Source organism: Lepisma saccharinum, chromosome 1, assembly GCF_977018435.1.
Source record: "Lepisma saccharinum chromosome 1, izLepSacc3.1, whole genome shotgun sequence".
Taxonomy (NCBI): Eukaryota; Metazoa; Arthropoda; class Insecta; order Zygentoma; family Lepismatidae; genus Lepisma; species Lepisma saccharinum.
In genome coordinates, this window is record NC_139229.1 from 48262715 (window position 1) to 48406893 (window position 144179).

The window sequence follows — 144179 nt, forward strand, 5'->3', positions numbered from 1 at the left end:
CGCAAATATAATAATAATTGTTAGTCATAAAATAACTAAAAGAAGTTATTATCACTGTTCTAAATTCCATATATATCATATTATATTACAAATTATTTTAGATTTCGCGAAATGTAAAACGCGTAAAAAAAGTTGACATTGGGAGTTGGGGCAGTGGAATTTCTGCACCCCCCTGAAGAGTTTTCTCAGGGAGGGAGGGAAGATTGAACGGACCTTGGTCCTGCACCCTGCTTCCTGGTCGGTCCAGCTCAAATTACGCCAGAAGTGTTGACCGCTACCAGTGTTTGCAACTGCCAAATTATTTACGCAGTAATTCAAGTGAGCTCTTTCACAAATTTTACAATCAATAAATTGACTGCTTTTGAATAAAACTTGGGGTGAAAATAAAGCTATCTGAGAAAGAACTATATACTGATATTTGTACATGGCATAGAAGTAAATCGTATACATTCTGCATATTATGAGCACAAGAATATGTTTTAATGATTGATTGATTGATTTGTTGTTTTAAGTCCACTTTATGCACAGTAAGGCTAATCGGGACTGGACCTACAGTTTAAAATGGGATCTGAAACACTTGTGCTTCCACCGGGTATCGAACCCAGAACCCCTTGATTACAAGGCGACAACACTACCACTGCGCCATCGGGGAGGCCCGAATATGTTTTAAGTTCTATTATTATGACACAAGTGGTGTTTCCAGGGTCTTTTTACGGTCCCCATTTTGTCATCTTTTCCTTCCTTTGACGTTTTTTCTTAGATATACTGGGCCAAAAGGGGATTATGTCTACCATCCAAACCCCCCCCCCCCCTTCGCCCCGGGCACGCCATTGAATGACACTTTATTACTTAAATATTAATGTACATACTCGTTCTGCTGAAATGATTCTGATTCCTCCGCGTAATTTTTATCTCCAAACTGATATATCTTTCCTTTGTGACGGATAAAATTAAGGAAATAGGTTGGTATCACTTTCTGTTGTTTCAGAGATTTTCAAAGTGATCTTGTGTGGATGCTTGCATTTGCAGTTGTGGAAAGCACGTGGGATAGTGTGAGTGTTTGTTGCTTCGTGTTTTGTGCTGTGAATTTATCGGAATGAACGCGTATTTAGGAACGGTTGATGTGAAGTGCGGGTGTATTATTGAGCAATTGAAAATTGCTTTGTTTAGCTCGAGAGAGATAAGTGTTAAAATGAAAATCGTGGAAGGGGGTCGACCAACACCAAGAGTTTGAAATTTATTGTGGTGAGTACATCGTCTATGCATGTGTTTCTTTGCTTTGAAATGAATTTTTCATTGTTTGTTTTTAACTTTTTATTTAGTGTTTAAGTTACTCCAATGCAGTTTTTAGGGTGCCCAAAAATACTAAATTACATCATGCAGCGTAAAATAAACAAATGATTCCCATTTTTATTTATCTAAATCGGTTTGGTCACCGTTTGACCATATTAAATAATAATGAACAAATAAAAGTACTAATAAGTAAGTAAGAAATTCCGTCTCCCTTTAGTCGTATGCGGAAAGTTCGCATATGCAAAACGTTTAATATCATATGAATAACGTTACCTGGATTTTTTTAAAAAAGTAAATGTGACCTTTGCGGATCATATGGTTTATTTTTAGTACAGTCACTTTATTACGATATTTTGACAAATCCAGCGACTGGGTAAATGAGGCTATAAACCTTGAATCTTTCCCCTCGGCATGTCGTTGTACTACATGTTTTGTTGTACTGAAACATTGCTTGCCTCCTTCGTAAGACTACGCTTCGCTACTGTTCCCTTCCAACAATATATATATATATATAAGCACACATGCATACATACATACATGTGCATACACACATACATATATGTAGGCCTATATGGTATATTAATAGTTTGTTAGTTTTTATTGGTTTGATAAAAAAAATATTTCGTTTCGGGCCCCCCAAACTGGTCAATCAAGCTATGTCCCTGCACATAGCAGTGCAGCTATATCCTGATCTCCGACTACCACAGAAGTCTCCACAAGCTGCCCTGCAGCCATGTGTGTCAGCAGGAGGAACAGATTGGGTGGTTGTCATTGGTTTCAAATCTTGGCCAAATTTTTTTTCCATCCCTGGTCAATATGTATTAGTTTGTTTCCAAACCATGTCTGGATGTGTAAGTGAGTCTTGAAAATATGTTGACATGCTGCTGAGGCACTTGGAGGGGGCTCATCTAAATCAGAATGACCTTTTTACAGTGGCGGCGATTGGGTTCCAAAACTGGGGGGGGAGGGGCAAGGTGCCAAAAGTGGGGGGCAAAAAAAGCTTTCAGACTGAAGTGACAAGCGACACGTGCCTCTTGGAAACCAATCTTCAGAAATGAACAAAGTCTTCTGAACCGAAGCGACCAAGTTGCAAGTGTCGTTTGTCGCTGGCGGGTCAGATGACTCACACTGGGGCCGTTTTATCGTGTCTCCTCGGTAAGTTGTTAGGAGAATCGTTTGCTTTAGATTGAATGCTTCTGTGTCGCTTGTCGTTTCGCTGTGAAATCCCCATGTCACTTGTCGCTTCAGTCTGAAAGCTCCCTTACTGTTTGAAGTAGAATCGTGTAAAAGTGGCATGTTTTTCCCTTAACTCAGGGCCAAGGGGAAGTTGTTGGCGCACATATTTACTAGCATTTGTGTGTCATTGCTTCTGCAGATATGCTGGGAAAGATTCACTTCAGCATATATTACAACAATATCACCAGTTTAATGGCACCATTCTATTTACCTCACATTTCCATTCACAAAATAATTGAACATATCTAAACTATTGTTCATTTTGAGGTCATCGTGCTTGTACTATACGTGATGTATATGAGATACTTGTATGTCTGCATGTACAATTGGCGGTCACAAAGGCACGTTGCTTTTTTAAATATGCACTGCAGTTCATTATCCAGATTCAACAAGTCCACTCCTTCATTGTAATAAATTAACAAATACCTTTCTTGTGTCGCACAATTGATGAAAACAAGGGCTCATTTCTTACTTCCTATGCCGTTGAATCTGTACTGGAATGTACTACGGTGACGTCGACACTTGGGGTAGCAATCAGTAGCATGCCCAAGCGGGATTGGTGTAGGTACTCCCACTTTAGGGCCCGGTATTCCTAAAAAAAAAAACAGTCAAAAACAGGAAAAGATTGCAAAATGATGAATGAGTACAAAAAAAAGTACACGTAACTCCCACCGCCTTTCGAAAATGAAAAATGATTCGATTTGACGACTAAGCCAGAGATCCCGGGTTCGAATCTTGGCTTGGCCATAGGTGTTCTTTGTGTGTGTCCCATCATCAATTTTATCGTATTATCTTCGCGAATAGCTAAAAGTGGCGGAAAAGAGACAAAAACAAATAACATATATGCCCAGGTCGGGGTTTGATCCCTGAGATAACCACTTCCTCACGGTTGGTTGATTTGTTTGTCGATTTGGTGTTTTAAGTCTACTTTATGCACAGAAAAGCTAATCGGAACTGAACCTACAGTTTAAAGTGGGATCCGAACCAATATGTGCCTCCATCGGGTACCGATCTGGGACCACTTGCACTCACCCACGGAGGTCAGCCGACAACAAAGATGAGTGGAAATACATAGGTATCAGTAAACAGACTGCATTTTTCCTCAGTGGTAATTTTCAATTGGATTTTTGAAACATCATCTTTGTATATGATTAACGTTTTTTTTTTTCCAAATATTTACATTGCTCGATTTCCCTAATTTCTCCATCCCACGACCTTGTTACTGAAGGATCCGGGATCGATCCCTGGTCTGTGCATGAGTGTTCCTTTGTATCCACTCTTCACCTGTTTAATTTATCAACGTTCATCGTCATGGCAGAAGGTAGGTAAAGTGATGGAAGAGCAACACTTTTTTTAAAAAAAAAAAAAAAATCTCTCCCAGTGCATCTGCAGGGTAATGTGAAATCAGGAGTCTAGAGTTCTCTGTTTACGATGGTCCCTCGTGACTTCCTTAAGCTCATTAGCTACTTATTGAGATTAAATCTATACAGCTAGAAAAAGTGATGGGAAGTGGCAAAAATTCAACATATTAGAGGAGATAAACTGGTAACAAAACACACTTTTTTGTAGTTTCTTCAATAATGTTCATTTGGCTTTTTGAGTTCTGGGATACATTTTTCATTCCAAATTATTTCCTTATTCAATGCAGAGTACAACACATAGGAACAAGAATGCGCGCTCATCATAGGTTCGAATCCCAGCCTGGATTGTTCTTTGTGATATCCCTTCATCAACTTCATCACATCATCACTCATCCTCATTTTCGCGATAACCAAATGTGGCAGAGAAGCGAAGTAAAATTAACCAAACCAACAACAACAATATGAACGTGCATCCTCTTGCCCAAATAAATACGTCCGTATTTACGACTCTTTACCCATTTTTTAAAATTGGAGGCCAAGAGATTAGTATATTTCAATAAAACACTACTAAAACAAGAGCCAGATGGAGCCTGAGGCCTGAGCTAATATTTGTTATTTAATCATTATATATTCCGTATTTGGAAAAAAATAAAGCATAACATTATTGTCTGCACATAATACGTTTCCATTTCATAAATAATAAAACTACATCCCATGTTATACATACACATTGTACAACGTGTAAAAAGTTGTGGTGTAAATACAGAGAACATAAGTACTGCAGATAATTTTCCCCTAAGTTCTTTAGAGGATTTACAAAGAAATCGAAGGGAAACGAATCCCCTATCTAAGCTATGGGAAATAGACTGGAGGACCTGAAAGCACGGGCTTTCAACCATTGCAGCGGGGGTGACGGGGCAAAGGAGGTAGAGGCAGAAATCTTCCCTTTCCCTTCGGGCGGTCGTTTCTACCTGGAACTGATGAGGCGGAGGAAGAGGGAGCTAGACCAGCTTTGCCCGCACGGATCGCACCGAGGGACGAGAAGCGCTTGAAAAAAAAGTGTTGCATATGAACTGTGCATTTAACAAGACAAAAAAATATTGTGATTTGAAAATAATTAGAGATGTGAGATTTATTGATCTATCTATGCTAGACTAACTACTCCTCAGTGCCCGCCACCGCTAAACCGGAAGTTCCGGGGGAACCGGCCAAGACGTCGCCAATGTTTATGTTTACGAGATGTGGCTCAAAATAAACCGAGTTGGCAACATTGCTGGAAGAGACCAACTCGATGTTCATTTGTTGTCAAATATTGGTAAAAGTACATCGCCTTAGTAAAAGGCATGATAGTAATATGGGTGGTGGGAAAGAAAAATGCATTCAAGAAGGAGAATTCGAGTCTGTGAAAATGGAACTTCAAGTTGTACTTTTCTGGAAGTGTCTATTTTACATGGTTTTTTAATAATTGTGGACTTGAAAGTTATCTGTTATTAGAAGTGAAAGGTTCAGGATTCGATAAATACATACGTGATAGATTTTGAACGCGAAAAGCGTAAGAAAGTGTGACTATCGAGTGCTACGATTGTGTTGTGACAGACATTTTTCTAGTTGTTTCAAAAGGATACCGGGAAACAATTAGATCGTCCCAACATGGAAGAAAGTAGTAATGAACTTAACGCAGCAAATGCTATGTTAGCTTTGGCTGACGTAACGGAAAACCAGAATGACTGGGCAGATATAAATGATCGAGAAGAAGTTGACATGACGGATCACAAAAGCAAACGTGTTCCCAAAGGGCAAAGAGAGGAAAACAATTAAGTAGGCCAGGAAAAAGTAGCTAAATCACCCACATCTGCTATACCTAACTTTAATTATTCTAGAGATCATTCGGGACCATATATCAGGGTTGGCAAAATTTGTGTTTTTTTTAAAAAGAACAAAACAAACTGTTTTTTTTGTTTAAAACATGTTTTTTTTGTTTTAAACATAGTTTTAAACATGAGTTAAAAAAACATGTTTTAAACATGTTTTAAACAAAACAAATTCAACCTTTTCCCAGTAAATTATAGTTAAAGTCGTTAAAGAGAAAAAATACTCATTTTTATGAGTACAATGGCGACAAGGACAGTTTATTTACCTTTGGAGATAAGGTTTACCATACTGCAGGGTAGGGGTGTGGGGTACAGAATTTTTTGGGTCGGGACGGGGAAAATTCTCAATTTCCCGAAAAAGTCGGAAAATTTTCGGGACGGGATGTGTTCGAAATTTCCCAAAGCTCTTGAAATCTCGAATTCTACATGTAATTTCCATCTTAAGTGCTTGTTTTTGCACTTCTGGTACAAAACCACAATGCAGAGAATGTCTAGAATTGACGACGTTTTAAAATGACCATTCGGAATTTCCAGACTGCTTGGGATCCCAAAACGTCGGAAAGTCAGGATCGGGACGGAAATTTTCTTTCCCGATCCCGGTCCCGACTTTTCGGGATCTCGCACACCTCTACTGCAGGTATAGGCGCCGACTCCATGGGGCTTAAAGGGGGGGGTCGAGCCCCCCCAATATTAACAATGTGGGGGCAGAGCCACCCAAATAATTTTGCTTAAGAAGATCTAATGTATTATTTTGCTTCTCTTGTAAAGTTTACTCTGAACTGTGCCACATGAACTTAACTTTTAATACACATTTAAAATTTTCTACACCATCAACTTTGGTGGACTAAAACCGCTAAACCATCAACTTTGGGGAGGCTATGACCAGAGACAGCAAAACGCATGATTTATTACTAGTATATACTAAGTATGTAATTATGAGTATTGTTAAAATTTTTACTAAACATGAGTTTCAAAAGACGATGTGCATGAACTAGGGTAGTGGATGGGACGTTCGGGCTACAAATGGCTCTCGCATGACATTCAGAACGAGATCATTCAGAACAGATAATAAAAGTCGGGAATATTTTGCTATTATGGTTGACGAAACTTGTGACATATCCAACCGTGGACAATTAATATTCTGCATTCGAACTGTGAATAAAAAAAATGACATTTTTGAGGAATTCATGGGCTTTTATTAGGGACGGGAAAAATTTTCAATTTCCCTACTGAGTCGGGAAATATTCAAAATTTCCCGCAGCTCTGAAAATCTCGAATTATACACGTCATTTTCATTTTAAGTGATTTCTGGATTAAAAACTAACAATTTACGGTAAGTTCCAGAAATTGACAATGCAGAAAACGTCGAGAAATAACGACATTTTCAAATGAGCATTCGGTATTTCCCGACTGCACGGGATCCCGAAAATTCGGGAAATCATTTCCCGAAGTCCGGTTCGGACTTTTATGAGATTCCGAACACTGTGGCCAAAACTTAAAAAAGGGAGAGAGTGAGTCATTCAATAATTTATTTCAGTGATCAGAGCCCCCCCAATAATTTTGACAAGTCGGCGGCCGTGACTGCAGGGACAAAAGTTGTGGGTAATAGCCCCCCTTTTTCCGCCACTACTGAAGTAGGTTAGGATTTATATTCATCTAAATTTCAAGAAACTAAATATTATAGAATTCCTATCCTCGTCCTGAAAAAATCACGGTGAAATATTTCCTGCTGCCTGAACAGTTTATATAGCAGAAAACAACCTGCAGTGTCATAATAGATTCTCCAGATGATTTTTTTCAAAGTACAAAATTATGTTTCCAAAAGTAAGCATCTGCGCTTCATTCAGTTATACAAACCAATGAATCGTATCGCAAAAGAAAAAAAATCACGTCACGATCAAAATCACGCATTGTGTATTTAGATATTAGTTTCCATTTCAAGCTTCCACCAGTCTCAAACTTACAGGACGATACGAAACAAGGAACTGAGAGGTTTCGATTTCTACAGTAAAGCACGGGTCTTTCTTGTCGCACAACAATCTTGCTACCTTATGCATACATTGCTAGCCTGCCTAACCTAACAACATAGGCATTTAGCCTAAAATTATAAAGCTTTCTCCTGTGACGTCAGGACATAAGGTTGCTCAAGTGTTGTGCGATAAGTGAGACCTGTAAAGAACGGATTAATTGACACAGATTCAATGAAAAACAGGGTTGCCAAACAAAAAAATTATCACAGACTATAAAATATCTACCACCAAAATGTGTTTTAAACACTTGTAAAAAAACATGTTTAAAACAGATTGTTTTAAACGTTTAAAACATTTGTAAAAAAAACAAAGCCGTGTGTTTTAAACGTTTAAAACAAAGTGTTTTAAACACTTTTGTTTTAAACATGCCAACCGTGCCATATATTGTTTTATTAGAAGGAGTGGATAAAAATATTGGCAAACTAAATGGGGGAAGTTTGGGCAATTTTTTTCGTAAAAATGAAATCCCAGTTGATCTAGTAGAGCAATGTGGACGAAATCGGGTGAGAGTCACATTTGCTAGTGCACAAGCAGCCAACACGTTCGTTAATGACCGAACACTACACACACAACTAGCCGTACTGGCCCGCGTACCCCAATCGTTAGTTCAAAGAGAGGGTTAAATTTTTGGCGTGGCCATAGACTTAACAGAAACAGATATTCTGGAAGGAATTGATGCTGGTCCCATACAGGCAATAAGTGCCAAACGACAACAAAAGAAAATTTGGAACTCCGATGCGAATTTCACACTCAGATATTCCACTGTAGTGTGTGTCACTTTTCGCGGAAACAGACTTCCAGAAAAAATTATATTAAATCTCGAAATCAAGGACGTACAACCTCGTATTAGACCTGTCTTGCAGTGCAAATGCTGTTACAGACTGTCTCATGGTGCAAATCAGTGCAAATCGAAAGCAAATTGCCCACAATGTGGATCCCCAAAGCATGGGGAATCTTGCAACAAACCACCCCAATGCATAAATTGCAAAGAACAACACAATGCTCTAGATAAGAATTGTCCAGCTAGGAGGGAAGCTCATGCCATACATACTCGTATGGCAATAGAAAATATTTCTTACTTTGAGGCTAGCCACAAAATACGGGGTACATATGTAGCCCCTCTCACAAAGGCGGAGGTATTACGATCACTACACGATCCACATACATACCCAACCTTACCTACCCTGGAAGCAGGTACCTCTTTTGGGGGACCACCGGCCTCTACAAGAAGAAACACTTATTCCAACATCGTGAGACAAGAACCTCCTACAAATAATAAAGCTAACTCTACCCAGGACTGTACACCTCTGGTGCGCCCTACACGTGGAAGAAGACGTAAGAAGAATAATAATAAGAAAACCTCTGACACCTCGGACTCTTCTACCAGTGCCTCAGATGATGATATTTTCCATCCCTCACCCCCAATAGGATCCCGAGCCTTTCCTCCGCCTCGTAGTACAGGAGCTGGTGCACTTGGGATAATTCCACCTAAGAGTACACCAGAAAGTATCACGATTCGTACAGACGAGAAGGTTCAAGGTCAACAAGGCCTAACAGAGACTCGTTCCGATAACACTTTACCCCCTATGCGGACATATGGTGCCAGAGACACATTATCTCCCGAACAGCGATCAATATATCGTTCTCTACTTGATCTTATTCCGGATCTATGGGCCTCTGTAGTTAATATACCAGAAATACACGAACAGGAGAAAATAATTAGAAGAATACAAGAACTTACGTCACACCTCTTGTCTATTATGTCGGGTCGTTAATACGCCCCGATATCTTTCATATTTATCTCTATCACCTCCCCTCCCTTATCCTAAAAACATGTCCTTGCCTGTTACTGTACAATGGAACGTGCGCAGTCTATCGGCACGTAAATGCGAAATTCAAGATATGTTGGCGGATTACCGTCCACAACTTATCTGTCTACAGGAGGTGAAAGGTACACATCATGAGAACTATCGGTTACCACACTACATAATGTACGGCCCTCCCTTTGACCAAAATCAACGGGGAGTTGCTGTATATGTCCATGAAAATATACCCCATTCCGTAATTAACATTCCACATTCCCTCCCAATAATAAAAAAATACCAAGGTGAAATAGCTGCCGCCCGAATTAAATATGCTCATTATTTATTTACGCTTATATCTATGTACTTTCCACCACATCCTCTTTCTCAGAATATCCCACTCTCAGCCTTGAACGAACTTTTTACAATCATTCCGGGTCCATATTTGATAACAGGAGATTTTAATGCACATAATCACATATGGGGTAACTCTCGGACGGATAGGCTGGGAACCACAATAGAAAATTGGGTTACTGAAAATAACCTTATTATTCTGAATGATGGTTCCCCCACACATTATCCTCATAACGGATCCAGCCCGACGAGTATAGACCTCACTTTAGTATCACCACATATATTCAATAACATCAATTGGTTTAACGACATGGATTTAAGAGGGAGTGATCATACCCCAATTTTCCTTTCTTTACCGGCTAATTTATCGACTACAAGCACAACTGTACCTCCGGTTCGTCGCTGGAAACGCGATTCCATAAACTGGGAAAATTTCCGCACTACTTTCCTCCGTTTATATTATAGTGATGATTCGGCTTCAGTAAGGACCATTACATATTCTTGCAAATGCTAACAATCGCACTCGATGACAGCGGAACAAGACAAAAGTTTTACTCTTTTGACCGTTTTCCAAAACTCTATTGGTGGAACCCAACCTGTGCCGCAATTAAAAAAAGAAAGAAAATATTAGCAAAATTATACGCCAGATATCCTATGCCGGATACCTGGCGAGAACTAAAGAATGCCCAGGCGATAGCGAAAAAAACATATATCAAAGCTAAACGTCAGACATGGAAATCATATTGTCAGTCTCTTGACCTTAACGTGCCAATTAGTATAATTTGGCGGAAATTCAATTCTCTCCGACATCCCCATGTTTCCCATCCACGTCCAATTGATACTTCCTGGGAATCAGATTTTATGGATCTTCTCACCCCCCCCCCATCCGTCCCTATGCCTTCCCCCTTTTATGACCGTGAACCTACCGAATTTACTGATGACTTCCCAGCTATTTCAGTTAAAGAACTAAAAAATATCCTTGATAAAATCAAATCCACGGCACCTGGCTACGATGGTATTACCTATGAAATTCTAAAGCACTTACCAGTTCAAGGGCTCGAAATTCTTGCTGCGATGTATAATTATGTATATCGCAGAGGAAAAATACCACGTGGCTGGACCCAACATATTGTGATACCTATTTTAAAACCAAACAAACCAACCATGCAAGCCTCTTCATATCGACCTATAGTTTTGATACCAGTTATGGCTAAACTATTCGAACGTACCCTCCAACATAGAATCGTTTGGACACTAGAAAAACGCCAATTTTTCCCATCCACACAATTAGGATTTCGCATCGGTCTTGGTAGTCAGGATGCTATTGCTACACTCACTGTTGCTATTCAAAATAGCCAACTCCTGAGACAATTTTGCTTCAGCTTATTTGTTGACATCGCTAAAGCATATGACTCCGTTGACATTTCAATATTATGCAATCTTCTTGATTCAATAAACATTCACCCGATTGTGGCTAAAATAGCTTGGAATCTATATCAGGAACGTATTCTGGTCTTCTGGTTTCATAATGATGTGAAGGGCCCGAGACTGGTTCGGAGCGGAATACCACAGGGCTCCCCTCTGAGTCCCCTCCTATTTAACATTTACACCAAATATATACATCAAATACCAAGGGCCACTCACAACATCATTCAATATGCTGACGATTTTTGTTTTTATCAAAGTACATCAGACACCACACAAGGAATTTTAGAATTGCGCAACCTGATTCATACTCTACGTGTTCAATTATTATCTCGCGGTTTATCTTTTTCTGCCGAGAAATCAAAAATTATAATATTTAACCCTTATACATCAAACCGACACCCTAACAATCTGACACATATACTACAGATTCCGGTAGTATCTTCCTGTACTTACCTGGGGGTTTCCTTTGATAGAAAATTGATTGGAAAGTCCATATTAACAAACTGCTAGCAAAAGGAAAACAAATAATCAATATTCTAAAAGGTTTGGCGAACACGAAATGGGGTGGACACCCCTCCATTATGACTTTGTTCTACAAAAATTGCTTTCGCTCTTTATTCGAGTATTCGGCACCCGTTTATGGTGGGACGATTGATACTTGGACCGATAAAATAGACATTTTACAGAGACAGGCACTCCGTGTTTGTCTAGGATTAATGAAATCTAGTCCAAATATTAGTGTCTACAACGAGAGCGCTGAACAGGCCCTTTCATTTAGACGCCAGTATTCTACTACGAAATTTCTATTTAAAATATGGGAAAGACACAACCATCCTTTCAATAAAGCATTTGCAATACAACGAAAACTGGGTGAAACTTTACCCTTGGATAGATCATGTTCTAGATATTATTTTTTGTATTGTTACAACATAGATAGAGAAGCATATCACTTAAGTTACACTATAGAAAATCCCTTGATTTACACTTTGAGGATTCCTACCGAGTCACCTGTCAATGTCAATTATGTTGATTTCAGTCGACATGAATATTATAAAGAAATTTGGCCAGACTATGACTTCATATACACTGACGGATCAAAAGATGACGAACATGTCGGCTGCGCATTCTACGCACCCTGCCAAAACATAGTCAGACAATTCTCCTTACCGCAAGACATGTCCATATTTTCGGCAGAATGTTATGCCATACACTAGGCATTGCTCTATGCCCTTGGAGCGGGATTTAAAAAAACTCTAATTCTAACTGACGCAATGAGTGTTTTATTTACACTCGATCGTTGTGGAAAAGATGCATACCGCATGCCCATTCTCCCGTCCCTGATCTTACAAACTACATTAAATCTCCGCCAAAATGATCAACGAGTGCAATTTACGTACGTAAAAGCTCATAGCAATCTTAATATATATCAGGATTTAGTGGACCAATACGCAAAAAAGGCAAAGAACACTCCTTTTCCTACTCCCCTTCGTTTATCCTATACTGATCTTCTACCCCGAGTTAAAATGAAACTTAATTCCCAATGGGAAGCTCGGGCACTTAATCAAATTGCAAATACGACCACTTATAAATGGTACGCAGAAAAAGTAGTCAGTCGACCCTGGTTTCATAAACTGAAACTTCCTCGTGAAGTGATAACTTCCACACTTCGCCTACGAACGGGACACGTTTGCACAAACGAACACCTAGCAAGACTGCATCAAAATCCCTCCCCTGCTTGTGATTGCGGAGAAAACAAACAAACGCCAGTTCATCTCTTCTTCCATTGCCCGTTAAGAAGCAAATACAGACACGCTCTTTTAACTGTTTACACAGAGCCAAAATACCATTTCCCATATCCATACCATTCCTATTATCGTCTCCTTCACCGCGTACGATGTGGATATTATATAGTTTTGCCAGACAGAATGGTATTCAATTTTGAAATTTGTGTGTATGATCAAGCTTCTGATCAGTACTAAAATACAGTGAAGTGTAATATTACAATATCTTTACGACCACAACTTACTATGACTTCGATTCAATGGTACTTCTGCTCACAAGTGTACTACATCGCAGACCTTTGACCAAAACTGCCATATACCCGGCGGTAAGGGTCACGAAGAAGAAGAAGAAGAATGATAGTAATATTTCATACTTGTAAGATATTGCCATAAAATACTAAAATTAAAATATATTAAAATTTAAAGGCATTAATGTTATTATTTTTAAGATATTATTTTACGTCACCTTGTAAATTCAATCTGCATTATGAACTACGAACTTCCTGCAATGGCGGAGAATTTGATGATTTACCGCGCGAAGTTTTTGAAGAATTTGTGAGTTCGTGCATTTCGGCAATAGAGTACGTCTGTGTATTTCCATAAGGCGAGGAGATTCAAAAAGGGAAAACTGTTGATATACGCGTGATAGTTTTGTGACATATTCCAAAATGTATATGAAAGAAATGGTAATAGAAGGTTTTAAATCTTACGGCCAAAGAACTGTAATCGATGGTTTTGATCCTGAATTTAATGCTATCACTGGATTAAATGGGAGTGGAAAATCGAATATTTTGGATGCAATTTGTTTCCTGCTAGGTATAACGAACCTATCAAATGTAAGTATATCGATGAAGTTACTTAGTATTGATCACAATAGTCCTGCATTTATTTTATATTTTATTTAAATTATTTTAGCTACTGTCACGTCATTCCATGAACGAAATTGCACCATTTGAAATTATTCGGAAGATAAATAATTAGAAACTGTCAGAATATTTTTGAAATCGGGAATACGTTTCTGAAATAGAAGGGGGCAGACATAGAAGGTTTTCTAGGTTCCCAATAGAAGGGGGCAGACATAGAAGGTTTTCTAGGTTCCCCTCCCGCACAATGAACCAAAGATTTTCTTGAACATGTAGATTGAATATAAGTAAATGTGGTATATTAAGATTTCGGTAACACTTGACTATACCGGAGACGGATTTCTTCAAATTTACAGGAGAAAGTACTTACGCAAATCATTTTCTGTAGCGTTGTTGATGTTCGGGAATGTAGTTTTGATCCATTTTAACGCGAATGCATGTGGTTTTCTACGAAAATCTATTTCCGACGCGCTATAGCTGCTGCTACAAGCCGATGTTGTCTGTATATGCTAAATTGAACGAAAGGAGTGCTAATGGAACCTAACCTAACAGGCCTAACCTAACCTAGTAGGCATACCTCGTCCCCGTGGATGGTTTGTGGGATATAAGGAACAACAGTAAGTACTCGGTAATGTATGAAATAGACATTATTTTCGTTAGAAATTCATTATTTCACCTAAAGAAATGTTCCGCAATGCAGAATAGTACGTTAGCAATGTAAAAAATTGCGAAATAAATCATTGATAGGTGTCTCCAGTATAGTAAAGTAGTACCAAGATTTCTTAACAGAGAATCTTATACCCAGTTCAGAAAATAAAAGTGTGGGGTAAAAATTTACTATCCTTCGGACACCTCTAATTTTTTCGTTTCGTCAATTTTTGACATTCGTACTTATGTATCTGCTTCGCGGAACATTCCTGAAGGTGTATCAACGTTGTTTTGATGAAATTAATTGCAATTTTTCACATTACCAGTACGTCTTTCTGATAGGCCTTTTCGCTTGCCTGAGACGAACTAACCAAACCACGTGCCAATGGTTCGTGGGGCTAGCGCCAATGGTTCGCAATTATTTCCAATTTCTAGATCCTGATACTAACACGACACCAAATTTTAACTATGTTTCCTAACCTAACAGAACTAACCTAACCACGTGCCAATGGTTCGTGGGGCTAGCTATTCTCTGTCGGAGAATTAATTTTCAACGAACAACATGAATTTCAGCTATGAAACATTCCCACATCACACAAAACACCTTCCCGATGTTCGACAATGCTACAGGAACTTATTACGGTAAGTAGTTTCTTCTCTAAAAATATATAAATGTGTCCGAAGGATAGTAAACGAGTAACATATCGTCAGCTGATGTGCAGTGTTTCCAAACTTATGAACCGATAAATGCCTCACAAAAGATTTTTAAGCGAAAATTGAGGCTAGACTCTACTTTACGTCCTTATCTGCATGGTGATTGCTTCTTTGCGTTCGCAGTGCGCGATCGTGGTGCGGCACCTGGCATCTCTTCTGGTAAGTACCTTTTTCTTTTTACACTTTCTGTTCACGATAGCCCCACTAACCATTCACAGGGTCGAGGTATGCCTACGAGGTTAGGTTAGGTTCCATTATCACTCATTTCACCCCTAAATATGTGCTTCATCATCTAAAAAATCCTCGGTACGTTCAATTGCACATATCCGGACAACATCGGTTTTTCTCGATTTACTCCTTCAGGAAATTTTTGCTCGCTTTGGGATTTACGTTGTTCAATTCCTTATAAAATAAGCTTTCCAACGATATATGACATGTATTCCTTAGGAAAAGGACGTAAACTAGAGTGTTACCTTAAATTGGAAAAAAAAAACCTCTCACACGTCATCTTGTAAAACTACCGTGGTTGCTACACTGACAGGGTGTTACATAATCGAACGCACGGAACATTTGATTCACGTAGTTGACGGTAATTGCAGCACGAGCTATCATACAACGGAGATGATGAATGACGAAAAATACATTACTTACAGGCCAAATAAGTTGCACGATTCGAAAAAACAATTTCCCTGGCTTCAGAAAGTCCTCAAGAATGCAATTCCGTAAGTACTTTCTTGTCTTTTCTCCTGTAAATTTGAAGAAATCCGTCTCCAACTTATACAACTGTTACTAAAAGTGTTACATGTAAATGTCATGAAATGTCGGAATGTGCTACTCCTTTAGTATTGCAATTGGAAGGAGATAATGCAGATGGTGTTAGTGACAGAGTGTACTAATGTTTAATGATTTTTCGCAAGTTTTACAGGAGTATTAGAAAGTGCGGTCCCAAGTTCTGCTGCTGCTATATAGGTAACGTTTGTAGTGTGAAGGGGTTCCCTAATTAGGTTAGGCGAGTATGGTGCCCCACGTTCGTTTTGTTTTATTGCAATTTCGGTAACAGTTTCATAGATCGGAGACACATTAAAATCGGATATTTTGTGTTTTGCATGGTTTGTACTTACCAATTTTGTATTGCGGAACATAGTTCAAGCTGCCATTATGCTTTTGACATGAAAACAAACTCAATTTTTTACATTCTGAGTGCTTTTCTTTATTTCTTCCTTTGCTTCCGGAACACACAATATGGCGGGCACATCTTGACTCACGTGGGTATGCAGTGTACCGTTTCAACTTTCTGCACCAAAAGATACCTACTATCGTGTTCATCACCAGTGGAAATTATACATTATGCATGGATAGCTGACGTATAGCCCAGGTAGGTGACTGATAGCCCCACAAACCATTTCCGATAAGGTTAGGTTTGGTTACGTTAGGCAAGCATAGTAAAAGAAAAGGGGGGGGGGTTGAAACACTGACAGGAGCTTACGTCATCAAATGTACGCAGCATCCGGTTGTCGTAGGGCAATCAAATGAAAACAATCGCAATTGTGTGTCAGTGAGATATTTCTCTTGAAAAGTACATGATATCCCGGTCAAATATATTCCATGTTGAAAGAAAATACCTCGACGAACATTGTAAACCTTGGAAAAAGTAATTTCCGTAAGTAGTTTCTTGTGTAAACTTGAAGAAATGTCTCCGATGTATGAAACTGTTACCGCAATTTCATCATGCTACATATGCAATTTTACATGGTTCGTTTTCGATTTACGTCTGTTAAAACATACTGCAGAGTTTTGGCGATTATTTACTTCATGTTTCCTTGACACTGGTTTTTTACTTCCATATACTTCTATACAATCAGGGGCCCAAGTTTCATTTCATCATGCTACGAATACAATTTTTACATGGTTCGATTTCGAATTATGTCTGTTAACACATACTGTGGAGTATTAGCGATTACTTAATATTTTGTTCAATATATGCTATCGTGGTTTGGTTAGGCAGGTTAGGTTTGGTTCCCTTAGCATTAAAATAAAGTCCCTAAATGCATTCTACTAAGGTTCTGATTTACTTCTACATTCATTCCCACGCTTCTACGATATTTACTGTTGTTTGTCGACGGAGAATATCTTGTCCATGAGAAGTGCGTAAGGTAATTTTCAAGTTGTTTTTTCAACATAACACTTTTTCGAGTCCAAACAGCGTTCATTACTTTAAGAAAGGTTCAAATTCCGTGTGACAATGGTTTCCAAAATTCTACGATAATTAGTATTTGTGCTAGGAGAAATCGTAAAACAATCTGAACTGTTCAAGAGTTATGCCGGAACAAACACACACACATACATACACACATATATACACAAATACATCCATTTTTATATATATAGAGATAGGTAAATACTGCTGTATTGTCTATTCCAAGTACTGTATTAATTGTACTTAATATACTACATAGTAATGCGTTATAAATAACCTGATATGACAGAAAAATATATAATGCAAAATGTGAATTTGTAACTAATCGCAGGAAGTGAATTTTACACTTAAGATACAATTCAGAAAATGTCGACTATGAAATACTCTAAGCATAGAAGGAGAATTTGATTTGATTTGATTTAGTTTATTTTACTTCGCGTTTTGTGCCTCTTGGCTAATTTGCGAAGATGGAGATGAGTGATGAAATTGATGAATGGACATTCACAAACAACCAAGCCCGACCGGGATTCGAACCCGGGACCCTTGGCGTCGCAGCGTGATGTGCTAACCACTCGGCCACAGGGTCGGGCAGAAGGAGAATTTGTTGCAGTAGGCACCAAATTATATTTTCACTGTCTATGGCTCTGTGTGTAAAACAGTAATTGTATCACTCATACGAACAAACCAGTTTTGGTAAAGACAACTGCAGCACGAATATTTGGTGTGCCCCACTGGTGTACACAGGGTGAGAGAACTGATGTTGCTGCAGCTCCTGAAATTTTGAGAAAATCATTATTTTCAAATGAAAGCAGTAAGGAACTCAGGAAAAGGTAAAATGATAAAAGCAAACTCCCCTTAAAACTACTCCGATTACCATTTTTGTCTTTGAACAACTTTTAAAACTAAGATAAAAGAATAATATTTATAAAATATTTTTTTCTCCCAGAACGCAGCTATGTAATATGTAGCTTTACAATTCCAGCCCCCTAAAAAAAAAAAAAGAATAAATAAATTTTAAAAAAAAAACTTGCATGCGCCAGTGGTGTACTCAGTTAGATTTTTCTATCTTATCATTAAGTTGTGGGCTTTTTAACATTTATTCCCCATCCAAAAACAGTGTTTATACATAAATTATTTTCTGACATTTCAATTGATTGGTTAGATATTTATGAAAATAATTTTCGGGGGGAGGTGGAGACTTATGGTGAATGAATTTTGGGGAGACTGCATCCAGTGTCTTGGGGGGGGATGGGCACCCCTGTAGATATGAACAAGGTTTTTATATTGGAGACAGCTTGTACCAATCATTTATTTCATATCTGGCCTCCATGGCAGAGTGGTTAGCACAGCATGTTTTGATGCTACAGGTCCCAGGTTTCGAATATTGGCCTGGGCACAAGTGATCTTTGTGAGTGTCCCTTCATCAATTTCATCATATCATCATTCATCCTCAGCCAAATGTGGCAGAAATGCGAAATTATACAAATTGAATCAATCATTTAATGATTTCTTTCATAGGTTAGAGCTGGATCACTTCAAGAACTTGTGTACAAGAGTGGTCAAGCAGGTGTGTCCAAGGCCACTGTGACCATAAAATTCGATAACAGAGACAGAAATCAAAGTCCATTAGGATATGAACAATATGAAGAAATTTCAATCACAAGACAGGTAGGCACTAATTTTCATATATAAGTTTTGGATGTGAATTAATAAATTATTTATGGGAATATGTGTTTGAGATGGGTCAATATCAAAAGTTTTAGAATTGCAGTAAAAGGTAGTTAAATGTAAAGGTGAATAATTTATCTTTTACTCCATAGAAGTTCGTGTGTATTAATTTCGAAGTTCAGTTAAATGTTATTTCAATTGCAAGGGGGAAATGTTGTCATGTCCTTCATAGCACATTCCTAAAGGTTTGTTAAAAAAAATAGCTTTATTTCTCGTTTATGCCTTTTCTTTAATTTATGAAAATCAAAATATTTCCTATAAATTCATGTTTTTTCTACATGAACTACAAGTAGCAATATGAATAAAATTCAAAATTTTAAATTATTTCTTAATGTTTAAGATTTTTAATATGTATTTTACAGGGTGTCTAACAGTCTGGAAAAGTCAGGGAATTTACTTTTGCTGCAAAAATCATGTAAATGTCAGAGAAATTCTGGAAAAATATTCATGTATTTGTAGGAATGCAGTAAAGTAGGTTTTTGAACAGACAAATTACAACTCCCTAAGCTTCTTCAGTTTGATATACTGTGTATTACCAGTAGTTTGACATTTTATATTAAATAACTGGGAAAAGGGCTTATGTTTTTAACTCTTTACCATGTAGAAATTTACTCCAATAAGTTTTTGGTATTTATTTTTACCAATTTTCTTGTTGACATTTTTTGAGGATTCTTTGTTAATTGTTAGTCAATAGGTGACAAGTGTCACAGTAAAGCTCGCTCCTGAGACACACATACTTGCTTCCCTTCCCCTGCCTCAACATCCATTTACTGTTGAGTGTCTTTTCTTGCTTTTATTACATTTACATTTGAAGAGAATATTCTAAAACTTTCTTAAGTGTGTATGTGTTTTGCTAAAATATTGTGACCTTCCAGACGTATTTCTGTATTCTGATTACCCTAATGAGTTGAAGTGAAAAAGAAAGGTAAAAGTACCCCTGTGCATGTGCCATGAAGGCATATGGGGTGATGTGGAGGTAGATATTCTTGATCTCGGCCATAGTCGGGATGATGCAGTCATCAAGCCCGGCTGTCTTTACCCCTTAGGGTTGCTCCCAGGTACCCATTGATACGAGGATGGGTGGTTCTCAGAGCCGAGTAGAAACAGGGAATTGACTGGAAAATTTCCTGGTCCAGATCACCTGCCCAGGATTTGAACCTGGGTCTTCCGCATGGCAGCCAGATGCTCTACCAACTGAGCTAACGTTGTTTCCTAATGGTTTGGTCTGGACTGAAAAGTCAGGGAATTTTATTTTTATGAAATTCAGGGTGGCTACTCACCGGGAATTCTGGGAATTATATGTGAATTTTTGGCTCTGGGAATTGTGTGTGAATTCTGCAGAGGTGAAAAAATGCAATTTTTATTTTTTCAAAGCTCATTGCATTTGTACATATTTATAAATACCCTGAGGTAAGTTCTACAGTTTAACTTTTATTTTTATCGAGGAAGGAAAGAAAGAATTATTAAACAGAATTATCTCAGTAAGTTTACTTTTGTCATTTGCAAAACAATCTATCTGACAGACGGAAGATTATTGCAAGATAAAGATATCTTGAAGTTGATTAGGTAAATTTGAGTTCGAAATTCTTATACAATAAACCATTTTTTTAGATTAGTATATCCCGTAACATTTGTGACTTCTGTTTGTAGATGTATGTGAAGTGGTAAATCTAAACTCCGCACTTTAAATTAAATATTGTAAATATGTATACTGTTTAATTGAATTGAGTTAGGAATTTTTTGGATACGTTGGATTCACAGAGACTTTTTATAATGTTAATATATTTGTGTGTATATATGTGTGGGTGGTGAAAGACAGAGAAAACATCTTGTACCCTTAAATTTTTGGAAAGTCCTCCTTGAAAACTGGGAATTATACATGAATTTTATCATGGCCTTAGAGTGGCCACCCTGAAATTGTACACCCTCTGATTTAATATACCCACTCCCTCTATGGTGCAAACAGCCCTTGCCAAAATGAGTGAGGCTTTCTACTGAGTGATGTGTGGTCCATTCATGGTTCCATCCCTGCTGCTTTCCGACTTTTCAGACGAGACTGTGTAAACAACAACTGTTGAATCTTTCACAGGGAATAAAACCTGGAACCACTTATACAAAGGCAAGAGGGCTGTGCGGGAGCTCTATATATTTAATCTAATTACTTAAAATATTCACTTTTAAATAATTTTCTTACAGGTTGTCATAGGAGGAAGAAACAAATACCTTATCAATGGTACCAATGTACAGGCTAATAGAGTTCAGGATCTTTTTCGTTCAGTTCAACTGAATGTAAATAATCCTCATTTCCTTATCATGCAAGGCCACATAACTAAAGTGATTAATATGAAACCACCAGAGGTAAGTTGCATTTATAGTAAATTTAGAGTTTAGTAAATAATTAGTCAATATATGTAAGGTGAAATATAGTATGAATGAGTTGGTGTGAAATTTTAACCAATATGTATGTAAATTTTTAGTTACTATTTTGTCAGTTCAATTTTAGATGGCATACAGTGCAGAATCTGCATGATTTGTTTTGTTTTTAAGTCCACTTTATGCTCAGGCTATTCAGGACTGGACCTACACTTTAATGTAGGGTTTGAACCACATGCAATACCCAGACAGGGGCTAGGGGGGTTCATCCCCCTTGTCATTAGGTAAACCTTTTTTTTGTATAATTTGTTTACAGTGAAAAGTGAAAATCCAGACAGAAGCTATTACATTCTTTCATCTTGTTTATGAGCCGAAGTCTAGGTAGAAGATTCTCTAGACTTTAGAAAGGTCTTTTTTAAGGGAACTTCTTTATCTGTACCTTAGCTGCCCCTTCCACATCTGCATCAAGGTCAACAGCTCCCAATTTTTGGCAACGAAGGGGAGTTTGTTTTATTGATTCGGGTAAGGTGGAATGTACTTTAGGCACTACAATTTAATATTGTGTATTTTTTCTTGTATGATAGGGTATAAATATCTGTATCATCAAAAGTAATATGGATTGTGTAGTAAGGGATAATGTCAGTAGTAGTCAATTAACACTTCAAGAGATGTTGTAAAAAACTGTAGTATTTATATATTTCTAAATTTTTACATTAACTTGATGACCCCCCCACATGTAATTTACCTTCATTTAATACTGTCGAAATTGGGCTTTGTCTGCAAAGGCCCCCCCTGGAGATCAATTCTAGCTATGGGCCTGAAGGTGCCTCCACTGAGGATTGAATCCAGGAACCCACTGAATGTTTTATTCATCTTAATGAATCTACATAGCTGCTGAATGTTACATTCATCTTAATGAATCTACATAGCCACTGAATGTTACATTCATCTTAATGCATCTACATAGCTGCTGAATATTACATTCATCTTAGTGAATCTACAGCTGCTGAATGTTACATTCATCTTAATGAATCTACATAGCTGCTGAATGTTACATTCATCTTAATGAATCTACATAACCATGTACCTGTGCAAGATTTTGCCTCTCAAAAAAGGGAGGAGCAGTGATGTGTCTATGAGTGTCTACATCTGGTATATGTAATTGATACATAGATTACACTGACTTGTTGTTTACATATATAAACAGTGTAAACTGCACACAAAATTAATTTATAATTCTGTTTTGAAGGGGTAAAATTAAATCTTAATGATTCGTATCCAGCTGAAAAGAATTCTATGTACAACACAAATTAATTAATGCAAAGCATAGACAGTTCGTGCAGAAAATGTTATCTGCACATTGGTCAATTCATGGTCAAGATTTACCTCTTGCAGTGGGGTTATTTGCAGTTGATTAATTCTGTCTGTAAGAGGAATGTATATGAAACAGACCTAGTGTTGAATATTTTAATTGGTTAATTGTTTACTGAATCTGCATAAGTTGGCCAGTTGAATAAAAATAATATATTTTACAGGTAAGAGTGAAAGAACCTTTTTTTCTACAGTGTTCATAACATTGCTTGGTTTGTAAGATAATAAAAATATCACAGAAAAGTGTGATTTTGAGATTTATAGGTTCTAAATGGAAGAAATGCAAGAAAACCATGTGAAAGCTCATGATTGTAACCATGCCATGGAGGAAGTTTGAGTTAATGTACATATAAGGCCAGCCACAGACCGGATCTGACACAATGAGCCATTTTTTTTGCAAATGGACTCTGGGAACATTTAACATGGGGCTCTTATGAGCTGCCGTACACTGGACGAAACATTTGACTCGAGTCACGTTGCAACAGTTTGCAACAAAACAGTGAAGGTCTCAGGAATTTGGTCTTGGAGGAGCATGATGTGACAAAACTCTCTGCTCATGTGCGAATCCTTTCTTCTCAGCACACCACCTGCATGTGACTCATCACTGTATTGTTTGACAGCACATATTATATGTAAGTTTGACAGTGCGGTCAAGGTTAAAAATGGATCTTGATCCAGAACAGCTAATCGTTCTTGTGCGAGCGAAGCCTCCTCTGTACGATTATGACTGAGCCCAATAATAAGGACCAAAATTGATGCGCTATGGAATGAAGTAGCACAGGAGATGAATTATATTACAAATACGTTACGTGATAGGCTTATTAAAAATTACCTTGTAATGTACAAAACATATCGTAAATTGTACAAGAAAAACAATCTTCAGGTCAGTTTGATATTTATTGCTCAAATAACTATGTGGTTGCAGTATGTGAATTAAACTTTTTCCTTTTTTTTGGGGAGCAGTGTTTAAAGTGAGACGGAATGCACCGGAACTCCATTCTGGCAAAACTCGGTTCCTGCTGTGACATTGGACATCCATTTTATTATTTAATTCACCATACAAGAGTCCATTCTTTGTTACATTAATTCTTGTAAAGAATAGATGAAAGGAATAAACGAAAGTTCTTTTACTAAAATTGTCTCCTGTCTGTGGAAATGTAGAAAAAAATAATATATTGTGGTGAGTGCTATTCGTTTAAGGTGCAAATGAGAACCAAATTTCCTGAGATGACAGATGTGATAGCTCTTGTGTTTATACATTTACTTTGGATGCAATAATAATAATAATAATCAGTACTTTTTTCAGGTGGTACGCAACAGCACGCCATACCTGTAACCTTTATATGTGAGAATGAAACTAAAAATATTTTATTTTAACAAAAGAAGTACGAGGTGGGACAAAAAAACCCAGATTGATTGCATAAGTGAAAAACAAAAAGGAGTTGGCAACAATAGTTTTGGTGACGTCATGCGACACCCCTAGTCTATCTGTGCTGCAAGTTTGGACTAACCCGGTCTCGCCTGTTGGGAGTATTGCATCATTGATTGAACACCTGCAACCATGTTCTGCCAAATAAAATGTCTAGTGTGAAAAGTGAACAAAGAATCAACATCAAATTCCTTGTGAAACTTACTTTCAGGGTCATAGGTAAAAATCCATGTCTCATCGCAAGTAACAACAGATTCCAACAAACTTGGCTCATTTCTAAGGTGTTGTAACATGCCCTCACTCAAGTCTACGACACAGTTTTTTGTCATCTGACAGAACTTTTGGTACAACTCTTGCACAAATCTTCCGCATGTTCAATTCCTCTGTTAAAATGCATCGAACAGCTTCCCTATCCAAGTTAAATAACTCAGCCACTGCACGAAAACTCAATCTTCGGTCACCTCATATCACTTCAAGAACTCTTGCAATATTTTGTTCCATAATCGCAGTTCGTGGGCACCCTGTACGTTCATTGTCATCCACACTTTCCCTTCCCTCTGAAAACCGTTCATGCCATTCAAGCACGCGTGTCCTAGACAAAGTATCATCTCCAAAAGCCTCACTTAACATTTGGAATGTTTCTGTTGCCGATTTCTTAAGTTTCACAAGAAATTTGATGTTGATTCTTTGTTCACTTTTCACTAGACATTTTTTCGGCAGAACACTGTTTCAGGTGCTCACTCATGACGTAATACTCCCAACTGACGAGACCGGGTGAGCCCAAACTTGCAGCACAGATAGAGTAGGGTGTCACATTACGTCAGCAAAACTGTTGTTGCTAGCTCCTTTTTGTTTTTCACTCATGCAATCAATCTGTTTTTTTTTTGTGTCACACCTCGTATGTATATAATATATGTGTGTGTGTGTGTGTGAGAGAGAGATTACATGTATGCATGATAATTTATGACCGACAATATTTAGAGCAGTTCTTATAACAAATAAGAACAACAAAGCAACTTGTTCTTTCCAGGAAAAAGCACTGATAACAATAATTAATATTTGTTTCATTTTGTCTGAAGGAAAGTGACACTTTGTGTCCGTCGTGTTGCATTGCATCGTGTTGTGTCGTGACTTGTCGTGTCAGATTTGGTGTGCGGCTGGCCTAATGAACACAATTAATGTAAATATTAATGAATTGAAGAATAATCTCTGTAACAATAGTGAAGTTTGGTGCCTGATCATGTCAAGTTTTTGATTTTCAATCTTGCTACCAAAGTTCACAGGTTCAAGGCATGGGATGTTCTTTGTGAATGCACCTTCATCAATCTCATCTAACAATCATTTAGGCAAAACCAGGGAAATTGATCCCAGTGTGTGAGGGTTAACAACCAACTATTTTGGATGTTACCCATTGCATAGTTTAGGTTGCTGGTTATAACTCCATTGCCTTTCAAAATAAGTAGGACTGAGCCGATACCAATTTCGATGTATCGATATCAGCCGATACCAGTGGTATTGGTTGGAATAAATTTACCAATACCTGCCAATACTTTTCCGGCATTTTGATCTTTCACGGGCTCCTCAAAAATGCTGTGACACACTTTCCTGGAGTCTAATTATCCTGAACTTGTGTAAAATTTGAAGCATGTTTTTTATTTGCACAAGGTTTTTGTAAAAAAGAAACAAAACAGTTTAATTTGTGATAGCATTAAATTTAATATTCTTGTGTATTTCACAATTTTTTTGAAGCAAAAATCCTGGAATGGAATACTTACACACTGTTTTGAACAACATTTTATTCTTACTATTTTTAAGCATCGGTATCAGTTCAATTTAGTATCGGCTCAGCCCTAAAAGTAAGTAAATAATGTAAGTAAATTACAATTTCTGTTTAGGCTGTGAGACCATATCTTTTGCATCAAATTGTAATTCTTTTATTATTGTTTGGTATATATATTGGCATATAATTTCCTGCAGATCCTTTCTATGATAGAAGAAGCAGCAGGAACCAGAATGTATGAAGCCAAAAAGCAACAGGCTCAGAGGACAATTGAGAAAAAGGAATCTAAGCTGAAAGAAATAAATGATGTAAGTTCTCTCAAATGTAAGAGCTTTGATAAGTATTGTGTATTAACCCATGCTAGTACTGTGCATTAAGTATGTACTACAATGATTGTGATACGCTTTGTTTATTTTGACCATATGAAATATTTTATTTGTTTTCTGTTAATTTCACATTTGATTTATTTGTTAGTTTCAATACTGTTGTTTGATATTTTGATATTGGCTTAAATTTGTAATTTTTGCTGTACATTTGTTACTCGCAATATCGGAAGCGGAAGTCATTTCTGGTTTGTAAAGATGTGTAGAACTGTCCAATCTTTTATTGATTCGGTTGCGAGGACAGCAGTGAAAAAAGAGAAAAGAAATAAGTTGAGTTGCGGAAGATGACGTCTATTTTGTGAAAAACACTGTTTTAAAGGAAAAGCAGCAACTTAATTCAAAAGTGATTGTGTTGGTGAATATTGATATTAATTTGCAGTGATTGTTTAAAGGTAAAATGTTTTATTAAATTTGTAAAATAGTAAGAAGCTAATTTTTTGTTCAAATCATTTCATCCTGAGAACCAAGTGTAGTATACATTAAGGTGAGTCTCATAACTCCGCCGCACAGGGAGATTGGGTAGCTACCGTGACGTAGTAATCCGTGATCCAGTGGCGAACACCAGAAAGGAACGTCACAGGTAAATTTGGCGCTCAACGTGAAGGCCTCGATGATGTAAAAGGATAAATTGTAACTGTAATATCGTGTAAAAAAAAACGTGTGTTTTGTGCAGTGTGAAGTCCTGAGGAAATTGTCGAGCGTTACAAAGTCTGATAACACATGTAAGTCATGTGATCGATTTTGCAGAGATATCAAGGTATGAGTAGGAGAATTTTGAGAAGCCAGAGCAAGAAGAAAATGGATAAATTGAGTTGTTGTGATGATAAAGATAAGCCCTTGGACGAAATATTTCAGTGCAGGAAATGCGAGGCGTATTTCCATTTAGAGTGTGCAAATTTGCCAATATCCAGAGAATTTCTTCCTGATGGTGACTTAGTTTGTAAAAATTGCAAATCGCATAGTGCTACTTTAAATATGGTGGTACTTTGTGGCTGGTTAAGGAGAATTGAAGAAGGAAGGAAAGAAGATCAGAATGAATTGAGGAAGATCATTGAAGAAGGATGGAAAGAAGATAAGGACGAGTTGAGGAAGATCATTGAAGAAGGAAGGAAAAGAGATCAGAATGAATTGAGGAAGATCATTGAAGAAGGAAGGAAAGAAGATAAGGATGAGTTGAGGAAGATCATTGAAGAAGGAAGGAAAGAAGATCAGAACGAAATGATAAAGAGGTTTGAGAAAATGGAAGAAGGAAGGTTAGAAGATAAGAATGAATTGAGGAAGATGATAGAAGAAGGATGGAAAGAGGATAAAAAGGAATTGATGAAGATTATTGAAGACTGAAGAAACGAAACTAAACTAGCTTTCAGGAACTTAGAGGAGGTATTTAGGAATGATAAGGAGGAAATGATGACGAGAATGAAAGCAGACAGAGAAGAATTGAGGAAGAAGATTGAGGATGAGCGGAAAGATGATAAAAATGAAATGATGAAAGTAATAGAAGACAGAAGACAAGAAAACAAAGAAGAATTGGAAGCTGTGCGATGTGATTTGTTAAAACAAATTGATGAAGGGAGAGATGCTCTAAATAAGATAGAAGAAGTTTGGGAAGTAGACAGACGAAAAGTAATGAATGAATTAGACACCGTAAGAGCAAGGATAGAATCCGTCGTGGATCAGCAAAGTACTTCAAGGAATTTGTTGTTGCAGGACAGTGAGAAGATGAATAAAGAAATTAACCAGAAGTTCTATTTTATGGAGGAATTCCTTTTAGGGAAGTTGGAGAGATTACATTTAGAATCTGTGCAAGGAAATCCAGAAATGACTGCTGGAAATACTGACAGATCTGTGGAAAATATTCGATGGGTGAGAGATGATAATGACCCTTTGATTTCCGGTATATCTTCAACAGAATCTGTATCTTCTGCTGAATTGTTGACTAAAAGGAACCGTAAGAGGAGAAGACGTATCCAAAGTACAAAAGGGATACCCAGAGAAGATATTGATAAATCTCCTGATGTCTCTCATAGTCCATCTCACACTGGACATTTTTTTAGAATGTCTGATATTAACTCTCTGAGCAAATTTACCGGAGAAATAAATTCCATATCAGCGGAGCGTTATTTGGAAGAACTGAAAACGTCCATGGACATATTGAAAATGCCTATGCACTATAGATTAAAGGTGCTTCCTTCTGTAATGAAAGGGAAAGCTAAAGCCTGGGTTATTGCCAACGAGAGAAGGTGGAAGTCTTTTGAACAGTTTTGTGCCGCGTTTAAAAAACAGTATGCCTCTGCAGAAGCGAAGCAGAGAGAGATCCAGATTTTAAGAAACAGAAGATGTTCCAAATCCTCAGGTCTTTCTATGGAGGATTATTGTTGGGGATGTCTACGGGTCATACTGTAACTTGGTCGAACGTGTGGACCAAACAGAAGTGTTAAGTTTAATTATTCATCAGCTGCCATACAGAATACGGCAGCTAGTATTGACAAGAGATCCTCGAAACATTGACCAGTTGACCAACTTCTTGGGGAAGTACGAAGCCTCAGAACAGATAGATGGGTGGAGAGGCGACGGTAATAAAGCAGAAGAAAGGAGACCTAACCAACCTCGAGTTCGCAGAGTACAGATGACAACTTCTACTAATAATCCTGGAGGATCCCGCAGCGCAGAGAGCGGAAATTGGAAGGAACCAATCACCAGAGAAGGACAGCGATTCCCGGATGGAAGGTGGAAGAATAGAAACTGGACAAGTAACAGACTTTATAGAAGGACTACGCCGTACACAAATAGTTGGAGAAGAGATCAAAGAGCTCCAGAACGAAAAGAGTGTGCAATACAGACGGAAGAGCTACCTTCCAGTAATCTTAGAGTTACAGCGTCGCCATGGGAAATTAACTGCAATGAAGTTCTGGGTTTAGCCCAGTGCCCGTTGTAAGCGGTACTCTTACGCTTGCAATGAAGGGCATGCAAGTACAAGAAAGCGACGAAAGTGAAGACCCATTCCTAACAGAACATCCGTTAGAAGTATTGTACTTGAATATCGAAGCCACTCCTCTAAATTATTTAAAAATTAGAAAGACGATAATGGAAGAAGATAGGGATAATGTGAAGAAACCTGAAATTTCAGTCGAGGTATTAGGATTCCAAATAAAATGTACTCTGGACACGGGTAGCGAATGTACCCTTATGAATTATAATATTTGGCTTCAAGTACGAGAGCGATTACCAGGTCTTAAATTGCAGAAGTGTCCAGGCGTAATATTAAAAGATTTTGCTGGAAAAGAAAGATGACGGATAGCTGGATGTAGGCGAATAAATTTTGAAATTGGCGGTTTTATATTTGAAGATTTGGTATATGTGGTCAAGTGCTTAGAAGCTGACTTATTATTTGGTTATCCTTTCCTTCGAAGATACAAAGCCACTCTGGATGCAGGCGCAGAAAAATTGTATCTGATCAATGGCGGACACACAGTAGAGCAACATTTACTTCCTAACGCTGGAGATTCAGAGAAGGGCGAGTCGCGGGAGAAGACAGCCTTAATACAGTGTACGAAAGCGGAGGAAGAAGCTAACGCTGATGAGTGGACTGCAACAGAATCAGACATAAGAGATAAAGCCTTTGCTTCAGATGTTTTGAGAGTTGAGGAAAAGGAGCAGCTATTTAATTTATTGTTGAAATATAGAAGAATATTCGCCGACAAACCAGGATTATCTAGGAATTCTATCTGTGAAATAAATTTGACCAGTGAAGAACCTGTTTTCTCCAATCCTTATCCTGTTCCGTTGTCCAAGAGAAAAAAGCTGGAAGAAGAATTATTGAAGTGGCAAGAGTGGGGAGTAATTATACCCTGCAATTCACCATATTTAAATCCCTTATTAGTAGTGGATAAACCGGACGGGTCGGTTAGACCCTGCATTGATTTCAGGAAACTAAATAAACAAATTGTAGCTCCCAGGAGTACAGTACCTCAAATTCAGGAAGCTCTACAGAAATTTAGAGGGAAGAAGTATTTCTCCTGTTTGGATCTTGCTTCAGGATATTTACAAATTCCAATTAATAAGAAGCATCAAATATACACAGCCTTTACATACAAGGGAAGATCTTGGTGTTTTACGAGAATGCCTTTCGGTTTGACCAATGCTGTAGCTGTATTTATGTATTCCATGCACAATTTGTTTAATCCATCTACTGAGAAATTCTTGACAGTTTATATAGATGATCGTTTGATATTTAATGAAGCGATTCACAAACATTTTCAACACTCATCATTCGTCTTGGATACTCTTCAGAAGGAAGATTTTACAGTGAACCTTAAGAAGTGTGAATTCGGAAAGGAAGAAATTAAATATCTAGGCCATATTATATCCGGAACACACATCAGGGTTGATCCTAAGAAGAATGAAGCCATTTTGAAATTTCCACGTCCCAGGAACAAGAAAGATTTGCAACAATTTCTCGGGCTGATTAACTGGAGACGTCGTTTTGTAGAGAATTTGGCACAAAAATCTGCCCCTTTAGAACAATTGTTGTCAAAGATCGTTAAATGGGAATGGACCAACACAAGAGAAAACTGTTTCAGAAGATTGAAACAGGAACTAGTGCAACTGCCGGCGTTAGCGCAACCCGATTTTGCTAAGACGTTTTGCATAATGTGTGATGCTTCTTCGTTAGGACTTGGATCGGTTCTATTTCAAGGAAACCACGAAACTCCAATAAATCTGACTGAGATTCACATTATTCAGTATGCCAGCAGAAAATTAAAGCCCCATGAAAAGCATTATACAGTGCAAGAACTAGAGTGTCTAGCTGTGTTATTTGCGATAGACCATTTTAAAGTTTATCTGTACGGTCAGAAATTTTTCATCTATACTGATCATAAAAATCTAATATGGTTAGAAAATAGTCGTAACTGGAATGGCAGATTAACGCGATGGGCTCTGAAACTTCAACAATATAAATATGAGATCATTCATGTGGAAGGAAAGAGTAATAAGATCGCTGACGTACTAAGTCGTTATCCTGTGGCTGAAGGGGTTGTGGAGACAGAAGGCAACACTCCTACCATTCTACAGGTGTGGTCAGCTAAGAAAATTCTCATGCCTAACCAGGAGATCCAACTGTGGAAGGAGTCCCAAAGTCAAGATCCAATGTGTAAAGATATATCAGACAAGTTAAATAATGGAGATGAAGGGGCTAAATATTTTTTGAGGGAAGACCTTTTATTTAAGAACTCTAGAGGTAAAAAGAAATTCCATTGTATAGTGGTTCCGCAAAGTTTAAAGGATAAAGTGTTGGAGGCTGAACATGATAACACTGGCCATTTTGGGTTTACAAAAACTTATCAGAGAGTAAGAAAAAGGTACTTCTGGAAAAATATGAAGTCTGACATTTCACGATATATTCAAGAGTGCTTGATATGTTCAAAGAACAAGCCCGATAAGCTTGGGATATGTAGAGAGAGATTGACCACGACCCAAAAGAAACCACATGAAGTTCTGTCAATAGACATCATTGGCAAACTACCTAAGTCTTCATCGTTCTACTATATCCTGACCTTGATTGATGTAGGAACCCGATACTTAACAGCCTATCCGTTACGAACAGCCACTACTGGTGAAATTATTAGGAAGTTAGAGCAGGGATACTTCACCCATTATCCGAAACCTAAGTATGTGCTGTCCGACAGGGGAAGTCAATTTCTGTCCAAGCAATGGCTACAATTTATGGAAAACCACTCTGTTAGACCCATCAGGACCACTCCTTATCACCCAGCAAACAATCCGATTGAGAGAAGCAATCAGGAAATTGTAAGACTTTTAAGGTCGTTTTGCAATCGGAAACATGACTCCTGGTGCAAACAAGTGAGGACTGTCTGTTGGCTCATCAATAATTCTATATCCGAGGCTACCGGTTATGCCCCAGTGGAGTTATTTTATAATCGACCTGTAGCAGCTAACTTACTGCAGGAATTAGACTGGCCTGAAGACAGTGAGTCGAAGACTCTAGCCTGGGAAACCAAATTATTCATCGCAGAAAGTCGAAACAGCCGACAGAAGAACAAAAAGAACATACGGATCAATCCCCATTCGTTCACACTAAAAGAAGGAGATCTGGTTTTAAAAAGGAACCACCGGTTAAGTTCAGCTAAAGATAAAGAAATATCCAAGTTCTTTGAATACTTCGTTGGCCCGTATGTAGTTGAGGATGTTAAGCACAACACAGCTAACTTGCTGGATCCTTGGAAGGACAAATTAATAGGAAGGGAAAATTTTTCCAACCTGAAGAAAATTAATTGTTCACCCGAAAGAACACAGGAATTATTGCAAAGATGGCATCACCAGATCAAAAAGGACTAATTTTCGTAGCAAAGAAAATTTCATACATAAACATTACCTCAATTTTCTTTGTATGGGAGGAGAACTTGATACGCTTTGTTTATTTTGACCATATGAAATATTTTATTTGTTTTCTGTTAATTTCACATTTGATTTATTTGTTAGTTTCAATACTGTTGTTTGATATTTTGATATTGGCTTAAATTTGTAATTTTTGCTGTACATTTGTTACTCGCAATATCGGAAGCGGAAGTCATTTCCGGTTTGTGAAGATGTGTAGAACTGTCCAATCTTTTATTGATTCGGTTGCGAGGACAACAGTGAAAAAAGAGAAAAGAAATAAGTTGAGTTGCGGAAGATGACGTCTATTTTGTGAAAAACACTGTTTTAAAGGAAAAGCAGCAACTTAATTCAAAAGTGATTGTGTTGGTGAATATTGATATTAATTTGCAGTGATTGTTTAAAGGTAAAATGTTTTATTAAATTTGTAAAATAGTAAGAAGCTAATTTTTTGTTCAAATCATTTCATCCTGAGAACCAAGTGTAGTATACATTAAGGTGAGTCTCATAACTCCGCCGCACAGGGAGATTGGGTAGCTACCGTGACGTAGTAATCCGTGATCCAGTGGCGAACACCAGAAAGGAACGTCACAATTGCCATGCAGTAAATGTCAGCTAGGAAGGTGGCTGGCTGGAAGAGTGCTTATAATTAATTTCATATGCTTTGTGCTCTAGCTAGTCTTATCTTCTGCTGTTGGGCAGTAAATGACTACTAAATTACAATGTAATATTGCTGCTAATATTTTCTTGTGCTTTCTTTTAATTCTTGTAGATCATAACAGAAGAGATTACTCCAACATTGCAAAAATTAAAGGAAGAGCGTGGACAATATTTGGAATATCAGAAAGTGCAGCGGGAACTAGAACACATAACAAAAGTTTATGTAGCTTGGAAATTCGTATCAGCTCAGGTAATTGTTTTCATAGTGAATTAATTCTACCAATAAAATTGATGACCTTAAATTTCTTAAAAAATGACCTAATAATAATTTTTCACTCTGAAAATGAGAGCTTGATTTTTTCCTACATTACAAGAGAGTAGTTGAATAATTTGATAAAACCTGTTGTTTGGCAGTTTAAACTAATGAAGCAAAGGGGGAAAAAAGAATTAAATGTTAATGTAGCTTTCCTTATTTTTACTTCAAGGTTACATAAAATACATCGCAAGGTTTTTCTGTGTAAGTCATTCACTTCCTTTCAGAGTGGACCTTCCACAATACAGTAGTTGGCCAGCATCTGAATATACAGTTGTGTTTTGTGTACATCAGATTATATTATTTTTATATTGTGACTAATTTTAATATAAAAGCACAGATTAAAGCGATAATAGAAGCCACCAAGGGAAACTCAAAGTATTTTCAATTAATGGCAAACTTGCTAAAAGGACCATGTCAGGAAATTAAAAAATGTCATGCTAGCAAATGCATTTAAAATCCACGAAACAACAAGTGAGAAGGAAAATAAACTTTAGAAATGAAGAAAAATTCAACATAAAGTGCAAAAAATACTGAAAAATGCAAAATAAAAATAATGTTTCCTGGTTCTAAATTAAGGGATATGAGTAGAGGCACATATTTTTGGTAAATAAAAAAGCAAAATTTCAGTACAAAAACTGAGTCAATTTCGGGTTCAAAAGCGGTAAATAAAATGAAATATCGGTGTTATAGCGGTGAAAAATTGGATGAAAAGTGGTATATAAAAAGACATTTTGGTTTTAAAATTGTGAATATAATCCTAAATTTGATTTAAAAACTACACTTATTGCACAGAATTAACATTTCACTTCTAATAACACATTTATGTAGTTATAAGAGTATTAAGTTTATTTCTGTGTAAAGGAGTCCATTTTTGCTTCTCCAATATTAACAGCAGATTTAATCAATTTTCCGGGAATTGCATAACTCACAGGATACTTCAGACTTCAGAAAGTGTCACGTCGGTATATAAATGGTAAATTTCGTGTTTAAGAGTTAATTTCGCTTTTTGAAGTTCATTTCGCATTATTTCGTGACAAAACATGGTCACAAAATGCATCTCACACCTTTCAAAAACATGAAAAATTAACACTACAATGTGTTTCTTCAAATTTCTTTTTTTCGTCAAAAACGAAATATGCATGCCCCTAGATATGAGGTTTAGCATTGTTTTCAAAGCTCAGAAAAGATGATGACTTTTCATCAACTTCTGAGCCCTATTAATCATCCTGCACTCGTTTGAAATCACTTTTCATTACCTTTATTCCCAAGAACACCCATCAATTTCATAACCCAGTAGTGGCGTCAATTCTTTTGGATAGTGAAACAATTTTCAAGGGTTTACAAAAGGCACTCTTTCTAAAAAATTGAAGGTAACGGAGTTGTACAATGCATCCATGTACCCCTTGTTCCTGAACTAGTGATATTTAATGTATCTTACATTATTTATGCCTTTTCTTAAAGGAAGACAGTGAGAAAGCGGAGGAAGAATTTCAAAAAGTCAAGCAGGAAATACAGAAATTACAGCAAAAAATTAAGGACCAAGAACATGAAGTTGCGAATTTAGAACAGCAAATCATTGAAATGCGTGCCAAAAGAGACCAGGTATGTTTTTTATAGTTATGTTTTAGTTATATTGGACATTGCATTTGAAATATGTTTGGGATTAACATTACACAATTGTAATGAAATAACCTGAATGTCAGGTACTGGCAGATACAATAGGGTGTAGTATATATGCCTCTTCCTTATTGCTTCTGATAGCGTTTGGTGATGCTGCAGTTTTTCCCTACCTTGATGATGCAGTTATCATATCTTGCCAAAGAGAGAGGTATATGAACTTCAGATAAGGCACTTTGGTAGTTTTTCATCAGTTCATCCTCCCTACCATTATTAAATTAGGGAGGATGGAAAACAATGTATAACAACTAGGGCTGAGTTGATACCGATTCTCACCAATACCGATTCTTCAAAATTGTAACAATTAAAAGTTTTCATGATTGGGGAAAGAGACACGCGGCAGTATAATAAATATGGAGAAATTAGTACTCACTTTATCCGCAAAACTGTATTTTCTTCTTTGTTCTATTAATTTCAGTGGCCACTGCCACCATCCTCGTTGGAACTTGCTGTACTGTTGCTTGGCATGCGTCTCTTGTTTGTATTTCTCCAGCTGCTGCTAGGTGTGCTGTTGTAAACTGTAAGTCTGCGTCCATGTCGTCTGCTATTTCCCGGCGATAACTGTTGTAGTTGATGTTCAGCTTGTGTGGGAAGTGCATTATGGCATGTGTTTCCTTGATTTTGGTGTCTATGAGTGTGTGGGCAGTGTGTTTGACTTGTACCTTTTGAATTCTATGGCTGTAGTATTTGATGTGTTTAGCAAGACCAGTAGTGGGTTGGGCTTTTTTTGCATCTGTCAGGTGCTGTTGGATTCTTTCATTGACCGACCTGGTGGACCTGCCGATGTAATGTGCCTAGCACTTGCACTCTGCATCGTATACACTTGGGTTGTCAAGGGGGGAGAGGAAGTACCTTTTGTGTCCATTTAGTTTATCAGCTATTTTGGAATTGCGTTTGTGCGCAACTTTGATGCCATATGGGATGCAACGTCCTCCCCACGTGTTCCGCACTACACTAACAACACAGTGCAGGAGTACTGGCACGGGCGGCGTTTTACACACTAAACCTTGCAATTAGGTGGACGGCAAAAGTCTACCCATATGCACTAACTTTTTGTCAGCCGTAGAACATGGACTCAGAATTATCTCAGGGCTTGCTGGGTGTAAGGAAAGACTATACCAGCTTAATATATATATTTATATATGTTTATTATATTCTCAACACAAGGGTGTCCGTTAGCACACTTACACACGTGTCTTTACCTGAAATCCTTACCACGCGCGTGCATTTACCTGTACCACACACGTGTTTTACCTGTACCACGCACGTTCTTTTACCTGTACCACCTTTGGTCTCGAAGAGAAAAGGGGGCAGGGAACATCCAATTTATTCCTCGCTGTGAGGCACCAGGGGGAGTATGGGGACGTAATTTTATTTAGGGCCTTGGTCACCGCTGACGTCATGGGTTCCCCTGTAAAAGAGAGTAGGTTGTGCGTAGTACCCCAACCACAGCTGGGAATTGGCCTAAACCAATCGGTACTCCCGAATAACGGGCGCAGGGTAAAAGGATTAAAGGATGCCACGACACCCCCGGTGTAAGCTGGGAATTGGCAAGCCAACCGGTGTCTCCTATGCAGGGACGGCAGGTTAGAAAGGAAGGTCCGGGTGCTCCCAGACAAGCCAGGCAGGTAGAACCTGGGCACCTATCAGCCTAAGCGAGCGGACCAGGTAGGTAGGTTGCTGCTAGGCTCTTCTTCTTCTTTCTCCATCCTTCCTTCTGGGATGGCGTCTAGTTCTCAGGCTGGGAGGCCAGTTAACCCTGGATGTTTGCCTGTTGACATCAGGGAGCCAACTGAGCTCCGGTCTTGCTGCGCTGGGTTTTATACTCGCGGTGGCGCATGGGTGGTGAAAATTTTAACTACAAGTACACGTTGCTAACTCATTTTTTTACATATTGCAAACTTCGTACTGAGGAATATCAAGGTTTTGACATTGAGAAATCACTAGTGGGAAAATCACTAGATGCATGTGACAATATAAACTAAAACTGTGTGCATTCAGACAATACAATTAATAATGAGCCTCGCAGGACTCTGCTATTCTAAACAACACGTTGAACAATGTAAATGACAATAATTGATAACATTAAAAAGAATATAGCGACCACGCAGGGTCTAATAATGAGTGAAGCTAGTAAACGTAGAGGTGGAACCGTTAACGTTTACAGAATACATTTAAACTAAAAGCGTACGCCTCGCAGGGACATTCCGCTTAACTCTTTCATCATATTAAAAAGAATATAGTGACCACGCAAGGTCTAATAATAATTAAATGGCGACCAAGCAGGGTCGTTACAGGGAGAAGGGCTTTGGATATGCGGTTGGGTGTGGTGCGATGGTAGGGGAAGGTAAACCATTTATATTGGCCGCTGGAGGTTGATTGTGGCTGGTTGGTGTGTCTGACCTGTATTTCCACTTTACTGCTTTACACTTTGTGCTTCTGTGTAGCCATGTTTCAGAGGTATTTCAGTGATGGTGGCTGTCTCTTCTCGTAGATCATCTTCTCTGCAACAGTAGGAGAAGGCTCTCCGATAAAAGTTCAGGTACACATTCACTTTTTGTTTTCGGGGGATGGCTAGAGAGAGCGTGTATGTACTGGTTGCCTGCATCCGGTTTTCTGTAGACAGTGGTTGTGAATTTGTTAAGTGCACGGCTGATGGTAATGTCTATCAGTTAAAAGTTGTTCAAAATATGTACTACATTAATGGGTGAGGAATCAATTCCAATTACAAGCATCAGTTTACCAGAGTTTTGCTTTAAAATATTAAAGAATTACATGAGAATATAAAAATGCCTGTTATGTAATCACAAAAAGAGGCTTTTTACCCCATAATATTGGTACAAAATCAATGGAAACTACGGTGGAGGCACATAGTGGTTCGGATTCCACTTTAAACTGTAAGTCTAGTCCCAATTAGCCTTACTGTGCAAATAGTGGACTTAAAACACCAACTCAATCGATCAATGGAAACTTAAAATTTTGCATAACTTCCAGGATAATTAGACTATGAAATTGTCACATAGTATTTTTGCAGACCTAGGAAAGATCAAAATGCCAGAGAAGCATCAGCCGGTATCAGCAAGTAAAACTTTTGATAATGATACCACTGGTAGCGGCTGATAACCAATACGTCAGCTCAGCGCTGATAATAACTTATATACAGGGTGATTCTAAAGGTAGGGTTTGTACCCTACCTTTAGAATCACCCTGTATAAGAAAATTGCCTTTGGCATGGGATCCTTAAAGCACATGCCAAGTTGTTTCATTATTTCTCTTGTAATCTACTGTTATTATAAGCATAAAAACACAGTTTTTCGTTGTGATGTTTCAGGAAAACGCACGCTTCCTTCAACAATGGTTAAAATTATTTTAACAAGAAAAGAATCAGTTATACATTGGATGTTGTAAATGTTAGATTGTTGTAATATAGCAACTTAACTGTGAAACAAGCAGCCTGTTTTATTTTTATTTCAAGTAAAAAAAAAGATCACATTTTTTATTTATTATTATTATTATTTTAAATTAATCTCAAATATCATCAGGCAATTCAAAATGATCATTGCTTTCACAGAGTTTTTTCATGTTTTCCATTACATTAAATTTTAAATGTGGTTGCTTACTCCACTTGTGAAAAAGAAAACTACATAGTGGGTCAATGTTACCATTTTCATTATTTAACTTATTCCATTGTTGTTCTGTAATGTACGAAACTTCCCAGACATTCAAATGTATGTTTCCCGTCATTCTTTTTAAATGAAACTCTTCTCTTTTTAATCCTATGCTTCTCCTCAATGACGTGAGCTGACAAACCTGTTTTTGAGTTTGAATTTATAATATCCAAATCATGCCATTTTATTGCCATTTTCCTTGTTGATTGTCCTGCATAATCCTTTGAACAACTTTTATTATACAGGGTGTCATTTTAATGGCACCCACGGACCACAGATTCGTATAGAGGACATCAAAACAAACAACTTTTCTCGGCAACATTTTTCTCGTTGGTGCGTCGATTCGACGATACAGCTGTTCAAAAAAGACTGTTTTGCCACCTGGATACTGGCAACCCAACACAACATTTGATCGTATCTGTGACGTCATTTCCTGCGGCGAAACAGCTAATGGCAGGGTTGCAAGGAACACAAATTTTGTGAAAAATGACAAAACTACAAACCACATTATTAGCTGTAAAACGAAGCGAGAAACGCGTCCAGTAGACCGAATATCATAGCCTACCAGCCAGAAGATCAGCAGTCATCTCAGGGGAAGGTTGAAGTGAACCGACGATATGAGAAATGGTAAAAACGTATTCAAAATGAAGTGTCAATATCGAATTTTGCTGAGCCTACATGTCAAATATCAACAACAATAAATTTTATTGGACCTGCAGCTTACATGTGGCTGTTTACGCCCAGCTACATGTCAAATATGTGCAAATCTTGTTGCAAGGTTGATATCTACAGGTTTGTGTCCAGATGCCTTGTGGTACTTTTGTGCTAATAACGGAAGTATCCGAGGTTCACGTTGTTTGTTACATTACGGCTAAAACACGTACAACCACAGTAACAATCTAATGATGAATCAGTAGCGAATATACTGCCCTATTCACAGTTGCAAACTATTACATGTGTATCCGGTTCGTAGATAAACACAGTTGTCGGAGAGCTTGAATTACTACTACTTATATCCCTGTATTTTCAACGATTTTTGCCACTTGCCTCATAATGCCCTGAATGTACATTATATTATGTGTTGTTTACCTTTGGAATTTTGAGTTCTTTCATTTCTATTTTGTCATCTGTTAAGTGTGTTACAGACAACTAGTATCAGAAGGACGAAGGGGATAGACTAAATTGTAGATGCCAACTTGGTAACTAGATTTGCAAATATTTTACATGTATGCTGAGACAAAATTCGATATGACCACTTCCACTTGAATTCTATTTTCTTTCTACAATTTTTGGTATCGTTTGTTTACTTCCTGTTAGGTTACAGAATGTGTTTTCTCGTTTTGTTTTACGGTACATAATCTGGCTGATTGTAGCTATGTCATTTACACCACATTATGTGGTGTAAATCGAAACTAGGAAGGTGTCCAGTAGACCAAGGGGAAGTGAACCAACGATACGAAAAATAAGGAAGTGGTCATATGGAATTTTTGCCTCTTAGCCTACATGTCAAATATTGCATAATATTTGCATTCCCAGATTTTATATTCTCCCACATTATATATTCAATATTGATTGACTCGACATAGCAAATTGTTGTTAAATTTCCCTCGATTTTATATTTTCCTACATTCATACATTGCAAGTTTTTAAGTTTTGTCCCCTGAAAAATGTAATATACAGAATGTATTTTATTTCGTCTAACCATGTGTAAGTTGTACATTAGCATTCTAATTACTCGGAACATTTCAGTGTGTTAGCAAATGCTAATATTCTACTGATAACATATAAAATTACAAATAGCTTCTGAAGATTCGTAATGATCTATTAAACTTTTTAATTAAGTATTAATAGCTTTGTCTTAGTAAAGGAAAAAGCATGATTAAACATTTACATTACAAAAGTAAGGGCACATTCATTAAAATGTAACAAAGTGGCAGGATTTTGCACTGTTACAGGATACAAGGGTCACTATTTATATTTTGAGCCTTGACAACACTGATTGAAGTTAGGCGCGATTTGACGTTTGCACGGAATCGTCTGGCATTATTGACCATAACGTACTTCAAATGTTTTGTCAATAGCTGGATTTGCGTTGTTTATGTTGCCTTGGAGATTGCGCGACAACAATAAAATGGAATTAACTCGTGAACATTTTCGTGCGATGATTTTTTACGATTTTCGACGTGGATTATCAAGACAAGAGTACATCGATCAACTTACTTCCACATTTGGCGATGAAGCTCCATCCTTTGCCACTGTCAAACGCTGGTATAACGAATTTAATCATGGCCGCCATTCGCTCACCGACGAGATTCGCGAAGGTCGTCCAAAATCAGTTGTTGTTCAAGAAAACATTGATGCTGTGCAAAACCTAATACTGCAAGATCGTCATGTGACATACTGTGAGATTGAGGCAACCATAGGCATTAGTTCCACCAGCATATATAAAATATTACATGATCATTTAGCTGTGAGAAAGGTATGTTCTCGTTGGATCCCACACAATTTGACAAAAACTGAAAAAGATGCTCGCGTCAATTGGTGCAAACAAATGTTCAATAAATACAATCGTGGTGCTTCAATATACAATATAAGATTGTAACAGATGACGAATCATGGATATATGCATATGAGCCGGAACGTAAACAGCAATCGACTGTATGGGTGTTTCAAGATGAACCCAATCCAACAAAAGTTGTTCGCGCTCGAAGCACATCGAAACAAATGGTCGCCTGTTTTTTTCGGGAAAACTGGTCATGTGGCAACTGTGCCTTTAGAGGAACGTAGAATGGTCAACTCTGAATGGTACACAACAATTTCTTTGCCAGAGGTCTTCAGTCAAATACGGAAAACAAACAAACGCCATCGGATCATTCTTCATCAAGACAATGCCAGCTGTCACAGATCTTGTCTAACAACTATGAACAGTCAAAAAATCGAATTGATGGGTCATCCGCCATACAGTCCTGATTTGGCACTCAATGACTTCTTCTTGTTCCCGAATGTCAAGAATAAATTGCATGGATTACGATTTTCGTCGGTGGAAGATGCCGTTGATGCGTACAAAAACCATATTATGGAGGTGTCTCAAGAAGATTGGAAAAACTGCTTTGACAGATGGTTCGAACGAATGCAAAAGTGTATTGACCATAAAGGAGAATACTTCGAAAAACAATAAAGCAGTTTTCAATGCCAAATTCCTGTTTTTTCATTGTTAGGCTCAAAATATAGATAGTGACCTTCGTATATATATATTGGAAAAATTGTTGGCAATTTTATCAATATTCTCATTTCAGCTGATATTGATTAATCTGTCCCATCTGTCATATATACATGTAATTTGTTCATTTACATAATTATTTCAGATTATAATTATTAAATAAACTGAAAACAAAAATTGGGTTCATGGCAACAGAGAAACAAATAATTTCTATGTTTGGAATTTTGTATGTACAAAAAAAAATAATAGCATACCTGTGGAATAATTTGAATACTTCAAAGTGGTGTCTTGTTTAGAAATGTTCATGCTTGGTTATTTTAATATATATATGAAATTTCTAATTTTCCTGTATTTCATATGATTAGGATAGCGGAGGTGATTTAGAAATCCTTGAGAAGCAACTTAAGGAAAAAGAAAAATCGGAAGCAAAGATCATGGCTACACAGAAAAATGTGAATGAAAGCATAAAAGCAGAAGAAAAGAAGAAGAAACAGCTGGAGAAAAACTTAAATGAGGTGAATTTTGTATTTTTGTACATGATTTAATTTTTTTATTAATTCTTGATTTTTTAAATCAAATGAAACAAATAAATCATACAGTATTTTGTGCACAGAAAATATGCATGAATCAGTGTTAGCTTGCTGGGCATCTCATAGGGCTAATTATTTTTGTTATTGAAATATGCAAATTGCATGCTTTCACATAAACCTTCATGCAATTAAAAGCAGTAATAATTTCCAGATTATTTCATTTTGTTATGTACGTGGAGTAGGAAAAATATTTGTGAAATTCCACTCAAGCACTAGGCCAGCAAGTTAGAAAAAGTTTCTTTTGAAAGTTTGTTAACTAGTTCAGTTTCCATTCAATCATTCACTGTATTGACATGTGTATAACTTGCCCTCTGGTTTTGATAAGGAAAAACAACAAAAAATATATATCTTGCTTGTGACGTGCAGCATAAGTTATTATGTCAGTCAAGAGTGAAATGCATCATGCTATGCAATGAGTCAGTCACCCCTTGCTACATGGATCAAGATGAAATATTGTCCTGTGTATAAAATGCATCACAAATTCATTCAGCCTCCCCCTCCTCCCTTCCAATCCCTCTGCTATGTTTAGCATCCCAACATTTCCACTTTCATAACCACCTTGTTTATTCTGTAGTGGAAGAAAGCGATATAAAGATGGAAAAAAGGGCAAGTTATACTGCAGCTTTCAAATTGCAAGTTCTCTCATACAAGCAGGAAAATGGCCAGTGGACTGCAGACAGAAAATTTGGCATTGTTGATGCAAGTGCAACTGAATGGCAGAAGCAAGAAGAAAAGCTGAAGGCAGCTTTGGAGGTGCACACTCGATCGCCATCAGAATGGCACTGCTTTGCTTGGTGCCGCAAAACATTCCGATAAAAAGAAAAAAAGAGCAATTCTTAATATTCATGATGGATGTGGTAAATGTTGTTTAGAATTACATGAAATTTTGTTATTCCCCATTGCACAATTTAATGGTTATATCCTAGGTGAAGGTTAGGTTATGTCTTCATTAGTGACATTAAATTGTGCAATGCAAAATTTCAAAATTTCACGTAAGCAATTCTTAACATACTGATAATGTGCGAATTACTCACAATTAAATATAAACTTTAGGCTAAAAGATTAAAAATCGGCAACTTACGTGTGTGAGTATGAGATTTTTCGTACTACGTTTCGGAGGTTACACTACCTCCTTCTTCAGGTTGAAACGATGTTATTCAGACACCTGACATGGTGCCTCGTCGTGAAAGTGAAGGTTAAGGATTTAGGTTAAAAAGTTGCATGAAGGACACTTTCTAAAAAAGAATATAAATTACACATCTAAAACCGCGCAATACTATAAAAAACAAAAGAACGTCCAAGGCTGAAGTCGGCAAACTGCCGACCAGTGCTCGGGGTAGGCGAATGCACGGTGTCGGCCCGTACCTGGGGAAAGAAAACTTCCCCTCCTCAATCCTTCCAAACTGGGGCTCGGGAGTCACCAATCCAAGGAAAAGTCGACCTCCACCTCGGCGGCTTTCCTAACCTCAGGAGTAACACGGAAGCCCATCTCGTCCCTATTCACTGCGGCTTTATCCCATTTTTTAAAGAAATTAACCCAGCCGTCTTCTAAATTCCCATCGTCCCTATTAAGTTTGTTCCAATTTTTCGCGCATATATAGGCAGCTTCATATACGTTTCTGTCCAATTTATTGTTAACCTCCCTAATAACTTCCCTTTTAGTAATCTTATGTCGGTTAACCAATATGTGTTCAGATAATCCTGTTTTGGGTATGCCCTCCTTTACGTCCTTATCATGCTCTCCCCACCTAACTTGCATACTTCTTCCGGTTTGTCCCACATATTCCTTTCCGCATTCACACACTATCCTGTACACTCCCTTCCGCTCTTCAGGGTTATTGCGTCTATCCCCCCTCCCTTTCTTATAGGACGTAAAGTGCTTTTCAATACTCCGGGGCGCTCTTACCCCACATTTTATTCCGTAACCCCTCACGGACTTTTCAATTTTCTCTGAGACCCCCTTAAAATACGGGATCCCGACAAAATATGTGTTCTTTTCACCGTTTCCTATCTCAGTTTTTTCCCCCTCTTTGTCATTTTGCGATGTTTCTTGTCTAACAATCCTTTTGGCTTTCCTAGCTACTTTTTCCAGGTCGCGGATAGTATACCCATTCTTTACCCCCACCTTCCTTATCCATTCCCCTTCTTTCTCTTTCTCTTTTACGTCATTGCACAGTCTTTCGGCGCGAATGAAAAAGTTAAGAAAAACATTTAATTTAGTCCTATTCGAATGTTGGGATCTCTTATGGAGGTACAGCTCTCCAGCTAACGGTTTATGGAAGACCCCGGTTACGATCCGTTGTCCGGTTTTAGTAAGGCACAAGTCAAGAAAGTGGATCTTTCCGTTGGCCATATCTTCCCTAGTAAACCCAATCCTGGGGTCCTGCTTCCCCAAATGGTCGAAAATGCTGTCAAGTTTGATTTCATTCCCTATGATGAGGATGTCATCTACGTATCTCCCATAATATTTTACCTCCCCCCTCCCCCCTACATGCTCCATAGCGGCTTTTTCGACGTAGTGCATGAAGATGTTGGCCACAAGGCCAGAGATGGGATTGCCCATGGCCAACCCTTCTTTTTGTCGGAAGATTTTATCGTTAACGTAGAAGTAATTGTACCCCGTAATGAGAAAAAACCACCGGACATACTCCCAGGCGACCAAGATTTCAACGTTTTGGTCAACCAACCATCTATACAAACAATCCCCAGCTTTGTCCCGGGGGACACTGGGGTACAGATTAATAACGTCGAAACTACAGATTACGTCCCGTTCTCCTATGGTGAGTTTCTCAATAGTTTCTTTGACCATAAGAGAGTTTTTGACGCTATACGGAGTGTCCATATTCATTTTTCCCATCCAAATGATCAAGTAACCTCCGAAACGTAGTACGAAAAATCTCATACTCACACACGTAAGTTGCCGATTTTTAATCTTTTAGCCTAAAGTTTATAAGCAATTCTTAACAGTTAAGAATTGTTAATTCTCTTTACAATATTTTCCTGCAAACATTGACAAACTCGTGGACATAATTTGTATTTACGCCTGATGATATATACATGTTACTCGGTGCCCAGCAGTCACTAGCATCTGTTCGTGACAAGTTTCTAACGTGGAAATGACTTTTGAGGAAGTTATTTTCCATTAATTCTGCAAAAAATAACTATGATTTGTCTCCCATATGGCATGCACACTCGATTAACGCCACAAAGGTGCTACTTTACTCAGTGATGCAAATCATTCCCATAGAAGGCCAAAAGACCCTGCAGAAGCAATTTTGAAGGAAGTTCTTTACAATATTTTCCTGCGAATGTTGACAAACTCGTGGGCATAATTGATATTTATGCCTGTTGATATACAGTGGAATTTTACGTCTTTTCAGGGGACTAAGCTGAAAAAACATAAAATGCAGGGAAATTTAAAATCTAGGAAAATTTTATAACATTTAGCTATGTTGGGACCATCAAGATTGAATGTATAAAGCGGGAAAATGTACAATCGGGGTTCCACTGTATATGTGTGTTATACGCAGGGAAAACATATGTGGTTTTATGTTAGCTGTTGGAAATATTCTGTGTATGACCTGCACCAGTTTTTGAGTAAAAAGTTTTGGAAAAAAGTGCATGTTATAAACATGTAAATATGGTATGTAGAATGTCCCATTTAAAGTATTTTGTAATTTGGGAAGTCTTAAAGTTATTTTCTGTGTACAACCTGCTTATCTGGCTGTACATACCATGATAGAAGACTATATTTTTCTAACAGTTTATTCTTTTGCTTTTGTCATTAAGTGATTAATAGAATAACTTGCAATCTTGCATAATAATGTATTTAATATTGCAGGATAGGAATGCTGTTGTAGCCAAGGAGAAAGAGTTGGATAAACTGAAGAGTTCCTTTCAGAAATTGAAAGAGGCTGATGAGGCAGATGCTGAAGCATTGGCAGCTGCACAGAAGAAATTTCAAGCCATCAGTACGGGACTTTATTCCAGTGAAGATGGCGGAGCAGCAACACTGCAGGAGCAATTAATGGGTGAGTTCTACACCATTTTTAAATGAGATATTTATAGAAACTCACATAGATTACTCACTGAATGCAGTTAATTTATGCACGTGAATAGAGCCAGCCTCAGTTGGTGAAGTGGTGCAATGAAATACTATGAAGTTAACGGACTAAGGTTGATTCCTTGTTAAGATGTGCACGTACAGTGAAACCTGGATTTTCCCATTGTTTAGGGGACCAAGATGAAAAACTTAAAATGTGGGAAAGCATAAAATCCAGGAAATTTTTGTAACTTTTTTTCTCTTTTGGGATCATGTAGATTGAATGTATAATGCAGGGGTTCCCAAACTTTTTCGTTTCATGGTGCCCTTAGCATTTCAAGATTTTTCCGTGGCACCCTTAGTGTTTCAATTTATTTTCCGCGGCCAAGTCATAATGTAGACCTATGTAACACTTGTAATGCTCAGTTAGTGTGGTTAGATTGCTTGCCTTAAGTTAAGAAATGAACACATATTTCAAATTCAGAAACATTTTACACATAAAAAGTACTAAATAAGCACATACCTTGGAATAAGTGTCATTTCAGTGAAAATAGTGGAACATTTCGTGGTGCCCCAGGGAGGAAATATTTTTGTTCTGTATTTTTTTTTTGTAATAACAGTTTCCATTTTTCTTGACAGCTGCAAAGAAGGAAATCACTGAAGCTCAAACAGAAACTAAGCAGTCACAGATGCGTTTGAAACATTCTCAAGAGGAACTTAAGAAAAAAGATCAAGAAATGAAACAAACTGCAACTGGATATCAACGGGACAAAAAGAATTTGGAAAACATGGAAAAAGAGTTGAAAAACTTGGAGGTAGGTTTCTGATCATGATGTACAAATGTGCGACAGTAAATTTTCTGGACTGGGGCTATTTGTCTAGTTATGAGGTTGAAAGAGTAAAATTGGTTGTATATCATCCATCATTTCCCAGATCTCACTCTGTACCTAAAATACTTAGTTGAATAGTAGCATTATTTGTTCTTTGTAGCTGATTCATTCTTTAATTAATTTATTCTTAGTTTTGGACTTTTATCCAATGTGTGATTTTTAAAAATACCAACTTTCGGAGGCTGATTCTGCCTCCGTCTTCAGGCTAGTGTGTAATATACCAAATCATAGTTCAGTCCCTGGACACATGATGTATTTGGGGACGGTGTCTGTATGGAGAGTGAGAATAAATGGTTGCCTTGGAGGATTTTCCTTGGTGGCCAAGGTACCACCTCGTCTGCCGGTCACCTTGAGAGCCTCCGAAACGTTGGTATTTTTAAAATTCACACAGTTGTTAAAAGTCCAAAACTAAGAATGAATAGCATTATTTGGTTCAACATACGGGCTGTTTTTCTAATCCAACTTGTTTTTCTTTCTTCCAATGGAGTAACATGTGAACATCAAGTTCTGCTTTAAACTCCAGAAAACCACAGCAGATATGATGAACAGGTTAAGATTTAATTCCATAAGCAAGAAATCTTAAAAACTGCCCACAGGAATTACATCATGTAATTTTCATGGACAGTTTAGTGCATATAATGAAATTCATCCCACCGTGAATTCATCTGGGCAATATTCCATAACATGACATAACGCATATTTTTGCTCCACTCAAAAACAGTCTGAACGCACACCTATATGAGCTACGTTAGGACTCATGTGGGTAATTTTTTGGCATTTATTTATTTTCATTGTAGATATGAATGAGTTTTATTGAAAAATATAGTGCATCTTTTCCCAGTGCACATGTTTAAAATAACAGAAAAGCATGTTTTGTCTTGGCAATAAATAATTTTGTTTTGATTTTATAAAATAACAAAGTACCATTACAATACTCATACAATTTTTGGTACTGTGTTATTAACTCAAGTATGAAAAAAGATAAGTTACCAAGTAATGTTTTGGTTACATCACGTTACTCCTGACCTCTGCTGAACTCTGGTTTTTAAAGTCTAAAAGTTTAGATCATTTTTTTTGATAATTTTAAGGTCATTTTTTTAAAAGAATCTTGAACTCGTTAACTTTCAAGTCCTACATATGAATGGTGATACCTAGTTGATATTGATTGCAGGAGTTATTGTTTGCAAGAAATGAATATCTAATCACATGTTTCATATTACACATAAGAATCCTTTTTCTCTTTTGCATCTAGAATGAGTTATCAAAGTTGAACTATGAGGATGGCAAGCTTGAAGATTTGGAGAGGCAGAAACGACATTTAAATGGAAGTATAAGAAGCATGCGAGAGAAATTGGATGGAATGGAAGCAAGGTGGGTTGTAATTCTCAACATATGTGCCACTTTGTATTACCTGCCACCTGTGAAGTTATTATTCTACCTCTTAAAACGATTGTTGAATGTGACAGTAATAATTTCTTAAATGGAATTGTATGTAGTAGGTCATCCAAAATAAAGTTTTTTTTTGTTTTTTTATAATAGGCAGCTCAATTTATTGAATGCATTGATCTGTGATTTTCTTATTTAGCATAACATTTTTGATATTTTCCCGATGATGAAGATGAGTGATGGTAGATGAAATTGGTGAAGGGACAATCACAAAGAACACATAGACTCGAACTCAAACCCAGGAGGAACCTTGGTGCAAGATAGTGACTTGCCCGGCCACTGAGTCAGCAAACATGTTGATCTAAAGAATTACGTGTAATCTCAGAGTATTAAGTTTATTCCTGTGTAAATGAGTCCATTTTTGCTTCTCGAATATTTACAGCAGAATTAATTAATTTTTCCGTGATTTTGCTTAACTCTCGGGGTAATTCAGTTTTCAGAAGATGTTGTGTCTGTAAATAAACCATAAAATGTAAAATGAACATTACAGCATGCAATTTCACATTTTGAGTTTCCTTCAGACACAAAATATGCATGTCTCTACTGATTAATAATTCATAGCTTTATCAAATAATATAAAATCTGTTACAGTAATTAATATTTACCTTGGGTGTGCTGTTATTAATGTTAAATATTATCAATGTAGGTTTCCACAATTAAATTTTAACTATCGAGATCCAGAAAGAAACTTCAACCGCAATTCAGTGAAAGGATTGGCATGTAAGCTTATCAAGGTGAAGGATCCAAACACAACAACTGCTTTAGAAGTTGCTGCAGGAGGAAGGGTAAGTAACAGTGCAATTTTTTTCTTCTTTAAGCTAAGTATATACAAGGATCATTTATAAACAAGTGATTACATGCTCATAACTGTCTTAGTTATATTATTGGAGGATGGAATTACTTCGTTCCTTCGGAATAGTCTCCGGCCGAGTGTAGCACATGTTGCCACATTTCTGCCAATTTTCTCACGCCATCAGTGGAATCATATATCACTGAAGTTCCACTCTAATGACTGCACAGTGCCATCGATTGAAGTGACTTCCTTGTACAGGCACTTCTAGCTTCAAGTCATAATTGCAAGAACTCATGTCCGGACTATAGGGAGTTGCTCTAGCACTTCCCAATCCCATCGCCTAAGGCGTTGCCTCACTGAATTTGACAGATGACACCTCTAGTTGTGCAGCATAATCGGATGTCTCGCTAAAAGTGGTGGTAGTTTCCGACGAATAGCTGGAAGAAGGTGATTCTCCAGAAAGTTGCTGTAAATTGGGCCATCCATTTACAAAGAAAACAACAGGAAAATGCTCCCAGCCTGTTGGCGAGACCCTGCGATTGCCAAAATCTGGAGTCAAGTAGTTGCACACTTGCAGCTGGAAAATCAACGCTGCTCGTTTTTCATTGTGGTTTCTTGGCTTCACTCATCCATTGCATTCTGTCAATTTCTTGTGGCAGGACCGGCTCCTGTCCTTTCAAAAAACAGAACTGCTTGTTTTGATATTATTTTAGATATTGCCCTTTTAAAAATGGAAAGAAGGTATAGATTTTTTTCCCCAATATTAATGATAATAATTTAATTAATAGTGCGCCATTTGCAACACAAACAATTCCGAATAATCTCGGAAACATGCCATGCAATTTATCCTGTTCTGAAAACAGAGTATTTGAAAGTGTGTTCATTACTTTCACATTCATGTATTTTTCTAGGCCTGTTATAGTTATATTACAAATCGGCACTCTTCACGAGCAAACTAGTGTCTTGCGATATTAGTGGTACTGGGTTTGAATCCCATATGAGGTATGGATATTTGCGTGGTGTAGCAGAGTATGATGAGCTTCGTGACACCATCTAAAATCCTGGGTTCAAATATCAAATGAAGTGCATGCTGATTATATTGCTCATCTATTTCATCAAATTAACATATTTTCCCTCTAGGTTCTGGCACCAGCGTAACTTTGGGCCTAACTTTGGGAAGAGGGGTGGGGGGCAGAACATGAACATTAGGTTCAAAAGAGTTTGAAAAAAATTCTGGGATTGTACATGAACATTTTTGTGTGTGTGTGGAGGGGGGTGTCCTCCGTTGCACCTTGCTCGTGAAGTTACACGTATGGGTTCCGGCATTCCACCGCAGCACCCTCTGGTAATATATATGAAAATACCAGAGGGTGGCTTGTAAATATCATCAGCTCCAGGTCCTGATTTTTTTGAGTCTATGACTTTTTTATATTCCTTCTGAAAGTTGTTGGGAAGGTATTAATTTTCTTCACCACAAATTTCCTCATTGTACTGAGTTCCACTACATGACACATGTCAATACGTTGTTCATAGCACTGACTACACATGCCTTTCACTGTATTAATCGTGGTTCACCTTCCATAACAAGGTATGAATAAATACCAACGAAGAAAATCATCATGCTACTATGTCAGGGGCCCAGGGTTCGAATCCTGGCTTGGGCAGGGATGTTTGTGAGTGTCCATTCATCAATTTCATCATATCACTCATCCCCATCTTCTCAAATTAGCCAAAAGCGGCACAAAAAGCAAAGTAAAATAAAGCAAATCAGTCAATCAAAGAAGAAAATCCCTCCAAAACTCGTGACTTATTTTCAAGCACCTCAACCAAACACCAGAAAAACAGTGAAGGGCGCTTTGCGTATGCTCTGCTTGGCCAGACTGGTGCAAAACTTCCATGTTTGGAATGCTTGAATCTTGTGGAAAACTGGAGGAATCTTGGAACTTGATCCCACCTGCAACCCCCAATCCATTTTCACATCTGGTTGAGACAATAATAAACCGTTCTCATGCCTGATGCGAGGATCAATGACCTTGAGGGAGAGAAAGGAACGCATGCTTCCTAGCAAATGAATGGCTCGCTTTACACTCACTGTTCATGGTAATTCCCTTTGGCACTGTGTGGCAAAAAGAATGACCCCATAGTCGTAGGCAACATGAAGCATCACTTTAATGTGGCTGGATGTTTGTTGGAAGTTATGCAGTCTTGGCAAATCAATATGATGAACCACTGAACCCTATCAGATATGAAAGAGCCCTGCACAAGTCTTCTGTGACACCTTACAACATTTCTTCCAACTGTAATATACACTTTCATTAACGCATTTTGTTCTTGTGAGAGTATTGTTTTAGAGCATGCTACTCCATAAAGCTACGGTCAGCACAGTGCTGCCACCACACGTCCATCTGTGGAACTACAACATGTCGCATGTACAGTAGAAGCAGGAATAAAGTCATTTGAATCCATTGTTCATTGTTACTACCACTGACAAACAGTGGACATACTAGTGAAACAAGGACCAGATGAATAATATGTGAAATATAAAATGAAAATTCTTTATATAATTCATGATTGAGCTGATATTGATATGTGGCATAAGTGGATTTTGTAATTGTAGTTATTTTCATTGCATTTCCATTAGAATTATTATAGATTGACATGTCAAGTTGTTGATATAATACATACTTGTATTCAAACATTAACTTTTCTGAACACTGGACCAACAGATGTCTTTTAATTTGTTGTTTTAATTTAATACTCAAGTAATATATTGCTTAACCACTTGTTTGTACGAGTTCCAGAAACTAGTTCCAAAATTATTTTATTATCTTCGTCATACAAGCTAATCTTGTTACAAATGATACATATTCAGTGTAAAATAATTGTTATAAAGACTTTAAAAAAATGTATAGAAGAACATTGATTTTATTATCCCTAGTTAATTCAGGGTATGATACATAAAAAGCATATTTTATGAAAATAAATATGTAAATACTATATTTTTAAGGAAATATAGCCTGCTGCTTTGAAATGAATTGGCATATTTTAATAATTTTTAAAACTATAGTTCTAACACTACAGCCATTATCACAGACATGCAAGCCTGCAGCTATGGATAAGAGGGCCTCCCAAGGACATAGTGATAACATTGTCAGCTGGTAATCAAGAGGTCCTGGGTTTGATACCTGGTGGGGACACTTTGCATAGTGGTTAAGATTGCACTTTAAACTATAGGTGCAGTCCTGATTAGCCTATTTGTGCATAAAGTGTACTTGATACAAAATCTCAAAACTATGGATAAGAGAACATTGAAATCCATTATAGTATTGTGATTTACAACAAATCCTGTTGCCATAATAAAAATTATAATGTGAGAATGTATCTTGCCCCCCCCCCCCCCCTTCCCAAATTTCTCTGGATGATATAAAATGTATACCTTGTAACTGCCCAAGAGCTGCGATAGCTCAGTCGTTTGGGTGTCTGACTACCATGCAAGAGACCCAGATTTGATCCCCGACTGTGGAGAACCGGAATTTTTTTCCACCTGTTCAAGTGGCTCTGGCACCTGCCCAGTATCTCATAAAGTGTGTACCTGGAGGATACTCTGGGAGATAAAGGCAGCCAGGGTCAAAGTTCTGATCACATCATCCCCAGCATCAGCTGTGATCAAGAAAGTATGGGGTCCTAACTCCACACTCCCTATACACCTTCATGGTGTGGTGCAAAGCACAGGGGAGCACTTTACTTTTTATTTTACTTCTTTCCTGCCCAAGAAAATTTTTGGTAATAAGGGACTACCCATGTAAGGTTTGGTTTTGTCTCTCTCTCTCTCTCTCTCTCCCTTCCTCTCTTCCCATAGTGCAATGCACAGAAGCACAATGTATATGTACATTCATTCATATTATTTTCTTTTTCTTTTCTAGCTGTATAATGTCATTGTTGATACAGAAACTACAGGCAAAAAACTGTTGGAGAAAGGACAGCTACAGTCACGTGTTACTATTATACCTTTGAACAAGATTGCATCTCGCACTATAGACAATGGCACTGTGAGGTTTGCCCAACAGATAGTAAGTATGGCAATCTCAAGTTAATACAGGGTGTTTACCGGTCTGCAAAACCTGGAGAAGTCAGGGAAATTTACCATGTTTCTGGAAAAGTCAACATTTTTGTAGTAGTTGACAAAGTAGGTTTTTGGACAAGGAGAAAAAAAAGTTAAGAAAATCCTTTTTTTTTTTTTTTTTTTGTGGACAAAATATACTTGTTTAATATACCTAGTATTACTGGGGGTTAGAGTACAATTTGCATATGAAATACTCCAGATAAAGGGGTCATGTTTTAAACTATTTTAAAGTAGAAATCTACTATAGTAAGTGGTTATTGGCATTTTCCACTTACTTTTTACACACATGTTTAAATACATAAATTGCCCTAATGACATGCTCTGGAAAAATTTTGGTTCTTGGTCTGGAAAACCTGGAAATTTGTTTTTACGAAATTGTAGACAAGCTGTATTTTATGATTTTTGGAAGGTAAATAGTTGTGCATATCTGTAATAATGTAATCCTGAGATATGACTAAGATAGATTATTTGACATTGATATTATGATTACCCGGTTCAAATCCGGGAACTTTTCTAACGATGGAAGCGGCTCCGGCACCCACCCAGCATCGAATAACATGGGTACCTGGGGGAAACCCTGGGGGGTAAAGGCGGTCAGGGGCGTGATGCTGATCACATCACCCCCACTCACAACCGGATCAAGAAAGTGTGGGGCGTTACCCCCACACCCCCTATACGCCTTCATGGCGTGGTGCTATGCACAGGGGAACACTTTACTTTTACTTTACCTATGATTATCTTATAGCATGTGCAGTTTTCTTGACAATTCAAGTTGTATCATGTGTAACTTTTATAGAAAGACTAAAAAGTACATATGTTAGTGACTGATGTAAATTTTTGATTGAAACACTCATTGTTGTGTACTGTAGAATTTCATTATTTTTTGTGATACACACATTTGAGTCATTGATTGGAAAGCTCTCTTTCAGATTTCAAACTTTTCATTTATTTTGCATCAGTATTTTGTGAATAAATTGATTTTGTGATAAAATAATAGCTATTTTAACATTCTGATGTAATTCGTGAATATTGTAAAGGAAAACTGGTAAATTGATACATATTATTACATTGGATTGGATATTTTGAACAATTTTCAAGAATCAATGCTGGTATTGGTGGGAATCTGCATCAGTTGAAGGTTATATTTGCCCAGCCATATTTCTTACAAATGCTTTTATTACATCCTACTCTATGCCCTACATAAAATGTAGATGTTTCAGGATAAAATGCCTTTTTTTTAAAATGACTGGGCTGCTATTCTTTTGTTAATGAGTCATCCTCTCTCTTTTCATAATTCTGGAACAACTTTAGAATGATGTCCTTTATTTGTAGGTTGGTAAGGAAAATGTTCACACAGCAATATCCTTGGTTGGTTATGATCCCGATATCCAAGCAGCCATGGAATATATATTTGGGATGACCTTTATCTGCACAGATATGGACTGTGCAAAAAAGGTGACCTTCCATGACAGGATTATGAAGAAATCTGTAACGCTTGATGGAGACGTCTTTGATCCAGCAGGAACACTTACGGGAGGTGAGTTCTGTGCTTTGACAAGACCTACAAAAGAAGAATAAATAAGACTTGAATTAATGCAGTTTTAAGCTAAGTGGTTTATGGGGAGTGTGATGATGTCAGCAACTTCCATTGACTGGTCACATCTCAGTGAAATGTGAGTAGAGTACAAGCAAGTTACTCCTTAAAATTTAAGTTACAGATGTGCATTATGCTGAAGAAAATGAGGAACAGCAAGTGATGTTAATACACAAATAAAGATATTCTTATACTAATAGTTTTTATAAGATAGGTGGTATTAACTAAGAATAAATTGTTTTAAAATTATGTACAATTTTTAATAATATTGAATAGGAAACACATCCCATTTTTCTATCCAAATTTGGGTACAAAAAGTGCAGCGTACACACACACACACACACACACACACACACCACAAAAATGTAATTTCTAAGATTTGATCAATGGATGCTACAATCTGAACAAGGTAAGTAATATGGTAATGCAGCTTGACTACTCACTGGGTGGGAATTTTGCTTGAATTGTTGGCTCTGGGAGTTACGTGTGAATTCTACGTGAATTATTCTCCGTAGACGTGAAAAATTGCAACCTTTATGAGTCCAAATCCCATTGAATTTATACATATACACTGAGTAAGTTTAGCATTCCTTTTTATTGAGGAAGGAAAATAAAAATTATCTCGGTCCGTTTACTTTGTTAGTGTCCTTTGCAGAACAGTCTATCTGACAGACAAAAGATTAGTGCCAGATAAGATATCTTGAAGCTGGTTAGGTAAATTTGAGTTTGAAATTCTTGTACAATTTTTCATAGATTAGCATATCCCGTAACATTTGTGACTTGCATCTGTAGATTTATTTCAAGTCTGAGAATGGAAATATCAAATGCAAACTGTACACCATAACTTAAATATTATAAGTATACGCATATATGTACCATTTAAATTAATTAAATTAGAACTTTTGAACAAATTGGAATCACAGACCCCCTTTTTATTGTTAATATATTTGAGGAGACACATTTAGAAGAGGTAATAAGTAAGGTTGAAGTAGAGAAAACATGTGCTTGTACCATTGAATTTTTGGAAAGTTTGCCTTGAAAACTGGGAATTGTACTTGTATTTGAATTTTATCATGGTCCTAGTGTAGCCACCCTGTAATGGTGAGAAAATAAAGTTTCTGAGAATTGTTTGCTTCTTATTCTAGGTTCAAGATCTAAAGGATCATCAATATTGACCCACTTGGAACAAATGAGTGGAACTCAGTCAGAATTGCAGAGCAGGGAGCAAGAGATTGGAAAAATTGATCATGAAATTCGTAACTTGGGCCAAGTTGCAGAAAGGTATGCAATACGTAGTAGTAATTATTTGATTTGATGTTTGCATGCACCCAGATTGGAAAATTCAGTTGTTTTTTTTTCCAGTATGACATAAAATGTCATCAGGGGAGAAAAAAAAGAATATAGCGGAACCTGATTTTACGTTCTAGTATATTACATTTTTTCACATTATACATTCATTCTTGATGGTCCCAACATAGCAAAATATAAAATTTTCCTCGATTTTACATTTTCCCACATTTTAACTTTTCTAGCTTGGTCCCCTGAAAATACAAAATCGAGGTTTCACTGTAATAATAGATATGGTGAAAAAAAAAATCAAGATTTCGGTACGAAAAACCAGGCACATTTTGGGATCAAAATGTTAAAATGGTGAATATTACCCTAAAATTGATTTTAAAATGATATAGATTACACAAAATAAACGTTTCCCTATTTTCCCTATTAATAGCACATTTATGTAGATGTCAGTCTTAAGTTTATTCCTGTATAAAGGAGTTCATTTTTGCTTCTCAAATATTCACAGCAGAATTAATAATTTTTTCTGTGACTTTCATAACTCTCAGGATAATTCAGACTTCAGAAAGTGTTTTGTCGATAAATATACTCTAAATTTCATGTTTAAGAGTTTATTTCGCATTTTGCAGCTCATTTCACATCATTTCATGACAAAACATGGCAGGCAAATAAATTTATCACCTTTTTAAAATGTGGAAAATGAACATTACAGTATGTTAATTCAAAATTTGCGTTTCCGTCAAAAATTAAAGTTGGATGCCTTTTGTAACAGTTATCTGTAATGCAAAAGGATTGAGCTAGAGAAGATTGTGCGTAACCTAACAAGTCTTTGAAATTTTACAATCTGGTAGGGTTATGGTAGGGCTGATGCATAATGCACTACTTTGACCACAATTTTTGTATTGCCAAAATAGTATAAATTGTGCATTTTGCTCAGTTTCCAAGGTATTTAACTCTGGAAAAGTGTTATGTGGCATTTTCCATGACCACTTGAGATTCCCAGACTCCGGAAAAGTATTGGTCAGTATCAGTGATTAAATTGGATTTGTATCGGCTCAACTTTAGTTTACGATAAAAAAAATTGAATATCTCAAAAATGTATGAGGCATGTCTAGAAATTAAGTTCTGATTTACTACATAAAATAAGTGGGTTTGACTACATGTGTTAAGTGCACATGTGATTCTCATTTCATTTGAAAGCAGCAATCCTGCAATGGTTAAAACTCATTAAGTAGTAGCAAAAAGCAGTTGTCTGCCACCTCCAATCCATTAGAGGAGTTAGTTAATCTGCCCTGATATTCATTGCATGTCTTGTTGTGTTAGAAATCCAAATTTTTATTTTTTTCCTGTTAAAGATATTTTACCGTATTTATGCATGTATATAATGCAAACTCTGATTTTTGATGGGGAAAAGCAACAAACAGTTACATCTCGTACATAATGTGCAGTACAATTCAGGTTCAAGAAATGGCTTTCTTAGTTGTAGATTTTAAAGCTGTTGCTATGCCGATCAAGGGTGAATGACATCATATCTATTCAATGAGTCACTTGTTGCTGTCTGACCAAGTGGAGAATATCCTCTTGCATATACAATGAGTCAGCAACCCATGCCACCTCCCCCCCTCTCCCTCCACTGTGTTTAGCATCCCAAAGCTTTCACTTCTGTAACCACCTTGTTTATTCTGTAGTAGAAGAAAGCGAGATCAAAATTATGTTCTGGATTTGCAGCTCTCAGGAAGTTATTGTCTTTCTATAATTTCTCACCCAACAATACATCCCATCTGACGGGAGGTGCATGTTCGAATTCTGCCACTTTTCTCAGTGTCTGAAAACATTCCGTTACAAACTGAAAAATAATGGGAAATTGCCATTTCACTTTTTACAGTTTTTAAAAATTATTATTGCTAAAGAAATCCAACCTGGTACTTTGTACTTGCGCCTGTTGATATATACATGTTATATGCAGGGACATAGTGAAAACATGCATGGTTTTAATGCTGGCTGTCTGAATTATTCTGTGCATAATACGCATCACAGCTCTTGGGGGCAAACATTTTGGAAAAAAGTGTGCATTATGTATGAGTAAATACAGTAATACATTTTACCCTCAGAAATGTTGATTTTTCAGTCATTTCATATCTGCATTTGAATTTCACCTCGTCAATTATCCTTTCCCAACTTGTATGTTTCTTCATTTTACTTCTTTCATACACAGATCCTTAAAACATGTAAAATCAAGGTTAACACTGTACTAATGTACAAGATATAATAACCACATTTTAAAATTTACTTTAAATTTCTAAATACAAAGATGAAACCAATAGCATAACCTGGTTACAAAAGTTAATTAAGACGGTGAATTCATTCAAGTTCTTCAAGGAGCATTTCAAATTCTTTATGAAATCGTTAGAATATTGGGGATCACTAGCTGTAAATTGTATATCTGTACATTATTAGTACTGATAAAGATATCATATTAGGCCACTCATAATTGTTATATGTACTACTTATTATTATTATTATGTGAACAATTTTCACATAATAATAGGTTTGGTTTTCAATAGCATTATTAACTTATAATTTTTAATTCTTCAAGATGTTATTAAAAGGTAAGACTGCTTGTACATACAAACTCATCAAAAAAGTTATGTTTGATAGAGCAATGTTATACCAGGCATATTTTTAATGTTCCGTTTTGCAATTAGGCCACTGTAGTGCTGCACTCTGCGTTTTGCATGTGCGTGCTGAGGACCTGCATCTATGGGCTTGCCACAAACAGCAGTACACAACCGTTTACAATGCCTCAGACGATTGAAAGTCCCACGGAGTGATAACATGGTAAGATGATGGGTGAGGGGATTTAAAGATGGCCGTACAAACATGCACGATGAGAGACAAAGTGGGCGACCATCTGTCATTAACAATGACCTGGTGCAGCAAGTTGATGAAAAAGTGGTTTGGAACAAATTGATCATCCTCCCTATAGCCCTGACCTAGTGCCCAGTGACTATTACTTGTTCGTGCACTTAAAGAAGCACCTTGCCGGTCAGCACTTTAACGCAGATGACGACGTGAAAACTGCAGAGCAGCAGTGGTTATCACTTCAGGCAGCCGGTTTCTATGAAGATGGCATTCAGAAGCTTAATGTAGGTGGCAATTATGTTGAAAAGTAGATGTATGCCCAGGCTTTCATGTAAAAATAAAATTATTACAACATGTGACCTTGTGTTTATGTAATATCAAAACGGAACTTACTTTAAAAATATGCCTCGTATTATATAAGTTTACATGATTCATTTTCATTGAATTACAGGTATAACAAATTGAAGCAACAACTAGACCTAAGAACTCATGAAGTAGAGTTAGTGAGGAAGCGACTCGAGCAAACTTCACATCACAGATTTCAACAGGAAGTGGATGCCCTTAGAGCCAGTGTTGGTGAGTTATGTACACAATTTCACAGCTATTGATATTTTTCTTCTTTTTGAATAATTTGATATTCATTGCAACACAGGGGTGTGCCCAGTACAATATTTTTTGAAGAAAGTGTCTCTTGAGTTCACCCAGCCTCTTAATGTTGTACCTGAGGCAACCCTGGCGGGTAAAGGGAACTTATGGACGATCTCGGAAATTTGATATCACGATATATCATCAAGAAAATATCATCACAGACGATATGATACAATATTTTTTCCGTATCATGATATTGGCGATATATTGTCTCCACAATATATATTGCCAAATATTGTGACAATACGAGGGCTATCCAAAAAGTAACTTACGCTTTGGGCTAACGCCGCCATCTTGGTGTTAGAACGTCCCCTCACTCAGTATGCATCCAGCTGTGGTAGCGTGCAGTTCGTGTTGCTTCTGCTGTGTTCACTGTGAATGTTTAAAATGCGTGCTGCAATCTAAAATCTCGCAATTTGTGAAGTGCTGTCAGTGATTAGATTTTTGTTGGCGGAAAACCACAAACCAATTGAAATTGATCGGCAACTTTGTGAGGTGTACGGAAACGGCGTAATGAGTGAAGGCGGAGTGAGGCAGTGGTGCAAAATGTTTAAAAATGGCCGCACTAATGTGCACAATGTAGAGCGAAGTGGCCGACCAAGCATTGTGACTGATGAACTGGTGGCGAAAATCAATGCAAAGATTTGCAAAAACCGCTGCTTCAAAATTACGGAGCTCTCGCTTGTGTTGCCTCATATTTCATGAAGTTTGATGCATGAGATTGTGACGCACAAGCTAGGCTACCATAAGTTTTATGCAAGATAGGTACCGAAATTCAAAACAAGCATTGGAGAAAGTTCAGTTCCAAGGTTTTCATTTTTTAAATTTTTTTTTTTTCCATGACAACGCCTGCCTGCACATGCCCAATCTCACTCGAGAGCTCTTGGATGGTTTCGGATGGGAGGTGTTTGATCACTCATCATACACTCCCGATCTTGTGCTGTGTGACTATCACTTGTTTCCACACATGATGATCTGCCTCGCAACGCAGCATTTCAATGACGACGTGGAACTGCAGGCAGGCGTGAATGAGTGGTTCAAGTCCCAGGCGGTAAAATTCTATGACGATGTAATCAATAAGCTGGTGCAATATTATGATAAGTGTTTCAATTTGTACAGAGACTATGTTGAAAAATAGTGTAAGAGTTTGACTTCCAAGTGTATATAATAAGAAATGTTTCCCTTCACTTGGGTTTTATTTATTTCAAAACGTAAGTTACTTTCTGGATAGCCCTCGTATATCACTGACACGATATATATCGCTGAAATATCATGATGATACATTGCCAAAATATCATGGTGATATATCACCGACATGATAAATATATTGCCAAAATTAGTGATGGTATATCGTCTAGTTCATATCACCTCGATGATATTTTTTCAATCTAGCGATATATTGTCTGGAAGATATATCACCCAACACTAATAGTGACTGAGTGCTTTGAACATTTGGCTAACAATTTTGCTCCAAAAGGTCAACCCTTGGTCCAAGCAATTTTTTTGTTTGTCATTTAATGCATTTCATCAAATCATTATTCCTCTCAATTGTAGCATTGAATCTTGAAAGGTAGGAAAACAACAATTAACAATTAAGTAATATTTTGATTAAGTGCAGAGAATGACATAAGTTCTGATGTCATTTGGTTCCACTGCATTGCTCAGTGTCTTACTCTAGCTTCCATTGATTTTGTACAGACTGTTTTGAGTTGCATCAAATGTTTGAAATGATGCATAGGAGCAGTTTCTGTAAAGACATACTTGAATTTCTTAACAATGCTTTGCTTACTTTGAATTCAATGAGCACTGCTATCGTAAGAAGAGATAGATTACTGAGGGAAAGGAAACCCAATAGAGAACATGAACCGCAGTGATTTTTAACTACATTAGCAAATTTTCAGGACTTTTGCAATTATAGACGATAGAATTTGACTGGTATGATAGTTTTGCCAATACTGATTAAGTAGGGATATATAGAGGCATATATTTTTGGTAAACAAGAAAGCAAAATTTCAGTACACAGAGTCAATTTTGAGTTCAAAAGCGGTAAATAAAATAAAATTTGGTGTTATAGTGGTGATAAATCAGATCAGAAGCAGTATATAAAATGATATTTTGGTTTTAAAATTGTGAATATAATCCTAAATTTGATTTAAAAAATGCACTTATTACATAAAATAAATATATCCCTTCTAATAGCACATTTATGTAGTTACCAGAGTATTAAGTTTATTCCTGTATAAAGGGATCCATTTTTGCTTCTCAAATATTTACAGCAGAATTAATCAATTTTCCGTGAATTGCATAACTCACAGAATAATTCAAACTTTTGAAAGTGTCGTGTCGGTAAATAAACTCTAAATTTCATGTTTAAGAGTTTCGTTTTGCATCATTTCGTGACAAAACATGATAGCAAAATACCTCACATCTTTCAGAAACATGAAAAATTACCATTACAATGGGTTATTTCACGTTTCATTTTTTCGTCAAAAACGAGACATGCATGCCTGTAGTGATATAAAATTGTGCTGGTTCAGTCAGCATGGCATTAGATTGCAACATCAAAGATGCATCTTCAGGAAAGCCTCCAATAAATAGGCACCTTGGGGGTGGCAGCAGGTAAAGGTGGCTGGAGTGTGCTCCTAATCACATCACCTCCAAGAATGCCCGAGATCATGAATGTGTGGGGCTCTGCATCTTCATCCTCTTTACTTACATCAGGAAAACCTAGCTGTTTTTTGTTTTTTCTCCAAAACCACACAATATTAGTTGAAGATATTTTGTGCAGTTTGCAGTTTTACCTGAATGGAATTATTGTAATTTTGTGGTAAAGTCAGTGTTGGCTCAGTACCTTGGTAGTTATAGAAATAGCACGGTATGCCTGAGGCATGGTTTGAATTCTGATCTGTGAACTGTACATTATATGGAGGGATAACGTTGAGATGGACCTAAAGGAAATCGGTAAAAAGGTAAAGGTAAAGTGTTCCCCTGTGCATAGCACCACGCCATGAAGGCGTATAGGGGGTGTGGGGGTAACGCGGTAGGGATGGAAAAGAGTATATAGATCTTGCTCAGGATAGGAATAGATGGAAGGCCTGTGTTGCTGCAGCCATGAACCTTTGGGTTTAAGAGGCTAGTGAATTAGTTAGTTGGTTAGAACTGTACATTATTTTAACGCATACTTCTAAATATGAATTTATTTGAAAGTAAGGCTACACTGTAGTAAAGGAAAGCTGACAACTATAGATTGTGACTTGTGTAATGAAAGTTATTTCTAGACATTGTTGTACAGTTTGGTCCAAACAAATATCCCCACCCAAAGGTTTTATTGAAAGCACATGAGAATGAAAGCTAACCTAATTTAACCAATAATTGTGAAGTTTACTAATAGAGAACTACCTATACTTTGTCTTGGGAATCCGTGGAGCAAGAGCATGTGGTAGTAAAGGGGAGAAAGCGAGTGGGCAGAGCAAAGCAGTGCGCACTGACGCAAACGGATGGTAGCTGCAGCTGCATTTTTCCCTCCATGGCCTAATAAAATACAATTCAATTCTTGTGTATGTATGATGTAATTCATGTCGATTATCTGTGTGAAAGGATGTCAATAATAGGCATTCTTATCTACAGTCACCAGTTAATGATACTTGTTTCTAAAATAAATAATATTGTCGTTCCTATGACATTGAAACAGATTTAAGTTGAAATATATGAAGAAATAAACAAATATTGCAAGTGGGGATATTTTTTTGGACCAAACTGTATTTCGTATGATTTCAAGTGTACAGACTGTTCATTAAGGCTCTTTCACTTTCTCTAACATAGTCGAGATGGAGGAGACCCTGGTGAGATGTAAGCAAGTAGAATCTGATGGTGCCAAAAAGGTAAAAGATCTGGAAAATAAAATAAAAGATGCCAAGACATTCCGTGAAAGGGAACTCAAAGCTGCAGAAGAGGATCTGAAAAGAATGAAAAAGAAGTCGGAACAAAGCAGAGCCCAGTGGAAAGATAAAGAACAGGTTTGTGTTCCTTTTGGAGGTACTTTCTCTCAGCATGATGCTTTCGTTTGATATAATACAATGTTGTTTTATCTTTTTTTTCCATGTTCATCTACAGCAAATATGGTTAACTAAAGTGTGCTAATTAAGTAATATTAAGAATAAATAATGTAACTGATAAGTTTCCACTGTACTTTTATTATCATGACATCAGATTTATCCTTGTTTATCTTGTCTGATAAGATTGTTTGAAGCATTGGGGGAAAACATTAATGTGCCAGAAATGATAATAATAGTAAGTGAAAACTACTTTGAGTTACAAAGTAAAATGTGCCATCCTTAAATTTTCGAGTGAAATTGCCAAGTCATACAATTTGCATTGGACTCTGTGAAGCCTTCTGAAATTAGTTAACACAAAACTTAAACAACTTATCTACAGTATAGCTTCTAATAACAGTTTTTGTTACTGAACTCAGAAATGACCAAAATGTCACATACCATGTTTTACACCCTAGCCCTTCATTTATTCTATATAGAGTTCAATTACAGATAGATTAACATCATAGATATTAGCTTCAAAATATTTTTGGCATTCATAGTTTGTAGAATACCAAACAGAATATGAAGTATGAAAAACATGCAATTACAACATAATTATTTAGTTGACAAAAATATTTCAGGCTAGAAAATATATGTATAAATATATGTATAATGCACTTAGTGCGGAATTTATTTTGTATGTTGTGAACATGCTGTCAAACATGGTATCTTGTATTCTTTATGCTGCAAGAACATAAACACAGGGTGAGCAAAAGGTGTGGAACCACCCCTATAAACATGAAAGCGGGATGACACATGCCAATCCAATGTCTCGAAACACAATGTTGATGAGATGGAAATAACGTAATATAATCCACTTATGGTCACTTAAAATCAGAAGTAAAGGATTCCCGGATAACAATATTATGTCATTTTCACGTCAGCCATGGTGTTATAAAAAAAAGTAGCTGAGGATGTAAGAGGGGGTGGCGTGACACCGCCATTATGACAATATTATGTGCAAAATGTATATTCATGGCAATAGTTGGTCTATGTGGGCCAGAGTCAGTGATGTCACCATCAGATCTGGCTCCAAAAGACCTAAATTGGCAACATTGCTCCGTAGCAGCTGCAGAAGGCAGAACCTCGTGTCTAAAGATGAAAACTCTTCTTACATGCCCTTTAAACACCACACTCAGAATCATACTTAACCCAGTTAACAGTAATAATGAGAAGGGAAACCAAACAGAAACTGACAGTTGGGTAGGGGCATTACGGGTGAGCTTTTGCATAATACTTGCCCTAATGATTTTGTCTGGAAAATTTTGTTTCTTGATCTGGAAAAGTCAGGGAATTTTCTTTGTATGAAATTGTAGATACCCTGAATACTGGTGCAAAATTAATGAAAATTTTACATTTTGCACAATTTTCAGGTTCAGTGTACATTAAAGTGTTGTTTGTCATTTGGTGGACCTGCCCGAACTCCAAAAAGTACCAGTAAATTCTGACTGACTTTTTGATACCAATACTACTGGTATGTTGATTTCAATACTTCAGGGTGGCTATTCACTGGGAATTCCTTGAATTCTAGGAATGATGTGTGAATTATTGGCACTGTGAATTCTGCTTGAATTTCTCTCCGTAGACGTGAAAAATCACAATTTTTATTAGTCCAAATCCCATTGAATTAATACATATTTATTAATGCTCTGAGGCAAGTTTTTTTCACAGTTTAGCTTTTATTTTTATTGAGGAGAGAAAAGAAAAGAGAGCTGCATGGAAAATAAAAATAATTCTCTCAGTCTGTTTGGTTTGTTACTGTCCTTTGCAGAACAATCTATCTGACATACGGAAGATTATTGCAAGATAAGATATTTTGAAGTTGATTAGGTAAATTTGAAATTCTTATGCAATTTACAATTTCTTGTAGATTACTATTTCCTGTTAAATTTGTGACTTGTGCTAATCGAAGTATTTCTAGTTTGAGTATGCGAAATGGCAAATCCAAGCTCCACACCTTAAATTAAATATATATACCATTCAATTAAATTGAATTAGAATTTTTGGACACATTCGAATCACACAGACCCTTTATATTGTTAATATATTTGTGTGTGTGTGTGTGTGTGTGTGTTTGATGATATGCGGTAATACGTAAGGTTGAAAGAGGGAAAATATCTGCTTGTACCCTCGAATTTTTGGAAAGTTCTCCTTGAAAACCGGGAGTTTTACTTGAATTTTATCATGGTCCTCGAGTGGCCACTCTGACTTGAACTTGCAATTGAAAGTTGTGTTCAGAATTTTTGTAAAATAGGTCTGACACAATATCAATGTATTTGTAAGTATTGGTGTGGCCGCGGTGGCTCAGTCGGTAACGCGTCTGACTACCATGCTCAAGGTCCCGGGTTCGATCCCCGGCCGGTTCAAATCCGGGAACTTTTCTAACGGTGAAAGTGGCCCCGGCGCCCACCCAGCGTCGAATAACATGGGTACCTGGGGGAAACCCTGGGGGGTAAAGGCGGTCAGGGGCGTGATGCTGATCACATCACCCCCACTCACGACCGGATCAAGAAAGTGTGGGGCGTTACCCCCACACCCCCTATACGCCTTCATGGTGTGGTGCTATGCACAGGGGAACACTTTACCTTTTTTTTTTACCTTTTACCTTTTGTAAGTATTGGTTGAAATTTTGTCACTGATGCCATTGTTTTTAAGTAGCTAGAAGTGCAGCCAAGAGCAACATTTGTCCTTTCCAAAAATTCGTTCATCCTTCCTTGTGACAAATTGGAAGGTCAGCACAAGAAGTTCCATGTAGTTTCCGAGAAACTGTGGATAAGGTCCCCCCTCTGTGAAGCAGATGATTGATTAAGTACGAAGGTAAAACTAAAGTGAAAGCTTCACACAAACTTCTCAAAGGCATGTAACTGCCTGGTCATTTCCAATTCTTGCTCGCAAACTTGAGGTAAAGGGATGAGGGTTGCTGTGGAATTTGCATTGTTTTATCTACATTAAAGTGTGGAGGAAGGTTGTAGATTCAACAATTTCTTCTTGTGCACTTCCCTTCTGTGTAAGTATTTTATGGAACTGCAGGTATCGGCCAATATCAATACCACAGTGACTTGTTTTTATTGCAAATGACAGAATGAGGTACAGCAGTGCATAAATAAAGCTGGCTAGATAAGCATTATTTTAATAACTGTATTTGTATATATTTTCATGTCACTTTTTCTCCCTCTTCAGGTTAGCCCAAATGAACAAGAATAATAAAGTTCACTTGACACTGAAGAGGATCCATCGATTTTTTTTTAGTATTAACTGCAACACTTTAAAAAGTATTGCAACATTTCAAAAACATTTTTTGCATCCTCTTGGTCTAGAGAGAAGTTCACAAGCAAAATTTTACCAAATGTCAGGAGACATTTTAAAGTGTAACAATGCTACATAAAAATAATTTTGGAGTTATTTAATGTCATTAAAGGAGTGTGATGTGATGAGTTAGTACAACTCGATAACTAGCCTTTGTTATTTTAAATTGGAATTACACAAGTATTGTTGTCAGTAGGAATCGGTCAGGGTATCAATATCCGCAAATAGTGGTATCGGCTCAGCCCTATTATTAATGTATAACTATTCTATTGGAATTATACCAAAACAATCTACCTGGCTTTTTTTTTCTGTAAATTATTCAAATAATTAGCAGCAAAAGCAAGAATATTAAAATACCTAAAATTATCTTTTGTCACACAATGTAAGTGCAATATTAAATAAAATTATGTAGTCTGCATAATATCCAGAACAATTACTCAGATAATTTTATTCAGACCCCGCAAGATAACCAAAGTCCATAAAATATGAGAGGTAATTTTGATTAATTTGAGCCGGTATCGGTATGAGCTCATCCCTAGTATTAATTTATTTGGACTTGAAAAGTACAGGGTGGACAGAAAGTCCATTTACACAGGCTTTAAATTTATTTCACTTTTAAGTCCTTTTTCATATGATCTTGCATTGTTGTTCTTGGGATGCCTAACTCTACAGAACGTTTGTGTGTTGATTTCATTGGTGATCGTTTAATCGATGCCTCTACAGTGGCACAAGTTTCGCCTTGAGTGTTTTCTGTCTCCCACTCCGAGGGTCATCAAGAACACTTCCCGTAGCAAATGCCTTCTTCCATCATAATAATATTGGCCGTGATGGTTTCCCAAAACGAACCTCACAAAGTCGTTTATTATATCCTGCAATGTTTTCCTGGTGGTACCAAGTTCAGGCACTTACACACAAGCCACCAAACGATCTTCTACAGTGAAAGCACTTGTGTCCGCAAGGGTGATTGTCCATTAAGATAAGATTATATACAACCGGGTAAAGTAACTTTATATTATTTTATTAAAGTCTAAAGGAACTTTTCGCCCACCTTGTAGTAGACATATTCATAAGTTGGGCTAATTTGAACTGCAAATATTTTTGTCAGTTAAACATGTACAGCTTCTTGAACTCTTTCTATTTCAATGTGTGTTGCAGGAATTTGAAACCCTTCGCTTGGAGGTGAGCGAACTGAAAGCAGCTATAGAGGGAGCTGAAAACCAGATCAAGTCATGTGAAGAAGCTTTACAGCAATATGTACAAGATGCTGCCAGATTCAAAGAGGAAGCTGCAGAAGCTAAGGTATGTTGAAGGGATTGTGCACATTGTAGCGGTATGTGAGGTTAAGGTTAATTATTGCAATTAGTGGGTAACCATTTCTAAGAACTATTCAAAGACCTATTACAGACCTTGAGTTTTTGCCTAATGTTACACAAAGGGGATGTTATGTCTTCATGTTTGAATCAACATACGTGACCATGCCCCTTTATACTGTGTATGTTAACCACAACATGTAACCACGCTTGCTAGATACTGGAAGCAAAAACAACCTCAATACTGGTACAAAATCCGTATAAGATTTCCATGGAAGTTGGACACAAATTAAGTAACACATAATTTCTGTACCTGCAAAATCTGTCTAATGTTAACTGGTCAAAAGGGTGGAGTTCATCTTGTCTTCTTCCTCGACACGTAACTGCGTGCACAGATCACTCTCACTCATTCGTACATTCTTAGGATTCTATTTGATTCAGCCTTGCAATATCACTATAAATAAAGTCAATGGATAACTTTAACTTGGATTTTATTCTTATAATTCTGCTGATGCAAATGAAAGGAATTTCCTTCAACGATAATAGTTCAACAATATTGTTCTGTATCTATACAGTAGAGATCTATATAAATTTACTAATGAACCCAAACATTATTCTTATTAGTGCTAATTTCTGATAACTGATATTATATTAAACTAATGCTCCGTAATTATTGATATGAAAGCTAATGTCGAACACATACCAATATTGAGCTAAACTACTCATTCTTACTATTTTGATGATATGGCCTGAATTTGACAATTTGGTTTTGGATTATTGATATCAATGACTCTTGATTGGAATTTGATTTTGATGTTTTCCATCATCTGATTTTCATTGGAGATGAAAATGGTTGTAGCAATGTTGGAAATAAGTGGGCAAATTATTCCCCATACTGTTATCCCCATTAAGTGTGGTGAAGCTATCCTGATCCGATTCATTCTTACCTCGTTTATGGGATGGACAAAATGGTGCATAGGTCTGAAACACCATAGTGCAGCATGTTAACGACAACTGGAACAAGGAGTTTCAGTTTATATCGCATAGCAGCTAAAGGCACAACTATAGGGATGCTAAATCTTATTTTACTGACATGTACAAATCCTGAACCTACAGTGATACGTGTGAATTGTTGACAGTCACGCAAAGTTTTGTGTACATTTTCAAAATCTTCCATAATGGCCAACTCTTTGAAAGTTTTTCTACTGAAGGTCATGCCATGAGAAGGCCTTCCCAATGGCATAGTGGTAACATTGTCGCCTAGTAATCAAGGAGTCCCGGGTTCCATACCGTGGGAGACACACAGTGGTTTGGATCCTAGGTTCAGTCCAAATTATCCTTCTGTGCATAAAGTGGACTTAAAACTAAACCTTACACAACACCTCGTCCCTCATCCCATGAGACAATGGAAGTTACATGAGTATTATTTGTGATGAACAAACATGAATATAAACAGTAATAGAAACTACTATAATTTGTGCAAAGCAGTGGGCACGTTACTAGTGTGTGTTTCTTTGTGTGTGTGTACAGTGGAACCTCTACTTTACATTTTTAAGGGCACCAAAGTGAAAAAATTTGAATGTGGGAAAATTTGAAATTCTAGAAAATTTTGTAACATTTTGCTCAGTTAGGATCATGAAACTATGTATGCTGTATACTGCAGGAAAATGTAAAATACATGGATATAAAATTGGCTTCCACTGTACACTGTATAATTTCAGTTTGTTCATGAATGGTGTTTGTTTTCTTGCAGAGTGCTGTCCAACAGCTTCAGAAACAAGTGAAGACTCAAAAAGAAATTATCAATCAACAAAATAAGGAAATACAACAGAGTTTGAGCAGAAAGGAAAAGCTGATAAAGGATGTAGAAGAGGAAAAACTTGAAATCCAGAAAATGGAGCACAGATTATCAGAGCTTAAAGCATTAGCTAGGGAATGCCAGTCTAAAGTAAGGAGACAAATATTTTTCAACATTGATACCAATTTCGAAATTATTGATATTCCTGTGCACTTATTTTGATAATGCATATAATGTTTTACTTCCAGTGTCAAGTGTATTAGTATAGGGTATATGTGTGTGTGTGTGTGTGTGTGTGTGTCAATGTAATATACACATGTTAGGATGGATTGAAGATCATACTTTGAAACTTTTCTTAGAAATTGAAAGTAGCCTAATGCGGAAAAGTTGTGTACAGATGTTTGTAGTAAACATGCAAAATTTTGTTCAAATTGAACATCATCTTGAAGTTCCACTTTTGGTGTCAATGCTAAACAGTGTACAGTGGAACCTTGATTTTATGTTTTTCAGGGGACCAAGGTGAAGTAACTTAAAATGTAGGAAAATGTAAAATCGGGTTCCACTGTATTTATTTATGGTTTTCAAAGGTATTTTGTTCACAACTCTGTTAAGTCAGCCGTAAAAAAAATCAAATTATTCATCTTTTTTCTATAATAAAGATTATGTGGTATTTTCAAAAATATTGCCATCTTAATCCTCGATTTCCATCGAAACTGGTTTTTTAACAGGAAATATTGAGTTAAATATTGAGTTGTAAGATTTCATCTTCATTTTTGTTTACCACTCAGCTTCCTTCCCTCCTCACACACACACAGTTTTTTCCTTAGAAATATCCCAGAACTCACCTCGGGAGGTGGCTGTATGTTGAATTCCACCTGTTCCCAGCCCATTCACCCAACAATTTGGCAATTCCTTCCCTCTGATGTATGAATGAAGTCCTTCTTTGTTCTAGTTTTTCCCAAGTTGTACTTACCTTCAGTGTTTGCTCTGATGAAATCATCTTGATTTTTTGCTTGGCAACCTTGTTCTGATGCTTCTGTCACTAAATTAATACAATACTCACCGGGAATTCCGGGAATGATGCGTGAATTTTTGGCTCCGGGAATTATGCATGAATTCTACTTGAATTTTTCTCTAGACGTGAAAAATTACAACTTTTATTAATCCAAATCCTTGCCCTGAGGCAAGTTTTTCAAAGTTGAGTTTTCGAGTCTGATTATGTGAAATTGTAAACAGTGGTGTAACCACAGGGGGATAGGGAGCATTGCCTCCCCCTTACCTTGGACTGAAATGAGTTCTAGGGGCCAGGGGGATAAACATTCACGGCCAAGTGTACCTGCAGGGGCCAATTACCACCCACAACTTCACATTGTATGCAAATAACATTTATTTTCGTAAAATTTTCCTGCTCGCTTCGCTCGCAATTCCTGCTTTTCTTAGTCTTATCAAGTTTAGAACCATAGCTAGGGGGCGGCAGGAGTCGGCCCTCCACACCGAACAATCTAAATGAAAGAATGTTGTAAAATTGATTGATTGATTGATTTGTGGTTTTAAGTCTACTTTATGCACAGAAAGGCTAATCGGAACTGGACCTACAGTTTAAAGTTGGATCCGAACCACTGTGCCATTTGCCTCCGCCGTTTATGGAAACCGGGACCCCTTGATCACAAGGCGACGATGTTACCACTACACCATCGGGGAGGCACAAAAATTTGTAAAAGAGCGAATGCATTGGCATCCCGTGAAATTATTTGCGCCCTATTAAATCAATATTGATTTCAGCCTGCAAAAATTAGATACAAAAATGTTCTTGATCGCTTTGCTTGCATTATTTCAATGTTCTCTGTAATGCATTGTATTGTAAATTATCAGACACAGAAATAACACTTGTCTTCATTGATTTTATTTTAAATTGTTTTGAGGAAAGGGAGCATGCACATTTGAGAGACAATTTATGTAATTTTTGCTGTTGGTTTATTGTGAGATGGATGACTTGGTTGTGTAATGTATTTAAATATTATATGTTGTATATAATATATATTAAAGAAACTTTGAATACGTACACAATTTAGTGTCCACGTCGCTCCATGTTGCATATATCGTGCATGAAAGTTATACATGTTAATGTAAAAAATAATTATATTTGGAATGCATTTATCAAGCATTTTCTGTCTTTCAAAAATAGTTTGTGTGCTTGTTTTCCATTGAAATTGAACGTGTTGAAAAATAATTCAAATCGTTTGTTCTAACACAAATGCTTTAGCAGCAACTTCTACCCCCTTTTTGCATAATTTACGAGGATAATGTCATCTGATGATGATGATGATACTAAAATCCCGGCTTGAGCATCATATCACTCATCCCCATCTTCGCAAATTAGCCAAAAGTGGCACAAGAAGCGAAGTAAAATTAAACAAATCAATATTATTATTATTATTATTATTATTACGTTTATCCTGGCATTTGCTCCCCCCCCACCCAGACAAAAATTCGTGGTTGCGCGTCTGATTGTAAATAGAAACTCAGCACCTTAAATGAAATATTTTAATTATGTTACGGATACCGTTTGATTGAATGAGAATTTTTGGATGTTGGAATCACATAGACCCTTTATATTATTAAGATATTTGTGAGTGGATGTTGAGAGGCGATAATATGTAAGGTTGAAATAGAGAAAACATCTTCAATTTTTGTAAAGTTCACCTTGAAAACCGGGAATTATACCTGAATTTTATCATGGTCCTACAGTAGCCACCCTGTAATACATCTTTGTGCTCTGGGCGTGATAGGGCAGTTTCAGTATCTGACTTTTCTTCTCACCATCAACTTTAGCTCTGCAATCGTGACAACTCTCAGCAGGAAGGAATTTGTCAGACTACAGTGTAGCCAGCTGCATAATAGTTCAGGGAAGGAATTCTGAATTCTCAAATGCTCCACACTAAAATAAATAAATACAATATCTGCAGATGTACCAATTTCAGATCTATATTGTAGTAATAATATTAAATTACAAACATTCTCTGAATATCCTGAAATGTTCAATTACCTCCATAATTAATGTGTAATCAGGAGACAGAATTCATGGTTCATATCTTCATATGCAAGAAGATTATGAAAATTTAGAACCACCCACATCCATAAGATATGAAATGTGGAATTAACCAAGGTGGAGGACGTGAATGAACAATTCAATTTTTGCACAGATTATTGCAATTGTATTAGTAGAATATTGGTTGTCAGAATTAGTAAATTTTATGTCAGTGTTCTATTTGCATTGGCAAAATTTTGTATTGTTCAACCCCCTACTTACTAGTAAACCCTAATTTTATACAGCATGTGTTTAAAGAATATATTGTAAACAATGTCAAAAGTAAGTAAAACATTACAGAGTCTCTGAAGTTTTAATAAAAGTACAGTGAAAGAGTGATACAGGAAAACCTCGTTAATACGAAGTTCAAGGGACCAAGAAATGTCAACTTCGTATTAAACGACTTCGAGTTATCCAAACTTTTCAAGATGGCGCCTGTTTTCAGGTGTAAATAAAGTAGAGTATAAATTAGCCCCACAAAGGATATTTTATACTTGGTGGTAGCTCAGAAAATAAGCTCTATATGTACTATATAATAATATTGTACGTTTTAAAGGAAGTGTAAAAAATGTTACACAAAATGAGAACACGGAGCTTAACACGGGCACAAAGATTACAAGGAGTCGGTTAACACCATTTATCCTGCCTAGTTATACAACCAGTTATGCACGGATGCATGTTGTGGCAAAAAGTCTTATAAAAAATGGTATTTTCTTTTAATTGTGCAAAGTTGTTGCTCTTCCACGAAATTCTTACAATTTTAGTTCATAAGAAACCCGTTTGCATGGAGACCTACGGAAAAGAAAAGAAAACAATCTCGTTTATTGCAAGAAGTGAATCTTGACAGTAGTCACACGCGAGCAAGAGACGGGAGATAATCGAACAGAATGAATATTGGATTTTATGTACTAGAACATTATCCGTTACAGGATTAACTGGTAAGAGAAGATTCTCTTGGGAGAGAACACAACCTTTCCCTGGCAAAAAACAAAACAAAAAAATCGGGCCTGTAAATTTAATTCTGGTACGGCTGTCTAAAACACATCCTAAAAAAAAGTCACGTATTCTTTGCTTCAGTTAACTTCATATTCGCCCCCCTTCCCTTTTTCAGGGAGCAGTCCAAACTCTTCCTCAACTTGCATTGTAATCGACTCTGAAAAAGTAAACACACAACTTGCGATGTTTGCACCCAATGTGTATCCTAGGACACATTAAACAGTGCCGCACTCGATAATCACTCTGGTTTGGATCCCACTTTAAACTGTATATTTAGTCCCGCTTAGTTCAGCAGTATAAAATGAACTAAAAACAAGTTTTACGAAACTTGCGTATTTTCAGATTAATCGACAATTCATTGTAGGTTTCAGGAGTATTCTGGAGGTCAAACACTCGCTCCGCCAAAACTTTTCCTCTCGTATTCCTACATTGAGCATTGAGGTTTTTTCGTTTTTTTTTAACAGCAGCACGCTAATGGTTCTGAAGAAAAGCGGTGATTATATGGCTTTGTGAGCTGAAGAAAAGCAGGGATTATATGGCTTTACGAGATTCAAAACAATGAAGCTTATTCCTTCCCACTGGGTGAGTCATTGCAGTTATCAGCAAGCCAGAGGTTTCCAGACGCTAGACTAAACACTGGCGCCAGCTGCAGCGTAAACACAATGAGACCGGCTGGAAGTTGGAGCAGCAGGTGGCAGAAGGGAAATCATCGGCATTTTAAAGATAACGCAGTTGTCGAAGACTGAACTTTTATCAGCAGTGTGAAAAATCACATTACCATGCGCACCAGTGGCGGATAATGAGCTGTTGTAGGAGAAGGAAGGGGGTCACTTTTATTTTACTTTTACGGTTTTTGTTCGTTTTAAAGAAGGTTTTCAGAACTGTTTGCTTTTTTTTAGATGCCAAAGGAGCCGGTGTGCGCACACGAGCAAGAATATCGTGGCCGAAACAATTAGCAACGGACCCCCCCCCCCCCTGCTTGCTGATAGATAAAGGGGAGAAGTCACTCAGACAACAAAACACTGTTTTGGCAAATTTTATGACCGGCAGTTGGGAAACGTATGAAGCGGGAAACTGGAGTTGCAATGTACGTAAGATCGATGTCAACTTTTGCAGGAAACCTAGATGACAACGCATTAAGTGGGTTGACGATCTTTAGTTGGCCTATGCGGCTTTGATTATCTGTAACAGTTTCCCATTTTTATGAAGTTCTACAGGGCACAAAGAACATGCTTTTAATGAAAGTGGTTACCGGAAGTTGTCTGCTACCAGGCCAAAAGTTGCTCGCTCATGGGAAATTGCTGTATCTGGAGCTCAGAGCTAGACAGATTGGTGAGACTTCCAGGCACCACGTGTCTTGTATTTTGGAACATTCGTGTGATCTTATCTCGCATTTCTCATCTGGCACTGGTGAATATTTCCAAGGTGGCGCATTCAGCGGGGAAAGAGCTTGACCTCCTATGCACATTGACAAAGAACGGGGAAAGAGCTTGACCTCCTATGCACATTGACAAAGAATGTCAATGTTCAGCGAGCATTTCGGGCTGCTTCCCTCGAGTTGTCAGCAGCTCTTATAACCGCGTTTGTTACAACCTGTCCCGGTTCCCACGCTAGCTGATGGCTAGCTTTTCTCGGTGCTGGAGAAAGTCAAAGCCAGGCAGCCAATTAAAATACGCAACGTGGCAACAGCGTCTATGTAAGCGCCTCTCTTCTGGCTTCCATTCGCTCCTCGCTGTCCAGCAGAGGATTTTCTCCTCATTTCTCATTGGCACCGAAACTGTCGAGCGCTCCCTAGCGCGGGAAACGGGACAGGTTCTAACAAACGCGTTATAGGTAGAGGCACATATTTTTGGTAAATAAAAAAGCAAAATTTCGGTACAAAAACGGAGTCAATTTCGGGTTCAAAAGCGGTAAATAAAATAAAATATCGGTGTTATAGCGGTGAAAAAATGGATGAAAAGTGGTATATAAAAGGACATATTGGTTTTAAAATTGTGAAAATAATCCTAAATTTGATTTAAAAACTACACTTATTCCACAGAATTAACATTTCACTTCTAATAGCACATTATCAGAGTATTAAGTTTATTTCTGTGTAAAGGAGTCCCTTTTTGCTTCTCCAATATTAACAGCAGAATTAATCAATTTTCCGGGAATTGCATAACACTCAGGATAATTCAGACCTCAGAAGGTGTCGCGTCGGTGAATAAACCCTGAATTTCGTGTTTAAGAGTTCATTTCGCTTTTTACAGTTCATTTCGTGACAAAATATGGTCACAAAATGCACCTCACACCTTTCAAAAACATGAAAAATTAACACTACAATGTGTTTTTTCAAATTTCGTTTTTTTGTCAAAAACGAAATATGCATGCCCCTAGTTATAGGACAAGGAAACATGTCAAGGTCAAGTTAAAATAACGTCCAAGCTCTTTCCACATTCGATCTTCTCTTGTCGACTTACGCAGGTGTTTTCGAATTAAGCGAAACCAGTTTTGCGGAAGGGTCTTGTAAACAACTTCGTATAAAAATTATCCGTATTTCGATTTATCCGTACTGAAATACATTATATATCCTATCTTATCGGCTGGGGAATGGGAAGAACTTCGGATTAAAGGGTACTTCGTAATAACCAATATCGTATTAACGAGGTTTTCCTGTATTACGTTCCCGAATTTTACTTTTTCTTGCATTATACATTCTTCATGGTCTCAATAGAACATTGTTATATTTATTTTTTTCTGGATATTGCATGTGTACTAGTTTTAGGTTTCTTCACCTTGATTCCCTCAAAAATATAAAATTATTCTTGCACTGTACCTGCAAAAGTTGGACGGTTTTTTTCCCCCAGCAGAATGAGTGGAACCCTATGTATATCAACTGTTGTAGAAGGCTGTAATCAAAATTTTATTGCTGAAGGAAAGTTTGATATTGCAGAATTTGCTTTATTTCAACTGATTACTTTAATGACTTTATAAAAAGATTCTATAAATCCAGTTGAAGAGAATTTCTAGCATTTGTTTCTTTGCAGGTTGCACAGTTACTTGAGAAGTATGAGTGGATCGCAGATGATCGTCAGTACTTTGGTCGGCCAAACACTGCTTATGATTTCAAAGACACAGACCCTCAGGAAGCAGGAAAACGCATGCAGAAGTTGCAGGAACTTCGAGATAAATTGAGCCGAAGTGTCAATACACGAGCCATGAATCTGCTTGGGAAGGCAGAAGAACAGGTACAGTCACAATTCTGGTGGTGGAGAGTTCGGCAGAGCAAAAGCAATAGGAGCTTGCCAAGCAACAATGCAGCAAGTTCCAATGAGGATGGTGGCACTGTGTGGTTTAGTGAGTGCAATATCAATTCATACTCAAATGGGGTCACGGATATTTTCCTTAGTCTAGGGTGTATAAAAATATACTCTCCCCGGTGCAACTTAACTGGTGGGAAACAACTTAGGATTACATTTCTTAGCTAGTAAGAACAATTTCAAACATTTCTAATTGGGAGGGGGTGCGGAACAGGAATTTCATTGGTCCATACTGAAAAGCATGTCATTGTTAGTGAAATGAAAAGCACCAGTTTCGCCACTCTCAGCTACTTAACATGTAACCTGCTATGACCAATCAAGGATTGGGCGTACATGCCCACACACACATACCCACAAACCCAACCTAAGTGCAAGGGCCATTAGGTTAATATCAGAAAAGGCTTGTGAGAGCTATTTCCAAAAGGTTTATACTTTCCCCCAATTAGCATCATGGGTAATGCTTACAAACGATTGCTACACCCATGGGATGGATAGAAATGATTTATTTATTAAAAAGTAACAATTTTCAGGCAGACAGTAGCCATCTTGAATACAAAAAACCATGTGCTCCAAATCATATATTTGCTAAATTCCTGATTTTTTATTAAATATAAAAGATAACACTTGTGCGTAGGTAAAATAATGCCTAATTTATGGAAAGTAAACTCATTTTTAATTATCTGGCATAAATAAGCCAGAAAAGGTGAAAAAAAAAACAACTTTGTTTACATTTTTCAACCACCTGATAACTCTGCCATCTGGTGGAAGGGATTGGAACCTCCACAGACAAGGAAAAGTCATGTGTGACTTCAGCTAGCTAATGAGAGGCTTCCAAGGCTGGGAAGATCCGCAAAAGAGGTTCCTGGATCGTATTTAAAGTCAACCGGAGAAAATGATCCTGAAAATAGGTTCCTGGAACGAATTGAAATACTCTACAGATAAAAAGTGAATTTACGATTCAGAACCCATTTGCGCTTCCTGATTTTCTCTCCTGGACTGGAATTGAATTTATTAAAAATTCCTGGACCTTTAACAACCATGTCATGAAATAGATATTCCCAAAACCCATAAAGTTCTCCATGTCACTCACAAACTTCCAATTTCGATCCTATGGTAATTTCTTTCTCTCTCCTGAAATTGACATTTTGGACAAATATTTATCCTAAATTTTTTCATTAATTAATTTCTGGGGATTACGGCACAAAGTTGCAAATAAGAGTATTAAAAATATGTAGAAATGTAAAAATCCTGGTGCAAGTATATTTTACGACTATTGCGAGATGTTTGAAACCCTGCATATTAGGTTTCTCACTTGAGTGTAAAGTGAATGCTTTGTAACGACCTTTTAACATTGCCGTCGAGTTAGGCAACACACAAAACGCCATGTGGGCTAGCAAACATTTCAGGATCTAGGTGTCCCTTTTTTTTTGCCTGTGGCTGTACATGTTGTATGAAAAGGACTTTTCTTTACTTAAGACATGTTGTTCTCTAATTTTTAATATTACAAATTTGCAAATTTTAATGTTGAAAACAGCAATTATACACTTATGGTATAGATGATGTATATTCTCTTTTGATATTTTCAGTACAATGACCTTCTTCGAAAGAAGCGGATTGTAGAAAATGACAAAAGCAAGATTGAAGCTGTAATAAGAGAATTAGATGAGAAAAAGAAGGAAGCACTTCGTCAAGCTTGGGAACAAGTGAACAAAGATTTTGGGTCTATTTTTAGCTCACTTCTTCCTGGAGCCCAGACACGTCTTCAACCTCCTGAGGGCCAAGATGTCTTGGATGGATTAGAGGTTTGTTTTCACATTATGTTTCATAGGCCATGCTAGGATGTTCCCAGATTGCAAAAATCTGAGTAGCTGCAGGAATCGTGGTGTATATACTACTATTTTAGTGAACGGTTGTCTTGTTTTGAAGTGTTGCACTGGAAATTGCTGAATGTGTTCATTCATCTGTTCCACCTGAGCAACCATGCTTTCCGTTCCATACATGGAGGTTACTCGTATAAACTTGATACATTGCTCTCTGAAACATTCCGAGTGTGATTAAGAATCCTTAGGTGAAAACATCGATAGACGCAATAAAATACATCCTGTACATAAAACACAAATGAGGTTTAATAACTTTCAACATGTGCACAACATGGCACCTGAGGAATCTGAAACTAACTCTGAATCAACAACAGACTATTGAACATTTTTGTTCTTTTTCCTCGTAGCTACATGATTATACCTAATATAATACTCACAATACTCTCATCTTCAAAACTCTCTTCTGGACAGTTCACGACTTTGTATGGTGTCTGTTTCTGTTTGATAAGCAGGTTGCTGGTTCCAGAACAAACTGTTATTAATGCTTCTTCCATCTTCTCTATCCTGTTCCTTTCTTATTTTCCTCTTGAAATATGACGGCCCCCGTGGTGGAGTGGTTAGCACATCACACTACAATGCCAGGGGTCCTGGGTTCAAATCCCGGCCTTGACATGGATGTTTGTGAGTGTCCATTCATCAATTTCATTATACCATCACTCATCCCCATCTTTGCAAATTAGCAAAAAGTGTCACAAAAAGCTAAGTAAAATAAACCAATCTTCATGAAATTCACTCGGGCACACTGGAACCGGCCATTCTATGACACCGCTCCACTAGCAATGACCTGTTGCAACGTCTGACACCTAACTCAACAAGAAACAAAGGACAGTCCACCAGGAAACAAGAGATCAGTGCCACAGGGATGGAAGACGCAGTGGGAGGAGGAGGGGTACACTGTATCATGATGAGATCTTGTGTTGTGGCATGCCATGTCACTTATTGTGAAACGCAGGATGCAAGTTTTTAAGAGTGTTGCAGTAGACTGCCACACACCCATGTACAGCTCCTCTGGACCCTGCAGGTACTGGTATTTTTATTTATCGAACTGGTGTGGAGGCTAAAGATAACACTTGGTCCATTGCCAGAATTTAGTACAAGTCTGAATTTATCTGTTCTATTCCTGAACGGATTTAATCAATTGTTGAAAGTTTTTTAGATTCTATTTTTCTTTTAGTAATCTCTAGTTTAATCATTATCTCCACCTTACATAGGATAACAACTGTCTGATGTCACCAGTCACAGAATATTGCTCTTAAAACAAGGATATGCATTTTGATTATAGGCCTTCGTACATTATACCGAACGTTGGTGTAACAAAGTTTCTCCTATTAACGTTGATATTCCTTTAAATCAAGACGTTAATTAGCTGGCTAATCAGGTGGTTGAGTGAAAACTAGCAATCATCTAAATTTCTAATGTACGCTGGTGATATCTAAACGAAAGGTTCTGGTTAGGTGGGCGATTCTACAATTAAAATACACTTTTGACAAAGAAAAAAATAATGAAGATCGAAAAGTTATGAAATGTTTTTCTTTGTACTAGATGTGTAATATTTTGATGTTACATAGGCAGAACTGAATTTTCACCAACAACTTTTTATTTAATTATTGAAAATGTAATTCTTCATGCTAAGTGAATTTTATCCATGTTAATGGCATTTTGTCCATGCTAATGACTAGAGGCACACATTTTTGGTAAATAAAGAAATGAAATTTCGGTACAAAGTCCATTTCCGGTTCAAAAGCAGTAAATAAAATAAAATTTCAGTGTTATAGTTGCAAAAAATAGGATCAAAAGCGGTATATAAAATTACATTTTGGTTTTAAAATTGTGAATATAATCCGAAATTTGATTTAAAACTTGCTCTTACTATAAAAAATAAACATATCCCTTCTAATAGCACATTTATGTTCTTACCAGAATATTAAGTTTATTCCTGTATAAAGGGATCCATTTTTGCTTCTCAAATATTTGCAGCAGAATTAATAAATTTTCTGTTAAGAGTCTATTTTGCATTTTGCAGTTCATTTCGCATAATTTCGTGACAAAACAGGGTAGGAAAATGCACCTCACACCTTTCAGAAACATGAAAAATTAACATTGCAATGTGTTATTTCACATTTCGTGAAAAACGAAATATGCATGCCTCTAGTAATGGCTAATTGAGTCTATGCTAATAACAAACCAGCCATCTTTGAATTTATCTTTATCATGTTGAGTTGAATCAACTCCAGTTTTGGGCTTCCGATTTCAAATCATTCAATAAGTTAATTCTAATTTTTATTATTAGTCTGCTGAATCATATGTAGTCCATGGAAATGACAACAAATTAATACACTGGCATTGGTTTCAGAAGAAATGTATTTGTAATCCCATCAGTGAAACAAGATTCCTCCAAAGCACTTGGCACATGGTCACTGACTGTAGCTTGAAGTAGTGTTGCCATATGTACTATTAATCTAAAGAAAAGTAATATCCCTGCCTTCCAAATCTCAAATTGAAATTTTGCCACACTGATGACTTTAGGATCTAGGGAGAAAAGTTAATACTGTCCCATTCTATTGTATTGTTGTTTCTTTCATGTTGTTATGATTTATCATACTTGCTTCATACAAGAAATATTTTTACTTCATAAATAAAAAATTACATTGAAAGAATTGCACTGAAACTTGAATATGCCATGCCTATAACCAACCAAAGGTTGGGTATACATCCCCAATACATACAGGCAGCACTCCACTCCAACCAAAGTACAAGGCCAATTCAATTCAGGTAGAATTAATAGGAATAGACATTCCCAGATAGGTTAAGATTAACAGAAATTAGGCCTAATTAGTAAAAGTATGATAAAACATCAAAATATTAAGTAAATAATAAGCCCCAGACCAAAATTCATTGGTTATCAAAAAAAAAAAAACCTTTTGTTGATAGATAGAATTCAGAGAGCACATGTTACTTTTCATGCAATTTTTTTTATTAATACAGATATTTTCAGGATAATATTTGTGCAAGCACAAATTAACTTGCTTTCCCTGAAAATAACTGCAAGTCACAATTATTAGTACAAATAAACCACAAAAACATCAAAAAATCGATGTTTTTGGACAAAAGACAATCGGTCTCACAGCACCAGAGCCATCTGGTGAGAGTCAGTGGAACTAGCCCTGACTAGACTGCCATCTATTGGGCTTCTCAAGGTACTTGATAAAGGCAAGTAACCCAAGGTGCTGTGAACCAATCAGATGGCCTCATGGGCGTGGCTACCAGACAATGAGTCTGAGATAGCTTTTAACATGAGAGGAAGCCATCTTGATTTCACTTCTTGCTAACAGTTGGTACAGTTAACATCGCTCCAAGTTTTGGGCCAGAGTAGGCCAGTGGAGAGAGGACAATGGAGTCACCATTGTGTGAAATATCTAATAAGTGCTTGGGAATAGTCCTGTAGTGTATAATATGGACGAATTACAGCACTTGAAGTGCCTTAAAGTGCATGGAACCAATATCCATGAAAATTCTGAAATTCTCAAAACCACATGGTGAGGACAATGAGCCTTCAGGAAACCATGATGCTTTGTATCCAAAGACATCCATAATTAATCGGCACATCCTTTGTGATATAGCTCCCTGAAACAGTTCATTTGCAAGACAATACCCATATGTCTTAAGATACCGCTATATTTTTAGTGTAAATTCACAGAAAATCTCCCCATTTATAGTTGGAGTGACAAGTGTGTGCAACAAGGCCCAGGTGTGATAAGGTGAATGCAGAATCTGTAAGTACAATGCTTTTGTTACCCATTTTGTTGGTTCCAAGTGTAAAAATAATCTTATAAGTTTGTGCAGTGCTTGTATATAGTTAAAAGTGATATTACTCGGAATATTAAATGTGTCTTTCCAACATCTTGATTTATCAATTCATATTTGGGCGGGTAAGTCCGGGAAGCGTACCTCTCGCTCCGGAATAACTAGGCTGAAAGTCCCTATGATAAACCAGCAATCATTCCTCGGAATGGATGCTGGTCTACTGGGGACATCCTCCATGTTAATGGTCACTGGAGGACAGCGTAGAGCTGCACGGGGATGGGTGCGTCCAGGTTGCACAGCAGAGTAGTTTCATAGGTTCAATCAAGCCCAAAGTGGGTGAGTAGGTTAGGTTAACCTATTCTATTGTTCGGCAACGTAACCTGGAGGCACGTATCCCTGGACCAGCCGCGTAGACGAAGCCATTCGACTCCCGAATATATCGTCTGTCTTTTGTCTCTCTCGCAACGCGGATCGCAAGATTATGAGACTCAATACCGGCACTCCCCAAATATGAATACCAGATCAAGGTCGCTGGAACGGCCAGCAGGTCGTGGGTTCCAACCCAACGGTAGTGCAAGTACCAGTAGTAACCCCCAACTTGACCTCATTGTGGCAATGCTCCAGGAGCAAGCGAAAGTCTCTGAAAAGGTTAGTCAGAAACTTGAGGCACAGGGTCAGAAACTTGATGCGAAACTTGAGGCACAGGGTCAGAAACTCGATGCACAGGGTCAGAAACTTGATGCGCAGGGTCAGAAACTTGAAGCGCAGGGTCAGAAAATTGATGCTCAGGGTAGGGAATTTGCCAAGGCATCGGCGGAAGTAAATAGGAAACTTGAAGCCGTAAGGACGGAATTCCAGGCCAGACTGGACTCCATCCACAATGCCACCACGAAGACCTCAGAATTGTTAACAAAGCAAGTAGCGTCCAACACCAATAGAATTAACCAAATAGAGATCCAATGTAATGACTTAGAGTCTAGGTTAGAAAGGGATTTTACGCAAGTGTCAGGCCAGATTTCGCAACTGAGGGAACTCGTTGGCGAAGTGCAAGGCGGTGACAATCAGACCACCACAGCTCAGATTCTAGGGAGGTTAGATGCCCTAGAAAATATATGCAGAGAGCTCACTTGCAGTGACCACATGGTCACGATCGAGAACAGGGTTCTCGAGCAAGTGAGGAAGGAAATGCCGAACTGCCAGGCGGAAGGCCGCAGCTCGCATGTATGCATTTCCGAGGGCCAAGTCACTGAGCAGCGCACCTCCTCACAACAAAGGGTTGGTGAGGAGCAGCTGCCAGCAGAACAAGGGTCTGACAATGCAAGCCTGATGAGGATTCTTGCTTGCCTGGAAGGGATGGAGAGACGAATTACTCAGTCCGCCCTTCCGCTGATGTCAGCTACCAAGCCCGTCTCACCTGCACGGAATGTGTCTGTCCACCAGGCCTTGTACCAAGCCAAACGACGACCTAAGGGTTACGAAAGCTCTGACCAGAGTAGTGGCTATGTGTCTCCCCCTAACAAGTACCACCCACTTGGTAACTCCCCGGAATCCAATTCCGAAAGCTCGGACGCCGAAGTCCGCAGCCAGAGGAAGAGGAAGAACCGGAGGAGGAACAAGAGCAAACCTAGGGTTAGGTTTGCTGATCTCAAACAGCTCCCAACCTTTAACGGGCAGGGGAACAGGCTGGCCTCCGATTTTGTGCAGGAGTTTGAGAGAGATCTCACTCTCCTGGAGGTAGATTTGGCGGATGCCCTCCAAATAATCTCGTTCTGTCTACGGGACGAGGCAGGGCAGTGGTACGAGAGGAACGAACGAAAGTTCAAGTCCTACTCAGATTTCAAAAGGCAGTTCCTCTCATATTTCCAAGGAGATGGGTGGAGAGCTTCTTCCCTTGCGAAGGCCCTCAACGAAAGGTACAACCCATCCCAGCACAGATCAGTGCACAAATATTTCTGGCGCCAAGTCAAAATGATTAGGCTTGCGTTGCCAGAAATCGCCGACAACCAGGTTTTCACCCACGTTGTGCAACAGCTGCCGTGCAGCTTGAAGGACCAGTTAATCCTGGCTCCCTTCATCTCTCTTCAGGAGGTGGCCAACTCCATACTTCGGTATGAGAGTGTGCAAGTGCCACAATATCCTGAGAGGGAAGTTGCAAGGCCAGCACGACCCAATTATGGGAAAACCACGACTCGCATTAACCGGACCTATGTGAGTCGTGGTCAGGGTGAAGCGAGCGGTTCATCCAAAAAGGAGGATGCTCACATGTGCAAATCTGCGAGGGGCTCCTGGCCTAAGGAGTACCCGAACAGAAAGGTAGACCGGAGAAAGGGTGGAACATCCCAGCGTAAGAGTTCCGCCAGCTCACACGGCTCTTCCGAGCATCTCGCTGAGGTGCATCCAAATGTGCACAACCAGGGAAACTAGGTAGGCAACGTCCTGACGTGGGGAAGGGCGATGCCAAACCTAAACCTATCCCACAATGTTCAGATTCATGCAAGCACACTCCACTGATAAATCAATATCAGGCAGTAGGTGACTCAATGTTGTCACGTCTTGCGCAAAGAAAATTCGGGTATCCTGTCCAAAGAGACAGTGATGGTAATTACCACATCGGACTTTGCATATCTGGACAAACCTCAGCGCAGTTGCTCAGTGCTTTGAGAAGGGAAAAGTGTGTTCATAAAAATGTGTTATTAATGGTATCCACAAATGATATGCTCCGAGGGAAGGACACCAACCAGGTGTTCCGGAACCTCCAGGATATCATTTACACCCTAAAGAGGAAAGGTGCTCAGACGGTCATTGTTCTGACTCCTCCACCAGTTCCCAGGTTAGCCAATGAGAACCGACACAGGTTCTGGGCCATGTATGACTCACTAATTGCAAAAATATTATCCCTTGATGATAATAGCAATGTAAGGGTTCTGGATTCCTCATCGAAATTTGTGCACAAGGGCCAAGAAATGAACATGTCGCTGTTCGAAGAAACCATGGGTTACTGTCAAAACATGAGACCCGACCTGGTTCACTTCAGCCCACGAGGTATGGATACCATACTCAATGCACTCGATGAGGTAAAATGGTTCACCAAACCAGGTCACACACCCAAGGGTAGACAAATGGAATCTCAACAGAGCGAGATGAATGCCATCCTACCCTATGAGCAACCCTCGGGAAACTAGCCTGTGCTATTCTCGCTGGGGGTGATGGTGGCCAGGGTGTAACAATTCCTACTCGGTTAGTAAGCATGGAATTTACTAGTGAGGAAACTCATTGATATATGTTTTGTACATTTTTCACTTCCCCAAAGAATCATAGTAGACAATGATCCCCAGTTAGGGCCAAACAATTCACTCAGGAACTCCGTTATGGAACACTTTCATATTCCCACAGGTGAACAAACCGAATGGGATCAGCAATTGTTCATGGCTGTATCCCGGACGGACGAAAGGCGAAACAAAGCCAACAATAAGGTAAATAAATCACAGCAAAACAGGACTGTGATCAAACTGTATGATTTAGTTTTTCTTAAATCCCATCTCCAAAGCAAAGCTCTAGAGGGACAGACCCACAAATTGTTCCACACCTTCTTCGGTCCATTAGTTTGTAGTGATCAGGTGACGAATAACATATTTAATCTTGTTCATTGTGTTAGCGGTAAGAGCCTACCCAACCAACATGTGAATAACATGAAGTTGTGGAGGTGTAGCTATAAGGTGTATAGTCATTACATTGAGAAGCTCAGACTACTACATCCGGTGCTAGCATAGAGAGTACCTCAAAGAAGTTAATTCAAGCCAAGGGGCCTCTGAATTCAACGAGGACTCAACCTCAATCCCGACGGGGTGCAGCCGTTTCCCTACGACTTGCTTAGTCTGTTGGTAAGACGAGTAACTGCGCACAAATGGCTCCACCCTCGTACCCTTGTGATACTTCCCCATGGAAACTGTAGATGTCTGCTCGTCAGCTCTACGTTTCTTCCTAAACCCGATATCAGTAGGACCTAGGAGAGAAGTACGCGACGGTACGGCTCCTGCGCTATAGTATTAGTCGCATAAGAGGTATTGGTATCCCTCTAGCGCATCCAGGGTAAGACGCACGGATAGGAGTGTACAACAGGTACAAGATGAGGAGAAAAAGCTACACATTTTTTGAACACTAGTATTAATATATGTTAAAGGTCAGAGGTTTTGTGGATGAGGTTCTGTCTGGTCTGTGACATTCACCCATTTGTACATAGGGTAGAAAAATTTATGTCAAGATCGTGTAAGGGATTATTTTATCATTGTATGCAAAAGTCAATTTCATTGTTGTATACAAAAGCCTATTTCATTGTTGTGTACAAAAGTATTATTTCGTTGTTTTATACAAAAGCCTATTTCATTGTTGTATACAAAAGAATTATTTCGTTGTTGTATACAAAAGCCTATTTCATTGTTGTATACAAAAGAATTATTTCAGTATTATATGCAAAGGCAATTTCATTGTGGTATAGAGGGTAATTTCATTATTGTCTACCAAGACCATTTCTTTGTTGGACACAAAAGTGAGTCCAACCGTCATATAGAGATTTATTTCCCTATGAGTACAAATCTATGCTAGATCACTCACTACCAATCAAGCAAAATATTGTTTAGCAATCATTGGGTATTTGCACTACCGATGGGTTAGGTTCGACCAAACCAGGGTTAGCGGTAATAGAAATATGCAAGCACCCCCAAACATATAGGGTTGTTTATGAGGAACAACCCAAAACCAACAAGGGTAAGGTCAAAGCCTGCGTGTGAAGTGGGGCCAGTGAGTACATCACTCCAACTCCCCCTCAGTGTCACCACAAAACCCCGGAGCAAACACACAAAAGTGCATGGTGTCATAGGCAGCAGCAGACCCCCAAGCATATTATACCAGGAACTAGAGACAATCTTTTCAGCGTTCCAGCAATATGGGGAAGCAGGGAGTGTGTCAGGGGTTCGTAATCGAACATTGACATCCAGAAACGAACCACCATGACAATCCTACAGACTTCACAAAATGAGTGCATTCCACAGATTGTACACAATCCCAATGGGCAGCCAGGTCGAAGCATTGCTCGGCCAAGCGAGCAACAAAAACTTTTGATGGCAACGCAAAGTGCACAAAGCCAGGCGACAGGGATCTCCACCTAAGGAGATATTGAAGAACAATTGTGAAGTGATCAAATGTGGACAACATACCAAGGTGTATGGTGAACATTTTTTGAAGGTACTGCACCCTCAAGTGAATGAGGGGCAGATACATTAGATACGTACCTAAAAACTACTAAGCAATTCAGTTAGAATACAAAAACTGTATTCAGTGCGACAAAAAGCAGACATAACATGGATAACTAAAATCATTTATTGAAAACTTTTAAGTGTGTGTTATATTAACCATGTATATATCATCTAGGAAATCGTTCGATATATATCGAACAGAACAATATCTCAATCATTTATCCAAGTCACGGGCAAGAATAATTGCAAATTTATTTTTCTTTCATGTATATGTTCTTTTCGGACCAGCGTGGTCATAACGATTCAGTGTGTATATAAATATTTTTGTGTATGTATTTGGGTATAGTGTAGTAAAGGGTAAAGAAAAATGATCCGCTTCACGTATCCTTTTTCTTTTCCCGAGGGCCCGGGATATGTATAACCAACCAAAGGTTGGGTATACATCCCCAATACATACAGGCAGCACTCCACTCCAACCAAAGTACAAGGCCAATTCAATTCAGGTAGAATTAATAGGAATAGACATTCCCAGATAGGTTAAGATTAACAGAAATTAGGCCTAATTAGTAAAAGTATGATAAAACATCAAAATATTAAGTAAATAATAAGCCCCAGACCAAAATTCATTGGTTATCAAAAAAAAAAAAACCTTTTGTTGATAGATAGAATTCAGAGAGCACATGTTACTTTTCATGCAATTTTTTTTATTAATACAGATATTTTCAGGATAATATTTGTGCAAGCACAAATTAACTTGCTTTCCCTGAAAATAACTGCAAGTCACAATTATTAGTACAAATAAACCACAAAAACATCAAAAAATCGATGTTTTTGGACAAAAGACAATCGGTCTCACAGCACCAGAGCCATCTGGTGAGAGTCAGTGGAACTAGCCCTGACTAGACTGCCATCTATTGGGCTTCTCAAGGTACTTGATAAAGGCAAGTAACCCAAGGTGTTGTGAACCAATCAGATGGCCTCATGGGCGTGGCTACCAGACAATGAGTCTGAGATAGCTTTTAACATGAGAGGAAGCCATCTTGATTTCACTTCTTGCTAACAGTTGGTACAGTTAACATCGCTCCAAGTTTTGGGCCAGAGTAGGCCAGTGGAGAGAGGACAATGGAGTCACCATTGTGTGAAATATCTAATAAGTGCTTGGGAATAGTCCTGTAGTGTATAATATGGACGAATTACAGCACTTGAAGTGCATGGAACCAATATCCATGAAAATCTGAAATTCTCAAAACCACATGGTGAGGACAATGAGCCTTCAGGAAACCATGATGCTTTGTATCCAAAGACATCCATAATTAATCGGCACATCCTTTGTGATATAGCTCCCTGAAACAGTTCATTTGCAAGACAATACCCATATGTCTTAAGATACCGCTATATTTTTAGTGTAAATTCACAGAAAATCTCCCCATTTATAGTTGGAGTGACAAGTGTGTGCAACAAGGCCCAGGTGTGATAAGGTGAATGCAGAATCTGTAAGTACAATGCTTTTGTTACCCATTTTGTTGGTTCCAAGTATAAAAAATAATCTTATAAGTTTGTGCAGTGCTTGTATATAGTTAAAAGGGATATTACTCGGAATATTAAATGTGTCTTTCCAACATCTTGATTTATCAATTCATATTTGGGCGGGTAAGTCCGGGAAGCGTACCTCTCGCTCCGGAATAACTAGGCTGAAAGTCCCTATGATAAACCAGCAATCATTCCTCGGAATGGATGCTGGTCTACTGGGGACATCCTCCATGTTAATGGTCACTGGAGGACAGCGTAGAGCTGCACGGGGATGGGTGCGTCCAGGTTGCACAGCAGAGTAGTTTCATAGGTTCAATCAAGCCCAAAGTGGGTGAGTAGGTTAGGTTAACCTATTCTATTGTTCGGCAACGTAACCTGGAGGCACGTATCCCTGGACCAGCCGCGTAGACGAAGCCATTCGACTCCCGAATATATCGTCTGTCTTTTGTCTCTCTCGCAACGCGGATCGCATGCCATTGTATGGATACATTTCTTTTCTATCTTATTTTGAACATTTTTTAATTATAATTGGTGGAAGGGTTGTATACCTATAATATAGGTACTACTAGCTGAGTAACTGTTGTTAAAGAGCCGGGACTTTAAATTGTACCAAGTTAAAACTCTGTTAGCAGGACAAGGAGTAGGAAAGGTATGAGTTAAAACCCAATATGTCTTCCACACAGGACAGGACAGGTATGATCATGCCAGTTTTGCATTTTTTTTCAAGTTTCGGCAACATTTGTTGCCCTGCCTCATAGTTCTATTACTTCTGGCCATTTTTTCCCCTGTCTTGGTTTGCTTTGTTTTGATATTTTCCGCTTTCACACTACTGCCGCGGTAATAGGGCATTTAATATTGTATTACATTGTAGGCGTTGTATTATACTTGAAATAGTTTAAGTAGCTAGACCTGATCATTTCTATTCTATTGCATATATTTATCCTTAGCGTATTTCTTCTGTCCTTTTCCTAAGTGGTTTACTCAATTTATTTGTTGTATATTGAATCTGATATTGTGACGGTCATCCATCCCGAATACGGTCCATACTGACTTGTGTTCCATTAAGCCAATTGTCGTATGTTTGTTTTATATGAGTTGCTGCTTTGTGATAAAAATTTTGCCCTTTGTATACCGAGAGATTGTTGATATATTGCCATGGCAAGCATCAATAATCTGAGTTTGTTGATTCGTTGCCATGGTAACAATTTGGAAATTTGGACTTCGGGCTTCTATGATTTGTAAGTAAAAATCCAACTAGTCCTTCAATAAGTAGAAATGTTTTCAAAATATAGTTTTCTTTAATTTTGTGATAGCTGGTCATAAAACAAGATAATTTTTTGTTGTTGCATTTTCGAAAATTGTCATAAGTGAAAAGCAGCCATTGTATAGGTGTGTCTGTTTTACATATAACAGGGTACCTGTCAAGACAGAAATATGTCGATAAGTTTCATTTCATGTTCCTTGTATTCAAGAAACACATTCTACTTGTTGCTTCACTTATGCTACTATTTCTAAATGGAGCAAAAAAAATAGTATAGAATTCCGGGAACACGGTAGCACACTGAATTTGTAGTAAAATCACAGGTCTGTCACACCTAGCAAGGCTGCATCAAAATCCCTCCCCTGCCTGTGATTGTGGAGCAGACAAACAAATGCCAAATCATCTCTTCTTCCATTGCCCATTAAGGAACAAACACAGACATGCTCTTATTTTAACGGACTACACAGAGCCAAGATACCATTTCCTGTATCCATACCCTCCCTATTATCGTCTTCCCCTCATACAATGTAGATATTATATAGTTTTGCCCGCCAGAGTGGTATTCAGTTTTGAAATTTGTGTGTATATGCAAGTTTGTGATGAGTGTGTTACAGTACAGTGAAGAGAAGTGTAATATTGCGATATCTTTACAACCACAACTACTACTATAACTTTGATTCTATGGTACCTTGCTTAAATCCTTGACCAAGACTGCCACATACCTGGCGGTGAGGGTCACGAAGAATAAAAAGTCGTAGGTTCGATCCCCACCACCAACAAAAATAAATTTGATCACCTGAAGAAGAGAGAAGAGGTGCTCTCTTGAAATGTATTGTTAGAATTATAGTTAAAAGTGCTAGCCAGCGGATAATGTCCAATTGGCATTGCATGCTAACATTCACATAATTATTATGTACATACATGCGCATAATCTTTTTATATCATTTTACATATTTTTATTTGAACAAATTTGAGTTTTGGAACTGATGTTACATTGAATTTTATGCTACTACATGAATAGTCTATACACTGTTGTAACTGAATTTTGTAAAGGGGGTTTGTAGGGTCAAAATGGGGAATATGCCTAGGGATGGGCCAATATGAAATTTTGGGGGATACCGATAAAGTACCGATATAAAATTTACCGATAACCGATTTTCTACCGATCCGATATAAAATTATAAATGGTACTTGAAGAACCTGAAATATTCATTCATCTCCTTAATAAATGTGTATTTCGAGGTGAATGCATTGCAAGAGAAGTTGAATATTTAGACATACACTGCAATTGCTCGAGACAACCATTCGTAATGCACAGCTCTTCGTGGATGTTTCAGATTATAATTGTGTCTAATGGCATGCAAACGTCTCTCCCTACACCTCACTTTGATCTCGATGTGTTACCGATGCGCTAAAGGCATTTTAATGCTTTTTTCTGACACTCCGAAAAGGAGCAAATTGGTACAAGAATTCAGTCATAACTTTTTACTGGTTGTCTAAAAAAAACTTCACCATCACATTTCTCGTGAAATTCTAGCCTGATTTGATATTTGACATCACCCACTTCCCATTGAAAATTTTGAAGCTGAATTCATGATGGTGGCTGTCATCGTCATATGCCCTATAACATTTTCCCTTACCTCTATAACAAACCTACAATGTTAGTTTTGTGGAACAGTATGTCATTCAACTTTTATTCACGTGTCTGCAGCCACCTGGTTACAAACATTAAGGAGGTGAATGAACCCTTTCAAGTTTTTTAACAAATAGTTTCAAGTTTACAGTGGCCACAATGAAAATCTTTACATAAGTAAAAAAAGCAGCAAAAACAAGGAAAGTCTGATTCTTCTTTGTTTTATAGCTTTCAAAATTTCACAATTTTTTACTATCAATACAGGGTGATTATTTATGTAGTTTACAACTTCAATAATTTATAATTATTTATTGGAACCACACACAGACTTGGTTTATATGTCATTATGCAGCAAACCACTAAAAAGGTAAAGGTAAAGTGCTCCCCTGTGCATAGCACCATGCCATGAAGGTGTATATGCAGCAAACCACTTCAAGTTTTTTTATTAGAAATCTGTTATGGTTCAATGTGTGCACCGTTGGTCATCCTGGACACATCCCAACGAAAGTCAATTTCCTGCCAAAAATTAACCAGCATTTCAGGGGTAACATTAGCGATGGCTGTTGTGATGCGATCTTGAAGTTCATGAAGATTATGAGGTAGGAGAGGGGTGTACACCCTATCTTTCACAAAACCCTACAAAAAAAAGTCGAGTGGAGTGTAATCTGGAGATTCTTCTTTGCTGAGAGCACAATCACCGACAAAGTCTATCTGGATATGCTCCAGAACTTCCTTCTTCCACAGTTGGATGAAGATGACCATGATGGGCGCATATGGTGGCAACAAGTTGGCACTCCGCCGCACTAACTGACAGAGGTAAGGGAATTCCTTGAACACGCACTTAGCTCTTTCCGCACCAGTGAAAGTTGCCATTTTCAACGATAGACCGGTGGCGCTGCATGTGATCAAGTCCGCAACTAAACGCTACGTGAGTCAAAACTTGAAGTGTTTTGCTGCATAATGACATATAAACCAAGTCTGTATGTGGTTCCAATAAATAATTATAATTTGTTGAAGTTGTAAACTACATAAAGAATCACCCTGTATTTTGCCATATTTCCACAAGCATGTACAACTTATAGTAATCTTCTGGGCATTGAATCTGCCAAATTTCAAAATAAGTTTTGTCCATTGTCACCCACAACTTCTTCAGCAGCTCTTGCAACTCTGCGATGGTAGATTGTTGTTTTTCTTGAACCTCTTTTTTAATTGATTCCATTCATTCTCAATTGGGTTTAAGTCGGGTGAGTTACCAGGCCATTCAAGAACTGGTATTTTATTGTCAATCAACCACTTTTTAACCGATTTCTTCCTGTGAGCTGGTGCACTATCATGCATAAAGTACCGACATTCATGAATTGTCCAGAATGTCAACATGTGTTCTTCCAATACTTTAATGTATTGGTCCCCTGTCATGGTTACGTTCTTGGGGAGAAAATATAGTCCCCCTCTACCATAAATACCACTGAATGCACCACATACCATCACACTAGCCGGATTTTTAATAGTGTACCTCGGATCATACTGTGACACATTTTTCGGTCTTCTCACAATTTTTAATACTGATGTAACAAGTGTAAACCTGCTTTCGTCAGAAAACATTACGTTTTGCCAGTCTTCTGATGTCCAGTGTTGATATTTTCTGCAAAATTTAGCCTTTTCAACTTCATAGTTGAGGTTACAAGCGGTTTCTTGGCAGCACGACGAGCTGGTAAGTGAAGGTCTCTCTGTAGTCGATGTTGTATGGTGCGGATCGATACATCACTTAGCAGATCTGGATGCTGCTTCAACTGTGTGGCCATAATTGATGGATTTGGTATAACTTCACATTTCAAAATCTTGTCGGCTCGTGGCGACGTTTTTCTGGTACTCCCAGAGCCTACTTTCTGTTTAGGTGTTACCATGCCAAGTAGTAGACATGCAGCTGCTTTTTTAAGGTCATAAATAGCCTGTCTTGAAACTTGCAAATCAGCTGCAACACGAATCACAGACATATCTTGTTGAAACAAAGTCAAGGCACGAGTCTTCTCTTCCATTGTCAACTTCTTCCTCCCCATTGTCCTCTTAGGCAGAAACAACGAAATGACGAAACTGCACACTTCTGTAACACGGAAAAATTGTTTGCACTGGATACCACAACTGGGACTCTTCTTTTTCTCTGGTTCCCTTGTAAAGACTGTTAGCAAAGCATAACCACAATACTGTCGGCTGTTGTTGACTGAACAATCACAAGATTATAAACCCCTCCCACTTTGTTTATTTCGGAGTATAACAATGGCACAGTTGGCGCACGTGATAAAAATGTAAAGATTTCAATTGTGTTCAATTGTAAATATTTCCATTGTAGCGACTGTATGTTGGATCTCTAGATTATTGGTAAAATGGGTACCTTTACCATATTCATATCAGCAAAAATGTCATATTTGTTCATCCATTTTTTAAATCTGTTTAACCTTGAGTTGCTGAATGGAAAGTCTGCTTCTCATACATGGAAACTTGTTGTGGACAGCTGAAAAACTGGCTTCCTAGCACCACATGGCAGCAATTATTAACATTCTTTTCAAAATTGAGAGAACGGCATTACATATCCTCTAAGAGTGTTCTTTTGCCATGCTTCTCTCTAAATTTGGTACATTCAACGTTCATAGGACCAACACTACAATGAAATTCCATAAATTGTTTCCATAAGCTTGCAACACTGTTGCTCTTATACGTTGTTATTTTTTCCCCCAAGAAGTATCAGCATATTTTCAATGAAACTTTGCATGGTTCTAGAAATGTACTATTGCCACATACTACATTTTTTCTTTTTTCTTTAACCTTTAATTTTTATTATGGGGAGGTACAAATTTATAAATTTCACCTCCACTAAAAGCCATATTCGAAAATGCTGAAAAAAATAAATTATAAATGCTCTCCACAACAATTAGTTGTCGAACTACAATTTTTTCAATACATTGAGAAAGTTTGAAAGATGCTTGTTTGATGCTTGAAAAGTCTTGTCCTGGAGGCTGCATCCTCTTCTAAAGGTTTCTTTTTATTTTGCACAAGTTCTGTGAAAAATTTTCAAGGCAAGACTTTATAATATTATTTATACTTGATTGAATGGTGAGGGAAAAACTGCTTGTGCAAATTAGATTATCTGAAATATCCCAGGATTCTGCAATAACCTTTGTAACAGACTCACATTTTCTTAATAATACTCTCTCTGAACATCACACAGCACGGTAGCTCAGTCGTTAGGGCATCTGACTACCATGCGAGAGACCCAGGTTCGATCCTTGGGAGGGGAGAACGAGGACTTTTTCAACCTGTTCAAGCACCTCCGGCACCCACCCAGCGTCGTATAAAGTGGGTACGTGGAGGAAACTCTGGGGGGTAAAGGCAATCAGGTACATGGTGCTGATCACATCACCTCCAGCTCAGCCGAGATCAAGAAAGTGTGGGGCCCTAACCCCACCCCCCCTATATGCCTTCATGGCATGGTGCAAAGCACAGGGGAGCACTTTACTTTACTGAACATCACACATTTTAAAATAATCTAATGCATGCGTTGTGGAATACAGTGATGTGAATGGAAAGCAGTAATAATTTTCTTTTTTACAGGTGAAAGTTGGTTTCGGAGGCGTCTGGAAAGAAAGTTTAGGAGAACTGAGTGGAGGACAGAGGTCCTTAGTTGCTCTCTCCTTAATTCTAGCTATGTTGCTATTTAAACCAGCTCCTATCTACATCCTGGATGAGGTGGACTCAGCCTTGGATCTGTCACATACTCAGAACATCGGCAATATGCTTAAAACTCACTTCAAACGCTCGCAGGTTAGTTGCCATACTAATAACCTCACGGTTGAGTATAATTGAGTTATGCAGACGTGCCTGCCTTTACTGATGAAAATTGCAAATATTTTGAGAATAATATAATAATTTTATGTAAACACTGTGTTTTATCTAGGGCTGAAGTGATACTGACACTGATTCCCACCAATATCAATACAGTGCAACCTCGATTTTACGTTTCTCAGGGGACTAAGCTGAAAAAACTTAAAATGCAGGAAAATGTAAAATCGAGGAAAATTTCTTAACATTTTGTACGTTGGGACCGTCAAGCTTGACTATATAATGCGGGAAAATGTAAGATCAATGAATGTAAAATCGGGGTTTCACTGTACCAATGCTTGAATATTGTAATAATTAAAAGTTGCTCAAAATATTGATTACTATTTGTGTGCGAGTATTCTACTGTACTTATATGCATTAATTTACCAAGGATTTTGCATTAAAATATTCTAGAATTACATCGGAATATTAAATTATATGTTTTCACATGGAACTGGTGCGAAATAAGAAAAATCTTTGAATTTTTTCAAAATTCAAGATAATGAGACTTCGTGAAAGTGTCGCGTGGTATTTTTGCGGAGCCCATGAAAGACCAAAGTGCCAGAAAACGATGAGCAAATAAATTCCAGCCAATACCTGCTGATACCGGTACATTAGCATGAGTATTGGCTCAGCCCTAGTTTCATCTGAACCTTTGTCACAGTATTTTAGGTACATGCAAAATAATCTAACGCAGTTATTTTTAGTGGTTTTTATTTAATTTTATCTGCGACGTTTCGTTCTGGTTTCCCAGAACTATTTCAAGCTACACATACAACAACACAACCTCACGTGGCTAGCCACTCTACACTTCAGTCTTAAGAGGTGAGATAGACAAAGTACACAAATTTCTACTTCACTTTTTGATGATCGTTGCCTAGACAATCTTCAAATCGACCTAGGTATTTTTTGCAAATTCTACATGGTTTAGAAGAGCATTGTTCAAAATCTGTAATTCATTTCTGTGTTCTGGAATTTACAGCTTAAGAAATCTATGATTATGTTGTAAATTGCAAGTACTGTATTTGTGCGTGTATAAGACACAATTTTTCCAAAAATACCATTGTACAGTCACGGATGCTTATGTGTTGCAACAATCCCATTGAAAGTCAATAAAATCATGACCGAGAAGAGTCAGTGACTGTACATGTTATACACAGATAAATTCCAACAGGTACATAAAACCACGTGTGCTTTCCTATAATAGTGAAATGGATGTTTCTCATGATTTTTCACCTTCCATCACTGAACGAAGCAACATGATTTTGGAAGAGATCAAGTGTGTATCTACCATCACATGGGAGCTGTAACATTAGCATTTACCATGCATGGAATAATAGGAAAACTTCCTCAAAATTGTTTCTGACATAAAAAACTGTCGTCAATAGGCACTTTTCTTTGGTTGGAGCTTCCTGTAGCTTCTCTTGATTCTGCCATTCTCTCATACTTGCCTCTCCCAACATGGAATTTTCAAGCCACAGCCCCCTTGCCTTTTTCCTGTGTGTACCACAAAACTTGCAATTTGAAACCAGCAGTATAACTCGTTTCCCCATCTTGATCATGTCCTTGTCTACTACAGAATGAAAGAGGTGGCTAAAGAAGTGAAAGGTTAGAGGTGGTTGAAGGAAGGAAACTGGGAAAGAGGTACCATGTATACGCACTAAAATATTCCAACATGGTCCACATAGGAACAGCAATAAGATTCAACAACTAAGATGATCATTTCTTGATCCTAAATTGTGCTGCACATTATGTGCAAGATATAATTGTTTGCCACCTTCGCTGTGAGAAACCAGGTTGTGCATTATATGTACATGCTTAAATATGGTGTATGATTATTTTGTGTGAATATATTATACAAGGTATGTACTGAAAGTAATTAGTCAAGTGATGTTACTCAAATTCAGAAACCACTATTTTAATTCTACCTATGGTAATACATAATTTGGACCTTATTGTTACTTTTCCACATAACACTTGTAGAAGTTGGTTTCGATGTGACGTAACCACCGTTGAACCTCATCCTTCACCTCATCATTTTTGTCAAACTTGGTACACCGAATGCTGTTCTTCAATGGAGCAAACAAGTGAAAGTTGGATGGAGCTAAGTCTGGGATGTAGGGAGGGTGGAGCATTAGCTCCCAGCTCATATTTTCAATTTCCTGTACTGTGCACTCATCTCTATGGGAACGGCCATTGTCATGTTGCAAAATGACATTGTGCTTGTCTTTATGATGTCCTGTATAATGTGCATTTTCTCGTAGTTATCCTCCTGTCACTTTGGATAAGCTCGTCAATCCAGTCCGTGTTGTTGCACGTGGAAGCTGTTTTCAATCTGTCACTAACAGGCTTATCAACAATGTCTGTGTTACCATCTCTAAAATGTTTCCCACACCTTTTCACTGTACTGTAACCCATGCAGGCATCTCAGTAGAAATTCTGTAAATCCTGATGAATTTTGCAGCTCCCAACATTTTCCATAACAAGAAATTCTGTGACAGCACGTTGACAAAACGAACTGTCTTTGGACACCATTTTTCTCCTACTGACAGCAAAAGTGCACATACATGTGGTTCATGGACAACCTGTCATAAGTGTGGTTTAAACCGAAATGTTAAAGGCCTGAGAGTAATGAAACAAAGCTCACAACTTTCAGTATGTACCTTGTATATATGGAAACATGTTTTTCAGCCTAGGTTTTACTAGTCAGTAGCCCAAACATCCCATACATACACCATGAGTTAATTGTTAATTGAGAAGTGCAGAACACAAACATGACATCAGAAAATCTCAATTAGGGTGTTAGGGTTTACTGACATAATACGCACTTGAAAGGTGTTCAATTTACTTTTAGGGTGGCAGATTGGCTATGAAGGCAGGAATTTCAAATTGAATGTGTTCTGCATCATGAGTGCAACTAATCATTATTCCTCCTTGCATTATGTTTGGAGGTGCTCTGCCATGTGTATAATAATCTAACTCGGGAACTATGCACAGTACTTCACTCTACTGGCTGCTTGAAGTAGTGGACCTCATTCCCTATGGCAGTCAAACATGTTATCAATCATCAATGTTATTGCAGGCTTTATTGCCTTACTTATTGATCCACTCTAGCACAATGCTATGATAGTTATATAATGATGTGATGTTTCATAGACAGATTCAGCCATTTCTTACTTACCTTTCAGTTCATTTTGGTGTCACTCAAGGAGGGAATGTTCAATAATGCCAATGTATTGTTCCAAACAAGGTTTGTGGATGGAATGTCGACAGTGACTCGCAGTGTTCAAGGTCAATCAAGAAGACAGTAATTGGAGACATCATCCAAGATAATGTACAAAATTTAATTTTTTTTCTTATGTTAAGAAGCGTGGTCTAAACATATTTTTTGTATTTTTATAAAAATGTTTACCAGGAAATTCATGTTTTATTCTTGGTTAAGTAATGTGTGAATCAAGTATTTTATTAAGTAGTGAAAGTTCAAACAGGCAGAAACTATGAGAAATAAATAGTGTAGTTTAAAATGAAAACAGAAATCTTCAAAAGTTGTTGTTCCCTTTTTATTTTATTCAGAAACCAGTAAACTTTTGAACTACAGCATTACGTAGTGTGTTAAGAGATGAACGAAAAGTAAATATTGTAGGTTTGACATGAACACTAGAGTACAAAGCAAAATAATTCATGCCACCACAAAAATAAACATAGCAATATTAGATGAGAAAAACTCAACTATTTTTGCACTGTTCACTTACATTTATTGAATTTTAAAACTGTTATTCAAGAAAGTGTATTTCATGTAGTGAGTTTTGTAACATATTAGATCATGTAGAAATAAAATATTAATATTACCTCTTTCATTTATTTCTTTGCAATTAACGAAGTAAAATAAATCAATAAATACAGAGAAACTAGTACTCACTTTTTCCGCGAAACTGTTTTTATTGTAGTTGTAATAATTTCATTGGCCACTGCCACCATCCTCGAAACTTGTTGCACTATGAAAGGATATAATGAAACAAATAAAATAAATCAGTCAATCTCTTGTTTATAGGCTGGCGATACACTAAACATTCCACTGGTCACCTTGATGCTTATGCAATTGATCAATATTCATTAAGTTGAAAGCCAAAGAGGACAATATGTGGCCACTGATATTGTGAAAATCACAAGCCTATGATCCTATTAATAACCTTGGAATTTTATTTAAAATACTAGCTGATTACCTGGCATTGCCCGAGTATTTAACCCTTAGTACGCCGCGCGGTGTGACGAAAGTAAGCCCAGTGTCGCCGAGGCTTTGAGCGGGAAATTTGAATTTGTATACATAATGGAGAAAAATCGTAATAACTGGCACTATGGGACCAATCTACTTCGGATAACTTTTGTTTTGCAGGCAATACATCGGTGCATGCAACCATGTAAAATTTGGATGCCCCAACCATGGGGGGGTTACGGGCGGGGGCTGCATCCCCCGAATTTCAATGAAAAAACATAAAAATGTGGAGTTTGCCCCCTCTTCTCCAGCTATTTTGGGGAGAAAACCGGAACTTTAGTTTTTTTTTTAAAGAATGGACCTTCCGCAACAGAATGAAACTTGATTCATGTTCGTGGGTGGAATACAATTTGAATAATAAGGCAAAATGTAAAACTCTAGCGAATTTTAGCCAATTTGCATATTATTCATAAAATTGTTATAACTGACACTATGGGACCAATCTACTTCGGATAACTTTTGTTTTGCAGGCAGAACATCAGTGCATGCAACCATGTAAAATTTGGATGCCCCAAACATTGGGGGGGGGGGGGTTTACGGGCAGGGGCTGCATCCCCCGAATTTCAATGAAAAAATCATAAAAATGTGGAGTTTGCCCCCTCTTCTCCAGCTACTTTGGAGAGAAAACCCGAACTTTTGCTTTTTTCGTTCGCACTTGCATCTTGTGTTGCTACTGTGAATCTATTTCTCCCTTTTGACTCGGCTCTTTCTGGAAATATGTCCGGAAGGAAACGATTGTGCGTTACGGAAATCGATGAGCTGTTATATGATACGAAAGTGTTTATGGTGAGGCCTTTGTTAGTCCTAACAGAGGAGGGAAGGGCCTTTGCAATCGTTTGTTTTGTCTATACTTCTGGATAGACGCACGCTTTAGACTCGTGCGTCTGGCTATTGTCAAGCTTCATTGCATTTCTAACATTGAGGCGACAGAAAGCTGAGACCGCCAAACCTCATCCAATCCCCTCTCTCCTTGCCCCCCCCCCCCTGCCACTACTTCAGCTGGATCACCAGGTCTAAACACAAAGAAGAATGTGTGCCTTATCAGTACTAAATCACAGCGTTGGAAGCTTGGAGGAAAACAGCATCGTAAATACCAAGCATTTATTGTGTCAACTGAAGAGCGAACACGTGTTTGGGTGAGCCCAAACACCTGACATATTCCGAGAAAGTAGGGGGGGGTGGATTTGGAATTTTCGAAACATGATTGCAAAACGTTCCCGAACGAACTGTCAGTGTTTCAACCTCAATATACAAATATAAGTGTGGCAAACCCTCGATAATTGTATCTAAAGCTGTTTGTAACATATGTGTTACGGCGGCGAACTAAGGGTTAAATGTCATTGTGAATGTCACCAATTAGCTTAGCGACTCCGAAAACTACTGATTCGACACTAATGTACGTCATTTTTGAAATTTTATTTTTCACCCCATGCCGATAGGTGATGAACTTGGAGTTGAACGGCATTGGGAGTGTCACTATTCATCTTAGCGACCCTGAAAACTATGGATTCCACACTAATATCGATCGTTATCGATTATTTTTACATGTCACCTTCCCACCCCTAGGGGTGTCTTACCCCCACAGTATTTCTTTCCAGATTGTAAGTGATATGTGATCCAAGTTTGGTTGAAATTGCTCCAGGTGTTTGAGAGTTATACATATATACATACTAACATACATCCATTTTTATATATATTGATGATTGTAAGGGTGTACTTTGAAGTACTATTAATCAATGTTGCAATTCTGCTTGAAATGATGTTGAAATTCTTTGCCCATTAAAATCTGTTCAGAAAGAAAAACAAAGCATAGCTTGACTTATTGTATACTTAATATGTAGTACATGTGTAGGGTTGCTATATAAGTGAAAATCTGGGATGCCACTGACTGCAAGCCTGTGTGGGGGCTGGACCTGACAAATTTTGGACTATACACTGAAATTGCCATCTTACCAAAGGTGGTAAGGTTTTTGCAACAAAGTCACAAAAATTCAAGACTCAAAATATAATTTTATAAGAACCATTTTGTACCTTACATATTAAATTCGAGTATAGGAATGTAATAATAAATATCGAATTTCATGAAAATGTATAGTTTTAATCATTTCTGCTTTCCCACCTGATTCTGGGACATTAGTGGATCCCAAAGAAACTTTTTGGGACAAATGATACCATTCTGGGACTGTCCCAGTAAATGCAGGATGTTTTTTCAACCCTTTACATGTGCCTACAACAGTTATAGCCCAGAGAACTACAAACAAAAGATGCATGCCAAGCAACAGTACAGCAAGTTCCAACGAGGATGGTGGCAGTGGCCACTGAAATTAATCGAAAAAGAAAAAACAGCTTCGCGGATAAAAGTGAGTACTAGTTTCTCCATATTTACCTACCTGTTAGCTTCAAAAGCTTGACCCCAATGTGTTTGGGTGGGGGAGATCCACATTTCACCAAGTTTCAGCAACACTACACTTGACTGAATTTCTTTGAAAAGAATTAACATCACCTTATTAACATTAATGTACTTAACTAAGTACTGTAGTTCAGTCTGTGGAATAGGATTGAATGTAGGTGAATATTATAGATGAAATAAAATTTTTAAAAGTAGTACAAATGTAGAAAAGTCCTGCACCCTGCTGTGCAGTCTAAGGCATCATGCTTTTGGGCTCTGGCTATGGGACGTGTGCAAGTTCGAGTCTTCTGAAGAAAGCTTAACTTTTCTCCTGATATTTCAACCTGTGTATGGCACTGGTGGCCTCCCACCATCGTAAGGAAATTGGGGAGCTACAAATGAGTAGTGTAACCCGGTCACAGAAAACTACGACAATGACTGGGGGTTCGAAGTTCTGAGTTCTGACCACATGTCACCCTGTAACTGGTTGGATGACCACCTTGGGTGAGTGAGTGAGTAGAATCAGGTGGGAGTGAGGCCGGCAGTCAGTAGGTAGGCCCTGGCCCTCACAGGCTATTGCACCATGGGTTATTTATTATTATTATTATTAACATATTGTAGTAACAATTTACACAATATTTTTTCACTTAGCTTTGTGTATACTTACACACACTGTAAGTTCTGATGAGTTAGTTCCTATCATGGTTCATCCCTTGATATGGAACAAGCATTCCATTGCTGATTCAAATATCTGATGTTTCAGCAGTGGAATGTTTATTATATGATACATATTGATGTGATTTACAATCATTTTGGCTTTTCAGGAGAAACATCTTAAGTTAGCGTTTCCATGACAATTCATTGTGAAGGAGCAACAATGGAGCATTGGTTTTGATTGAAAAAATCTGGGTTTGCCACACAGCCATGTTGTGGGAAAGAAAACCTTGGCTCATCAGAGCAATTTCATCTGTTAGAACATCTGCACGGGTGGATGGCGACCATCATTGGGCCATCATCACTGCCTGCTGCAGCTCCTGAATATAACCCATTTTGATGAATGCCTCAACTGCCACAATTTGTGTCTGAACAGGCAAACGTTGCATACCAGACTGGTTATGAGACGTGCAGCTGTCTAAGCATGCGAGACTTCTGAACATACATTCCAAGGATTGCCAACTGATATTGTAGGTGCAGTCACGGACAGTTCTGGGTTATAACAAGTTTATTAACTTTCAATGGAATCGTTACAACCCAGAAGTGTCCATGACTACAATATGCACCACCCTGTATTTCTCCAGCCTCCCTGATGGCACAGTGGTAGTAGCATCGTTGCCTTGTAATCAAGGGGTCCTGGGTTCGATACCCACTTTAAACTGTAGGTTCAGTCCCAATTTGCCTTACTGTGCAACAACTGTAGAGAATGCAGTAAGCAATAAATGGAAATCCTGAGGTCAGAAGTGAGAAGAGAAACCTGCACTGCCTCAACCTAAATGACCTCGCTGACTTCATCAGATGATATATTGGTCTCATCAGTCCAATACAAAGCTTTATTTAGTTAAAGTTGTTCATAATGTACTTCAGCTGTGCAATAACCATCCTAGTTATGTGTGTGTTCTTGCCAAATGATGGTGTTGTGAGCTTGCCTAGGCAGGGTTCCTCCTGACCTGGGAAAACTTGGAAAGTTATACAATTTCATAAAAATATTAAAAAACCTGAACAAGTACTTCTAATTTGTAAGTAAGAATTGTAGCTTTCTTGATGACGTAATTCAACAAGTGTTCTAGGTTCACTCAGCATTCATGTCCTAAATTTCGAGTTCATACATCGTTCTCATCATCAGGGAATGTTGATTGGAGATTAAGTATAAGGTTAAATATGTGTGTATGAAGCAGCGGAGCTGAGACTCTGCCCTGTTGCCCTGTGATTGGTTTGCTCTGTATCCTGGTGCTTTTAAGGAGAAGTGGGTTCCAAGCATGACTGAGCTGGAATAACAACAGTATGTGTAAGGCTTCAAGTGTCAAAAATGTGACATATGTGTTTTATGTTTAGATGAAGCGATTATGAAGGTATCTACATAGCTACATGACTTGAATAATCAATAATATTACCTCTAAAATAATGCTTGTTCTATTACAAATGCTATGTTATCGGATAACATTTTTAGGAGCATTGTTTTCTACAAAGTACAGTCAGAATAGTTTGTTGAAACACAATTCTCTGTGAGAAATTGAAAAATTGTGCGATTTTAATAGGAAAAAAAAAATCTGATAATTAAATGAAATCTCATTTCCAGAGACCTGGATTAAAAGAAACCACGTTGTCCAATAATTCATCAAGCAATTCATACATACTCTATGTGACCAGAAGTATCCGGACACCCACGTGAAAATGAAGTACAAGTTTGGGCCACCCTCCATCAGGAACGCTGGCAGTCAATATGGTGTTGGCCCACACTTAGCCTTGATGACAGCCTTCACTCTCGCAGGCATACTTTCAATCAGGTGGCGGAAGGTTTCCTGGGGAATGGCAACCCATTCCTCACGGAACGCTGAAATGAAAAGAGGTATCAATATGGGTCGATGTGGTCTAGCATGAAGTCGGCATTCCAAAACATCCCAAAGATGTTGTATGGGATTCAAATCAGGACTCTGCGCAGGCCAGTCCATTAGTGGGACGTTGTTGTTTTCAAACCACTCCCCCACAAGCCCTGCAGTATGGACAGGTGCTTGGTCGTGTTGAAAGACACAATGGTCATCCTCGAACTGGTCTTCGATGATAGGCAGCATGAAATCGGTTAAAATGTCAACGTAACATTGCCGTGACATTGCCACATAAAGCAACAAGGGTGCCAAGCCCCCTCCAGGAGAAACATGACCATACTGTAACCCCGCCACCCCCGAATTTCACTGTTAGCATTATACAGGCTGGTAGATGTTATTCACCAGGCATTCGCCACACCCACACTTTAGCATCGGATCGCCACATTGTGTACCATTATTCATCACTCCACAGAATGGTTTTCCACTGTTGTATGGTACAGTTTCGATGCTCCTTGCACCATGCAAGGCAGCGTTTGGTATTTGCCTGTGTGATGTTGCACTTATGGGCAGCTGCGCAGCCATGGAAACCAAGTTGCCCCACCTCGCACCGAACAGTCATGGTGCTTGGAGAAGATCCTGATGCAGTTCGGAATTCCTGTATGATGGTGGCGATAGATGATTGATGATTGCGCTGTACGACCCTCTTCAACACCCGACAGTCTCTGGAGGTCAACATGGGAGGTCGACCTGCATGCTTTTGGGTTGTACACATCCCTCCCCCTTTTCCACTTCACTATAACATCGGAAACAGTGGACCTAGGGATGTTTAGGAGGGTGGAAATCTCACGCACAGACTTCTTACACTAGTGGCACCCAACCAACTGACCACGTTGAAAGTCCATGAGTTCCACAGACCGTCCCATACTACTGTCTCGAGCTGACTGAGATCGCTGACCATGTGTTCCACATGGTAGCAGTACTGTGTTGCTAAACACACATTTTGTGGTGCGTCAAGATACTTTTGATCACATAGAATGCAACCACTTACTAAGCGGCAAATTAATTATATCTAGTAACATACATTATCCCATTCTGCGAACTAATAACACCAATAGTATCGAAGTACCGAAATGTAATAAGGCAAGATGCAGTACAAAATCTCTATCATTGCTGGCAATTAAGGCATGGAATCAACTGCCTGTTGATCAACCTCAAATTTAAACAACAAATTAGGACATTAATCTATGAAAACTGACACCATGCCTCATTTACATCATTGCTTCCTTCACATACATTAGGTTCCCTTAATATAAATAACGAGGGTCGACGTGCCTGAAATGGAGGTGCAGGTGTGACGAAACTGATTAGCACATGTTTTCCCCGCTAGATGGCGTTACGTGTCTGGCAAGGTATGCGCAAAGGCTGCTAACAGAGCACCGGCCGTGTCCAGTCATTCCATGTTTGGTTGCAATGTGTAATGGAGGTATTTAAAGAGGAGCAGTGAGGTGTTGTGCGCTTCTTGACAGCAGAAGGTGTAGGGGGTCGTTGCAGCATTACGGTGATGGTGGGGACGATTTCCTCAGTAATTGTTACAGTCGATGAAAGTTGGTGCCACCACTGTGAGCCAGAGTCGAAATGGCAAAGTCCTCAGTGGAAGCATTCAGATTCCCCTCCACCAAAAAGTTCAAGACCCTCCACACTAGTGCCAGCAAGGTCATGCTTTCGTTCTTTGATCGCTAGAGACCGCTCCGCATCGACTTCCTGGAGCACGGAGCTATGGTCAATGCCCAGCGATATTGTGAAAACGTTAACGAAGCTCAGGAAGGCAATGAAATCGAAACATCCCAGTCACCTTCTCATGGTGTCGTTCTATTGCACAACAACGTTAAACCACACACAACCAATGCAACAAAGGAATGTCTGAAAAAATTCAAGTGGGAAGTCCTGAGCTCTCATCCCCCCCCCCCCCATAGTCCAGATCTGTCCCCGTGTGACTTCCACATCTTTGGTGAGCTCAAAAAAGCACTACAGGGACACCGGTTCAATAGGACGATGACGTCAACGAGAACGTGCGCAATAGGTTCCAACAGCAGCCAAAGGAGTTATACTAGCATGCAATTTTGTGACTGGTGTCACAATGGGATAAATGCCTAAACAGTGGCGGACAATACTTCTGAGGTTCGTTATGTAAGTACTCTGAAATATCCTCTACCTTGTTATTTATTGACAGCCTCATACTAGTTGCAAAACTGTTTATACTTACTTACTCTTCTCTCTTATGTTTTTCAACTATATACACTTGTAATTTTCTATATTCTGTACATTTATAAAGATTTTGCATAATTCTATTGCTTAACAAATTATTTCATGTAGGGCAAAAAGCTGTTTTGATAGGTAATCAGGGTAAAATAAACTGTAAGCTTAAGTGTAACCCTACTTCAAATAATAAATAATAATAAGAAGAAGAATCACTTTTCTAAGCAAGTTCAGAAATCGAATGTATGCAGTTCCTTTCTCAAAATGGTCACAAATTTGCAGCAGTTTTTTTGGGACTTCCTTGGTGCTATAGAGAATAAATGAAATGAAATCTGTACCATCTCAAATCATGTTTGTGCTGAACTATTTACTCCATACTATGTTCTAGTCACAATCTAATTAGATAGTTACCTTTTCCTTACATATTTTACAAACTTTACTTTACAAAGAACGCTGCTACCACACTACCGGAAGTCAGGTCCATTATTCCTTACACACTCTTTCAAATCTCAACTAATTGCAATGAAGTTCAAGAATTATTAAAATCTGTTTCAAGTTCCAAAGCTACCATTCCTAATGATATTCCAGCGATATTTCTGAAACTTTTAGCCCATATTTTATCTAAACCAATAACCTCAATCTTTAATAAATGCTTTTCCGAAGGTGTGTTTCCTTGTACATGGAAGCAAGCAAATATAGTCCCTATCCTCAAACACGGAAACAAAACACATGTCACTTCCTATTGGCCAATTTCCTTACTTCCTGCACTTGCACTGCTAGCTGAAAAAATCATTTCTACTCGTATCCTTGCACATGTTTCTCCGTTCCTCTCTCCCACTCAACACGGATTTCTCCCATATGCTTCCTGTGATACAAACCTTGCTTGCTTTCTTACCAAAGCGGTCAATTGCCTGAATGCCAAGCAAAACATGGATGTCGTATACTTAGACTTTTCCAAAGCCTTTGACTCTATCTCTCACACGCAACTCATCCACAAATTATCGGATAGATTCAATATTCACGGAGCTCTTCTGAAACTACTTTCATCTTACTTGCACAATAGAAAGCAAAAGGTTATCATATCTGGTTGCTCTTCGTCGTGGCTTCCTGTAATTTCCGGTGTGCCCCAAGGAAGTTCTCTGGGGCCCCTGTGTTTCTCTCTCTTCATGGATGACATTCACGAATATATTTCTGCCGAATGTTCAGTATTATTGTATGCTGATGACTGCAAATTATTCCGAAACATTACCTCACTTCAGGACACATGCTATATCCAAGACAATCTCAAACACATTGAACGCTGGTGTCAAGACTGGAATCTCAAATTAAATCTGGATAAATCTGTTGTCATGAGGTTTACTCTAAAATCCAATAGCACAATGCCATCCTACAAGTTATGCAACCAGGTTATTCTAATCATACGACAGCACAAGGATCTTGGTGTCATTTTTGATAGCAAACTGACTTTCAACTATCACATAGACTACATAACTTCGAAAGCGATGAAAACACTTGGACTAATTTACAGATTTACAGACATAACACATGTTTCTGTCCTCAAAACCTACTTTACAATGTGTGTTGTTCCTATTCTTGAATACGGCTCCTGTATTTGGTCAATGGTATGTGAGAGCAATTTAAAGAAAACAAATAAAGTAGTAAGTTTCTTCGTCAGAATAGTCAAACACAGATGCCCAACCCTTGCAAACTTCTCCAAACAAGAAATTCTATCCACTCTACAAATTCATGACCTTTCTCTTCACCATCAACTCTCAGATTTAACACTACTCTTCAGAATCATTAATGGACAACTTTAACTTTTCACCAGCGAACTCTTGCCACTTCTTAATATCAGAATCCCACGTCCCGACAGTAAATGCAACAACTTCTTTTACATTAAATCTTCAAGGCTATCTTTAGAACAAAGATCACTTCTCTACAGGCTACAAACCATTTACAACTCATTAAAAGACTTCCACTTAACAAAACAGACTTGCAGAACGGCGTGCATAAAGCAGCTGAAGAGTAAATAATATTATTTTTGCCCTAGTTGTTATTCTTGTTATATATGTATATGTGTGTGTATGTGCAGTGATCAGAACGCTACATTTTGAAAGTAGTTTCGCTACAGCTACATTGACCAAAAAGTAGCTCGCTACGCTACTCATGTGCGCTACTCGCTACTTTGCTACTTTTTGCGCTACTTCTGCATAAAAAAATGAAAACAACCATACGGGTATTAAAAAAATTCCCTACTACTGGTAAATAGATTCTGTTGTTTTTTATCATGATTCCAGTGATTCGATAATTTTGATAGCAGTGTTACTTCAGTTACTTATTTTTACTATAGTTTTTGAGAATACCATATCTATGCAAGTGGCATATCAATTCAAATTTGATATATGAATATTGCAATTAGGGTGTTACCCAAATTAATTATTACAACTATACACAAATAACATTTGGTAGGATTACGTATTTATGTTCACATCAACACATTTTTCTTGAGAATAAATATTTCATTTTTTATAGACTGATATGAAGTCAGTATTTTGAATGAAAAGTACCTGGAGCCCTTTGACTACAAAAGGGCCCCAGGTTCGATACCCAGCGGAGGCACATAGTGGTTAGGATCCAGTCTCGATCAGCTTATCTATGCATAAAATGGACTCAAAACAAAAACTAGGAAAGATGGCAAGTTGGGAGGATGAGATCCTCCTGCTCCTCCATTTCCCACACTGCTCATCATTCATCATTCTTCCTCATTCTCACAATTAGCCGAAAGTGGCAGAAAACGACTATAGATAACATAATATTAAAATGAACCATTCATCCTCATTGTCAATTTGCCGGGACCTGTTGCATGAAGGGGCCGCTCGGCGCCCGACGGTCTAACGGTAAACGACTGAAATAACCTCCCTGTATGAAATGCAAGAAGGTACTAAATAACACATACTATGTGCCAATAATTATGTATGGAGCAGAGACTTGGACAATGACATAGAGAGACAAAGGAAAGCTGCAGGCAATGGAGATTACATTTTTGAGGAAGACTAGAAGGGATAGAATAAGAAATGAGGAGATCCGACAGACAGTGGGTGTAGTGAAACTTCAGGACAGAATAGATCAGGCATAGGTGAGATGGTTCGGACACATGAAGATGATGAATGCAGAAAGACTACCAGTAAGAGCTTAATAAATTGCCCAAGGACTGGGAATAAGGCCAAAGGGGAGACCAAGATGTCGGTGGAAAGAGCAGATAGTGGAGAGTGTTAGGAGAAGAGGACAAGATTGGAACACCTTGGAAAGAAAGGAGTGGTGAAAGACCAGGAACAAATGGAGAGGCTTGACTTCTATGCCAACCCAGCCAGAGGCAGGAAACAGCGAAGGATGATGATGATGATGTCATGATTAGCAAAAGTTACAGAAAAGTGACGCAAAAGTAGGAGAAATACATAAATTTGAAAACTATGTATATTAACTAAAGAAAATTGTCGTTTCTGCAGGAAACATAATTTTTGCAATATGATAAAATTATTGAGGAAACTGTCGTGTAAACCTGAGTGTTCTAAACGTATTGTAATTTTAAAATTTGTGAACAAATACTATCTCGAAAATAATTGTAATTCCAGAAACTATCATTCTTGTAACAATAATTTCTTGCTGGTGAGATCCTATATACTGACGATGATCAATGCTCTTAACGTACTGAGCCATTTATTGCTGGCACTATTCTCTTGTCAGTGCAGTGGAAAATCCATCGCTCATTTTTGCAATGCAAGTTGTGTCTTACACAGCAATTAATGACATTTTGGTGTCTTACACCATGAATATCCACAGGATTTGTTCAGGGGTGACGCAAACGAGGCCCTTTTTTCCAGTGGTGCAGCAAATGAGGCATGTTTCTCCCCAATATAGCGATGCAGCTAAAAAAAAACGTAGCTGTTAGCAGGAATGTATTCATATATGTCAGTTAGTTATCTGGATATCTGAATTATTCAGATACTAATTAAATCAATTACACAGATATCTATAACCTACAATCTAGATAATCTGTATCTCCATGTAATAGACTGCCTTTATGAGCCTCCTGCAAAATTAAGGGTTATTGTCGATTTTTCTGATGCTGTTTCCACCTTCAAAATTCACCTAAAAATGCTGAGAAAAAATGTAGCTGTAGCGAAATTTTCGCTACAACTACAGTAATTTTGTAGCTTCGCTACCGCTACAACTACAATTTTCAAAATGTAGCATCGCTACAGCTACAGCTACAAATTTTGTAGCTAGCTACAGTAGCGACGCTACAAGTAGCTCGCTACTTCTGACCACTGTGTATGTGTCCATCTTATTATTTTGTTTATTTCTTTTCTGGTTGATATCCTGATGTGAAATGAATTTTTCTGTATTCAGGACTTTTCAAATAAATAAATAAATAAATATTTTGCGAACTTTCATGAGATTGTTATTGCCATATTATGAAACAAATGTTCTATTACTGATTCAATTTACAAATGTTTCAGCAATGGAACATTCATTGAATAAGTATTGCAGGTTACTATGATTTTGATTTCAAACTGTTTTCCATGGCAATGAGCTGTGGAGATATAACAATTAAGCATTGTTTTTATTCAGAAACCATGGAGAAGAACTGCAAAGAATCACATGTTAGTAGGTGATCAGACACGAGAATTTTTATATACACCGATGGCACTTTTTATGTTATATTGCATAACGAAATTCAACAATTCACTTTACCACAGGACATGTCCATATTTCCGGCTTAGTGTTATGGCATATATCGAGCACTGGCTTACATTTTGAAACTAACAATTACCAATTCCCTGATCCTCACAGATGCTTTGAGTGTATTATGCACCTTGTTGAGGTCAGGGGCAATGCTGCTAACAAACAAACAACTTTTCTGAACCTGATTTTCTGCACTGCATTATCTCCAACAACAAGGACAGACAGTATTTCTCACTTATATTTGTGCTCATAGACAATAAAGCTAAAAGAGCGAGAAGCTGGGAACAAGTAACACAGATCTCTTACCTACATAAACAGTGGGAAGATGGGTGCAAACACATCTTAATACAGGGTGACAATTAATTAATGACCACATTCATTTTGAGTATAATTTTATGTGTGTTAAACTTGCAGCTACATAAGTAAAGGAGTAGGTAGTATGATATATGAAATTACAGGAAAATAACAAACCCTGCTTATTTTTTGAAAATAACAGACTTGAGGTACCCTCCATTGAATCGTATGCATTCCTGAATAAGAAAAAACACATGATCCATAACTTTTGAAAGTGTTTCACTTGATATCAAGTCAATTTCATTTCTTATGGCTCTTTTCAAGTCCAGTAAGTTGTTTGGTTTCGTGGCATAGACTTTAGACTTTAAGTATCCCCATAAAAAAAAAATCTGGAGCAGTTAAGTCTGGGGAACGAGGAGGCCAGTCAAAGTCACCAAACCTCGAAATCACATGATTGGGAAATTTCTGTTGCAATAATTGCATTGTTTCACGACTAGTGTGGCTTGTTGCACCGTCTTGTTGAAAAAACATGTCCTCAAAATTGGGGTTTCGACGCTGTAACTCAGGGGAAAAAAATGCTCTTAACATTTGTCTGTAACGATCACCGTTAACAGTTACAGTAACACCATTTGCGTTTTCAAAAAAATATGGACCTATGATTCATGATCTCGATAATGCACACCATACAGTAACTTTTGCACTATGTGTTGGACGTTCGTGGATTTCATTAGGGTTTTCTCCAGTCCATATTCTCACATTCTGCTTATTCACATAACCGGATAAGTGAAAATGAGCTTCATCGGTCATTATGAACCTCTCTCCAAAATTAGGATTAGTGTTAAGTCCAATCATTGTGTTGCAAAGCGCTAAACGTTTTTGAAAATCAGTCTGTTTCAACTGATGGGATACCTGAAGTTTGTACGGAAACAAGTGCAAATCGTTTCTCAGGTTTTTGCGCACTGTTTCTCTATTGACACAAACTTCTTGTGACAACCTTCTTGCAGATTTCTTTGGGCTGTTTGTGATTGCAACTCTCACCCTTTCAATTGTTTCTTCATTGCGCACAGATCTCCGCCTACCAGTACGTTTAGCATCAGTTACACTGCCTCTGTTTCTATGGGATGCAACATATCGCAGAATTGATTTTCTCGAAGGACATGCACGCCCGCCAAACCTTGCACGGAACCTTCTTTGAGCAGTGGTCACCGAGTAATTGCTAGCGAAATAAAATTCCACTATTGCTGCTCGCTGTTGTGCACTCCACCTTTCCATGTTACACCACTTAATTTTGCAAAGGTCGATCTTTATATTCACCTAAAATGAAAAATAAAAACAAAATTAGTACCACAAAACTTACAATATAAATGTGGTCATTAATTAATTGTCACCCTGTACCACCCCTTACAAGTGTTGGCAAATCGACCTTGGTATCAAAACATGAACCTACCTTGGGCAGTGATAGTGTTCATATTGAGAATGTGTACAGGTCATGTTCAAATTAGCCAACACTTAGCACGTTTACAACTGTGCATAAAAACCTTCAATGTGTAGGAATCCCACTTCCCATATCCGTATTAACATTAATCTCTGAACACACTGCAATGTAAACATATTCAACCCTCTAGAACAAGATCTCATAATACCATAGAAACAGAAAGGATAACAGCATTCAAAAAGTAATAATGAAGGACATAACTTCCTGAAGAAAGTGAAAAACATGTGTTGTAACATTTATAATAATACTAGATCTTAGCACCTTTGGCTAGAAATCACTAAAAAATAGGCAGTGTGGGCCAACACAATGATAGCAACTGTAATCAGACCAGAAAAATCCTTGAATGTGTCCAGAGCAAGAATTTTAATATTATAATCATATTTTCTTTCCTTAATTTAGCATCCATTCCTTTCTTTAATAGAAGGCAATTAAGAATGATACAAATTAATTTCATATTTATGCATATATGACTACCCTGGCTTTGACTTTGATCCTTTTGATTTCTCCTCACATTCGTTCACCAGTCCTACACTGAGATTTGTTTGAGTATGTTTGAAATGGTAGCACCAATCCACATTCACAGACAAATTGTTGCTGTTTGTGGTAACATTATGAATCGACAAAATGTGATAAAAGTGCTGCCATGAATTCTTGGAAGGTAGGACTTAATGTTCATGATGAAGATAGCGGTAGTCATCCATATTTGATCTCTGATGACCTTCGTCACAAAATTGAAGAAGAAACTTGTAGTCCAGGCAACGTGGGCAAAATTGCTTCAGAAGCTTTTTAAGCAATTTCTAACTCGGGAATCATTGCTGAATAACATATCCAAAATCCGACCATGGGAACACCCCCTATAACGGATTTCAAAATGACAGACTCGCTATTGTGAATTCCTAACATTTTATGTTTATTTGTGAACATTTAAAAGAATATTTTGTGTATTATTACTTATAATTTGTGTTTTATTGTTGTGTCAAATAATATTTTGCGTTTCAAGAATAGAAATCTCTAAATTTGTAAGAAAAAATTGGACAATGGACAAGAGGCCCTTGAAGGGCTGTTGCACCATAGGGTCAGTGTTCAGAAAGTTACTTTGTAAAAGTTGCTGACTTACTTTTAACAATTACTTTCTGGTGCAAATTTTCTTGCAAACATGTTAGACACAACCATGTAATAAAATTAACACATGAAGATTTACAGGTTTTATTTGTTTCTGGAACATAGTCTTCATATGTTTATATTATTACAACAAATAAAAAATGTTGAAGCAAGGAGTCAGCTTTGCTCGAAAGATCATTCATTTTATTTACTTCCTCTATGTATGAATATACCTTTAAAACACTTTCTCTTTTAAAACAATGACTTCTTTCCGACTAACAGTGTTTTTCAACTGCTGGGCTGTGGCCCGGTACCGGACCCTGGCATCAATTATATACTGGGACGTGAGGTTCTTCTGAAAAAGTTTTTCTCCAACTTCATTAAAATCAAATTAATTTTATAATTACCAGTTTTCCGAGTATAATAGAAAAGAATATAGTCATCGATTTCCCAAGCAATAGGAATATTTGATGTTCAAAATGCATGTCAAGGAAAATCGGCACTTACCACATTAATTTTCATATTAATAGCATATATATAAATCAAAAAAGGAGGAAGGGACCAGACAGTGGAAAATTTCAAAATTTTCAGTCTATCGCTGCATCTTCGGTGTAAGAAAAAGATGGAATGGAACCGGAAGTTGGAGATCTGGTAGAGTTAACAGGTCCCGATCGTAGAAGTAGTAGTGCGTAGAATGGAAAAAACAGTGTTCCTTCACCAGACTCGTCGAAACTGTGAGTGGGAGGGCAGGGTAGGGAAGAGGGATGGTTTGCAGGGTGGGTGGGTGGGAAAGTTACTGGGTGGCCTTGTTCAGGCCAGTAGAAATGGTTGCACTCATGGCTGATATATAAGTCCTCTCCCATCTTTTGCAAACTGAGGTGTTGGCTGGTTGGGGTAAGAGGTGGATGATTGCTACCCGGAAGCAGTCATTGAAAGGGATATTGTGATGGTTTGTATGGACAGCGACAGTGAAGTCCAGGTTGTGGGTGGAGGCACGGTGGTTATTGATGCAGAGGTTGAGGGCAGTTGATGTTTCCCCCAGGTAAAAAACACCACAGATATTGTAGATGAGGATGTAGATCAAGTTTGAGGTGTGGCAGGTCCCTTTGGGGTGGAGGGTAAATTTGCCATTGGCAGTGTGCGCCTGGAGGGTGTGAGAAGTGATAAGAATGGGGCAAAGTTGCATTTGTGGGCAGGGGGATGTTGGTTTTGTGGAGAGGGAGGGTTGTGGACCAGGATGTTTTGAACGTTTTGAAAACCACTCTGGGTTTGTCGGGAAAGATGTTTTTGGTTTCAGGATCACTGTGGAGAATGGGGAGAAGAGAGTGTAGTGGGTGCCTGATTTTGTTGAGGTGGGGATGATATTGGGTGATGAGAACATGTGGGTTGGTGGCGGCAGGTTTCTTGTTGGTGGTGGTGTGTGAGACCGCTCGTGATATTTGTTTGGTGACCAGGGTGGAGGGATATCCGCGATTGACCAAGGCTTGGTGTAGGCGGAGGTTATAATTCTGGCGGGAGGTTGGTGAAGTGTTCAGGCACTGTCCCCTGAGGGCCAGAGATAATGGAATGGCTCTTTTGGTGTGGAATTGGTGGGAGCTGGAGAAGTGTAAGGATTGCATGTGATTGGTGGGTTTTATGTGGATAGAGGTTTTCAGATGTCCTCCCTCGATGTGCACGTCCACATCCAGGAAGGTGATCTGGTTGGGGGAGTGGGTCCAGGTGAACCTTATGGAACGGAAGTGATTAAGTTGGTCCTGGAAAGCTGATAATGATGGTTCTCCATGTGTCCAGAGCATGAAGAAAAATCGTCGATGAAGCAGAGCCAGAGGAGGGGTTTGAGGGGTTGGGTATCCAGGAACTCTTGCTCAAGTTTGCCCATGAAAAGGTTTGCATAGGATGGGGCCATTCTGGTACCCATGGCTGTACCTCGGATCTGTAGGAAATGTTGGTTTTCAAAGGTGAAATTGTTACATGTGAGGACAAGGTGAGCTTGGTGGGTCAGGAAGTTGGTGCTGGGGTTGTGAGGTTTGGGTCTGCTATTGAGGTAGAATTCTATGGAGCAGGGGCCATGGGAGTGGGGTATGTTGGTGTAGATGGAAGTGACGTCGATGGTAGCAAGGATGGTGTTTGGTGGCAATAGTGGAAGGGTGCTGATTTTCTAGAGGAAGTGGTTGGTGTGAGGGCAGAGCTTTCACAAGAGTCTGGAGATGGAAATCAACAAAGGCTGAGATTCTTTCTGTGGGTGAGTTATAGCTGGACACAATGGGTCTACCAGGGTTGCCAAGTTTGTGAATTGTGAGTGTTTCCTTCCTCCTCCTTTGATTTTTATTTAGCCCTTTTGGTCCTCCTTTTTTTTATCCATATATATATATATATATATATATATATATATATATATATATATATATATATATATATATATATATATATATCAGGTCCCGGTTTCGATCCCCGGCCGGTTCAAATTCAGGAACTTTTCTAACGTTGGAAGCGGCCCCGGCGCCCACCCAGTGTCGAATGACATGGGTACCTGGGGGAAACCCTGGGGGATAAAGGCAGTCAGGAGCATGATGCTGATCACATCACCCCCACTCACGACCGAATCAAGAAAATTTGGGGCGTTACCCCTACACCCCCTATATGCCTTCATGGTGTGGTGCTAAGCACAGGGGAGCACTTTACTTTTTTATAGATAAAAGCAAGGAGGGTCAAAAGGGTTAAATAAAAATCAAGGAAGGAGAAAGGAAGCACTCACCAGACAGTGGAAAAAATCAGAATGTTCGGTGTGAGAAGATGCTACGACAAAGTTAGCGAAAATTCTGAATTTTTCCACTGTCCGGTGAGTGTTTCTTTTCTCCTTCATTCATTTTTTCAATCTCACACAATATTTTTATGAAGTTGGTGCCTCTGATTATAAGTAACTAGTTACATCCAAGTACTGCACAGAGTGGTAGGGCACATTGATAGTAACATAATGACTATTGCAATTTACATTTATGATTTATTTACAAAATACTATTATCTGTACATTTACATATTTTACATAAAAATAAAATGTATATCAATAGGTTGCACAACTGGAATTGTTTGCTTAATGCAGACTATATTACAAATAATAAAAGCAACTTGTCCTGTTTACAAATTGCTTTTCCATCAACCACTGTTCTGTATTCCTTTGACAGTTCAATAGGGAATAAGATTGAAGTATGCTTTCTCTCATCTTCAGAATATAACAGGTTAAGTAACCATAGTAAATTCTACTTATAATAAAATGCAGTTTTCTCACAGCATAGAAGGAGTATGAATATGTGGTTAGTAATTTACACACATTATGTGTCAACTGCAGGAAACAATTGGAAAAATAACAGGTTAATTTCTATGTTACACATTTTGGTAATACATTTGAAGGCATGACTAAACATAATGTATTTTAAAAGTATTTTTTTTATACCTGAATAATTTGGCTTAACATCAGTTTCTTTTTTATTCAATTAATCATACACACAGGTTCTTTACACAAATGGACGTGAATATAGATTACATAAGGGGTGCCTATCCCCTCCAAGAACCTGGATACAGCCCTCCCCCAATTCGTTCATTATAATAGTAACTGATTTTAATATTAATGCAGTATCCTGTCAAGTGGTCAACAGTTTTATCTTTAGAATATAAATTTTCAACACGCAGAAAGGTAGCACAGTGATTGTTTAGATAATTTGAAATTTCAGAAAATCAAATATGTATAAACAGTGTTTTTGGGTGGGGAATAAATGTTATGAAGCTCGCAGCTTAATGATAAGATGGAAAAATCTAACTACACGACTGGCGTACGCAGAAATTTTTTTTTTTCAGATGGGGCAGTTTTTATAATGGTAGATATTACATAGCTGCATTCTGGGAGGAGATGGAATACAATATAAAATATTTTGTAAATATATTTTTTTACCTTCATTTTAAAAGTTGCTCGAAGACATAAATGGGGAGTTTGCATTTATCATTTTGATTTTTCCACAAGTTCTTTACTGCTATCATTTTAAAAATTTGATTTTCTAAAACTTTTAGGAGCTGCAGCACCATCTCCCCCCCTCTTGAAACACTGCATACACCAGTGGGGCACACAAAATATTCATACTGCAGTTCACTTCTGAAACAATTTGCAGTCTGTAGCATTTTGTGTACTTTGGGTTCTGCATATCATAATGATTAGAACTCTCACCTTTGGTGCAAGAGACCTCAGGCAAATGGATCAACAAATTTTAGTGTTGACCCAGGATTGTGAGAAGATTTGAGGGGCTAAGGGAATGATTGGTGTAGCTTTCCCAGCCTACATCTTACCCAAGGAAAAGTAATTTAATATGTCTTGGTACTAATTGTTGATGTTGATCGCTTTCAAATACTTAATTCTTACAGCTGAATTATAAACAATGCAAATATCATACATCAACATGTGCAAGGATAAAAGTCTACTTGCCTTTGAAATTTATGGTATGAAAACTCAGGGTGGATGGAGCGGTGACGGAGAGGATCATCCCTTGGCACCACAATTTAAATAAATCTTGTATTAAAGATAGTTGAAAAGAGTTCCTGCATACTTCTCCTAGCTGCAAAGAACATTGTTAATCCAACAATGATTGAAACATTCAGGATAGACCATCGATTACCTTGGAGAATTTACTTTTACATTGTTGAAAGAATTCAATTGTTATATATCAAATTCTATTACCATGGTTTTTATGTAATTTCACCAGAAATTTAAAAGTTTGCATAATTCATTTATATGTTAATATTTATACTTGTGTATGTGGTGTTTTGCCCTTAGTGATCGAGAATAGGTTTACATTTCTTTCTGTAATTTTGGTGGAAGGCATGCTTCATATTTAATAATCTATCCTGCCAATGGCTTCCGAGATAGTCCATGGTGAGTAAATATAGCATGCTCGTTGACCTATTACAGTATTTGTAAGAGCATATAGAAATGTTACATAAATTACTTGTTCTATTTTAAGAATTATACTCAATGCCTTTTCCCCTGGTCGCTGACCTTGGGAGTTATGTCTACCTGCCAGCCATCTTCGATGGTATGTGCATGCTGGTCCATGTGGCAATCTCAGTTGCAAAATACTTTGTTCAAAGTAGAAGGTCGAAGCCTAATCTTGTGTTTGCTTGTTGCTGTGTACAATTAGCCAGCACTGAATTTTAGTGTGTGTTTTGTTAGATACCCCATTTTCTTCATGTTAGTCCTTCATCTAATTCAGAGCCAGCAGCTGCTGCTGCAGTTAGCCAAGGTCCTTCGACCAATAATTTCACCCACGCTCATGACTGTCCCTCGTTATAGGGCTCTTTTCAAACTTGCGTTTACAGTAGCATGAAGCGGGAAACTGCAATTACAATACATTTGGCAACATGAGATCCCTCCAATTTTCTTTTGTTTGGTTCCACAACCACTGTTCGACACCTTGAGCCACGAAAATAAACGATGTCAACCGAACATAATTGAAACAATTGCTGATCATCGCTTTCTGCCACTTCAATTTGCTGTAAATTTGCAGACTTGCTCTGAAAATTTCCTGCAAGTTCAGATGACTTGCAATCAGTGCCCGATCTACAAGCTGCAAAACCCTGCAGTACAGGGAAGGGGGGGGGAGCGGAGACAAGTAAGCCTTTAGGGGGCACTCAGCCATTGGCATAGAATAGGATTCGGGGATGTAAAAAATAAACGTAGTTACTCAGGGGTACATAAACGAATACAATATATACAGGCAAAGGTAAAGTTAAAGTTCTCTGTGCATATAGCACCGTGCCATGAAGGCACATTTAGGGTGTGTGGGGATAGGGCTCCACATATTTTCGATGTCTGACATCTTGGAGGTGATGTGATCAACACTGCTCCGGCCAAGTTTTTCAGTCTGGTTGGGCTTTGCAGCCGATTTATGCAGGGACAAAGCCGGAAAAATTCCGACCTTAGATCACCCACCCCGGGTCTTCCACGTGGCAGTCAGACTAGAATCAAATCAGGCTGGAATATGACAAGAAATGTAGAGATGAAGGTTTCTTCAACCTATCTTTAATCAGGAGAAAGTTATGACTGCATGATTTTAACAAATGTGTCATTTTCCACGGGTGCCGAAACTGCGGGGGCAGGGTGGTCTGGGCCCCTCCAGTTCTCATTTGCCCACCCCCCTATAGGGAACCCAAAGTATAACTTTCAACATATTACATAACTTTTGCACACATAAACTTCTCACACAACAGGTGGGAAATTATGCATGATTTTCCTCTGAAATGGGCAGAATCAATAATGTGGGACTGTCAATCAGTTTGAGTATCTTTCTTGCACTTGTGCGTTTACTATTTCAGTATTTCCTTTTTCAATCCGACAATGAATTAAGGAAAACGCATGGTATATTATGAATGAATATGTGCGAGAATAGAGGAGGAAACATGGGAATACTGTAGTCTTCATGCTCTTCAATGAGCCAGTCCATTGCAAAATAGTCTAACCTGTTTCTATCATAACCAATTGTACACAGCCTAAATACTTTACTTTTCATAGGGGTGTTAAGGGACTTTTGAATCATTCTGTAGGCCCTTGTGTGTAACTTTGTCAACACGAGAAATAAATTACACACACACCACATTATATATACATATACATATAATGTGCATGTGTGAAGGTAGGTAGGTAGAAGAGGGCCTTTGCTAATATTTTGAGGGGGGCCCAAGATTTGTAGATCCGGCACTGCAAATTTAATGTGAATTTGAGGTAAGTCTACCTTGCTATCTGAGTAGTATAGTTTATCAAACTCTTGCTATCTGTATAATCATGATATGGGAAGTATACAACTTATTGTTAGGTAGCAGATTGTTACCCGAACTTGGGGATAGGTAGAGGGATGCAAGTATGGTGCAGTGTAACAGGTAGGTAGGAGGTACTTGTAAATTTTCCTAGCTGAAGGGCACATAGCACCCCCTCCCCCCGAACCATCACTTCAATTACTGTAGTGGGACCACAAACAAAAGACATTTCGGCAAGAAGCTTTCCCTCATCTTCCCCTCTATCCCTTCAGCTCAACCCATGGTGAAACCTACTCCACTCAACCCCCCTCCCTTCCACGTGGGAGTAGGATGTCTGCACCGGTTCTTTTGCTTGTGGTCCAACTTTAGTGAAGAATTCAAATCGTAAAGGGAGGAAATATAACTGTTTTCTGCGCAAAGCCGATGCCACCGGGAGGAACAGAGGACACACCAATCCAAGTATACCAGTCCATCCTAATACTGTCTGTCTCCCCCCCCCCTCCCAATAGGGACATTCTACGAAAAGTGATCCTACTCCGTGTTAATAACCAAATGAATTAAAATGGAAATTTTTATTGTTTTAATTGCATTAAGGTTTAGATGCTAGTGAATGCATATAATTTGCGCATTTCATCAATAAAAGTTACTAGCATCTTCAGCCTATGTGTATCACAGACAAATGAAGTCAAAATTTGCTACATTTTTAAAGTGTCACACACCTAACACACTTTTGTTAATGTTTTTCTTGCATACAGCCTATGCAATCACACTCAATTTTTTTCATTTGCTAGCAGACACCGCAAAGAACTTCATAATTTCATTAAATCCGTTCATTATTGATATTTTAATTCAATCTCATATCCAGAACCTTAAATTTTGTGTGTAAAAATGTCTCACACGTAACGCTGGAATGCCCCAATAAAATACGTGATAATTAAATGAACTTTTACCTCAAATACGAATTTGCGTATGATTAGAAATCTATTAAATGTGACTGACCCCTCAACATTTTGTCCATCTCGCTTCGTTTCTGACGACTTTACTACTGCCTCCGCTTGGAGGTAATTTGTTCCTCACACATTCATCTTTGTTTCAGAAAATTCTAATGCAAAATAGGATATTATGCTCACCAACTCCCCTTGGTACGCAGACTTAAAACTTACTGGCCGAATTCTCACTTAATGAATTAACTCTGTTAATATGATCTAGTAATTAATTAAAAGGCCTCCGTGGCGGAGTTGTTAGCCCATCGCGCTACGACGCCAGGGGTTCCGGGTTCGAATCCCGGCCTATACCACGTTTGTTAGAACCTGTCCCTTTTCCCGCGTTAGCGATCGCTCGACAGTTTCGGTGCGAGAAACGAGGAAAAAATCGTCTGCTGGACAGCGAGGAGCGAATGGAAGCCAGAAGAGAGGCGCTTACGTAGACACTGTTGAGACGTTGCGTATTTTAATTGACTGCCTGGCTTTGACTTTCCCCAGCACGGAGAAAAGCCAGCGACCAGCTAGCGCGGGAACCGGGACAGGTTGTAACAAACGCGGTATAGGCATGGTGAGTGTCCCTTCATCACTCATTCTCATCTTCGCGATCAGCCAAAAGTGGCAGAAAAGCGAAGTAAAATAAACCAAATCAATCAATTAATATGATTTAGTAATTAATTGAAAGGCATAATTTGAGCTGTGGAAATGTTGAATTATTGCGATAATTTTTTTGTTGGCGTATACTTTTCATTGCTCACGTTTTCTTTCTTGTATACTCAAATATTAAAGCTAAATTAATTTACTGAGCTGGTTGAAATTGAGGTTAACACTTAAACAGTTGTCACAAGTCAAATCTTTCGTGATTTCGTAATTCGACCCTTAAGTTAAAAGCCAGATGTCCTTTCCGTGTGCACCCGTAAAAGTCGATCAGTCCTAGCATGACCGGAATACTCAACAAAAATACTTCAACACAGCAGTAATTCTACCAACTCCTTCTCCAGTTCAAGTAACGGATCAGGGCAAGCTTTCCAGTCGCCGCCGAACATAAAAACTGGCTCCCGACCAGTCGACAACACAAAGTGACTCGGCTTGGAGGCATTTAATACATAAATAAGGGTTTCTGTGTTTATGCATCGGAAAACCAAGACCGCTTGTCTGCTTAGGGAGTATTGGAATTTAATTTTTGTTGTAGGAATTTTTGTTTAGGGCCTAATACACTTGACTCCTAATTGCTCCATTATAGATTAGTATTGCACTCGTAGGCGCTGCCCAAGTGTTGTCTACGTGCACATGGGCAAAGGCATGCCCGGGGCGGGTTGGCGAGGGTCATAACCTCCTGCTTTTAGGCTTACGCCCCTTTAAAAAATCAAGCACGTTAAAAGTCTTCTAAACAAGTAAGCGATGACCCCCATAATTACGACCAAACTCCACTGTTTAAAAGTTAAGCAGAAATAAGGTATTTTTCCACGTCTGTCGCAAAGCCTAATTCAAATTTTAAAATTCTTGGGCGAGGTTCAGCCTGAGGGTGTTCTGCCACCTAACTCGTGTCATGGATTACATTTAAATTTACAGTTCTTGTATATGGTTACAATATCAATAACAGTGCATAATAAAATGTACGATTAGCTGCAGAATGCTACTATTGATCAAATAATTGTAATAAATGTCAGACCAATTTCCCCTACCAAAAGTACTGAGTTCTAATCAGTGATTGATTGATTTGGTGTTGTAAGGCTAATCGAGACTGGACCTACAGTTTACAGTGGAATCTGAGCCACTATGTGCCTCCAGGTATCGAACCCGGGACACCTTGATTACAAGACGGCGACGCTACCACTGCGCCATTGGGGAGACCATTCTAATCAGTGACATTATGCAGTCTGGATAAAGGGGGAGTATGTCTTCAGATATAGAATGTAGAGTTTCAAAAGTTGTCACCCAGACAATTAAGAAAGAAGAATAAAACATTAAACGTGAACTATTATCATAAACAAAATTATATAGTAGTTGAAATAACGTAAGTCTATTTACGAATAAATATGGGAATATTATCACAAAATAACAAAATGAACATTCATAAAGGTAATTAATCTGAAAAACTTATATTGTCCTATTTTAAATAGTCATAATTTTCCACCTTCACAAATTTGCATCAAGAATTAAATTACCAGCCGGTAGACCTTGGCTTATTTTGGCTAATTGGCTTATTGACAAATATCATAAGTATAGTTCTTACGGAAATTTTTGGATGTAAACTGGAGGGTTTTTTTCATTTTCAATTTATTACCAAATCAACAGTTTTAGAGACGAAATTTATTTAAGACATTTCGAAAGGGATTTTGATTGATTGATATGTTTTATTTTACTTCGCTTTTGTCCCACTTTTGGCTAATCGTGAAGATGAGGATGAGTGATGATATGATGAAATTGATGAAGGACACTAACAAAAAACACCCGTGCCCAGGCTGGGAGTCGAACCAGGGGCCACTGGCCATTGCGAACCTGTGTCTTGTGGTTGCGTTTATTTAGGAAAAAAATAGTTTTTTCGAGGGTTCGTAGTGTCGGAACGAGGCGTGCTGTATACTAGTTTTAATATTATATGTTTCAAGACTCGTGACGACAACGAGATGGATGTTTACAAATCGAGACAAGACCGAGAACGAGATTGACAGAGACACTGCAAAGTTTCGTCTGACACTATGATTATTTGCGAGGAGGGAAGATGCTGGGGATTCCCCTCTCCACAAAAAAATATTTTTATCCCTCCCAGGGATGTTTGTACCCCCCTCAAAGAAAATTGAATTGAAAGCATAAAGTATACTATTTCATCACTATGTAACAAACACAATTGTAAAATCATTAGTGTCCATTAATGGTTCAGTCATCAAAGATTTATCTGTCGAAAAGTACACAGCCTTGTGGATTAAAGGAAGACGCCATTCTGCAACCGAGATTCGGACATGGCCTTGATCTTCGTTAAATGTATCATCCTTTTCAACACCCTTTGAGGTTCAGAGAAAGTTTCTGCAATAATGATGTACGAAAAGACAAGTTCGTAAAAGGACATTAATAAGCACGACTGGCAAAGCTCAGAAAGAGTTATGAATTCTTACTTCACTGTAAATCATCCAACCCTGTAATTAGTTGCCTTTTACCGAAGTGATTATTGCGGAATGACATTGGAATTTAGTCCATATTCTGATCAGGATACCAGTTTAATAAAGTCATAAACTCAGCATGCGAATATTCGAAAGCCAAACAATTACAAAGTTCTTAGCCATCTACTACCAGTGCCCCGTATATCACACAAATGGTCTAATTTTATTCGTAAATTCGTCGTGAATTTTCAATCTCAATTTATATTTATGATCACTGGCTCATGTTCATGAAGTGAAAGGTATGAATTAAATGAATACGATTTACGGGATTTATATCCCTTGCACACGTTTCTCAATCCCCACTGAAGCATCTACTGATTGACCACTTCTATGTACAGTAGGATCCATGAGTATTACCAAGCAAATTGTCCATCATCAAGTTTACTCTCTTTATTATACGTAATGAGAGCTTCAAGAATTCGAACATAACGCCAAATAGGCTGCTTCCTCTGCATCAGCATAATTAAAAATTAATTCTTAAAAACTAACATGATACAAGAGAAAAATTAATGAAAGTAATCATGGACAATTTGCCGAGCAATACTTGTGGATCGCACTGTACACGTTGCTTTCAATTCCTCGCCGTTCTTCGCCAACTTGCGTACATAAGGAAACTCGCGTGTGGCAGAATTAACTCACCACCTCTGTCACGTGATTGCAGTTCTTCTTTATTGGCTGCTCCTAGCATTCAGTAGAGAAACTAGTAATGAAAATAGGACATGATCCAGTTGGTAAAATTAGTTAGGTGGCTTGTTGGAGAGCAAGTAGCGAAGTTCGTTTTTAGTGTGGCAACTAATTACAGCAACTTATAAGAAGTTACAAGTAAAATTGAAGTATGTGGCACCATTGTTCTCTTGTAGATTTTCCACTTTATGCAGGCACACTAATCGGTACTGGACATGAAGTTAAAAGTGTGATGGTTGACTGATTGATTGATTTGGTGTTATAAGTCCACTTTATGCACAGTAAAGCTAATCGGGACTGGACCTACAATTTAAAGTGGGATCCACCACTATGTTCCTCCACCGTGAATCTCACCCAGGGTCCCTTGATTTCAAGGCGACGACGCTACCACTGCGCCATAGGGGAGGCTTTGTATATTGGAAATGGTAGAATGGGATGAAAAGATGAGAGAAGTATAGAATTTGACCCATTGGAACCAGTAAAGTGTTCAAGAGACCTGCTCTCGCCTTTCAACGGATTCCCAACAATTCAATTGAAACTCTTACATGAAGATATTCACCACTTACCAGCAACTCACATTAATAATTATCACCACCTTTAATTACATCCTTTGCAGATGGTGAGTGATTAAACCAAGTAAGAAAGGCAAAGCAAGAATAAAACTTTGATGTTATGAGAGAAGCACTTGATATAATTGGCGCAGGCGATTCCTTATAGTGCTTCAAGTTCGCTGTATACACTGATAAAGAAAATAACTGCTTTGGTAATACGTCACACGGTTAGCACACAGCCAATACATAGTTTCACTAACTTCGTGCACAACCACTACTTAACACTTTCGATAACGTGTATTTCACCTTTTTTGTTCGCACTGTAAGCTAACACACTACACTTTATTTCAGTAGAATTTCTTAGTACATTGAGCATGGGGCATTTATTTCACAGCGACACTAATTTGATTTGATGTGATCTAACTCCTCTACGTTGGCACTTTCATTCATTTCGACCGCCACCTCTGTAGCTTGAAGGCTGGAGGGGAGGGGCCTTGTAGTTTGGCACGGGTAGGATTTCACTAATAAATCCTACCGATATTTAATGCATTGATAGGGATGGTGTCGACACCACGTTATCTTCACAGGAGTTACATCATTTTAGAAGATGGCGGATCTAAAGTAATCTGCGACTGCTCTTCTGATGTCGAATCATCTTCCCTCGGCAGCCTCTGTGGTTCATCAACGTCCACTTCGTTTTCTGTGTGTTCCATTTCGGATGCTTCTTTCCTGAAAGAAAATTTGAACGATAACATTAACATTTATATTAACATGTAAATTTGACCACTCTATCAGAAAACGTGAACATGTGCGTTGTAGTTATGTACCTCATCTTTTTACAGTTAAAAGACTCAATTCTTCTTAATAATGTTAAAAAAGGTTAACACACGTGTGTGTGTGAGGAAAGCAGGCTGACAAGGCTGCAGCTCAAACCTAGTACAGAAATAACACCATTAAGCCTTGTTTCCATGATAACCAAAAACTCAATATGCTGACCAAGGCAGAAATTTATTTTATTCTAAAACATAAACTAAACGTTACGTTTCAACCTTCTAGCAAGGTCTTCTTCAGACTATGTACCAAATACAAATCACTCCTCTCCAGACACAAGACACTGGAGGGGAGTGATTTTTGTGTGTTACCTATTTCATTTGTATTTGGTACAGAGTCTGAAGAAGACCTTGCGGGAAGGTTGAAACGTAACGTTTAGTTTATGTTTTAGAACCAAATATATTTCTGCCTTGGTCAGCATATTGACTTTTTAGTACAAAAACAATTAGTTCACATTCTGATGTGCACAGACGTATGCATGAACTCTGTTTTAAAGGCTGTTTCGAAGTCAGCAGTTCACATGTGAACACCTCAGTCTACGAGCTTCCTCAAGATTAACCAGTACATCTGTATGTAATTCTTCCCAGTACAGAAACTATTTCGGCATATTTGGCTGCGACCCAGGCAGTCCACGCTCTGTATCAAGACCGTAAGTTCACGTAAGGATGTGACAACTTCAATCAACGTGCTTCGTCAGGGCAGCTCAAATATTGATATTTAGTGAATGGTAAGTGAAAATAGAGAGTGAAGAAAAGATAAACTCTTATATGGACAGGCCCGTACCCAGAATTTTTTGAGGGGGCCCAGACCCATAGGCGAATTTTATTTTTATTTATATATATATATATATATATATATATATATATATATATATATATATGAGAGAAAATTAAATTAAAATAACGAGCTCTATATATATATATATATATATATATATATATATATATATATATGTGGGGGGTGGGGGTGTATAGGAGAGGGTGGGTAGAGAAATTTGCTCATTTTGTTACGAAATGTTGAGGGACATAATTTTTAACCTATATGTATGCAACCACGTGACAGATATTTGCAGTTGACACTGACATTTGCTTCTGTCAGAGAGAGAAAAAAAAATGTATGATAGGGGTAGACTACATGTGTGCATATAATGCACATAATTCAAATAGTCTACGAAAGCAACATATGTGTGTGAGGTTGATAGATGAGGGTTCCCACCCACTTTGCAAAGTTCCCGACTATTCCAGGTATTTTACATAACTGTGTAATGCTAAAAACTAAGAGTTACACTTCAACTTTGTAAGTTAATCAAATGAATCACGTTTGTTGAACATTTTTGAAAATAAATGAAAAATAAAATGAAAGAACATTTTTATAAGCAATATTACCCAAAAAGGAAGATTGTTGGGAAGATAAAACGAAACGTGTTTCCGGTTACTAACTCTTCCACGCAAAAATAATTTAATTCCCCTGACTTTTCCAGGTTTTGAAAGCTTTTTTAAAAAATAATTTGTTTCCAATGACCTCAGTCCTAGCCTTGTTTCCTGACTCCTCCAGTTGTCCAGGACTTTGGAGTCAGTGCGAACCCTGTAAATAAATTATCTGAAGAGAACGGCTAAGTGACTTCACCCTGGCAGTGTGTCTGCTGACGTAATATTATTTCTATGGTGTATTTTCGCTTTTAGAATCTGAACCAAGAAGCTATTAAACGGGGATGCATGCATGTGGGATAGAAAATGCCATTTTCAACGGCTCGTAGCATCGAATTTTTTGGCCTTGATGTCTTCTGCACACTGTGAAAGTTGTCTGTTGTACGGTCACACCACTGTGTATTTATGTTCAAGACAATTGCAAGTAGAAAATAAGATAAGTTGCAGTAAAATAAATTCCAATTGACAGAATTTCGTAAATAATAATGTACTTAATTTCTTGAGTGTTTTGGACAAATAACAATATATGTTAAAAGTACTTCAGGCAATTTTTTGCCCCAAAAATCTAGCAACGATTCTGCTGTGAAGTGGATTCTCCTACTTACATAATACATTAATTAGCCCTAAGCCATTGAGTGACGTCGGAGAAAGAAAACAAAGTTGTTTTTTTTATCCTTTTGCTCAGTGGTGGCGAAAAGGGATCAGAGACCTTGCGGTGCGGGTGGAGAGCTAAATGCCCCTTATATGGTTGGTTTTGTATTGCAGTCATTGAGGAACCTTTCTTCCATAATGTAAAGAGTATAGAAAATTCTCCTCTATTCTAATTATGTGAAACATTTGTGACCGAGGTGAGGCGAAAAGGTTAGGACATGGATTAAAATGAATGGACAGCAGGGTTTCGGAGCGGAGTGCGGAGCGTACTAAAGGAGCGCTCCGGAGCGACTTCGAAGCGTCATTTCTACTCCGCTCCTCGCTCCGGAGCGGAGCGTGGTACGACAGCACTCCGATCCGGAGCGGAGTGGTTCGATTTGTTGAGAGACACGCTCCGCTCCGGAGCGGAGTGGTTCGACTTTTTGAGTCGCACGCTCCGATCCGGAGCGGAGCGTGATATAACAGCACTCCGCTCCGGAGCGGAGTGGTTCAGCTTTTTGAGACGTACGCTCCGATCCGGAGCGGAGCGTGATACAACAGCACTCCGCTCCGGAGCGGAGTGGTTCGGCTTTCTGGGACACACGCTCCGATCCGGAGCGGAGCGTGATACAGCAGTACTCCGCTCCGGAGCGGAGTGGTTCAGATTTTTTAGACGCACGCTCCGATCCGGAGCGGAGCGTGAGACAACAGCACTCCGCTCCGGAGCGTGGTGGTTTTGACAGCACGCTCCGATCCGGTTAGGAGTTGTTTTTTTACACGAATGCTGTAATGCAACTATGAATAATGGAATGTGCGCATTAAAGCCGACTTCCGTGACGGAGTGGTTATAGTAGAACCACATGGAAAAGAGCCTGCAGTCCTGTTTCCACGTATTCTAGTTGTTGGTCTGCATGATCGCCCCCGCTTGGAGGGGAGGGACAGAGTGGATCATGCTTCCTTATGGCCCTAGTCGAACGGGTGAAGGGGGAGGTGCGCGGGGACTTTTGGCCGAAGCATTTTTGTTTGTGTTCGCTCTACAGCACAGCACCCTATGACGTCAGGGATCCGTGGGGTGGTTCAAAACCCGGCATGGGCTTGTACAGGGTCAACGAAGTTAGTAATAAGTTTGTTTTATACACTTGTATGTTGAATTGTATCTTCTACAAATATGCTGTATAAAGAAACAAACTGCCAGAGTACTAAGTGAGGCGAGTGTACAATCTTTGTGTGTATCGTTAATCAATTTAATCATAACATCAATCATCTCCATCTTCGCGATTAGCCAAAAGTGACAAAGAAGATAAGTAAAATGAACTAAATCAATCATCAATCATGCACATTAAACATTGGTAAAACAATACAAGAATGTTGTTTTGGCTCAATAGAGAGAGAGAGAGAGAGAGAGAGAGAGAGAGAGAGAGAGAGAGAGAGAGAGAGAGAAAGAGAGAGAGAGAGAGAGAGCTATAGTACGTAAATTGTTCATTTGATATAAGTTGAAATATGAATTACGTAAATAGTATTTCTGTATTGAGATGAACTATTTTGCATTGTGACTCTTAGATATAAGAGTTTGAATGTTATGTGTTGAATGGGTTACGAATAATTTCAAGCAATCAGTTTTTCTGCTTTGCGGATTTGTCCGACCCACCTCCCCCATACAACAGACAGCTTCGTTTTGTACCGTATTCCGTGTTCCTTGCAGGTGACTCAGTGCAATCGGCTAGCGCTTTGGTCTTGTTGTGCCCATTTCAAGAGGGGAGGAGGGTGTTTGTGTGTGCTTTCGGGGTTGAGAACTTCGTTCGCTGCGCTGTACGTTGCGTTCGACTTATCCGTACATGGTAGAGACATCGCCTTTGCCAGACAGCTCCAGTGTTGCCAGTTGTATTAGAATTATGCTACACCAATTCTGGCCAGATTGTTCTCTTTTAAAAGTATTACTTGCGCGTGTTGTTCTCTTCACTTTCACAAAAAGAAGTGGATACATTATTAGGACTTTGCCAGATTTCAGAAAACACACACACACACACACACACATACGTAAAAGATATGAATAAAAGGTTGTTCATTTGGAAATTAATTTCCAAGTTGTATTTTTATGCTCTTGTGAATAGATGTAAAGGAAAGTGAAGTCTCTTATTGTTAAACAGAATTATAAATGTATATTTTCTTAAGGATTAATTTATCACAATATACATTGCAATTATACATTCAACATACGTTGAAACAATGCCTTGTGTTATGGACATTTGGTGGATTTAAGACTCAACAATACGCTATCGAGAATAGACCTACAGTTTAAATCCTACCTAATGTGGGATTCGAGCCACTATGTCCCTCCACCGGGTATCGATCCCAGTGCCCCTTCATTACAAGGCGACGTTGTTACCACTATGTTGTCAGGGTACAGCGCGCTATTTTTTTTTCAGTACACATTTATCAATTCTCTCATTATCATCGTCGCGATTAGCCAAAATTCAAAGCTAAGTAACAAAAATAAAATCAAATGCCATTAGTGAGGAAGGCACGTATTGCTCGCAGCCCTGTTTTTCAAAATGAAACCATAAAATTCAGGACATGGCCCTATCCAAGTAGATAATATTACATTTTGTGTTTATCACGGTTATTAAGGTTTATACATCTTGTTTCGACTTATCTGCTGACTACACATTGTTCATTACTGAAAACTTGCTTTCAGTTTGCTGTGTACAACGTACTCAATAAAAAAAATATTAATTTTATACGTATACGTTTTCTGGCTTTCTAGACTCAGAAAGTTAAATATAGCAACATTCCATTCGTCGTTTTCCAAAATTTTTGCAATTTTCTTATAACCACCATGCCTATTTCCAGGTTACTGCTTACAAACTTGAAATGTTAGATATGGCAATCAGACATTTTGTAATTTTTGCAGTAGTATACGTATGTAACCATTAAATACCTATTTCAACTTCCTGCCTTTAAAATTGGGAAAAAGAATCGATATGACAACCCTGTATTTCATACTATTTAAATTCCTCGGTTTGGCTGTATAAAAACAGCATTCCGATTTTCGATTTTATACCTTCATAAAAGTAAACCAAATGTGTCAACTTACATTTTTGGTTAAGCCGGTTTTCAACTTTCTAGTGTCAGGATTTTTAAAAAGTTAGATATGGAAACTGTAGCTATTTCAAATTAAAACGTTACCTTATTGGCCGACGGTAACATTAATAAGCATGATTCCGATTTTCAACTTCATACATTCAAAAATCGAAAAGTTAAAATTAGCAACCTGAATTTCCAATTACTTTAAACTTTTCCCTTTCCCTACATTCAAAGTATCATACATAACCAGCGTAAAAGAAAGTAAGATATGGCAATCATGCACCAGCGAGTGTTTTGCATAAACACCGGCAGTGTCCTGACTGTACGTATGCGGTTGAATGTGCCTTCCCTGGTGTATTGTGTAAGGATTATTCCTTGCTTATTGGCAACACTGTAGGTGAGTGACGTAATATTTTCTGGACTGTTTCCGTGGCGTTAGCTTTAGTAATAATCAGTTTTATAACTACAACAACGGGCGATTTTCAAATGCCGTACAAATTCCACAAACAAAATTACTAATGTACTCGGAACCTTTGATCGTTAGTTTTCTGTATACACTCGTATTATCCAACCTCGGAGCGCTCCGGAGTCGCTCCGGAGCGGAGTGGGCAAGTTCTTAGAATATCGCTCCTCGCTCCGGAGCGGAGCGTCACAAGGCATCGCTCCGCTCCGGAGCGGAGTTAACCGTTTCCTAAAATTTTGCTCCTCGCTCCGGAGCGGAGCGAGAAATTTTCCAACTTCCTCTGCTCCGATCCGGAGCGGAGCGTGTCAAGGTAGCGCTCCGCTCCGGAGCGGAGTGAACCATTTTCTAAAACTTCGCTCCTCGCTCCGGAGCGGATATAGAAATTTTTCGATTCCCGCTGCTCCGCTCCGGAGCGGAGCGGGCTAAGACATCGCTCCGCTCCGGAGCGGAGCGAACCATTTCTTAGAATCTCGCTCCTCGCTCCGGAGCGTGGGCAAAAGTCGGAGCGTTGATCCGCTCCGCTCCGAAACCCTGATGGACAGTCCCGACTAAATCTGAACGTGTGATAGCCTTGCATCAATGGTTATAGAACTAAAATAGCCCAATATTGCAGACTGCAGGCGTCTAGAGCCTGCCTCTGTCCAGAAACAACCTATTCATTTGTGCAAGGACAAAATCGAAAGTCATGCAAAATTTGAAAAACCATCAACGAAATTTTTGTATGTTTTTATACGTTCAAATTAAAAGTTTTCATGGCTCGAGGGGGGGGGTGGATGGCTCCCCTTGGGTACGGGCCTGTATATGGAGATAGTACAGTTTTGTCGCCCTTATGCTTTCACCCCTAGGACTAGGCTTCCTGTGCCTAACCTAAATCTGACCTTGCACTTGACCTTATCACTGCTACGGCCTTGCCTTATCATAGCAAACCACACCTTTATAAATTTAAAAAAGTAAACACAACTTAGTCTAATTTTCTTTCCAAACTTTGCAGGATACCTCGTATCTTAGATTTTTTTTCCCGTCCTAGGAATTGGCAAACTGAACGCATGTCAATTGAAGTTTAACCTTTCCTCTACTCTCACGACCGTCACATATTGCCTCAGGGGAATGTCTTTGAGCACCTTGTTTCCTGTTGATGAACTTTCAGCAAGTGACCATTTCTTTGTGAAGAATATTCTGACCTCGTTATATAAGCGTACTGAACTTCAGACCGTCAATATTAACCACAATAATTACGTCAGTTGTAGATGTGACAAAAAATTCAGCAAATTCCTTTTCAGAATGCTTTGCCACAAGGTAGAATCTCAGTAATAACACTTACGAATACTTGTTCCTCTCCTTCCACAAGAAGAGGGACTTGGGGCAGCTCTTGTGGTACCTCCAGCAATCGCCATCCACTCCCCCTGCCTTCTCAGCTTCAATGTATTCTTCCAGCAGGTCGGCAAACGGCGACTTACTCGCTCTGAAATATGGGAAAAGATAATTATCTCAGCACGCACGCAACACGTCTCCATTAGAATGTTATGATGTTCGGGCATTGCTCGTTTCTAATTATGTTTCATTATACTCTCTTCTGTTACTTCGCTGACCAACTTTCGTGAAATGCAGTGTAGTAGGGCTGTTAGTATAAGGTTTCGGTACGTCGAAGATATAGAGAATGCCGTGGATGCAGATAAAAGGAGTGTAGTAGGCAGTGGCGGCGCCAGGATTAATCACCTGGGGTTGTTTATGCGGTTGCGGAATAAAATTAGGGGGTGCGATGTTGAATATAAAGAAAACATGCATGTTTTAGCAGAGGAGAAACCACGAATTTTTGTCTGGAGGGGCAAGTGCCAATAATAATAATAATGACATTATTATTATTTGTAGTAGTATAGTAGTAGTAGTAGCAATGGTAGTAATAAAAGTAGTAGTACTAAATACGTTATTATCCTCGTAATTCACGCACAAAGGGGCGAAGCCGGTGCTAAAGCATTTGAGTTGGACAAACGATTTGAAATATTTTTTCAACATATTCAGTTTCACAATAGCTAATAATTGAGAAAAAACACATAAACTGTATTTTTGAAAGACAGAAAATGCATGACGAATATAATTCTTTTTGTACATATGACTTGTGTAACTTTCAAATGCAACATATGTTATACATATATCCAACATGGAGCGACGTAAAAAAATGAGAAAATACATATGCAACATGTTAACACTAACTTGTTTACGTTTCTTTCGTATATAAAATATTATTTAAATGTATTACATAATCAATTCATCCGCCTCATAACAAACCAACAGCAAAAATGATATAAATCTCTCAAATGTGCGCGCTCCTTTTCATCCAAATAATCGTTCATGCATTTACGACCAAACTACTTAGCAAAACAAAAAAAGAAACAATTCTTAACAACAATACTGACGAAAGAACAGACAGCGGCCTCTGATCTTTATAAAGACTGCCGACAGTACAGGAAAATTATGCGACTTGTCTTTCAATGCTTGGCTGTTGTATACAAAAACAGCGGTCTCACTACAATACCTAACATTCGGGCGCTCATGTGACTACGACATATGACACTGTAAGAGTTAATCTTTTCAAAATAGGTTTTGAGTAGGGGGTGCTGAAGGGGTGCGCAAGCACCCCTTCGCGCTTCCTGGCACCGCCCTGGTAGTAGGGCTGTTAATATAAGGTTTCGGCACCGTGGATGCAGAGAAAAACGGAGGTGGCCAGTTTTCAGTAGAACAATAGAAAGTGGGGAATCCCCGAAATATGCCAAAACCTTTACCCGCATATACATTCAGGGATGTGTGTTTATCGCCCTAGTGCCTCGAAATTTTGGTTCCCCCGTTTTTATTGTGTTCTTTATTTATTTTATTTCATTTTGATTTACATTAATTGATTATTTTACAATATATAATGTGGTAAAGATTATTTGGGTCTGATGTAGTCCCGGTGTCCGGAGCAGATTCAGATATTTGGTTTTACAATATGATAGGTTTTACAATATAAATGTACTTAAGGAATACGTAAAAAAGAATATACAGGGTGTATCATAAGTAATAGCGCAAACTGACACAGTTGAAAGTACACGATAATAGAAGCAGAAAAGTCTCAGTAAACATGGGCCCGCAAACGAACCGTTTTCGGGATAATTGAGAATGTGTGGTTACAAGCTGCCACTGACTTCATTGTTTGTGAACGTCGTCCTAGTTGGTAAAATGCTAATAATTCAGTAAGAAAAGTCATTGGAGATCTCAATTGAACATTCTACTTACTTTAACAAACGTTAATATGTTACATGTTACAATTACTGTACACTCGTACCTGTTAAAGGAGGTGTTCAAAGTGTCGTCCTTGCATCTGGATGCAATACTGTACGCGATTCCGCATTGAGTTTCGAATTCTTTCGAACACCCCCGGTTCATTTCGGAATTGGTCACAAGCATGTGTGATTATCAGTACAATCTGTACTGATTGTATCCATCCTGTTTGATTAGAACGCCACCTCTCGGAAATGTTCTGTTTTGTCAAGGAAGAGCAAACCTCGGAACGCGCAAGGAGTAATGCACTCGGTGTATACAAAATGCAATTGACGGCTTCTAACCACACATTCGCACACATTATTAGCATTTTACCAACTAGGACGACGTTTGCAAACAATGAAGTCAGTGGCAGCTTGTAACCAACCACACATTCGCAATTATCTCGAAAACGGTTCGTTTGCGGACCTTTACTGAGCCTTTTTTGCTTCTATTATCGTGTACTTTCAACTGTGTCAGTTTGCACTATTACTTATGATACACCCTGTATAAGAGGTAAAGAGGGAGAAGAATTTTGCTAGACCTACAAGAGTTGCAGAAAGGTAGGAGTTCGTTGAGGATTTCATGGAAATTCAGCAAGTATAGGTTCTTGGAAACGTCAGGAAAGGAAGATAGTTGTGAATGTATTAGAGCTTGATGTATGGAGTAACGTGCGTTTGTTTAATAGGTTTCTTGGGAGACTTCTATTGTAGTCATATTTCACAGTTACCCATCACGCCATGACGTTAAACCCACATTGTAAAACAGTTTTTTCTTGCTTTCTGACCTGCCGTTTGTTTTCTGGTTAGACGCGCTTAAAAATTGATGTGTTGGCGACCAGGCACGTATCCAGAGGGGGGGCTTAGGGGGCTCGAGCCCCCCCCGAAAGTTTTAGGTTTACACTAGATAAAATGAGGTTTTTGGTTTCTTGTGATGTGAAATAAAATAATGTGACAATAATTTAAGGAGAGAAATAATTATCGAGGCAAGACGGAGAATGTTTCGTAACCCTGTTACTGATAATAGCACGTATCCAAGATGGGGCACAGGGGGCTCGACCCTCTCCCCAGAAAATTTTTCCGTTTACATTAGATAAAATTAGGTTTTTGGCTTCTTGAATAATGTGAAAATAATGTAAGGAGAGAAATAATTATCGAGGCAAGATGAAGCATGTTTTATAACGCTGTTATTGTTAATAGCACGTATCCAAGGTGGAGATGAGGTGGCTCGAGCCCCCCCTCAGGAAATTTTTCAATTTACACTAGATAAAATTCGATTTTTGGCGTCTTGAATAATATGAAGATAATAAATTTATAAATCTGAGAGAAATAATTATCGAAACAAGACGGAGAGTGTTCTATAACCTTATTATTGTCAATAGCACGCATCCAAGGTGGGAATCAGGAGGTTTGAGCCCCACCTTCAGAATTTTTTTCTGTTTACACTAGATAAAATTAGGATTTTGGCTTCTTGAATAATGTCATGATAATTTGGGAGAAATAATTATCGAGACAAGACGGAGAATGTTCTATAATCCTGTTATTGTTAATAACACGTATCCAAGGTAGGGTTGAGGTGGCTCGAGGCCCCCCCCCCAAGGATTTTTTTTATTTTACACTAGATAAAATTAGGTTTTTGGCTTTTTGAATAATGTGACGATGATTTAAGGAGATAGACAATTATCGAGGCAAGACGGAGAATGTTCTATAACCCTGTTGTTGATAATATTGCACGTACACTTCTCTTGCGCTTTCGGTGTTGTCGCAGCGCACTTGAGCACTATGTAGAAACTTGTCAGCATTTGGAAGCTGCACAACAAAGGTAGCGCCTAACGTAGGGCGATTCGTTGTAATTTCTAATCTCTGGAAGGTGGGAGAGGGCACGTTCTTGAATGAGAGAATGGGTCAACTACTGGCGATATTAACGAATCGTTTTATCTGCGAAACGTTCTAGAATATAATGAGGATATAAATACGCGGATTCAATTTTTCGGTTGATCTGTACAAAGAATTGGTTAATGAGATTTCAGAGGTAAGTGTGACAATTCATACAGTCGATTAGTGATCAGTCAGCGTCCTCTGGTTGCTTTATAAGATATAGTGATTCGAAAATGAAGACATTGACGACAGCAGATTCCGGGGCCTCAGTGTAGTGCTAGTTCGGTTCGAGGGCCGAAGAGATCAAGGTCTCTCTCTCTCTCGCTCTCTCTCTCGCTCTCTCTCTCTCTCTCTCTCTCCCTCCCTCTCTCTCTCTCTAAAGTGAATATTTCAGCAGTACCAGATATTGGATTGGTTTATTAAAACAGAAATAAGCTGCATAGATAAACTGAAAATCAAAGTTTTGAGTGATGATTTAGTTTATCCAGAACTAAATTTCGTATACGCAGTCCGAGAATTTCATGGTATAAAAAAATACTTTGTTTAAGCCTACTGGGTTCGAAACACATTCAAACACTTAACTACCATAAAGAGTCAGCCGAAAATTTTATGAATGTCGAGAAGAGAAAGCAAGAAGATGTTGCATATGTAGACATTTTAAGCGGAAATTGCAGGCTCTACCAGGACCTGAATCAGGGCTCTACCAACTGAGCCACCTAGCCATCCTTGACTTCAACCGATTTTTCGTTAAAATGTCTACATAGTACATGTCCTGTGTATATTAAATCGTAAGATGTTGCCTGTATAATGAACAAGCACAGAAAATATAGGAGAGAGAAGAAAACTGAGGAGCATTCCCACCGGTTGAGAATAATTTTTTTCTGTGGTCAACAAGAGCTACTACTTCGAGGTGACAATGACTGGGTCCTAATATGGGAGATTTCACGCCGTGTCACCTGAAGATTAGGTTTGTGCGGCCTTTTGTGTCGCTACGGTGTGAAACGTTGCTGATGATTGGCGCATTCCAATCGACATGCATCGCGTGTCCCTTCGGTCTGAAACCTTCCTAAGTCTTGAAAATCCAAGTCACAAGAATGGAAAAATAGGGCCTTGTTAACGTTAGGTGTGAAGGCAGGCAGACGACAGCACCCTAAAGGAGCATATTCAAACCTGCAGGAAGAACGCATCTTACTTCAATCTCCAATACGATGATAAAAACTTCTGGTGAGTTCATTTTAAAAAATGTGTCCGAGATAAAGAGAGGCGTGCCCAGGATTTTCGGAAGGGAGAGGGGTTACGCATACTATTTTTGGTGGTCAGTCCTGATTTTGCCATTTTTTTCCTGTCTTTGACGTTCCTCTTCTTTTTTTTTAAAAGAAAAAGGAATACTGGGTCAAATGGGGTTATGACCTCACCAACCCTCCCTTGGGCACGTCGCTGGAGATAAATTAATAAGCATTTGATCATACTGGAAGACGAAACATTAGATGTGTTGGGAACGGAAGGATTTTCACTGTGCATTAATTGTTTCGTGATCCACCTGTATTCGAGAAGACTTCCTTTGTTTCGTGCCGATATATGACAAGACAGCAGAAGCTGTGAGAGGCATTTTTGAACACTTGTGAGTGCTAAGGCCTGAATCTGAACAATTTGGTGTGTTTCGGCTTTTATAAGAGCTGCAAACATGGGAGGACAAGACACTTTAGTGGTGTTCAGGCTCGAATCAGAGAGAAATATTCGAGAGCTGTCTGCGTCCAGTTCGCAGCTCACAATTTGAATCTCGCGTTCTCGAGTGGATTGTCCATCCCGTGCATGTGTAACAGCTACGTAAAAACACTCAAAGACACCATAGACGTTTTTATGCCTGATGAGAAGAAATGAACAAACACACATACTGAGATGGTTCCGGCACACAATGTTAACGCATAGAAACAGAGGAGTCGAGTGGTAAAAAAATGTTCCGATTTCACGTTCTGATTAAAATGACAGCCTTACAGTGGCGACGATTTAAGGGATAGTTGCTCCCCATTTTTTATTTTCTTGCCTCAACATTATGGCCTCTTAATGTTAAGCCTTGTCTACCAAGAGAAAGTAAACTTTGTTTGCAACGCCCTCCGCACCCCCCCCCCTCCCCCGTTTTGGAAGCCAATTGCCACCACTGGCCTTGAACATACAATTGTGAGGTTCTTACATCCCTTAAAAAAATGGTGTTGAGCCCCCCCCCCGTAAAGAATTCCTGGATACGTGCCTCTTGGCGACCTTAAACTATAGCTGTTCGGTATTGAGTTTTGGATAGTTTTTCGGTTGTTGCTGCATATAAAAAACACGACATAGCTACTAAAATACGGGTTTCGGTATATGGATATTTCGGTTAAGCCATTGAAAGCTAATTGACGAGAGGCAATTGGGCCACTGGTCCGAGGGTCCGCGCTTCAGGGAGCCTCGGGCCAGATAAAGATAATACTTTTATGTACGATTTATTACGAGTTTATAGGACGCTGGTCCTTCCAATTAAGCAACTAATCTTATTTTTCATGACTTCATGGATTGTTTTGACACTGTTAAAAATATCCATAATTACTGAAATCATATTCTGAACAAAGCAGTAGGCCTACATAAAAATAGTTTTCAAATATTTCAATTGAAAATAGTTAATGTGTACTATTGGTTTAATGAAATGAAAATATTATTTTACATGAAACAATGTAAATTCATTACAGCGTCAAAATTCAATGAAAATTAAACAAAAGAGATATGATAGAGAATATTATAGGGTATGATTAGAAACAGCGACTTTAATAGTTTAAAATAACAGTTTCATATCGAACACACACTGTTGTGTAATTAAATACATAATGAACGTCGCACCAGTGCACATTGGAAATGGAAAGAAACACTAATTTGGAACTGCCTGCCATAATTCTTTATTTTAATCTTAAAGCTTGTTGCTAATAATACGAAACATAAATTGTTTGTTTATGAATTGTAACAATGTTTTAATAGGACACCTGTATTGCAGACTGAGGAACACAAATGTGATTTTTCAGAACTATGAAAAATTTTGGTTATAGACCCCACGTATATTGCATGACTCAGGCCCTGGTTGTTGCTTTGTGAATGTCACTTCATCGGTTTCCACTACAATTCTCATTGTTTCGATTAACTAAAAGTGGGAGAAATGCGACGTAAAATTAGAAAATTACGAATACAAATATAATTGCAGTGTAGAACTCTCAAGCAAGATCGTAGAATTTTCCATGTGTCAGATTTCAATACCTTGGTCGTGATTTCTTAGATCAGAGATGCGTACATTGAATTATT

At 38.2% G+C, this 144179-nt stretch overlaps 2 protein-coding genes across 5 annotated transcripts in view; one reads left to right on the top strand and one right to left on the bottom strand.

Moving 5' to 3' along the window:
• Positions 1-13560: 13560 nt before the first annotated feature.
• SMC2 (structural maintenance of chromosomes 2) lies at positions 13561-101838 on the top strand. The gene is made up of 22 exons (XM_083131395.1): positions 13561-13992; positions 19097-19246; positions 21503-21664; positions 26457-26567; positions 33811-33948; positions 35476-35616; positions 42945-43094; positions 47011-47200; positions 47851-48026; positions 49354-49472; positions 50194-50332; positions 54264-54410; positions 55796-56000; positions 57203-57338; positions 60667-60791; positions 64686-64879; positions 69419-69562; positions 71327-71521; positions 78485-78685; positions 80344-80559; positions 97724-97933; positions 101179-101838. Exons 1-22 carry the CDS (start codon positions 13825-13827, stop codon positions 101299-101301), a joined length of 3540 nt encoding a protein of 1179 aa, XP_082987521.1. The 5' UTR covers positions 13561-13824; the 3' UTR covers positions 101302-101838.
• An 18189-nt stretch (positions 101839-120027) lies between these two features.
• LOC145994918 (uncharacterized) overlaps positions 120028-144179 on the bottom strand; it is a 118563-nt gene continuing 94411 nt past the window's right edge. For all 4 annotated transcript variants that reach the window (XM_083131427.1, XM_083131409.1, XM_083131418.1 and 1 more), the window contains 2 exons: positions 137009-137149; positions 120028-129981 (listed from right to left, as the gene is read on the bottom strand). In XM_083131427.1, coding sequence (XP_082987553.1) covers positions 129843-129981; positions 137009-137149 — 280 coding nt within the window. In that variant the 3' untranslated portion in view covers positions 120028-129842. The remainder of the gene's footprint in view (positions 129982-137008; positions 137150-144179) is intronic.

Excerpts from the sequence above, each read along its gene's own strand:
- SMC2 (XM_083131395.1), top strand. The coding sequence starts at position 13,825 with ATGTATATGAAAGAAATGGTAATAGAAGGTTTTAAATCTTACGGCCAA. Across the intron at positions 43,095-47,010 it reads TGGAGAAAAACTTAAATGAG|GATAGGAATGCTGTTGTAGC; the intron begins GTGAATTTTGTA and ends TTAATATTGCAG. Across the intron at positions 78,686-80,343 it reads TTGGGAAGGCAGAAGAACAG|TACAATGACCTTCTTCGAAA; the intron begins GTACAGTCACAA and ends TGATATTTTCAG.